At 31.6% G+C, this 144179-nt stretch overlaps 5 protein-coding genes across 8 annotated transcripts; 4 read left to right on the top strand and 1 right to left on the bottom strand.

Annotated features, from left to right (window-relative positions):
- Nucleotides 1–3657: 3657 nt before the first annotated feature.
- On the top strand, nucleotides 3658–25871 carry LOC127714460 (uncharacterized). Its single transcript, XM_052220519.1, has 8 exons — nucleotides 3658–4232; nucleotides 6954–7083; nucleotides 11482–11620; nucleotides 12105–12197; nucleotides 12827–12951; nucleotides 14039–14085; nucleotides 22508–22625; nucleotides 25690–25871. The coding sequence occupies exons 1-8, from the start codon at nucleotides 3742–3744 to the stop codon at nucleotides 25801–25803; spliced, it is 1257 nt and encodes a 418-aa protein (XP_052076479.1). The 5' UTR covers nucleotides 3658–3741; the 3' UTR covers nucleotides 25804–25871.
- LOC127714461 (uncharacterized) lies at nucleotides 18701–20050 on the top strand. Its single transcript, XM_052220520.1, has 2 exons — nucleotides 18701–18905; nucleotides 19218–20050. Exons 1-2 carry the CDS (start codon nucleotides 18825–18827, stop codon nucleotides 19953–19955), a joined length of 819 nt encoding a protein of 272 aa, XP_052076480.1. The 5' UTR covers nucleotides 18701–18824; the 3' UTR covers nucleotides 19956–20050.
- Nucleotides 25872–30888: 5017 nt separating the features above from the next.
- LOC127714937 (uncharacterized) lies at nucleotides 30889–49516 on the top strand. 3 transcript variants are annotated; one of them, XM_052220955.1, is made up of 9 exons: nucleotides 30889–30971; nucleotides 32864–33180; nucleotides 34876–35026; nucleotides 38259–38318; nucleotides 39580–39639; nucleotides 40772–40831; nucleotides 45486–45545; nucleotides 46893–47105; nucleotides 49218–49516. In XM_052220955.1, the coding sequence occupies exons 2-9, from the start codon at nucleotides 33028–33030 to the stop codon at nucleotides 49397–49399; spliced, it is 939 nt and encodes a 312-aa protein (XP_052076915.1). In that variant the 5' UTR covers nucleotides 30889–30971; nucleotides 32864–33027; the 3' UTR covers nucleotides 49400–49516. The 3 variants fall into 3 exon arrangements, with proteins under 3 accessions (XP_052076915.1, XP_052076913.1, XP_052076914.1); XM_052220953.1 differs by having other exon boundaries at nucleotides 32864–33872; XM_052220954.1 differs by lacking the exon at nucleotides 38259–38318 and having other exon boundaries at nucleotides 32864–33872.
- A 6503-nt stretch (nucleotides 49517–56019) lies between these two features.
- Nucleotides 56020–108975, bottom strand: LOC127716456 (syntaxin-binding protein 4-like). 2 transcript variants are annotated; one of them, XM_052222671.1, is made up of 20 exons: nucleotides 108944–108975; nucleotides 103997–104116; nucleotides 102337–102416; nucleotides 101200–101295; nucleotides 100532–100601; nucleotides 94339–94413; nucleotides 92655–92770; nucleotides 91394–91509; nucleotides 87978–88098; nucleotides 87076–87311; nucleotides 84523–84619; nucleotides 82734–82861; nucleotides 81500–81592; nucleotides 80532–80597; nucleotides 77698–77862; nucleotides 75660–75776; nucleotides 75110–75156; nucleotides 64659–64792; nucleotides 63991–64048; nucleotides 56020–63241 (listed from the first exon to the last, which is right to left on the bottom strand). In XM_052222671.1, exons 2-20 carry the CDS (start codon nucleotides 104056–104058, stop codon nucleotides 63121–63123), a joined length of 1998 nt encoding a protein of 665 aa, XP_052078631.1. In that variant the 5' UTR covers nucleotides 104059–104116; nucleotides 108944–108975; the 3' UTR covers nucleotides 56020–63120. The 2 variants fall into 2 exon arrangements, with proteins under 2 accessions (XP_052078631.1, XP_052078632.1); XM_052222672.1 differs by having other exon boundaries at nucleotides 102337–102404.
- Nucleotides 108976–109021: 46 nt separating this feature from the next.
- Nucleotides 109022–140542, top strand: LOC127716265 (ubiquitin-like protein 3). The gene is made up of 5 exons (XM_052222425.1): nucleotides 109022–109341; nucleotides 116592–116700; nucleotides 125477–125563; nucleotides 128752–128829; nucleotides 130688–140542. Exons 1-5 carry the CDS (start codon nucleotides 109312–109314, stop codon nucleotides 130747–130749), a joined length of 366 nt encoding a protein of 121 aa, XP_052078385.1. The 5' UTR covers nucleotides 109022–109311; the 3' UTR covers nucleotides 130750–140542.
- Nucleotides 140543–144179: the final 3637 nt, after the last annotated feature.

The raw sequence follows: 144179 nt of genomic DNA, 5'->3' as shown, positions 1-144179 counted from the left end.
ATTCTTTAATCAAAAGCAACTATTTCTTTTTTACAAATTCACTGAATTTAATCAGGGAATCTGTAAAAAAGATCTTAATTATTTCAGTGATTTTGTAAAATCCCTAGTCAACATCAGGGATTTTATAAAATCCCTAGTCAACATCAGGGATTTTATAAAATCACTAATCAGTTCAGTGAAATTTCAGGGATTTTATAAAATCCCTGATTTTACAAATTCACTGTAACATATACACAAAAATAACAACAATATCCAGCCAAAAAAAAAAAAGACTTACGAGACACTGATCCTTAAAACCAAAATATATACAAAAATATACTATATTTAAACTTGTTATTAATCATGTAAACTTTTAACTTAAAATGGGGCGAGTCACGATAAAAATAAATAAATCTAAAATGAATAAAAATATATATCAACTACAAAATATTATAAAATGAACAGAATTGGGTAAAAATTCGATAAATTAAAGCATTAATAATTTATTTTAGGAAAATATACCTGTAAAAATAGTTTTCTACACAAATAAAATTTATGTAAAATTTGCAAAAATAATACTGGATATTGGGAAAATTCATAATTTCAATAAATTTTCTGTTTATATCAAGATCTTGAAAATCTTCGATTAGTTTTGAGCATTCATTAAAGAGTTTGTCTTCATATAATGAGCATTCAATTAGAAAGTGTTTTTCTGTTTCAACGCTGTTGGATTCGCACAACGCATTTATTCTGTTCTATGAGTGTAGGCGGCCTGGGGTATCTTCCTGTGTCATATGCAAGTGGAAGTGAACCGGAGCGAAACAGAGCCATGTACCGGTACATCGCTCATATTTTAAAATGTTCAGCCAGACGTAATCTTCGGTTTTCACACAATGTTTGTATTGCCTATAAGTACGTAATTTGTTTCCGTTCTGTGATTTACTTCGATCATTGAAAACTTCCTCATGCCATTCCGTGTTATCTAATACGGTTAATTTTTCGCAAATTGTACGCATCACAGTTTTTGTGGATAAGGATAAATTATACACAAGATCTCTCACATTTAACAACAGTTTTTTGGGGTTTTTTTCACTTGGAAAGCCCAGTCTTTTCTATACCTTGATGTCCATTCAAGTATCTTGTTACAGTTTCTGTCTTGGTCAGAGCGTAAAAGTCTACACAGAAGTCTACATTAATTAAATCGCTGTTAAGTAAAGCACGACGCCCAGCCCATATCGCCGCGTGACGCTAAACTAGACGTTCGTTTTCCGACGGACAAAAAGAATTTACAGGCCCTGTTTTGAACTGTAGATATAACACTAAACGTTTAGTGCCTCAAATACCACTACCATAAAGAAGAACTGGCTCCACCATTGATGTATATAGTTTGGTATAAACCTTATACGTCATTCCACCTAACTAGACACACCCGTAGCCAAGGGGGGGGGGGGGGGGGGGGGTTCGTACGACCCCCCCTTTTGCAAACAAATAAGCACGTTCTGTTTGAATTGTAACTGTTAAAGTTGAGTACGATTGTATCGAACCCCCCTTGGAAATATACGCCTTTGTCATCAACGCTCCAAGGGCACGACTCGACGCTTTTGATAGTTCCGTTACATGTTTTTTAAATGTCAAGTACTCGTCCATTCAGACACCTAAGTATTTGTAAGACTCACAGTAATCAAGATTATTGCCTGAACAATTGAAAATCCGATCTGACCTTGCAATTGATTGATTTCGGAAAAGTACTATTTCAGTTTTGTTAATGTTAATTGAAAGTTTCCATGTAGCGCACCAGTCCGACACGACCTCTAGCATTCGTTGGAAACTATTTTCGTCGGGTGCGATCAATGCTATATCGTCTGCATATAAAAAATACTTAAATAAAAATCGTCAACCTTCACTCCACATTCTAAAGAGTTTATGCGGTCCGCTAAGACATTTATATAAATAGAAAACAATCAATGTCGGTGAAAGAATACATCCCTGTTTCACTCCAGCTTCAACGCTGAACCTCTGGGTAAGGTCATTATTCACACGAACGGTACATTTTACATCATCATACGTTGCAGTTTGTACCATAAAAGGTTATGCTCAACCGTATAAAAGACTTTCCTCATGTCAACGAAACACGTAAACAGGTATTAACCAATTTTATCAACAGTATACACATGGCAGTATTCATCCGTGTTCGTTCAGAAAGTCGTGTATAGGATACATAAGACTTTGCAACCGAAAACATAAATCCCCCTCTAAAAGAGGCCGTTTTTTGTTGTAAAAATATCTTAACAACAACAGTGCATATTCTTGGTATACATATATGTCAAGAATATTGTCACTGGTAACGATATCTAACATAAAATAAAATATAAAAATTTGAAAGAAGTTAAACCACTCAAGATTCTCATCAAGAGAGAAACAAGAGACACATATTAAATTTTAATTGAAAATAAATTAGATAATAATGATGAAAAAAGGTCTGGTCTGTACGTTTCCGTAACTAGAGTTTTTTTATGTGACGAGATAGTTAGTCTTGTGCTCAACCCCCTAACCTGGAGGGCCAGTGGATTTATGGTTGATGTTCCTTTCATGATTGGTATCAGGGTTGTCTCTCCTAGATGGATTGCCTTGGTGGGCTATCGACCCCCATCTGACCGACTATTTACCCATAGCTGGGACAAGGTTGGTGAATGCTAGGGCATATCCACACACCGGTGGGCCGCTACACACTGCATCGATGGGGCCCTTGAAGTTACTTTTATACAAAAACATAAAACTGAAGTCTTTGTTAAGATGAAGTATTTTACTTATTACGGTACCACGATTTTATTATAAGAAATTGTTTTACCAAACTCCGTATATGCGACCACAAATATGATTTTTGAAAAGTGCAGATATTTATAAATCCCTCGAGAAGATAGACTTTGCAAACTATGCCATGTTCTTGAAAACGAGGAACATTTCCTTTTGGGGTAAGTATAAATAATGTATTAAGGTTGGTTCTATTTAAAAAGTTAAAATGGGAAGACGAATCTATGCCACTTCCAAAAGACAAAAAAGAACTGAGGACAGAAGCAGCATAATGTTTCATGTTTTTTATGTTCAATTTATATTGCATTGTTTTCGTAACGAACAGTTTTAATTTGTTTTAAAAATGACAATAACGATTATTATTATTATTATTATTATTATTATTATTATTATTATTATTATTATTATTATTATTATTATTAACTGAAATAAGTTATATTTTATTTTTTTTTATCTTGTTAACCGCATTTATGATTTCTTTCTTGTAATCTATTGAAATGTAACTAATTTTATGATTTTAATTGATAATTTATTTCAAATAAAGTAAATACAATCGTATATCTTAATTAAATTCTTCTATCGGTCCGAAATTGTCATAGGCCGAGTTTGTGAGACCGATTTTGTTATAGTCCGAGATTGTTATGAGCGAGTTATCTCCTTAGGGAGTCTTGTCATTAATGCAACACTTACTGAAATTAATTTGTCGTCGTAATCATTACTTCAAAATATGAGGTGGATTTCTTTTCGTTACGAAAAATTATCCAAAAGATAATAACATATCAAAAGTTCTAAAAACACTAGCTCTTTATTTTTTTTAACTCTAGGTTCGGGATCGTACTAATTGTTTTGTTTTTGTCGTTATCGTAAGCGGTATGAAATGGTGACAACTGTAAACTGGTAAACAAGATTTGACAAGACCAATTTAAATGCAATAATTATCTTGCATCTACCATGCTACTCTCAGCTCCAGAGAAGAGAAAAAAGACAATTAGTACCACGCATTCGGCTTTTGGAAAACCTTCAAGAAGTCCAAGAACACAAACCCCTTCTTCGTTGACTTATTCTTCTTATTCGTATTCAGATACCTTTGAAAATGCAACTCAAAGTGTTAACTACTCAGATACTTTTGAAACTGAATCTAAAGCCGAACCAACAACAATAAAAACAGCAAAATTTTCCACCATTTTAACAGAACTTGAGGGTGACTTCAAGACCACAAAAGATCTAACCAACCAAAGACTGTCAGAATCATTTCCAACCTACTCGGATACATTTGAATCTGATGGGTTTGAATCTCATCCAAAGTCAGATGATGATTCTTACCAAAGTAGAGAGAGTAAATATACAGAAACTGAATCCAACTATACTGATACAGATTCTAAATATACTTCTGATGAAACGCAGTCATATGGAACAAGAACACTAGAGTCCGTTGCAGAGAGGTAGCTAATTAAATATTTCATTAATTGTAGTATATTATTACTTTGTTTTACCCTGCTACTGCAACTGTTTTGGAAAGAATGTCATCCTGTACACAGTATTTTATATTTAAGTTCATGTTGTGTAAAGAATTTAGGGAAACACAGACATTTTCTGAGGTCATATTTTCATTTTGACTTTATACTGTTATTCATTTAATTTAAGGAATAAGAAATGATTTATGTCATATATGTAAGTCTGTGAGTCTACGATAAATATACAATATGTAGACATGATAGATATATTGAGAAATTTATCACGCTGTTCAACTTTTTACGAAAGAAGCATCTCAAATAATTTAAACTGGTACAGCTATTTTCAGGAAAATATATATATATATAATAAACCCAGAATATCTTATTTTACGTAATACATATTATTCTGAGACTTATTTATATAAAAGACAATATCTTGCAATGTCAGCAAAAATAGCTCATACTACATGTACATGTAACTTGAGGGATGTCAGTTTAAACTGACATTTCATTTTTTATCCTAATACATGTAATTACTAGCTTTCTAATAAAAATGAAAATAACACTTTATAAATTTGATGCTTTCGAAGTACTAGTGCTAATTCATGCTATTTGGATTAACATTCATCAGGAAAGCTCAAAACTAAACACATACATATATAAAAACCAGAGATGAATAAAATTTAATATGTTGAACAGTAGGCGCTACACATGTACATGTACATAACCAAGAGGGACTAAAAAAGAATAGCCGAAATTTGTCCATGATGACCTGCATAGTTGTTTACATCCTTTTTTTTGGGGGGGCCTTTTGGAGGATAGTCACTCTTTGGCAATCATACCACATTTCCTAATTTTTATACCTAATAAAATTGAGAATGGAAACGGGGAATGTGGCAAAGAGACAACAACTCGACCAAAGAGCAGAAAACAGCCCAAGGCCACCAATGGGTCTTCAACACAGCGAGAAAATCCTGCACCACTGGAGGAGGGCTTCAGCTGGCCCCTAAACAAAACTGTATACTAGTACAGCAAAAATGGACGTCACACTAAACTCCAAACATATAACATGTATAAATCAGTGTTCTAGCCAGGATTTGAAAAGGGCAGGGTGCTAGTTAGAAAAAGGGCAATTTTGCACGTAAATGTCATTGAAAAAAGGGCAATTATTTAAGCCTCATAATTTATAAGCATACGTCATAAAATACATATGTACCATGTGTACATAACATTACAAACAAAATACTCTATATAACTCAGGGACTATGGTAAAATCAAGTTTAAGTTAAAATGGAGTAATAAAATTCAATACTTTTGGCACAATTGTGAAAATAATGATTTAAAATTTATTTGGACTTAATTAAGTTCTCAGTTTAATTCTAATCACGAAAACAATTAAGTTCTCAGTTTAATTCTAATCATGTAATCGATCGATAGTCAAAGTAAACACTTTTTATGCAAATTTTTATTCTTATTAGTTATAGATGGCGCGTTATGCATTGTCAACAAGGAAGAAAAATGGGGATGAACATTTCAACAAATCCGAGAAAAAGCAAATTTCGCAATAGGGCCCAGAGAAACGGCAGACACGGCTTCACCAAAAAGGACACAGCATCAATAAAAAAGGGCGGGCGCTGCGCCTTGTTCAAACTTTGTAGCTAGAACACTGTAAATGATGTCATTGTTTATAAGATAAAATTGAGAATGGAAATGGGGAATGTGTCAAAGAGACAACAACCCGACCATAGAACAGACAACAGCAGAAGGTCACCAACAGGTCTTCAATGCAGCGAGAAATTCCCGCACCTGGAGGCGTCCTTCAGCTGGCCCTAAACAAATATATATACTAGTTCAGTGATAATGAATGCCATACTAAACTCCAAATTGTACACAAGAAACTAAAATTTAAAATAATACAAGACTAACAAAAACTAGAGGCTCCTGACTTGGGACAGGCGCAAAAATACGGCGGGGTTAAACATGTTTATGAGATCTCAACCCTCCCCCTATACCTCTAGCCAATGTAGAAAAGTAAATGCATAACAATACGCACATTAAAATTCAGTTCAAGAGAAGTCTGAGTCTGATGTCAGAAGATGTAACCAAAGAAAATAAACAAAATGACAATAATACATAAATAACAACAGACTACTAGCAGTTAACTGACATGCCAGCTCCAGACTTCAATTAAACTGATTGAAAGATTATGTCTTCATCATATGAATATCAGGCACAATCCTTCCCGTTAGGGGTTTAGTATCATACCATCATAACATATATGAGAAGAACATAACCCGTGTCATGCCAACAACTGGTTTTTAAATAAATGTGTTTAGTGCCGATGCAAAGACCCTATAAGTGAATCAATATTAACGCCAAAATATGCAATCTTTAATGACCTGACAACAGTATCGTAACTATATCCCTTCTTAATAAGTCTATTTAAAGGTTTTGTTAGCTTCAGAGGTGATTACTGACATTTTTGTGCTTTATAAAGAATATTTCCATAAAAAATTGGATGTGAAATACCTGAACGTATAAGAAGTCTGCATGTTGAGCTATATTTACGAATGATGTCCTTATACCGATGATAAAATTTAGTAAATGTTTTGCCTAGTTCATGTAGTTTGTGATATCGAAAACCCTGGTGTAATAATTTTTCAGTAATACATAAATTTCTCTCGTTAAAATAAGATACATGTATTTCAGTACAACTCCCAGATATTCCAGTGATGACTTTGAAGATGATGAGCCTTACAGTTACAGTGAAAGTTATGAATACTCTTCAACATTTGAACCAGAAGATGAAATGTCTAGCCTTGTTACAGATCCAGAAACGGTATGGTGATAATTGATATCCACACAGTCACTGTACTAATTTAAATGATTGCTACAGATCATGCAGATGGGCATATCATATAAGCTCATGGTGCAACTGTTTATGTTAATTGTCCCCAGCGCAACATGTTGTGGGGGAAACAGAAATACCAGGCGTCCGTCTGTCTGTCGGTCCATCCGGTCTTGTTAGCACTCTCACGTGTACAATTCTTGCCAGAATTTTATGAAACTTATATCCTAGGTTTAAATCAGCAATGTCTTGAACAAATTTTGAAAATCAGTGCTGATCAATTATTTTTAAAAGAGTTATGCCCTTTGAAAAAGTGATTGTATGGAAAATTGCATTGTAAGTGCTCTCACATACAATTTTTGCCAGATTTTTATTAAATTCAAATCAAAGGTATATAACAGCAATATCTCAGACAATTTCAAAAATAAGTGCTGATCAAATATTTTTAATGAGTTTCCTTTGGAAGTACAGTACATTTGGAGACTTACTACGACGATAGTCGGACATCTTAGCTGTCTGTCATCTCATCTCGGACATATGTCCGACAGTCATAAATCAATTATTTGTCAGGTACAGCTACCTACATGAGCCCTTTCATCCTTAACCGACACTAAAGACCAGCACGTGTTAATCGATCTGTTACGGTTGAACGCTTTTTATCTACCTGTGTTAACCAGGTAATGGTTTTTAAACATGATCATTATCTTTTCTGATGCAATTGACGGAAAATGATATAGATGTATTGTAACTTTATTACAATATATTTTAGTTTTGTCGTGTGATAATTTGTTTTTCTTTTTTTTCTGTTGGTAACACTTTTAATTGTTTTCTATCTTGAATTTTTTTTATTTAATTCGTACTCTTTAACTTCATGAACTAAATGTACTTAATGTCTTTTTACGTTTTATACCAATAATAAAGGCGATTTTGTTTTGCTAATTTATATTTTGGAAAGTACACAATAAATTATGTCCATGAAATCTATTATTCATGAATTAGCCAGACTCTATTAACTATAACCGTGGGAAAATTACGGAAATATATATACATTGAAATTGGTGCTGACTATTCTAAAATTTTAAACTAATGGATTTTATAAATTTCAACTTAAATATTAAGAATTCGACATATTTATCTCAATTAAAAAGACAATTTAAAAACATTACTTTCGTGGTCTATAAATCACCTCAATGTAGATTATTAAATCAGAATTTTGTTAATTCGGGATGAAAATATAGATTGACTCGTGTAAATAATTTAATGTCCATTTGAATAGATGGAAATAAACCATCATAGTTAAAAATGTCAAATCTAACTTTTACTTAACTTGTACTTTTGCTGTCCTTGAATTTTACGATTGCATACCATGCATATATTATAATAAAACCAAGGTGTTCAATTGACACAAGTTGTCGATCCCCACATAATTAATTTTATGACTGGATGTAGAACAAAAACATCGTAGTATTGTAATCCTATAATAAATAGGTGAATTTCTTTTTATACAATGTGTACCGGTAATGTTTGCGATGTTGCAAAAAAGTCGCTGGAATTGTGCTTCTGATCAAAATAATAGTTATATTAATATATTGTACATGTTTTGTATCGTTTTCTTTGTAAATTTAAAACCAGAATTTAATTGGCCTTTTTTGTATTGGTTTTTTTCTCGGAAATACAATAAAATTGAGAATGGAAATGGGGAATGTGTCAAAGAGACAACAACCCGACCACAGAACAGACAACAACAGAAGGTCACCAATAGGTTGTTTGAATAATTTTATTGTGGTTTTCGATTGAATTGACTCAAAATGCAGAATGGTAAGAATATGGATGAGAATATGATTTTTTCCACCAAAATTCGTAATCAAAACCAACTGAAAAACCTTAATTATCAACACCAACAATAAAGAGATTGAAACTTGTCCTGAATATACGAAACTTGCCACTGGACGTCAAACAATCATCTATCCATTAACAAAGTCTATATTTTTATTAACTAGAAAAAACAATGTATGGTTATATCATAATTTATTTTACCTCTAAAAATCAAATATTTAATCATCAATATTAAAATTACACAATAAAAAATCATCAATTGTCATCAATATACACAAATGTCATTTACTTCTTCTGTTGGATGGGCCTACGAAGAAACTGGTTGATTTTCTCAATCACCATAGCGGTGTATGCTGATTCCGAAGTCACACTTGGGTAGAATGCAGTTACATAGCATCGTAGATATTGTTTTCTTTTGTCGTCTAGTGGTCTTTTGCTCAACTTTCCACCGCCTCCATAGGAAAAATACACCCTAAGATTGTCTGTAGTAAAGAGTTCTTGAAACAAATACTTCAATAACGAAACGGCAAAAGCTCCAGGTGTTGTCGAGCTGCTTGCTGCTTGGTTCAGGTCATTTTCTGACAGACGAACTCCATCTGGAATGTCCGTGAATAGGTGCATAGGTACAGATCTTATTGTTGTAGGTGCTGTTGGAGTTGTAGGTAGAATTAAAGGCATTACTGGTGGAATTGACGGAGTAACTGGTGTATCTGGTCTTTCATCTCTAGTAGGAGTATCAAAGACTGGGAGCTGGAGTTGATGGCAAGTTGGAGTTCTTGGCGTAGTTGGAGTTGGAGGTGCCGTCAAACGGAATGATTGCTGTCTTTGCATGGCCACCAGGTAGTCGATTTTCTGTTGTTGAGAAAGAATAATACGTTCCATCTCTGTTTGCCTGCGTTGTTTATCTCCAACTGTTTATAAATTGCGGCCATAGTTTTCTGTATTGTAAATGCAGTTGGTTCAGTTTCTGTTGGACTAGTCTGATTGCATTTGTCATTTGGAGATGGTGTTGGTACAATTGGTGAAGTTGGTGACGGCGCTTCTAGGTGCAACTGTAGTTGTGGAGAGATGGATGGTGAATGATAGGCATATGGATTGTGAATGCCTTCCTCCATACTGAGTAAAACGGCCTCCTGTCTGGGTTTCTTTGATGTAGTGGTTTTAGGCATTTTTTTTCTTTTGCGTATAACAAATGGTGATGCTACTGGTGATGCTACAGGTGATGCTACTGGTGATTGTGGTGAGTGTGGCGATGAAGAAGCTGGAGAAGTTACTTCTGAGTTTTCTGTCTCTCTGTTTTTCATCTGGAGATAGTCGCCAGTATCTATAACTTCTGCAGATTCAGGGTAACTGGTACTGTTCCCGTACATCACTGGGTATCTGCTGCCTACTCTTAATTTACAAAATCCTGCCGACAGCACGAGCTAATATTGGAGGGAAAATACTTAACGTTAAACAAGAGTTATATCAATGGGTCAGATTGCCAGGGTCAAATAAGTGTATTGATTGATGGAGAACTAAAATGATAAGGCTCTTACGGGTATGGAGATGTGGGAATTTATTTTTATACAACTTATTAATTTCCCCGATTTTGAAAAATGATTCAGTTAGTAGGATTGAACAATTTGGATGTGTATCTTAAATGTTTCTTTTTAGAAATTTTTTATGCATTCACAAAAAATAATTATCCTTTTCTGTTTATTCAGCCGTAAATTCTTTCATAAATTGGTTCGGCTGATCTAGGTCAAATTCCAGCAGTGATTGACATGAGAAAATAAACGTAGAGGCTCTTACGGGGAATGTGAAATCGGAAGAAAATAAGTTTATAGTTTAAAACTGATTCATTTCCAAAGTTTTAAGTGAATAACAATTGATTTGTACATGACTTATATCTAGCATATCTAACTAAGCTGAAATAAACAATTTCAATGTTCATATTATAGCTAATAAATAAAAACTGAAATATTTTTTATCCGTAATTTCATCTATTAAAAGAGTGAAATATGTTACAGGATGCTATCATTCATTAATCTATAAAATGTACAGGTAAGATTACAAATTTATCAATCACAGCTACAGATTAATTTACGACCTTCCATCAAGGTATTACACAGGTACATCACTGCAGGGGTAATTACAGTCAGGCCGATGTCCGACTATACATTGGGACATATATAGGAGCAAGACTTAAAATGTACTGTATTAAATATACCGGAAATTGCTCTCAAGTCTTCAACTCTCTAGTAAGATAATTTTAAAATGTTTTAAAGAACACAAACATTTTTTTTTAGTTATTGTCCTTGGACAGAACAGATAAAATATTTGCAACGCGGGGGACATTGGAACTCTCTCCTTTTATTTATTTTGTATCACATTTTTTATTATGGTAATATTTGATCTTGCATTTTTGTACACTCTTGAACAATTGCAAATGTCCACAAAAATTCCTGAACAGTGAACTAGGAAATCAAAACACTACGTAATAAACATCAACAACTAGATTAATCGCATTTGTTATAAATACTATTTTGACACTAACAGTTTTAATTTCAGATTCAAAGAGAGGAGGAATTGAAGAAAAAATCAGAAGAAGCAAAAGAAAACTACATTTCAACTTTGATTTCTAATATGAGGAATAAACGCTTTAAAGATACAGATATTACAGAACTTTCTTTAATTGAACCAATTGAGAGTATGTATAGAAACATTCCTTATTTTTTACATGAAACAGATAATATTTGTTTTTGTCATATTTTGTTTTACAAACAATGAGGTCTATAAATTTAAAGGAAGAAATGGGCAATAATGTCTTCTTGTCAATTAGTCTCTTAAAATAAATAAAAGATACAACTAAATAAGCTAGCAGTGTATATTGTAGTGATTTTTGACAATCAGTTAAATCCATTTCACAGTCAGATCAAAATGAGATCAAGAATATTTCTGAGGTCAGCTGATATATCTCCTAACGCAATTTCCTGCTGAAACCAGTACTGTCATGACTGTTATAAATCTCCTTAATGCAGGTATTCTTGCTATACAGTACAGGTTTTTCGCATTGTTGAAGGCTGTATGGTGACCTATATTTGCTAACTTCTAAGCCACACCACATCTTATTTTTAGACCCTCGTCTTTTTGAATTAAAGTACAAGAACAGTAATTCTCATTCATATTTTCAGCAAAGCCAAAGATTATAGATAAGGAAACTGAAAACTTCCAACAAAGATTTATGAAAAGGAAGATGGCACTATTAAAACATAAAAGAAAGCATGGTATGTATATGTCTAAAGTATAATTATTCTATTTATTTATGAATCCCAATTCTATATTATGATTCTAAAAAATGGTAAATACTCAGGGTCTGAAAATTCCTTAAATCAGAGGTCCAGGATGATCTTAAAGCACATTTGGGGCTAGAGTCACCTAATGTAAGTTCCGAAAATATTGCAGATTTTTAATGATATGAATAATGGGACTGGGTGAGTATCCCAATAAAAAGTAATCGCAATCTGATATCTGATACATGTATCTGTAAACAGATTTTCCAGAAAACGCATTATCATCCTCTCGTTTTTGTCCATTTTACAAAAATGCACACATTTATTTTCCGAATTTACAGTACATTTAAGTAATGCAGCATGCATGCCATGTTTGTCCGAAAATAAAGAACAATACAAACAAAAAACTCCAACAGAAATTGGCTTGTCACAAGAGCTATGACTAAAATTAGCCTAGTCAATCAATGAAAGAACAACCATTATCAAAAAAGACAAATTGAATTCAGTCTTGTTAAGTTAAAAAGCATACTTTAGATTTCCTTTTAATCATATTTTATAAATACTAAAGCAAATTCTATGAATAAGATTATCCTAATTGCAATTCTTTCAAAACTTATTTTCAGGTATTAAACCAACGAGAGAACTACCATGGCCAGGCAAAAGAGATGTTCATGTCACAGAATACGGTTTAGATCCACAAATTGTTGAGAAACTCAAAATAAAGAACCTCATTACCAAAATGGAGAATGTAAGTTAGGCCTAGACCATACTTATGAATTTGTGAGTTTCTTGAACATATTATTTTTTCATTTGTCAAAACCTTAAAAAGAAGAAACTTTTGGTCATTACATCCCTGCTTCTAAGGTGCATATGTCTGCCTGTAAGAAGGGGTATACTATTGTACCATTGTCTTTCATGTATGTCCATCAGTCTCATGAAATCTCTATCACACTTCTCACATAGACTACAGAGCTTCCTGAAATTTGTTACATGGCTACATGTCAGCATGTTAATTTGGGTGACATAGTTTTAGATTCATCAATCATCTGCTTCTTGTTAACTGAATACTTAAATAATCTAAACATAATAGCCATGTATGAAATGTTTGTAGCAGTTTTCTTGTAAAATCAGATTTATCGCTCAGCAACATCCTGCTTAAAGAATACTTATATATTCTAAACATAATACTGTTTATTATTGTGATTTTGACATGACTAACACATATTTGGAATTAATTATTGCAATTTTAGAAAATGCTGCATATATGTATACATCAGTTTGCGATACTGACCCAGTCCCATTATTTGCATTAATAAAAAACTCTCAATCATCGGACCGTATAAATTATTGGTACCGTGGATTCATTTTTGTTTTTCGTTGGAAACAATTATCGTGGATTGAGGAAAAGTTGTATTTTCGTGGATATTTTTCATATATTGGTTTTTCCAGAATCGGCGTACAGGCCTATATAAAATTTGTTCTTCATTGAACATTTAAATTTGTGGTTCACGTTAATCAGGAAATTCATAAAAATGTGTGTCCCACCACTAATGAATCCACAGTAATATTTACATATGGGAAGGGGTATACATTTTTAAGTGGTTGATTTTATGGCCAGAATTTTAGGACCGTCAAATTGTCATACTACTTTCGGGTTTATTACAAATTGACCAATCAGACAGCAGTCAGTTAAAAATGGCATTTTTCATGCCATAAAAGATATACAGATACAGCACCATAGAAAATAATCAACATTTGACCTAGTTTATAATTTATGTGATTTTCAATTTTGAATTTTTTCAAAAAACTATTGAAGATTTCTTTAATAATTTCAGGCCGCTAAATATGAGCTTCATGATCCCAAAAGATGCAGAGAATGCAGGTGAGAAAGAAAGTTATTGATAAATATTTTGTAATTTTCTAACGTTAATGTAAATGTGATTGGATAACATTATCAAATTCAAAAAAATGATTGATGCAAGACATTTTTTTCTACTTTTTTTAAAATTTTTACACTTGAAATGGATAACAGAGAAAGACGTACAAATTTAAAAAAAAAAAATGAATTTCTCATAGTTAAAACTACTGATAAACCAAAGATTGTATGAATGATTTTGGTTCTGTTAGCAAATATCTGCAAAATGCCATATTCATATTTTACAAAGTTATACTTATAATGAATTTATAAAGTTTTGTACACAAAGTAAATAATCACATCAAATTATCAAGTATTTTATCCGGAAACATAATGCAAGAAAACAGAGGTCATTAAAGTAGACGGTGCATTAAGGTTGCACTTCTGTAAATATAGACAATGCAATTTCCCATAGGAACTCCCTTTGTGGCTAAGGGATCATAGATTTATTCTTACGAGGAAGCTCCGAGCATGCCCGGAGGATGCTCGGAGCTTTTTAAGTAGGCTCTTCTCAGCAGTTAATGTGACAATAATTATCATGATCCATTAAGATATCAATCAAATCTACACCACTTCTATGATAAGGAAAGTAGAGCATTATAGAGGATGCTCCATAAACACCTGTGTAAACATCTGGTCTATTCTAATACATGTTGCATTAAATTTTACAAAACTATAAAATAGATTAGAAATTCTTCAACAGTGCTGTGTAATGCTTAGAAAGAAATCTCAAGTCTCCACAAAAAGTAAAAGTCATTTAAATATTTTCTTATTATATTTAATAATCATTCCTTTTTTTATAATAAAAAAATTCTCAAATTTTATAATTAGATGATATGATTTAAAAATAGTTTATATTATATAATATGCTACATAAAAGTTATCAAGACACAAACAACAGTCAGGGGGTGATACTAAACAAGTCATTTTTTTTAGTCACTTTTATAAATATTTTTTGTTTTTAAAAATTATTTAATAACTCAATAGTTATTTTAAATGACAAATAAAGCATGGACTAAATGTAGTTTTCAAGAATTTTTATATCATTTTATTAAATAAAATTAAGTATTTATCCAATTTTAGATGAGTATAGAGAGGTTACTTTAAAAAATAATGACAAAAATATTACTTTAATAAATTATTTTATACAACTTCAAAAAACTTAGTACTTACAATTATTTAAGGAATATATGTAATTGCTTTCAATTAAGATTCAAATTATAAATAACTTCAAGTCTTAATTAAAGGTTCCATATCTAGTTATAACTGTCTATCTCTAAGATTTTAAGGGGAAGTGATATTATAATAGCCCCAAGAGGCCAATCTTTGACCAAGAAGTGTGGCATCAGAAAAGCAATTAGTGCTTGTTGAGGATTTAAATAGCTTTACCAGTATATTTCATGGGGAAAATAACCAGATATCTGTGAAAATTTGTTAAAGCTAGTAAAACCTGTATGAATGAACACCTATAAAAATAATATTAACAGAAGTTACTTATTCATGATATGGAAGTAATATTTGAAACAGCCTTGTTTTCAACATAACTTGTATAGGTAATTTTGAAAATTACTTGTTTAACAGACATGATTTTCTTCCGCTTTAAAGCGGAATTCCGCTTTTCGTCTTGTCCGATTCCGATTTTTTGTTGAACTTTCCGTTTTTTCGGTTTTTTTTGTCAGATCCGTTTTTTACACAAGTCCGCTCCGTTTCCGGGTTGATATTTTACTTCAATCTGTAAAAAGCGATATGATTAGTTGAAACATTCTTATCTCCCAATGAAGGATCGGATTACAAAGCGGTATTAAATATCACTTTCGCTTTCAACAGCATGGCTTCCAATGTTGTTGAACGCGATTTTGACACAAAATTGTTAGATAAAGGGTTGAAAAATGTGTGGAAATGGGAATGGCTTGAGCGGAAAGTAGACAAAGAACTTGTTGGTCGATTTATTAGGAAGATTAATGTAAAAGGAGTTGCACATTGTAACTTGTGTAGGAAGGATATAAATTATGCAAGTCGAGGATGGAAGAGTCTGGAACAGCATCTCCTGAAAAAAGTGCACCAAGACAACTTGAAAATCCGTAGCTCAAACTACAGCCTTTCTGGTAAGTACATTTTATTATATTTCATCTTTCTCTCATGCAAAGAAGTATGTTCTTTTAGGATAAAGAGAACTGTCCTGCTTCCTTGTGTACATTTCTTTCTTCATTGCCCAAACTTTGATGGTCTTAGTAGAGAGATTAGTGAATTGAAAAATGAATTTTCTAGGGACCGTTATGCCCAAATTTTCCTTGGGTCTGGACTTAGTTTTTTTTTTGCCTTTAATTTTTAAAAAGGTGTGAGAAGGCTTTGTGCATTTATTTATAAAAATTATATCAGGCAGTTAAGATGAATATTATTGGTGTTCATGGTTTAAGTTTAATTTGACAACATTAAATATTAACTTTAGAGAGTTTTCAGTTTTACATATATTGGCATTTTTTTATAATTAATTTTTCATTGTACACATTGACATGAATATATTTTGTTTCAGGTGCATTTGGAAAAGCTAAAGAAACAGAACAAGTACCGTATGGTATCCATCCCATGTTTAAAGCCAGTGCCAAAATTCAAGAACCTGCACCAGTAGCTTTTACACCATTGAATGACAGAGTAGTGAATGCAGAATCAATGGTTCTGTCATTTGTGGCAGAGAACTCACTGTCCTTTTCACTTGTTCTTGGACTGATAGACCTATCAAAAACTTTGGCCAGGGATAAAAAGGCATTAGACTCATTGAATATGAGCAGGACAACTGCTTCTTACAAAACTAGGTTTGGTGTAGGAAAAACATTTCAAGATATTGTGATAGAGGAAATGAGGTCAAATCAGTTTTCACTAAACATGGATGAATCAACAAGTTCAAATTTTCAAAACGTGCTGACAATTCTTGTTAGCTATTTCTGTTCAGTGAAAAATGAAGTTGTCATTCATCACTTTAAATCAGTGACGTGTATTAAAGTTAATAGTGAATCACTGTTTATGAAATTGGTAACACTCATGGAAGAAAACAGTATACCATGGACAAATCTTATGTCTGTTTTGATGGACTCCTGCAATGTGATGCGTGGGTCCAAATCAGGACTTGAAACCAGAATAAGGACGGAAAAGGCACCTCATTTGTTAGATGTTGATGGGGATGTGTGTCATCATGTGCACAATGCAGCAAAGGCATTCTGTAAACCATTCAAGTCCTTCATTGAACTTCTTTATTATGACTTGTTCAGCGACTTCAAATGGTCACCAGATCTTAGAGAGATGTTCCAAGAGATATGCATAATGCTGAACATTAAGTATACAATGCCACAGAGATATGTTAGTCATAGATGGCTATCTGTATATGATGTAACCTTAGACACTTTAAGGCTCTTTGATGCACTTACAGTGTTCTATTTCCCCCTGCTGACAGAATCAGAAAGAGTCAAGTTTCTACCAACAATTGTAGAAGTGTACCACAGGCTAGGAGTATCACAGTCTTCTAGAGAAAGGATATCAGAAATTAGAAAGGTATTACAGTTAATGCATAAGTTTTTTGTTTGAATTGTTCAACATTTTAATTTTTTTTAACTACAAATTAATTTAAAACTCCATCAGTCGCATGATAACTTTTAACAGTACTTGTTTGTTTATGTGCATGATGTTTAATTTAGCAATTTGAATTTAAATGCAGCATAAATTAATGATTGATTTAACAATTTTATTTTCAGTGATGATTATTGTTTTGATAAGAAGTGCAGCATGTTGTTGTTTTTAACAGTTATTTTTTTTCAGTTGAGCATGTTGTTTAATTTAACAATTTTATTTTCAGTTCAGCATGATCCTTCCCTAACTTCTGATTCATAGTCTTTTGGTGAGTAATGTTTCATTTCTATGCCAATGTAGTCAGGAAACTTGATTATTATGAGATGTTCATTCAATCTTTTCTGAGAGTTCTTTTATCAAAAGTTGGAAGAGTTAATATTTGGATTTCTTTATTTATATTTTAGCAATTAACTACAATTATAAATGGACCAAAATGATGTATGGCCAAAATAAACATATTTTATCAATTAGATTATTTTCATTTGATGAAATGATACGTATATCTATTGTAAATTTATGTATTTTGAAACCCTTTAAATGTATTTTGAGGTCAGACTATATTTTTTCCAGGACCTTACCCAGAAACAGCTAACAAAAGAGGGCAGAGACAGGAAAGACAGAATCATTAATAAGATTTTTACAGAGAGAACATTATCAAAGATGGTTATGGGACTTTACTCTTCAGTATTTCCTCTGTTGAAGAACTTTGTCTTACTGTTTGAGATGAAGGAGCCTCTCATCCACCAACTCCATGAAGAACAGGTAATGTGTATGATATAAATTGTCAAATTCTACACCAGAAATGAATATTTTCATTGGATTTCTGGTTTAAGGTATTTTAAAATGTAATTTGTGATGGTGTTTTCTGAATGTTGTATTTTTTTATAGTAATTTTGTGCATTTGATACATAATTTTTACACATGTTGATTGCAGTTAATTTCCCAATTTTACTTTACAGGTGAAATTATTTAAAGAATTTCTTGGTTGTTATGTTAAACCAGAAGTAATCATCTTGGGGACATCTTCTCTTAAACTGAAAAAACTAGACATAAAGACTACAGGGAATTTGTTAAAACCAGAGAGGATGTTTTTGGGAGCTAAAGCTTCTAAGCTGATCCAAAGCTTGTCCACTAGAGACCATGTTGTGAAAACTTTCCTGAAACAGGTATATATTTTTATTTTTAAAGCTGTTCCTTTGACATGTATTTGTATGAGCACACATATGGACTGCTTTTGGATAACTAAGATTAACTATGGTGCTTGAAGTATTTGTTATATCAAATGCTGATATGTGGTATATTTTAAACATTTCTGAATCAGTTATTTTTTTCAATAATTTTATTTTTTAAATACATATTTTTAAAATACATAAGTAACTAAATAGTATAATGATATCTGATGATATGGACATTGTGTTGCTGGAAGAAATAATTTTTTTGAAATTATGTGAAATTATAAAAAATGTTTACCATTTCAGGTAGAGGAAGCTTATACTGCATGTGGAAAGACATTACAGGAAAAACTTGCTCTGAGTAACACTTTCCTCAAAGCAGTGTCAGCCATTCATCCTGATGCTAGTGGACATTCAGTCACTCTAACATTCTTACAGAAACTTCCTAATTTGGCCCCAAATGTGTTAACAGAGGAAGAAACTAACACCTATGATTTGGAAATCCGAAAATATCAAACTGATGACCTGCCTGAATTTGAAGATGGAACCAGAATTGACCACTGGTGGGGTAGGGATGATATAAGGAAAAGATATCCGTGTCTCTGTAAAATGGTGAGGTCTTTACTGTCATGTTTTCATGGGCCTCAAGTTGAATCTTCTTTCAACGTCATGAATGATATCATTGACAATAAGTCTGGGAGAATCAATATTGAGACATACAATGCAATTCAAAATGTTAAGTATAGTCTCAAAGCCTGTGAAAAGAGTGCAATTGCCTTTCACAACAAACAAGATTTTCTCCATGAAGGTATAAATCCCAAACTTGTAAAAAACATGAGATCATCATGCAAGCAGTATAAGCTTGAGTTAGAGATGAAAAGAAGTGCTCTAGAAGAGAAAAAGAACAGGTTAAATGTAACAACGAAGACATCAATGGTTACAAAAAGGAAAGCTAAAGAACTGTGTGCTAAAGCAGCCAAGAAAGCAAGAAAAACTCATCAGCAATGTATTGCAAGAGGCTCAAGTCTTGCAAAGAAAAGCTGAAAAGATGAACATTAATGTACATATGTGTATATATATCTGTATATATGATGTAAAAATTGTTTTTATATAAAATGGAGATTGTACATACTATTTTAAAGAAGTTTTGACTTGTCTTTGATGGATTGCCTAGTGTTGTATAAAAAATTAAATATGGCTACATTGTATGTGAGACTATGGATGTTAATATTTTGTAAGTAACCATCAATTCATTAATTATTTTTTTAAATGAGAAGTTTTAACCTAGACCAGAACATATATATAGAAAAAAGGATGATTCAGGTACTTCATGGCTTATGTTAAATTTTCATATTATATTATTTTCTACTTTTCTTTGAAAATTTTTGCATAAATTGGAAATTTATTTAAAAAATGCACTGTAAAATGATGTTTTCCAGCTTTCAAATTTAGTGACAGGAGATGCCAGAATTCAGGATTTTGCAACATTTTACCCCAGAGCCCTCGCCGTAAGGGCACCTCGCTTCGCGAGGTGCATTGACTCACTTTGTGAGTCAGTCTTTCAAATTTATTATTTTCAGTTTTTTTTTTAAATGCCAGAATCATGTCTGGTTTAAGTAATGCCCCTAACTAAACAATGGTAATATGTTTTTTTTAAATAGCAAACTAAGTTCTTTTATAGAAAATTAAGGCTACTTTAAGAAAAGTTTTAATTCATTAGTGGATGCCTGGTTTGAGGGGGTAATACCACCATTGTTTTCCCTCTAGTACGTCTCTCTTTACTTGGCATTTTTTTTTAATTGTGCAGATTTAGCTTTGTTTTAAATAGAGAAATACTTGGCATGAGTAAAATTATTTTCCCCCTATAAGTCTTTGTTTAATTGTCATGATTGTTATATTTCAAAAAAAATGTGCAGAATTTATCTATGTTTTAAATAAAGAAATACTTGACATAAATAAATGTCCTGTACTAAAGTGAAAATATAGCATAACTTTTCAGTGCATACAAGAAAGTAAACATCACCAGAAGTTAACCAATCAAATTCTCTCCCCCTTTTTTTCCCTGTAGAATATAATATATTTTTATTGCTTTGAAACACCCAAGAAACATGTTTGCGTCTCAAAAAAACTTTTCTGCAATGAAATGGAGGATTTATTTCAAACAACTGTCAAATTAAATGGAATATAAAAAAAGATCAACCCTTTTTCGAATGAAACTGAATGTACTATGTTTTGGTAGTATGGTTATAAATCAATAACCATAGTTTGTGTCTTTGATGACTTGTATATTTCATTTTATATAGTATAAATTTAAAATATATTTATATTTCAAATATAAAATTTGAGTGTTTTTTTATATCATGTGTATTGAAAAAGAATGATAATTATTAAGAAAATGTTTTGAAATCATTTTCTTTCTGTGAAGACTTGATACCAAGCATTGTACAGTAATATTGAAGAATTTCTCATCTATTTTATAGTTTTGTAAAATTAATGCAAGATTTGTTTGAATAGACCAGATGTTTCCACAGTTGTTAATGGAGCTTCCTCTATAATGCTCTACTTTCCTTATTATAAAAGTGCTATAGATTTGATTGACATCTTAATGGATCATGATAATTATTGTCACATAAACTGCTGAGAAGAGCCTACTTAAAAAGCTCCGAGCATCCTCCGAGCATGCTCGGAGCTTCCTCGTAATAATAAATCTATGATCCCTAAAGCTGTGCCCCTTTTACTATGAAGTTTCGTAAAAATTTATATCCTAGAACGGAAAGTTGATATGCACTACTTTTTTATTCAAAGGTCAAAACATAGGGCTGTGCAGCATATTTTCAACATTTATATGCCCCGAACTTCTAAGAGTTTAAACTTGTACTAAAATTCTCTACTATCCTTACCTCCACTTTGGGTGTCCCTCAGAATTCAATTATCGCCGCAACCATCTGTTTTTATACTGTTAACATTCCCAAGTTATTTCTCTATGAAATGAAACATTGAGATCATATCTGGGAACCAGTACGTAAACAAAACAAAATATCTATGAATATTATATATCTCCCCAAAAGAGGTGTGGCTTGTGAAACAGCTGTATTTACAAAGTGCAACCTTAAGACCACTACTTTATAATTATTTTATGACAGCTTTGCATGAAAGCAAAAAATTACATTAAAATATTGTGTACACAGATGCGAGCCTAGTCATTGCAAATTCATGAAAAAGCTGGAACCAAATAATGCTGATAATATTCAAAATGTATTTTACATAAAAAATTGAAGCATTTCAAAATCGTTTGATTTTTATGTAAAAATAAATGATAGGAAGTTGTATGAGAATAGACGGTCAAAAGATGGCACCTGAGGAAAATGCATTATTTTACACATGTATATGTGATGGGGGAAATATCCAGTTAATGAATGTACAAAATGTTAATAATTAAATGAGAGGTGCTGTTTTGTATAGGTTCTTGCTTATCTTTGTGAATCCAAAATTAGATTACTGATCATCATTTAAAACAATAGTTAATACACACATAACTTATAAGTTTTTTTAATCTTTTTTATGCTCAGTTATGCAATGTGCAATCTTTTTTTTAGAGAATATGAAAAAGAACTTGATGAGGAAGCAGCCAAAAGACATTTCATCAGGATAAAGAAATCTCAGATCCAAAAAGATATAACTGAAAACCAGCTTCAGAAACATGTAATAAGAATGGTATGTACAAGATTTTTTTTTTTCGAAACCAGAACATCAATTTTTACCAAATTTGGTTTAAATCATTCTGATATTAAAGTTGAAATCTTCACTCCCATTTGGTGAGAAATTGAAGATTACTTCATATGGCCCCACTTCTCATTTCATTTTTTAAAAATATGCACATCCTCTTCGTGTCTTTCTCTTTTAGAAGTGTATCAAGTGTTAAGGTCGTCTTTGTCAAAAGAAGACTTTTGGGGCTCCAGTTCAATATCAACCTTAGGTCACAAGGTTATGTTTGAAAATTCTGTTGAAAATTACATATGTTGCCTAGTATTTTTTGCTTTTTGTTGTTTGATTGCTGTCTCAATGGCATAGAAACCAAAATCGCCTTTTTTTCATCTGTGTTTCACAGCCTTGTTCAAATATTTGATTATAAATAGACAGTGAATGCAATGTACACCACAAACATAGCAATAATTGGACAATCAAAATTTCCCAATATACAGTATATGATGTAATATTGTACAGTATCATAGTTATTTGTTATATGGCATTAGTTCTAAATGATATTTCATGGAAGTGTTGCACAGAATAAACATTATTTTGTTAGAATTGGGATATGAAACGTGGCTACTTAAAAATTAACCTTGGCTTCATGGGTAAAGAAGTTACCAGCATGACGAGGATATTCCGAAGCACATCTAATAAATTTAGACAGTATCCAATATGAATATGACTGTCACATCTCACCCAAGTTTTATATGTATTATTTGCTAGATTGGAGTCACCTGTAGATTACAGATGTTATACATAATTAAATCTTGTAAATCTTTTTATAAATTACAAATCAAGATAAAAAAAAAAAATCTAAAGGAATTGCATGAAAACATGGTTGTCATTTTTATGTCCATTAATCTTCAAAGAATATTTGTCTTTCATTATTTGAAAGTTATCTTTTGATTTTTTAAATTTGAGCAATTATTTTCTTAATACATTTTAATAATTGCACATTTGGTCATTGAATAATATGAGTTGTCAAAGCAATTCAATAATAGGATAAAACCTTATACATTGTAAAATATCTAGAGGTAGTGTTCTTCCCAGAAATTTTGGATAGCATCACATTTGGCGTAAAAAAATAAACTATTTTTTTCAATGTCATTTGTTGCGTCGCGGCAATGCTCTATTTCCATTTAAGTTATGTTTATATTGTTCAATTCATTACTGAGAATACAATTAAAGTATAACAGTTGTTTCATTTTATGTTTTCTATATTCATTTATAGTTACAGAATTATTGTTTTCCTCTTGTTTCATGGGACTCAATGTATTAGTCCCAGTTGTTTCTTATCAAAATGATATATATTTCTAACAAAGTTAAGCTACTTTAATCAGTATATTGAAACAATGCATTTACAAAATGAATACATTTAGCAAGGAGATCTAACCAATAGTCTGTTAATGCATGTTGAATGCGTAGTTTTCTCTTTTGGGATCATTATTATTCTCTCTACTGTGCCATTTGTAGGTCTGTAGTCTGTATCGTAAAAATGTGGATTTTGGTCATAGCTGGTCCACTTCCGGTGAATCCCGCATCCGATCCGTAGTTTGCACAAATATTTCAATGGCGGTCGAAGAAAAATTAACGAAAATAAACAATGTTTGACAAGCGATTAGGAATGAATATGACGCTTTTAATGCATTAAATGGATGAAATAGTAACCTAAAGGCAATTATGATCACTTTCTAATGAAGTATCAAACTTATTTAAAAGCTGTAATAAAATACGACAAAACGTCTTTTCTAAGGAGATAAATTGTTTATAACTTTGAATTTCCATGATGCAAACGTAGATTTATAATTGTATATGATTTTCTGATTACATTTTCTCAATGTCAAAATTTGCGATAATTTGGATCACGTGTTATTAGCCATATCATAAGTGTCAGCTTGGGGTATTCGTATCCAAACAGTTATCAACCTAAGGGCAATTAACACCTTATTTAATCACTCTAAATTGCCGCTATTGTCCGATTTGAAGGGATTACAATATGATATAATTTTTATGATCACAAGCGGTAATAAGATGAAAGTTCAAAAATTAGGACATGGTTTTGCGGAATAGAGACAAGAAAAAAAAGCATCCTCAAAATAATTATAGCGTTGCGAAAATTATAATAGCATCACGGGAAAAAAATATAACTTTGCGGTGGCGCAATGCTAAAACGGCCTGGGGAGATCACTGTCTAGAGGTCAACATACAGATTAAAGTAAAGATGTGATATATGATTGCTAATGTGAAAACTATCCAACAAAGGCCAAATGATGTAGATGAAAGCAACTATTGGTCACATTTCGGCCTTCAACAATGATCAAAATCCATACCCTATAGTCAGCTACAAAAGACCAGGAAATGACAAAATGTAAAACAATTCTGGCGAGAAAAAAATCCTAAAATACAGTCTTTTACAATAGACAGATATCTAGACCATTTGTCAATTTCTTCTTCACCCCTTGAATAGACATGTGAAAAATATGCCATTGGTATTAAATAACACATAGCTGAGAGGGTGATAGAGCAGAGTGTTAGCCTGAAAAAACAATGTCAACCAAGGCGGAACCTAGGCGAAGTCAAGGTTGACAATATTTTATTCAGGTAATAACAATCTACTCTATCACCCTCACATCTATGTATTGATAAATTTAGTATACTGAATGTTCTATTAAATTTCAAATTCAAAGTAATAAACTATGACGTCTTGTACAAAACTACCATTCATATTCAATAAAGTGCACAATTGATCAAACGTCTCTGGAAGGGTAATAGTGTTATCCATGGGATAAAGTAAATTATCTCTATTGTGTTTACCAATCAAAATCTGACATTTTAATATTACATGTAATGACATTATATACCATATATAATGTACAGAAAAACAAACGTTTTAGTTAGAATAGGTATAGTAATATTTGTCTATGTAAGCAAAAGCATTTGCACGTTTTTTTTATGGTTATGTTTGCCTTTTATTAGAGTGACAGTTTTTGGTGAACATTGATAATTCTTTACCATTTATTTTCTTCAGAATCCTATTAATCTAATTGGAGAGTTAGCAAAATCTTTGCCAAGACCCACAGCAGATCCAGCTGAAATTACAGAACAAATGAACCAAGGACTTATGTTGTCGAAATATTTATGACAAAATATTTTTAATGTTGATAATTTATTTTTATCGTTAAATTTTAATTAAAAACAAATATCAAACAACAGATTTGATTGACTTTTATTTCATAAACAATAATTGGTGTGCATGTTTTCAATTCTCTATATTGAAGAAAATTCAGCTCTGATATCAAATGTCATTGGCTTTTTTCTGATTGTTTTTTTTTAAGTTTTAAAAACAATTGGTGATAATGTATACCTGATGACATCTCACTGGAACTTTTAGCAAGTTATTGAAAAAATAATGTTTATTTGACTTTCAACATAGCTTAAAAATCATTGGTAAAACATAATCTAATACTGTAATAATAGTTGCAGTGGTAATATCTTTATATTAGTATCAGTATTCTACTTGGTTATTAATGATCTGAGTTCAGTCCCCCACAAAATCTCAATTAGAGATTATAAAAGGGTTTTATTTGCATTTGTCATAAAGGATGAAGTTACTTCAGGATTACCAAGAGGAGTGACTTCTCTTTCACTGGCCTGTCCAGAAGAAGTGTTAGAACTGTTTTCAAACAAAAAGATTTAACTATTCTATTTTGAATGTATAACTTGCATATTTTTATTGGAGTTCCTTTAGCACAGATCTTGACCTTTTCTTGTCTTATACTTCAATAATTTAATCAAGGAGTCGAGTATAATTGCATTTTTACCCTATACTTGTGCCAAACCCCTACAATCCACTCCTGAAAAAGGTTTGTTGATCCTTATGCCTGCTTTTATTTATAATAAGCTGATTTGAAAATATACAGATTGTTTTGTATCATTAGTAGATTCTTTCTTTTGAATCTCATTGATGGATGCCTTGACAATGCACCATAAACAGCATCATATCATTATGAAAAAAGAGTTTTAAATTTGCCACATTGCAAGTAAACCAATATTATAATTATCAGTATGCAGGAGTAAAAAAAGACAGTTACTTAAAGTACACTCTACTAAATAAAATATATATGAATGATTAAGCACTCATGCTAATTAAAATGTTCAAAACTGTATTATCAAGTCCTCCTTGTGGCAATTGCACATGGACATGTTTACTAAACAGCAAAAATCACCATATTCATGTGCTCAAAGGACATTCTAACGTTTTTTGTTTTTAATCAATTTGGGGAAGGGGATAGGGGAACCAAACAAACACAAATAATGCTGATATAGACTAGCAGAACTTGTCTCTATGCTGGGAACAAAATCAATAGATCAGTGGATACATTATGAAAATTTTCTTCATCATTCATTTTCCAAATAAACTCAAACTTATATTTAGTACTCAACTTATCAAAGTTAGCACGCTATTTCTTTTCTCTTCCAAACAGTAACTATTTGCATCTCTCATTATGATATATTTCTAAACAAGTTGCTGCAAGAACGTTACATGTGGTCTTTTAGCTGTTCAGTATATGATGCAAACATCCACATTATAGTAAACCTTGTTAACAAAAGAGATGAAATCGTCGTGTAATTAATTGTCAATAGATCACCATAGGATGTATTGTTAACAGAATAAGAGAACACGGACCTTACAGATGATGATAAAATCTAGATGTGGTACGATTGCCAATGAGACAACTCTCCACAAGAGACCAAATGACACAGAAATTAACAACTATAAGTCACCGTACGGCCTTCAACAAATGAGGCCATTTCGGACGAGAACATGTTAATGCTATATGAATACGAATCATGCTTTGTACTAGACTGGTAGACTGAAATTATTCCGACTTTCTTTTTCATATGACAACAGTCCTCAAACAGACATGTCACCTTGCCAGGGCACATAATTCAGATTCCCATCTGACCAATGTTTGTTCTTCCTCTTAATTGTCGTATTGAAAGCATATACATGCAAATTTAAAAAAAAATCTCTGGTAACAACCGGCAGTCCACCTCTTGCACTCGAAGGCAAACACGAAACCACCGAGGTTAAAGTTGACATTATAGAGACGACAATTTTATGTGGATTTTTCATACTACTTTCAGTCTTCGCTCGTAAAGTGATTGTAGAGTCTTTCAGCTTAGCTGTATTTGTCAAAACTTCTAGGAATTTTTGGTCCTCAATGCATTTCAACTTCGTACTTTATTTGGCCTACTTAACTCTTTTTTTTATTCGAGCGTCACTGATGAGTCTTAATTTTTGTAGACGAAACGCGCGTCTGGCGCAAATACAAATTTTTAATCCTGGTTTCTATGATGAGTTTATTTGCATGAATTGACAAAATAATGACTGAATGTGTGTCAGTTGAGAACACTACATGTCTGATTACGTTTGTATAATGTCGTTTGATCTATTATGCATGACTTTAAAAGTCTACAATGTAATAAGATGACCTGGAAATCATATATCTGTGAGGAAGCAGGACAAATCGCCCCACTGGCAAATCGCCCCACACCAAATCGCCCCATTTTTTCACCAACTCGCCCCACTTTTAAAAAATCGCCCCAAATGTGGTTTACCAACTCGCCCCACTTTTTAAAAAAATCGCCCCACTTGTGAATAGGGTTAAATCCCGTTAATTTTTCTCCTGCCAACTCGCCCCACTTAATGAAATAATGTAAACCTATAGATGAATATATAATTTCAGGTCTGCCAACACCCCCTACTTAACTAAAAATATCTTATACACAGAATACAAAAAAAAACGAAAATTTACTAAATCATTATTATTGACATTGAGTTGGCATGACTCAACTTGATTCATCAGGTATTTTCTATTTTTCATAAGTGGGTCGAGTTGGCATCACTAAATTCATCAGGATTTATCTATTTTTCACAAGTGGGGCGAGTTGGCAGACCTTATATCAGAGGGATTTTTTTCCCTTTTCATAAATGGAGCAATATATCCAACCTATTTTCAATGGGATTTTATCCTTTTCATAAGTGGGGCGAGTTGGTAAACAAAAGTGGGGCGATTTTTAAGAAAGTGGGGCGAGTTGGTGAAAAAGTGGGGCGATTATGTGTGGGGCGATTTGCCAGTGGGGCGATTTGTCATGGATTCATGTGTGAATTGACTTGATTTTGCTAAAAAGACACAGATCTTAGCATCCACCGATCAGAGAGGTATGATATGTTGATTTTTGTCGAGCCTTCGACTTTTGTCGAAAAAGCGAGACATAGCGATCCTACATTCCGTCGGCGTCGTCGTCGTCGTCGTCGTCGTCGTCGTCGTTGTCGTCGGCGGCGTCCACAAATATTCACTCTGTGGTTAAAGTTTTTGAAATTTTAATAACTTTCTTAAATTATCCTGGATTTCTACCAAACTTGGACAGAAGCTTGTTTATGATCATAAGATAGTATCCAGAAGTAAATTTTGCCAAAAAAAAATTCTATTTTTTCCGTATTTTACTTATAAATGGACTTAGTTTTTCTGCCAGGAAACATTACATTCACTCTGTGGTTAAAGTTTTTGAAATTTTAATAACTTTCTTAAACTATTCTGGATTTGTACCAAACTTAGAAAGAAGCTTGTTTATGATCATAAGATAGTATCCAGAAGTAAATTTTGCAAAAAAAAAAATCCATTTTTTCTGTATTTTACTTATAAATGGACTTAGTTTTTCTGCCAGTTAACATTACATTCACTCTGTGGTTAAAGTTTTTAAAATTTTAACAACTTTCTTTAACTATCCTGGATTTGTACCAAACATGGACAGAAGCTTGTTTATGATTAAAAGCTAGTATCTAGAACGAAATTTTGTTAAAATTTAATTCCATTTTTTCCGTATTTTACTTATAAATGGACTTAGTTTTTCTTCAAGTTAACATTACATACAGTCTGCAGTTTAAGTTTTTTAAACATTTATTAGATTCATAAACTATCCTGAAATTTTACCAAAATTGGACAGAAGCTACTTACAATCAAAAGATAGTATAGAGAGGAATATTTTTATTAATTTTTTTCCTCATTTTTGTTGAGTCTGCGATTAACAGCAAAAGTAGGCGAGACACTGGGTTCCGTGGAACCCTTACGAATTTTTATTTGTAACTAAGATCAGCAAAAGTTAAGCGACTATAATACTTTTAATGCATCTAGATAAAACATTAGAAATAATTGCAGAGGGAAATAGTTGACGTTAATTCCTTCTCCATTTTTTGTTCTCATTCATTTTCTATTTTTCACTATATACTATTTTTGTATTCACATTTAAAAGTGTTTACACAAAATAATGTCGTTTAAATTTTGAAGTTTAAATTATGTGTTTGTGTCCAACTTCATTAAGGAATTGATTGTCGAAAATGTTTTAAATAACTTTATATCAAAACCAGAAATGGAACACTCAGATAATGCGTGATATACACAAACCAGTAAGACATTTAGTAAAAAGATCTAAAATTAGACAACATTCATTATTTGACCGAAGCATGTAGACAATTTTTGATACGTTTGAACAATTTTCTATAGCAGTATTTTAATCATTATGTATAGAATTTACCCAAGCTAAACGTATAACTATTTTTTGCAACCCTACATATGTAAATAAATAATATTGGTATTGTGTGTTTGAGATTTTTTAAATATAAATATTGTTGCGCTATTAATTATTAAATATATTTCGTTATTCATTATGTAAGACTCGTAACTGTGTTTGATGAAAAATCGATATTAAATATTAAAGAACTAATAATTTCTTTAAATTAACCACACATATATTTTAGATGCGAAAGTCTGTTTTCTATCATATCATAAGGTATTACTTACTATAATTTATATTCTGCAACTAATGAAATATGGAATAATAATGGGTTAAATTAATTAATACGCAATTGAAATATCAAGATTCAACATTAATTCAAGATTGTTATTATAAATTCTAATTTGTTTTCCACGTAGATACAACTCTTTATTCATATATACAAATGTCTTTATAAAAATCCTTACAGATAATATACAGCGATATATGCTCGTTTAAACCTTAAGCGATTTTTGTCTTCCATTTCTATGATAACTGGACTACATTGATGTTCCTATAAAAAATTAACGTCACAAGACAAAATATAGAAATTGTTCAATGGTATCAATGCAATTGGCAACTGTTCAAATGTATATGTAATACTGGTATGAGAAAATCTAAAAATAAATTTGATTTGCAATTGTTCCGGAGGGATAAGGAACACCGTACGAGTATGACATAATTTATTTAACGGTAAGGCAAATTATACACAAATTAAATATATATTTTTATTTTTAATTACCTTGTTTGTTTTGATTAAAAATGGAATACATTCATACCGACATTATTTCAATATGTCGGGAATGCCTAATATTATCGACGTATATTTGTCCTCTGCACAGAAGTTCATTCAGTTACTTTTTATTATAATCAATGCTATTATATATTTCATTGTATCTTGTAAAATATTTCCAACAGAACTAGTATTTACAAGATACTAGTATTTATCATGAAAATAATGGCATAATTGTACCCCTCGATAAAACCAATGTGTACATATATTTATTCATTAAATTTGAAGAATTGTCTTAGCCGTGTGATATCACTTTCGCTATCAACTGCTTCCGGTTTATATCAACTGTTTCTGGTTTATATCAACGGCATCCGGTTATTATCGCATGACTTTCGGTAACGTTATCGCGATGTATTTCGACATCATTCAACAAATTCCAGAAAATACACCTCATTGGTACATTTCTATGTAAAACTTAACTAAGAAGAATAAAAAACTAAACAAATATTATGAAACAGGAAAATATATGATCAATAACTGCAAAACAAATGCTATAACAAATGCTTTTTTTCATAGTTTAAAAAAAAGTTCTTCTGCATGTCTTCTGCTGAAGGATATAATAAAAAGAACATAACATGTTCAAAAACATCCCTCGAGCTTGTCGGCTCTTGGGCTGATATATTGACCTAGGACTGATAAGGGGTTTGATAGGAAAAATGCCATGAAATCCTCGTATGGATCCCATAGCTATATATAGGAAACAGTTGTTATATTGCTATTGCCAATTCGATAGAGATATTTTAAAATAAATGTGCTATATCTGTAATTTATTTGTTTACCTTTGAACAAACAGTTCTACATGTGACTTTGTGAACGAATCAATTAGTTAGAATATACAAAACACTACATAAATGTTCTATAATATTGCACTACTGCAAACATATAGCTTCAATTTATCGATGTCATTAGTGAAAAACATGGAAACACTTTTTCCAGCTTTGCCATACAATAAAATGATAATGGGATGAACATTGATGAACCCTACCCCTCATATATTATACATATAATTGCAATAATAAATATGATTTTTTGAATACTAGATATATTATCAAAGATACCAGCCATATGATTTTGCCTACAAAAGATTACTGTCTTAAAATATGAACACAGAGGTGTAATGTTTGTGAAGCTAATAAATTACAACAATGAATACTGTAGCATTTAAACAAAACTTTGTTCATTAAAACAACTAACAAGTTAATGAAATGTCTCCAAATTCTATTTAAGTATCATCACGTAATAAATATACGGAAAAATAATATTTAATCACGACAGTGGCAGAGTTCTATCAATATCATTCTATTCATTTTCAATAACTAATGCGGACAATATACTTAGAAGAATACTAAGAAGGAAAAAAATGAAGGTATAATGATAAGATGTCACAATACTTTCTTGTGGGATTACAATTATTGGTATTTTGAACGTTCTTGCAGTACCTTATTTCATTTATGTAAACCTTTTGTATCTATAGATTTTCATTGGCCTTTCTCTATTGTCTATATGAATTGTATGACCTTCTATCCCCTTTTTACCCTTTAAAATATGGCGTTGGATCGTGGATAGTATCTGTGAAATCTATTCACTACTTGTTTAAACTTAGGTGGTTTGGATTTGCTTGTCTATAATTATTGTTAAAAATGCGTTTTTGCCTTAGATTTGTGATGTTAAGCTGCTGTCTCATTGACGTTTATTCATATTTCCTTTGGTATTTATATTTACCTTGCTGTCATTTAGGAAGATTTTCTTTTTGTTAATATCAAAATAAAAAATACGAAACATTCTTTTGCAGAGCCTCACCATAAACCATGTCGCTGTCAACACTAAGAAATAATTTTTATCGCATAGCTACACTTATAATCGACCACGGTGCTGACGTTATGCGAAGTCTTTTAGATCAATTTATTAAAAAAAAGTACAATATTTCTCTGAAGGATTTTGTGGCAAAGAACCAACATGAGCTGTATCACCAATTCAATAATGGCATATGCTGTCAGTGCTCCAAACATTATCATCGACCATACAAACAAGTCATTAGTAGTTGGCAAATGGACACGCTATTTGAAACAAATGGTCCGAAACTTTTATGTCATAAACCAAGCAGTAAATGTGAGTATTGCTGCAGTACTGTAAAACAAAACTTACAAATTAACGATCTAGACATCACATTGTTAAATTTTTTTCTCGTGACTTATTTCGAAGAAGAGTTTTGGCGGAACTGTCTCACAGATGGGTTATCATTTCACGATTTTCTTAACATCAACAAGCACGATATTTTCCATTTAGTGCAGTTGAATGTTCCGTGCTGTTTATGTATGAACAACCCAGACTACACAGTAATGGTTGCAACAGGTAAGGATAGACTAAATGACGTTGAATGGGAGGCAATGTTTGCTACAACTGACCAATATAGTGCCCATAGCAAAACATGTGTTGATCACAGAAATCCATGCTCTGTATCTGCTACAATAGGTATTAATCCATCAAGTTTAAACGGTCGAGCACGAATGACCATTTTATCGAAATTTTGCATAATGATGAAACATATTGATCAATTAGTACATGCAAGAAATACTGTATTTGCGCACGCTATTAAAGGAGAACTTACTGATGACAACTTCAGAGAGTTTTGGGTGGAAATAGAAAATTCAATACTATATCTTGCTAAAATAACCAATACAGACCTGGAATTAACGCAACGCATATTGGAATTGCGGGAATTTTCACCGAAGGAAGCTATTTATTTAGAAATGCAATGTTTAGCATTACGACAGGTGCAGAAAGATGAACAGGTTATTCAGGTAAACTAACAGTTCGTTAAGACTTTATAGAATACGGAGATATGAAATAATTGCCAATGAGACATTTATTTACCAGAGACCAAAGGAATTAGACCCTTACAATTATAGGTAATCGTGTTGACTAAACAATTTGCAATACACATACGAAATGGGAAGGCATAAATGGACCCTACATGACAACATGTACTTCAATTTAAACAAGGAAACCAACGGCTTGAATTATGTTCGAAACAAAAGACGAAAAACAAAATATGATGTTACATGTTATATTTAGTTTTTCATATGCTACGGAATTTTTAGAGCCGTAATATTTTTAGAAGTTCGAAAAGAAAAATATTGGTTAAAAGTAGAATGACAAAAATACCGAACTCTTAGGGAACTTCAAAACGGAAAGTCCCCAATCAGATGGCAAAATCAAAAGCTCAAACACATCTAACGAATGGATAACAACTGTCATTCCTGACTTGGTAGAGGCATTGTCTTATGTAGATAATGGTGGATGAAACCTGGTTTTATAGCTAGCTAAACCTCTAACTTGACTGTCGCATAACATTCCATTTTATTGACAAAAGAGAGACGCAGATAAGTATCATATGGATATTCAAACTAATAAGTCAAAAACAAATTGACAACCCCATGGAAACAGAAAAAGCGCAAAAGAAAAATAGCACTATAGTTACACAACATTGAAAACTTAAGTCTGAGCAAAACGATCCCCAACAAAAAACGGCGTAGCTCTCTGCTGCTTTGAAGGGTAAACAGATAGACGTGAAGAATAACTGTACGGAGGACTCAGTTTCCTTAAACCATGATTGAATATCTTAAAGGAATTCATTTTGTTTATTTTTGTCGTAGCATACTGTATTATGATGATTGTCAAAAACAATGTTCAATTTCAAAGGATAATAATATGTATCATTCGTAAGAGTTCTTACAAATCTGAAATTGGTTCTTTGTGATAATTGGACGTATTAAGCATGATAAACAACCCTTTTAATTTCAGGAATCTCGTAACATACAAGGAACAGTAGAATCACTGGCAGAGAAAATAGATGCCAGACTTCAGGAAATTCAGTTACAAATAACAAACTCGAAAACACACAGTACCTACATTAAGGAGAGTGACCTGTCAGGGAATTCAGCATGGTATTCAGGTTTGATAAATTCATTTTTTCCCCATAAAATGTGTTTATAACCTCACGATTTAATTCAGTTTATCGACACAAATGATCGGGATTTTTAAACCGGTAAGATCTATTTTCCTATTGGTTGTAGTTTAAAGGTAGGTTGGCTTGCTTGCTTTGTTTGCATGTTTAAATGTTTGCTCAAGCTTTATAATTAAGATTGACATCTGCAGTAAGATAAGTGGGATACATTATACTTAAATGTTACAGTACGTTAAGTATAATGCAGAGTATAATATTGTATACAAGCTGAAACCCCTCCTATCTATTGATTGCAGAGGTCAATCTAAATTACAACGCTTGAGCAAACATTTTACATTCGGGATGTAGGACTATCTTGTTGGTAGACCTTGCATTATAAAACTTGCTAAATATATTTTACAGTGAATTCCAAATTTTAAAATTACTTTTTTGTTTGTAATATATGTAACACTCCCAAACGTGTCCATCCCCCCAAACGTGTCCGATTCTCCCAAGCGTGTCTATTTCGCCAAAACGTGTCCTTAAAATCCCAAATCTCCCATACGTGTCCAATTTTACATCAACAAGCGTGTCCGATAATTGTTAATCGCCAAAACGTGTCATATTTAAGGCGCCTGAACGTCTCAGACCTTTTAGCGCTATTATGTCCTCAGTGACGCCAGTAATTTCTACGGCAATTCAATTCTCGGGGACACAAAAATATGTCGGGTTTCGATTAGATCCTATAAAAAGATTAAAGCCGTATTCAAAAGACATAATGCTGAATGAAGTATTTCGGCATAATTAATGGAAATTAAAAAAGGAACAGAGTTTAAAGAAGAAAATCCTAAATTTGTTAGATTTAGTTTGTTAAACGCCGGTTGTTTATATTCAAATTAGAATAATTGCAAGTTTGATATGCAACATATGAATTAACTCCTTACTGTTTGATTGCTTGAAGTCCAGTTACAAATATTTAGTTCATATTCAGGACGACAACATATTAACAATAAATACATTAGGTAGATCTATCTCTTCCTACACAAGGTTTCGGATATGGCTGCGTACTTTTACATCCAACCCAGTCAAATGGACGCCCAACTTTGGCATGATTTAACTGTCGGTTGGAAGAAGACATAATTAACCATGTTTCTATTCTCCTTTCACGCTTGGAGGTGGGACAATAGATGAATGAGTAAATTAAAAGGAATATACGTCAATAGAAGAACAATAACCAAAATTTGATAATAAATTTTAATATTGGTGGACATGTAATAGTTACTTGATGGTCAAAAATTAAATTTATTAAATTGGCATTTCTAACTATGGACAAGATTGAGCGCTCATAAAAATGACACGTTTCGGCGCCCTTTTGCAACTAGACATGTTTTTAATTCAGCGACGTCATATGGACACGTTTGGGGGATGGACAAGTTTCTGAGTGTTACATGTATATAGATATATAAGAAGATGTGGCATGAGGGCCAATGAGACAACTCTCCATCCAAGTCACAATTTGTAAAAGTAAACCATTATAAGTCAAAGTACGGCCTTCAGCACAGAGCCGTGGCTTACATCGAACAACAAGCTATAAAGGTCACCAGAATTTATAGTGTAAAACCCTTCAAACAGAAAAAATAACGGTCAAATCTATATAAAAAACGAGAAACGAGAAAACACTTATGTAACAACATCAACAAATGACAACTACTGGACATCAGGTTCCAGACTTAGGACAGGTGCAAACAAATGCAGCGGGTTTAAATGTTTTAAAAGGTACCAACCTTCACCCTTACCTGAAACAATAGTGTAACATCACAACTGTTACATAGGAAAACACACAATAAAATATCAATCGAAATTTAGTAAATGAAATACATATATGTACTTACCGACTGACCCTAGAACTAAATTGCTAAAAAGTGCTAATAAGGTAACTGTAAGAAAATAAAACATAAATTGCACAAATTCAGCAATAGAAATAACGAAAAAAATGTGAAATGTATTATTAAACAAAAAAAAAAAAAAACAGCTACAACAATTAAAATAATAATAGTAATACTAATTGAGTATTGGGTTCATTACACACTTTTATGTCCATAGATAACAGAAGTTTATTTTTGTTTAAATGAGTTTCTTATGCTTACTGCAACTAAAACAATTCATTATATAAAGTTTGAGACGTGCCTTGTCATGTTTGTGAAATGCAGATTCGACACGAACTTTTTATTACTATCATTCTTAATCAAACTTACATAGATATAAGATGATGTGGTATGAGTGTCAATGAGACAACTCTCCATCCAAGTTACAATTTGTAAAAGTAAACCATTATAAGTCAAAGTTCGGCCTACAACACGGAGCTTTGGCTCACACCGAACAGTAAGCTATAAAGGGCCCCAAAAATGAGTAGTTTAAAACCATTCTACAGGAAAACTAACGGTCAAATCTATATAAAAACCGAGAAACGAAAAACACTTACGAACCGCATCATCAAATGACAACCACTGTACATCAGGTTCCTGACTTAGGACAGGTGCAAACAAATGTAGCGGGTTTAAACGTTTTAATAGGTACCAACCTTCACCCTTACCTGAAAAAAATAGTGTAACATGACAACATAGAAAGACACACTATACAATATCAATTGAAATGGCTTAACTCAATCAAAAGACATTAACAAAAACAAGTGAACATACACTGAAAGAATAAATTTGATGTATGACACACTGTAAATATAAAATCAATAAAATTGTATTTATAAATGGATGTATTGAAATAGGTTACATATACTGTGGATTCATTTATTTTCGTGGGTATCAATTTTCGTGGATTAAGGAAAACTTGCATGTTCGTGGATATTTGATTTCGTGATTTTGCCAATCTTTGCATACAAAGCCTATATAAATTTGTAATTCGTTGAACATTTAAATTCGTGGTTCACCTGTAACCAAGAAACCCACGAAAGTTGGTATCCAACGAATAATAATGAATCCGCAGTATGAGAAAAAAAAATACGAACAAATATGCATATATATATGGGGACGAGATTGTAGTTACAACATTTGGAACATATCCGTCGTAATCTATAAAACAGATATTCCAAAACGATTACATCAGAAAAACATAAATTTGATATATGAAATACAAGTAGATTTCAATTTTCTACACCTTATGGTTTCTCCGATAACAAAAAAAATACAAATAGCATTATTTGCCATGAATAATGATATATTTGCAGATAGATACGAGTATGCACCTAAGAACGGGACAAGTAAAGGGTGTTCTGTTGAATATAAAGGTATAAGTTCTTATTCATTCTCCATCTATTCTCTGAATTCAGTATATATTTAAACTTTCTTATTATTTATAAACAATATCAAAGTAAACGTTAAGGCAGGCTGGTATTTCTTTTTGCTTGGAATATTATAAATAAACTGTTTTAGACAACACAAGAAGTCATTATGACCTCTCCATTTATATGTGTATTCTGTCGAAAGATGTGAGTTTTTTCCACCAACATAATGTCAGTTAACAATGTTAAAACAGGTGCGGATGTATAGTGTAAACATATTTTCAAAAATATCAGCATCAAATGTTTTTAAACCTGACAAACATTAAATGTCTAGAAGTTTCATGTTAAATTGTCCTTGTAGTTTGCTCTTTTTCAATACATGCATGCACATTTATTAAAAAAAAACCTTTATTTGTCTACAGAAGAATACCTGCCAATAAAAGAACGTGCAGATGTGTGCATGTAAAATTTATATACGTAACGATATTTTTGACCGGGAAATAAATAAATTACTTAGAAACTTTATTTTGAAGATTTTTCCATGAATGCCTAACAGATATATTTTTGTGTTTAATAATAATTGGAAAATTTTATTGAATATTGAGTTTTTATCAGTTTTAAAACTCTCCAGAGGATGATTGACTTTCATGCAAACTGAATTAAAATAAAAAGTGTAATCTATGTCAAAAGCGTTAAAAGATTTCTCTATTTAAGGTAAGACTCAAATTGTGGTCAAATGTCTAAAACTATTCTTCAAAACTGTTAGACAAATATACTTTATGTGGTTCATAAGTGTTTCTCGTTTCCCGTTTTTTTGTATAGATTAGACCGTTGGTTTTTCCCGTTTGAATGGTTTTACACTAGTAATTTGTGGGGCCCTTTATAGCTTACTGTTCGGTGTGAGCCAATGCTCCGTGTTGAAGACCGTACTGTGACCTATAATGGTTGACTTTTATAAATTTTGACTTGGATGGAGAGTTGTCTCATTGGCACTCATACCACATCTTCTTATATCTATTTACTGTCATATTTGTTCTTAATATAGAATGCCACAATTTGAAGAAAAAAATTTAAGTCTTGTTTTATATTATTCTTGAACGGAAACATGGAAAGGCCTGGTTATATATCTACATGCATTAGAAAAGAATCCCAACCATCTACGTGACATATGAAATACTAGTAGATTGCAATGTTCGGCTCCTTGCGGTTTTAACCAACAAAAAACATAAAGTAGGCATTCTTTAACTAAACAATGATATATTTTCAGATGAATACGATGATGCACATAAGAACGAGACAAAGAAAGGATGTTCTGTTGGATACAAAGGTATAAGTTCATATACATTATCCAACATTATAATGATATATTCTCTGAATTCAGGATATCATTAAACTGTTTTATAATATATCAATAATATCAATGTAAACGTTAAGGCATACTAAAATTTCTTTTTCTTCGAATATTATTAATAAACCAGGCTGTTTCAGACAACACAAGAAGTCAGTTTGACTCCCCCTCATTTAAATGCGTATTCCATCAACCGAAGGATGTGTGTTTTTCTCCACCAGAATGTTAGTTAACAATGCTAAAACAGGTTCGGGTGTATAGTGTTAACATATTTACAAAAATCATAAAATGCTTTTAAACATAAAATATATTGAAATAGAAGGCCCATGTTATGTCACACTTGTGGTTTGCTTTTTTTTTAATTCATACATGCACATATCAAATACATATTTATCATTGTGTTCTACTTGACAAAATAAAACATATATACATATACAGAAAAATACTTGACAATGAAGGAACGTGAAGATGTGTGCATGTATAATTTATATACCTAACAATATTTTTGACCGGGAAATACATTACTTTGAAACTCTATTTTTGTGATTTCTCCATGTTTGCCTTACAGATGTGTTTGTGTTATAATAATTGGAAATTTTAATTGAATATTTAGATTTAATCATTTGAATAAACTGCCCAGAGAAAGATTGAATTTCATGCAAATTGAATTGAAATAAAAAGTGCAATCTATGTCAAAAGCGTTTAAAATTTTCACTCCTTAACGTGAGACTCAAATTGTGACCAATTTGTAATTGTCTAAAACTCTTTTTCAAAACTTTATCACGCATCTACACTGAGGAACAATAATGCTATCATTTTTTTTAAATAAGAAAGTAGAGTAATTTAATTTGCAATAAAGTGCAGTTGGACAGTACTAAAACTAATTTACTTTATTGATTTTTTACTGATATTTGTTCTTAATACAGCATGCGACAGATTGAAGTAAATACAATTTTGTTTTACATTATGATTGAACGGAAGTGGTTACATGCATTAGAAAAGAATCTCAATCATCCATGTAATATATGAAATACTAGTAGAATATATTTTTTTGCAACTTGGAGTTTTAACCGACAAAAAACTTAAAATAGGCATTATTTAATATAAACAGATGGATACGAGGATGCACATAGGAATGGGACAAAGAAAAGGTGTTCTGTTGGATATAAAGGTAAGTTCATATATATTATCCAATATTATAATTATACATTCTCTGAATTCAGTATCATTAAACGTTAATATAATTTTCAAATGACATTAATGTTTACATTGAGGCATATTAGTTTTCTCCTTTGAATTGTTTTCCATTTGTGATTTTGGGGCCTTTATAGCTGACTATGCGGTATGGGCTTTGTTCATTGTTGAAGGCCAGACGGTGATCTATAGCTGTTGATTTATGTGTCATTTGATCTCTTGTGGAGAGTTATCTTTTATGCAATCATACCACATCTTCTATTTTATAGCATTCATTTTTCGATTTTTATGTATAAACCAGTCTGTTTTAGACGACAAAAGTCTGTGTATTCCGTGAACAGACGGATGCAATTTTTTTTCTCATTTTCTCTTAAATAAAAGCAACAGTACAATACCATTGTTTAAAAGCCATAAATCGATTAACAGAAAACAAATCCTGGTTACAAACTAAAACCGAGGAGAAACCCATTAACTATAAGAGGAAAACAACGGAACAACATAAACACTAAACTACAACAAAAACAAACGCCAACATATATAGAAACGCACTATTTGATAACAGCTGCCATCTTCTGGACTTGGTACATGACATTTTAAGAAAAAATGTGGATTGAACCTGGTTGTATGGCTAGCCAAACCTTCCACTTATATGGCAATGTTAAAATTTATATATCGCTAAAATGACAACACTACGTAACAGGAATACAAACGTAAGAACACTCTGCATAGCGAAATGCATAAATAAATAATATAATAGCACATTACAACATGTAAACCACTGAAATCTGTATCCAGGTTAAAAAGAGGTTCAGCTGTATAGTGTAAAAATATTGTCAAAAAGATTAGGATCAAATGTTTGTAAACATAACATATATTAAATGTTAAGAAGTTCAATGTTATATTAACGTGTGGCTTGTTCTTTTTCAATGCATGCATGCACATATTAAATACATATTTACAGTTTTGTTCTACCTGAAAAATTAAACATATATCCATAGCAGAAAAATGACCTGACAACTCTAAAAGAACGTGAAGATGTATGCAGTAAAATTTATAAATTAAACCTTTTTTATGATTTTTCATGTATGACTTCAAGATATTTATATTAATAATTGGAAATTTTTATTGAATATTTGATTTTTATCAGTTTAAAACTGTCAAGAGAAAGATTGAATTTCATGCTAACTGAATTAAAATATAATGAGAAATGTACGCCAAAAGTATTTAAAAATTTTTCTCCGTAAGGTGAATCTCAAATTTTGATCGATTTATAATTGTCTAAATCTTTTCTTCTACGCGTCTGGCGCAAATATAAAATTTCAATCCTGGTATCTATGATGAGTTTAAATACTTTGAACGACAAAATTATTTTATGTCTACCTGTGCGAATTTCAAACGCGCGATTTTACGCCAGTACTTAAAACCTTCCATCCTTTATGGGTGGATTTTAAATAGATAAATATAATCGTATAATAATAAAGCAAAATGAGGATGTAAAATTTGATGTATGTCTTTTTGTGCTTCTTCGTTACATTTGTTTGTTTTTAAGTGATTAAGATGATAACACAATGTTGACTGCTGTACCCCAATTTTTGACATTTCTACCTATTGCGTCTTTTTGTTTTGTTCAGGCATCGTTGTCAATATAATGGAATTGGATGCGACTGTCATACAAGTGAGAGGTTTAGCTGGCTATAAAACCAGTTTCAATCCACCACTTTCTACATAAGAAAATGCCTGTACCAAGTCAGGAATATGACAGTTGTTATCCATTCATTCGATGTGTTTCTGAGCTTTTGATTTTGCCATTTGATTAGGGACTTTCCTTTTTGAATTTTCCTCGGAGTTCAGTATTTTTGTGATTTTACTTTTTATCTATAATCAAAACTTTATCACGAATCTACGCTGAGGAACAATGATGCTATTATTTACTAAAGTACTGTAGAACATTAACGAAATAAAAAGACATCATTGCAGATTATCTGACGAAAAACGCATCAGCATCTTGTTGATGTTAGTTTTTGTTACAATCAAAGTGTTTTTACACTGTTTGTCTGGCAGTAATTAATTACTATATCATGTTCACCGAAAATGGTAAAAATGAACACAAAAAATAAAATAAAATCATGTTCTGCACAAATTAAATGTTGATCCCAAGTTGAGCAAATACAATCTTTATCTATACTCTTCTGATAAGCAGAAATCATTTCCAGTGAAAACAAACGTAAACATCTCTGACTGAAAATGGAATAACCGGTATTGGTGAAACTAGTTGTTAAATTCTATGTCACGTGGCCTCATTGGCAATCAAACCACATCTTTTCATCTTTTTATGATTTTTCATGTATGACTTCAAGATATTTATATTAATAATTGGTAATTTTTATTGAATATTTGATTTTTATCAGTTTAAAACTGTCAAGAGAAAGATTGAATTTCATGCTAACTGAATTAAAATATAATGAGAAATGTACGCCAAAAGTATTTAAAAATTTATCTCCGTAAGGTGAATCTCAAATTTTGATCGATTTATAATTGTCTAAATCTTTTCTTCTACGCGTCTGGCGCAAATATAAAATTTCAATCCTGGTATCTATGATGAGTTTAAATACTTTGAACGACATAATTATTTTATGTCTACCTGTGCGAATTTCAAACGCGCGATTTTACGCCAGTACTTAAAACCTTCCATCCTTTATGGGTGGATTTTAAATAGATAAATATAATCGTATAATAATAAAACAAAATGAGGATGTAAAATTTGATGTATGTCTTTTTGTGCTTCTTCGTTACATTTGTTTGTTTTTAAGTGATTAAGATGATAACACAATGTTGACTGCTGTACCCCAATTTTTTACATTTCTACCTATTGTGTCTTTTTGTTTTGTTCACGCATCGTTGTCAATATAATGGAATTGGATGCGACTGTCATACAAGTGAGAGGTTTAGCTGGCTATAAAACCAGTTTCAATCCACCACTTTGTACATAAGAAAATGCCTGTACCAAGTCAGGAATATGACAGTTGTTATCCATTCATTCGATGTGTTTCTGAGCTTTTGATTTTGCCATTTGATTAGGGACTTTCCTTTTTGAATTTTCCTCGGAGTTCAGTATTTTTGTGATTATACTTTTTATCTATAATCAAAATTTTATCACGAATCTACGCTGAGGAACAATGATGCTATTATTTATAAATAAGAAAGAAGAGTAATTTTATTTGCAATAAAGTACAATCGGACAGTACTACAACTAATTTACTTTACTGCCATATTTGTTCTGACATTTGTTCTTAATATAGCGTGCAACAATTGGAAGTAAATAAAATCGTAACTGATCATCAAAAGTGTTTCTTAAGCCAGAAGCAAAGTATTGACTAACATGAGCAATTACTCGATACGGGAATACAGCACGAAAACGCACTCATCACAGAGAAACGCACAAATAAATTATATAATAGTGGTTACAACATGTAAACCGCAGAATAACAACGAACATTTTCCATTTACGACAGCACATGAAATAAAATTACAATGACATATTTTGTGACGAATATATAATCTTGAAATTCATACAATTTTGTTTACAATACTAGTCGAAACAATTATTATGATTACAACGGTATTGAAATGCTTTTTTAAATAAATGCTGTGAAGACGTCATAATTATTTGGACTAACACAATACTTTATCCATGGAAAATGGAATTTAACTCGACTATACTGACAAAGAAGATATATGTGAAATGTATCGAAAATACAGAAGTAGGACCACAACTTAAGTGAAACGATAAGACAGAACACAATATCCAACACACAACAGAATCATCATAACTAAGAACGTAAAAGTTAAATGTATTAATACAGAGACGTATAACAATGCAAATTCACACTCGGCAAAACAGTCAAATTCGGATATAGGTCAAATAAAATCCAATTGAGAAGTTATTTCGGAAGTATTTCAAATTTTGCTGCAAATGCGTAAGAGTTAAAGCCCTAATACACATTTGTAAGACTTAATTTTTAAAAATACGAATATTGATAGAACATTGATACGATTAACATCGTATGAAAATTTAAGAATTTGTTGGGATTTTATATGTTCTTTTTATACAAACTTCTTGTTTGTATACCACACGCATATAGTTTCTTTGTTTACTTTAAATCATTTTTATACAAATTTTTTTAAATGTAATTAATCATCTAAGTGCACATCACACCAAAGCTGAAATTGATAAAACTTTTTTCTGTTGTGTTCCTTAATATAGGCTTGTTATTAATAATCATCCAGAGACAGGAACATTTATCATTACTTATGCAAGAGCAACATTCTCATTTAGGTTTTCTATTTGACAAATGAGAAAAAGCGGGAGGCAGTCATATAAAAAGAATCTCTCTCGGTAACGTATTAGACATGAGAAATCAAGGAATGACACACATATGAACTAAAAGTAAAACGGAAAAAAATACAGAAACTTCATAAGCAATGATTAGAATTTTACCATCATATACCCTAAACAAATCATGAGTACACACATGTGCCACGTTTGACTCTTTTTTATTAATCACTCATCGGAAGGGTCATTTATGTCATATTAGGCTAATCGCTAGCGTAGAACAAATTTCATTTTTCAGGGTTCGATCTGGTATGTTGTATCTTGCTGTTTGCCTTACCTTTCTCCATGTTCCTCTTTGGTAAGTACAAAGCTAATACAATACACATTTTCAGAATATAACTATCCATATAGTTAAGTCTGCTCGTGGTCTTGACGTATTGATGTATTGTTTAGTTTCTAAAAAAACATAAATGTATCAGGTGAAAGCAGGCTCTGGACTGGCTTTCAGTAGTGTCGAGTTTTATAAGATTGTTACTTATGTTGTTTTTTTTAGTTAGCATATATATGTGTTCAGTTTAATGTTATACTGTCACAAATATCTCCATGGTAAGGTGGAGCTCAGTGTTCAATAACATGCTTAACTCTGCATCCTTCTGTATATACCTGTACCAAGTTTAAATTTGGAGCCGGTAATCCAGTTGTTGTTGTTAGTTGGTGTTGGCACTGACTCAAAGAAACATTGGGCGGAAAACAAAAAATAATGATAGGGGAACAAAATAGAGGAAATCTAATATATGACACGACATTCGTTCTGGTGACATAAAAAAGAAACTGAGTCAAATTAATGTGTCACCGACTTGTCGTTCGGGTGAAATACGAAAAACAAAATGACAATAACAATATGTCGCCCCAATCCGTCCTGTATTTCATAGATAATAATAAAGAAAGGGAAAGAAAAACGGAGGGAAAGCAATATTTCTCCCGTCTATCGTTCGGGTGACATAATAAGAATAGGGAAAAAGTAACGAAGGAAAAGCAATGTGTCACAAAACATTCTTTCGGAGTGACATGATATTAATTGAAATCCCCATGTGTATTCTGAAAATTAATTTCTAACTTTAATAGTATTCATCAGATATATTTATCATTCAGTACTAAAGTACTGTAGAACATTAACGAAATAAAAAGACATCATTGCAGATTATCCGACGAAAAACGCATCAGCATCTTGTTGATGTTAGTTTTTGTTACAATCAAAGTGTTTTTACACTGTTTGTCTGACAATAATTAATTACTATATCATGTTCACCGAAAATGGTAAAAATGAACACAAAAAATAAAATAAAATCATGTTCTGCACAAATTAAATGTTGATCCCAAGTTGAGCAAATACAATCTTTATCTATACTCTTCTGATAAGCAGAAATCATTTCCAGTGAAAACAAACGTAAACATCTCTGACTGAAAATGGAATAACCGGTATTGGTGAAACTAGTTGTTAAATTCTATGTCACGTGGCCTCATTGGCAATCAAACCACATCTTTTCATTTTTCTATAACCTAGTGAGCTTACACGTTGAAAATCATTCAATGCACAGGTCACCGTTGTACAAACCAAGATAGTTCTTCAGATATTAGCATGGTTTTCAACAACAACAAAAAAGAGAACACTTTATTTATATTCAATCAAAATTTATATTTACAGGAGCTACGTCCCTACAAGCCTGTCCAGCGAAGGGGTATATTCCTATTTACTTGCTTGTTGCCTCAATATTCGACTGTCTCGGATTTATGGCAAATTGTCCATATTTGGGATGGGTAATCTTCAATAATCGACAACCGGATGGACTGCAAAAGTGTAAAGTCAACCCTTTAGTGTGGATCCTTAACGGTTTCCTACTATCTTGGTTCATTGCTGGTTTGTTTGTATTTTAGTTTCTTTTGTAACAGTATACATAAAAATTTAAATCACAAAAATACTGAACTCCGAGAAAAATTAAAAAAGGAAAGTCCCTAATCAAATGGCAAAATCAAAAGCTCAAACATATCAAACGAATGGATAGCAACTGTCATATTCCTGACTTGGTACAGGCATTTTCTAATGTAGCTAACTAAACCTCTTACTTGCATGACAGTCGCATCAAATTCAATTATATTGACAACGATGCGTAAATAAAACAAACAGACACAATAGGTAAAACTTTCATATAAACAGGTTTGCAAATATTTTGATCAACAGTACACATATAAACAGATTTGCAAACATTTTGAGCAACAGTTTACATATACAATTTTGCAAAAATTTTGAGCAACGGTATACATATAAACAAAACAGTTTTACAAACATTTTGAGCAAAAGTTTACATATGTTAAACATTTTTGAAAGCATTTTGAGCAATAGTATACATATAAACAATTTTAAAACAATTTTGAAAACATTTTGAGCAATAGTATACAGATTTGCATTTTTTTTAGTAACAGTATACATATGAACAGTTTTGCAAATTTTTTTAGCAACAGTATACATAAGAACAGTTTTGCAAACATTTTGAGCAAAAGTATACATATGAACAATTTTGCAAACATTTTGAGCAATGAAGGCAACAGTAGTAAACCTCTGTTCGAGCAACTTACCCCTTTACTATGAACTTGATTTGACTGTTAAGAACATACCTGCAAGTCTTTGAAAAGCTCAGAGATTGAAAATACCATTTGGAGTTCATTATCTGATGTTGATTATTCATAGTAGGTTATACCTTTGTTTTGATGTTTGATTTTTGTTCGTTTTGAATGATCACCAACTTCTCATTGGATTTGGCATTCCAACTGTTTTGATTCAAGCGATACTGATGAGTCTGATGCAGACGAAACGCATGTCTGGCGAAGTTGATCACGATCAAAATATTGGTATATGCAATGAGATTTTGTACCACTGGCCACTTTAACTTTTGGATATTGATAGATTGATTGATTGATTGTGGTGTAACGCCACTTTTCAGCACTATTAGTTATTTTGTGTCTATCTGATGTTGTTGCTGGATGAAGCCGCATTGCCCGGAAAGAACCACCGACCTTCGACACGAAAACTGAAAATCTACGTCAAAAAAATATTTGAACATGTTGATTGAGAAGGTTTATGGAATTTGTGAATAAAGGGAGATGTTGGTTCATTAATGAAACAGTAACATAACACATCAAATATGGATAAAAATTACATTGATAAACATCGATAGATGGTAAAAATGTAGGCAAGTGCATATAAGTAGAATACTAGTATCACAATTTAAAAAAAAGAAAACTCAAAGTCTGGACAATTTATGAAATGATTTAACAAAGACTAAAAGGATCTACTATAAAAAAATCTTCACAGATATGTACAAAGAGAAATTAACAAACACAATCATTAATTCGAAAGGGTCTTGCCTTCGGACCGGTGCATTTAAATAAATGGAATAAAAGTGGCATAAGAGAGGAAATATAAGTGAATTAGTTTTAAAATTACTTTAATCATCTTGAATTTTGATCAACATCTTTTTCCTAAAATCAAGATTAAAAAGTAAAATTACAAAAATACTGAACTCCGAGGAAAATTTAAAACGGAAAGTCCCTAATCAAATGGCAAAATCAAAAGCCCAAACACATCAAACGAATGAATAACATTAAAAGAGGTCCTTGCACAACAAAAGAAAAATCAAATTGGTCAATGTTAAACAAGGTATACAATGTAAAATACATTAGAAATCGTTATGGTTAGTAATAGAATTGAAAATATGGATTTGTATATATATTTGTCAGATAGTATAGTTTGGTATGATTCATAATATTTCATTTAACATAAGCAAAAGTCATTTTGATTTCAATCATTTGGTATATTGTTTAAAATAGATAAGTATTGTTTGTTTGTAAACATTTCTAATGGAAAAGAAGTTTCGTGAAGTCGTATGTAAATTGGTATTTTATGATTTAAAACATATGTAATGTAACGTTGTCAATCTTAGCAGGTCTATGAATCTGTCACATTTTTTTCTAGGTAATGTTTGGGTCTACGGAACTTATGGTCACTTTTCTGTGGATGCAGCACATGCAGACTATTGTGATCCAACGGTTTATTGGTTTTCCTTCTTGGCGGTCACGTCGATCAACATTCTTTTTGTTGTTGTTTGTATAATCATTTGCGCTACAAGATGCATTGCATATCATAAATCTGACTGATTCAATTCAGTTCAATCATTTTGTTCACATACAATAAATTGTTATTTTGAGTGTTTTGTATCAATTTGCAATATACCTCTTTGAATACATCATTGATAAATATATATTAAATGATAATTATGCTCATTTATAAACACAAACTTGCATTTCCTATAAATTAATTGATGTAGCAGAAATGAAGGCATATTGGATACACGTTAGGCAATGATTTTGTATCCGTTAATCGCCCTAAACTAGCCACTATGGCCACTGGCAAGATATAATTAAACAAACGATAAGCTTAACTCTGACTAATGACCATATTAAGTGGGGTAAAATCTGCATACGTATTCAAATCTGAATAACTCCGTTAGTCTTAGAACATTGTTTACCTGCTGTATTTGTGAATAGGTTGAAATAAACAAATTATTAGCTCTGCAGATTTACCTTTAAGGAATCGTCGAAATCGCAAGATTTGAAAGTTATGAATGTATAACAGGAGGGTGTTTTACGTTTTGTATTTTCTGTGTTATTGTCCACATATTTATCCATGTTTTCCCCTGTCTGCATAAAAAGTTCAAATCTAGAACCCGAGTCTCTGATTCTTCATAGTTGGCTTTGCAGAACTTAACACACGCAAATTTTCATAGTTTATTAGTGAGTTATAGTTTGACAAATATCACCAATTTTATAAAGATAAAAGTATGCAATTGTAAAGCAATTAAAATTCACAGAAATGTAATAATATTCAATTTGTCATTCTAACTTTTGTCTAGACGCACCTCATTGCATAACAATGTCACATTTCTCTATGGTTTAGACAATGAGGTATGTGCAAGACCAAAAAGCTCTTCACAAAAAGCTAATGAAGAGAGGTCTTTAAAGACCAAGTGGCTTTATGATAAAAGCTCAGTACAAATATTTATCTCAGAACTTATCTAACAAACGCTATACGAATAGAAACACTACATAACTAAATAATAAGTTACAAATTTAAAAACATCTGAGAATATTTTTATTGTACTTATATGTAATGTTTATACAAACAGCCATTCCAGCTTACATTAATTAATGTGATAATAAAGATGCTGACATTCTGGATATATTTAAATAACATACACAGACCACTTGTTATATCTTGAGGTTAATTCCCCTGACAATTTGAAGTTACAACTGGAATCTCACTAGGAGGCACACTAATCGTTTCTTAATCAGATACATGTTATAAATAATCTCTGTTGGTGAGGAAATACAGATTATGATACCAGATCTTATAAAAAATTAATTACACAACAACTAGTACATTATCTAAAGATCAGTGAGGCCAGACTCCTCCCACTGAATGATTGATGTACCCTATCTGTGTGTAAAGTCATATGCATGGTCTTTGTATAATCACTTTCTTGTTTCATAGCAGTCTTGACTAGTTGATATAGTTTTACAGTGCTATTATTTAATTTATTATTATTTCAACTTTACAACGGGACTTCATTTTTTTTAACTTGAACATTGTCACAATGTGGCTGCATTGTTTACTGAACCGCTACCATACTGATTTGTAATACTTTGTACATGAACTTTGTTTTTTTTTCACCTTCGGATCTTATTAACCTATACACAGCTGAGTTATCAATGTTTAAAAACTTGTATAGTACATGTACACATTTTTATGCCCCTCCTACGATAGTAGTAGGGTATTATGTTTTCTGGTCTTTGCGTCCGTTCGTTTGTCCGTCCATGCGTCCGTTCGTCCGTCTGTCCCGCTTCAGGTTAAAGTTTTTGGTCAAGGTAGTTTTTGATGAAGTTGATGTCCAATCAACTTGAAACTTAGTACACATGTTCCCTATGGTATGATCTTTTTAATTTTAATGCCAAGTTAGAGTTTTTACCCCAATTTCACGGTCTACTGAACATAGAAAATGATAGTGCGAGTGGGGCATCCGTGTACTTTGGACACATTCTTCTTTACTTACTAGTATTTGATTTGGAATTTTAGTGTGTAAAGTAACATAAGCTTATCCACCTTAAATAAACGGTTATCAAATGTATGTTTACATGGAAATCATAAACTTTTAGTAAGCTCTATTTTTTCAACATTCTTCATAATATGTCTCATATGGCATATTTCTTTTTTTTTGCTTGTACATTAAGTCTCTCCTGAATATTGTTTGTTCAGAAATGTACAATGTCCCAAGTCAGGAGCCTCTGGTCTTTGTTAGTCTTGTATTTTTTTTTAAATTCTAGTTCATTTATATGTTTCGGAGTTTAGTGTTACGTTCATTTTCACTGAACTAGTACACAGTTTTGTTTAGGGGCCGGCTGAAGCCCGTCTCTGGGTGCGGGATTTTTCTCGCTGTGTTGAAGACCCATTGGTGGCCTTGGGCTGTTTTGTGCTCTTTGGTCGGGTTGTTGTCTCTTTGACACATTTCCCATTTCAATTCTCAATTTTATATTCTTCAAAAAAGTAAAATAACAAAAATACCAAACTCCAAGGAAAATCAAAAACGGAAAGTCCTTTATAAAATGGCAAAATATCAAACACATAAAACGAATGGAAAACAACTGTCGTGTTCCTGACTTGGTACAGGCATTTCCTTATGTAGAAAATTGTGGATTGATCCTGGTTTTATAGATAGCTAAACATCTCACTTGTATGACAGTCGCATAGAATTCCATTATATTTACAACAATGTGTGAGCAAAACAAACAAACATAATAGGTAAAAATGCAAAAATTGTGGTACAACAGTCAACATTATGTTATAACCTTAATCAATTTAAAAACAACATAACCATTGTGATGGTTATGAGCACATAATGCATGGTTTAGAATGGCGATCTTTACATTTATCAATAAAATACCTATACTATTGTACAGATACTGTTAAAGAAAGATTGTAGAAAAGACAAAAATTATTGATCTGCAATGTGAGCCTACTCCTTGTCAAAATCTATTAAATCATCCAAAAATCAGAGAGAAAACAATGCATTTTTTTAAAAATTTATTTAAGACACAAACCCGTCTCAAATTTCATTTTTACTACAGGAAACCCTCCAAACATAATCTTGAAAACCTCAATTCGGAGGCTTTATATACCAAGAAAACTTAACATTTGCAAATTTATCATGAGGTCAAGGTAAGATGAAACCTGTCAGGCAGACAGGTACACGTTTTCTCCCCGAGGGTATTACCAGCCCAGTAGTCTGACATGAAATATTATTGAAAGTTTTTTTTATAAAAACAATTGGTTTTTTCTACCCCATGATAGAGATTGTTTTAGCCTTATTTGGCACAACTTCTTGGAATTATCGTTTTTCAATGCTCTTCAACTTTGTATTTGATTTTGTCTTCCAACTGTTTTAATTCGAGCTTAAGAATCTAATAGAGAAGAAACGCGCGTCTGTCGTACAAAATTATAAGCCCGGAAACACATGGAAATTGATAATAAGTTATAAACCATCCAAATCTCGGATAAGCTATGAAATTCCGATAATAACGCCAGATGATATTAATACTTTATAATAATAAAATAGCATTATTTATCTATTGGTGTTATATTAATATTTTTGTAAACGACTAACAATATGCAGTTTATCTACCTGAAGATTCCTTGAACTTCTGGTACTAATGAAACAGGGACCTTCACGAAGATAGCTGTGTCAGTGGAGTAATTGTTAACAGCGTGTGCAATACTGTTGTTGAATAAAAAAAAATAATTATAAGCCTGACATCTATGATGAGATTTTACAATGATACCTGACATCAAATATATTTGGCTTATTGCTTATAAAATCTGAGAGACAGACCAATCCATAAAACCGTCACATTGACTAGTGAACCATACTTATTAGGCCAAGGTCATAAAGAACTCTTCAGACAGAAATATCAACCTTACAATCATTTCACACACCAAATATAGTTGACAGAAAAAAATATCTGAGATGATGACTAGATTGAGAAAATTTTACCTTGATCATTGATACATGAAATGAGGTCAAGGTCAGACAAACCCTGTCTGACAAACATGTAGACCTGAAAATGATCCCAAATCTGTATACAATGTATTAATCATTCAGGACTGAGGTCTTGTACCTTCTGATATATAAAGCTTTATACAGATTAACCACTGCTTCACAATAAGCATCCCTATGTCTTACAAAAAAACAATCAGCCATCAGCCATACTGGAAATAAACCGTTAACACAGAGAGATGTCTCGCCGGTATGTAATTTGATAGAAAAATTTTGATATTTAAAACAGCAACACTCTGCAATGCACAATTTTTAAAAGTAAATAGACCATGACTGAAGATGTAGGGCCATATGATTTCTGTAGAAAAAATTCGTAAGGGTTCCGCGGAACCCAGTGTCTCGCCTACTTTTGCTGTTAGTCGCAGGCTCAACAAAAATGGGGGGAAAATTATCAAAAATTTTCCTCTAGATACTATCTTTTGATTGAAAGAAGTTCTGTTCAAGTTTGGTAAAAATCCATGAATATAATAAATGTTTCAAAACTTTTAACTGCAGACTGTACCTAATGTTTACTGGAATAAAACTATTTTATAAGTCCATTTATAAGTTATATACGTAAAAACAGGAAATAAATTTTTACAAAATTTCCTTCTAGATACTAGCCTTTGGTCATAAACAAGCTTCTGTCAAAGTTTGGTACAAATCCAGGATAGTTTAAGAAAGTAATTAAAATTTTGAAAGCTTTAACCACAGAGTGAATGTAATGTTAACTGGCAGAAAAACTAAGTCCATTTATAAGTAAAATACGGATAATCAGGATTTTTTTTTTAACAAAATTTACTTTTGAATACTATCGTATGATCACAAACAAACTTCTGTCCAAGTGTGGTACAAATCCAGGATAGTTTAAGAAAGTTATTAAAATTTGAAAAAAAAATTTAACCACAGAGTGAATGTAATGTCAACGGGCAGAAAAACTAAGTCCATTTATGAGTAAAATACGGATAAACAGGATTTATTTTTTTTACAAAATTTACTTCTGAATACTATCTTATGATCATAAACAAGCTTCTGTCCAAGTTTGGTTGAAATGCAGGATAGTTTAAGAAAGTTATTAAAATTTCAAAAACTTTAACCACAGAGTGAATATTTGTGGACGCCGCCGACGACGACGGAATGTGGGATAGCTATGTCTCGCTTTTGCGACAAAAGTCGCAGGCTCGACAATAAAACATACCAATACTTATACAGCTGAATACAAAATGTCATTGACATATCATAAGTGGTTCCCTTAAACTGACTTAATCACAAACTTAAACATGTAAACATGTAAAAGATTCAAAGTCAATAGACCATGACCTAAGAAGGGGCGGACGGGGATGGCAATTACAAACTAACAAACTTTAACATGTAAACTATGTAAAAGTGTCAAAAGTCAATAGTACATGATTGAGGGGGCAGGGCCAAATATTCTCCATGGAAATGAGATTCCTAATGCTAATACAAACGCATACCAAATATCAATAACTTACCATAAGTGGTTTATTATTTTACCTTATTGCGGTTTTAAATATCAGATCATAGATTAAAAAGCTTAGCTTACATAGGTTTCAATTTGAGTATAATGACTGTCAATTAAACAAAAAATCAACTAAATTAATCATTTATGTAATGATATAGATAAGCAATGGGCTGAAAATAAATGCAATTCCAGCCATTCATATTCAGGATAAACTTTTTCTGACTGAATCTTAAGTATGATAGCAAAGCAAATACTTAATATCAAATCATGCTCAAAAAGATTCGATAGTAACATTTTATAATCATTGAGAAAAATATATACCCAGACCTGTATCATATTTTGAAATTGTCCATGTTGGAAGTAAAAAATTATTCTTTTTATTGCTTACAATGCATTTCTTTGTAAAAATCAAATTGAATTAAAATATTTGCTCTGGTTCGAACATGAAATAAATTTAACTGCTTAAAGACTATTTTTATTCTAATAAAATATACTTGTCCCAGGACAATCCATCTCTGCTTTTTCTTTTAAGAACCCTATTAACATGCCAATGGTAGGTAGAATTTGAATCTTGAACAAATGCCGAAGGCTAATTTCTACCCTACTTTCATTTTGGCCAAATCACTACTTTCAACAATAAATTTTTCCAACATGATTTACTTATTTAAATATATATGTAACTGAGCGGACCACTTAAATAGTAAACTTTTCAAAGAAAACAGTAGTCAGAAAACTCTGGAAGAAATACCCCATATAATAATTTGGAACTATAGTCCTAGACCACAAACAAAAGGAATCAATTGTGGTTTGAAACCAAAATGCTACCAATTGATTAAGAAATCTGTAGGAGCCTCCAACAAAAGTTCCATTGAAAAAAGTTTGCATTACTTCATCATTTTATTTTGCTATTGTAAATTGTTGGACATTGTTTGTTGACCTCCAAGTGTTTTTTTCTTGTTTTGTTTGCATTGTTGGTTTGACTTTTCATTGAGGTAAACTTCATTACTCCTTTTGTTCATAAATGGTGCCACTTATGAGTCTATGTAAACAAAACGTGCGTCTGGCATACCAATTTATAAGTTTAGTATCCTTGATCAGTTTGTATATCCATTTAGTCTACATTTTCTTTATCATAACAAAAAATTAAAACAGTTAATGATACATTTTATTAATATGTTAGAAACACTGAATGAGGACGGACACTTTCAGAGACAGACAATTAAAATTCAATTACAGATAATTTTTGTATACTTAGAGACAGATCTAAATAATAAGCGTAAAACTACACAAGATATTTGCAGAAAATATACAGATCAGCTTTTTGATGTACTTTAAAAAATTCTTATATATTTTAAGAATATGGTTAATAAGAAGATACTTAAGTCAATATATCAAAGAAAAATAATGATGCCTTAAATTTAATAGACATTAAAACATTTTATGGAATTATTTATCATAAGTAGCCCATACAAGTCAATGATTTGCAATATTATGAAAGTCCAGAAATATTACAGTTAGTCAAAAGGTCAAGCTGAAAAAGTTGAGATAGTTGAGATAGTTTCTGTCAAGATCTTAAAGTTCCATATTTACATCCATCAATATATAATTGTAAGCAATCTATTAATACATCAAATTACTATTGGGATTGTCTGATATTTTATGTAAATCATGGCAATACATTGATCAACAAAATTTCCCTAGATACGATATGATAAAAGTTTAATAGCATTTTCAAGTCATTGATGAATATAACATAACCATAAACTAATCAAGTAAAATATTTTTTTAATACATGTAATACATTTCATATTGAAATATAAATGCACCATACTTTTATAATTTTCATGGGTTATAAATCTTTGTTGTTTTTCCGATCGGTTGAAACTTTAATCACGACTGTGACGTCTTAAAAATAAAAATCTTTATGCTAATGACCATACCTGGACCTCAATATACTTTTCAAATATTTTTTTAAACTTTGTTTGTTAGTTGTCAAATGTTGTGTCACAATATCAACATCATTGAACAGATTATGTTGATATCCAACACAGCTCTGAGATTCAACATGGTTTGGATTTCTCAATATTTTAATGTCCACAAAAATATACCAAAATTCATTTGTGAACAGTTTTTAGGTTTATATGAGTTCAATCGTGAAAAGTTGAAAGTTTTTCAAGATTTCCATTCCTCAGTATCGGTGAAGCTATGGTTAATATTACAGTTTATACTCTACAATGAAAGTGTCCATTAAATAACAAACATCATGCAATTACTATGTAACTATGTACACATAAAGTGTATTAAATATCAGGAATAAATATTGCACATAAACACATTGGATTTGAAGTAGGAATATCGCAAAAAAAAATCAAAATATCAATAAAATAAAGATATCATTAATTTGTTTTGACCATATGTATCTGTATGAGGGTCTACAAAAGGGTCATCATTTCTGCTTTCTTGAATCTTTTATGTTATTTTTTTTCTATTCTTTACTTTTTATTCATTATTGTGTATTCTTTATATCTTAGCTACCATTATTCTCCATTCTGTAATCTCTATCTAGACTTGAACTGATTTTCATTAAACTCACATAAAGTCTTTCCTGATGTATTTTAGAAAAAAGTATTGAGGATTACAATAAAAAAACATCTTTCTTTCTAAACCTCATCATTTAACATGAATACAATGTAAATAATCAAAGTTTCATTTTGTGGATTTTTCATTTATATAGACAACAGAAAACTTTCTTTCTAAACATTATCATTTAACATGAATACAATGTAAATAATCAAAGTTTCATTTTATGGATTTTTCATTTATATAGACAACAGAAAACAATGAGGTATTCAAAGCGGAAATAAAAATCAACAACAACATATTAAGCATATAGTACAGTATTAAACCAATTTTTTGCAAGAGGTATTTCACATTATAAGTTTAAAAATGTTTAAGGATGAAATCAACTCTGCTTAATTTAGATGTACAGACAACCAACATCAGCAATTTGGTTTCTTCACAAAAAAAAAGGTTTTAAAAGCCATTCAAACATTCATTACAGAAATTATCATTTGTAGGTTAATTGCTGAAAACGTGTATGACTCATGCTGTATAAGTAACTCACAACTTAAAATAAAAATGCTAAATAAATAAAATTTAATTAAACCACAACACGGAATGGAAAACCACATATCTATCACAGAAAACAGCAAAAAGCATCTTGCTTGGTTACAAACTGCAAATCAAACCAAAAACAGGACTGAGTTGCATAAATATCGTTTGATTTGTCAATGATTAAATTTAAACAACATCTGACTTCAATTGAAGTTTGTGCAAACCAGTCCACTATATTAGCAGAAAATAAAAAAATACTGGTTTATTCTAATATTGTTTACTACATTTTTCAGTGTGGCTTGTCATGACCAACAAGCATGAGTGCTCTATCTAGATATCCTCCCTAAGCCTTGTTTTCTTTAATTCAAGAAGACCAAATCATTCATGATCTACTCAGACTTTCAAAAACAACATTTGTTTAAGGAGGTATTTTTTTAAACTTTTAAAATCATTAAAGAGTTTGTAAAAGTCAGTTTTAACAATATTTTTTCAAGCATTCACATGAAAAAGAAGTTATATAATCTGTGTTACTCAGAAGCTTTGAATATATTTATGAAAAAGCTGATGCAAACGCATCAGTTATTTCTTTAGAGTATTCTCCCTAGCACTAGGTCAATCTCCTGTAATTGAGGTTACACATTTTCGACCTACACAGTGTCTTACAAATGCTATTTTAACCGTAAACATGCAAAAATATTTTTCCCAGCCTTGAATTAACATTTAAGATCTAATATGCCGATTTTTTCAATCTCTATTGTTGAAATAGATAAATAAATAAAAATTTACTTAAAAGCAACACCAGTGAAGACAAGATTTCATAACTTAATAATGCAGAATGTGTATTTACCTATTAAACATACCCATATATATGAATATAAACTATACAATTATCAAGATAATTGGTACAATAAATACTTCTATAATCACTAAATAAGATGATTTATGAATTAAAATACAATTCTTATTTATCATTGTCATTGAAAATACATATTAGAGTTTTGAACTTATATTAGTCCTGTGCATATATTAAATAGTGTTATCATATATACAACATGCAAAAATGCAGCAGAAAAGTTATGTAATAAATATCATACCTATACTCATTTTAAAAACTTTTAAAAAAGTTTTAAAGTTTATCTTTTCTTGAGCCATTTTGTCATATCCTTTATTTTAATTTTGATTTACATATTCTTGTTAATTACAGGGCTTTACAGTTCTGAGACACTTAGGCTGGCATTCAAGAGCCTTTTTACATGTACAATATTTGTACCGAGTAGTAAAATATATAATTTATTGGTACAAGCTTTTGAAAGGGAAAGAAAGCGATGCTTCCTTTCACTAAAATGCCATTGCTTAGCAATTGTCTAAATTCTGAGCATGCAATTAGATATAAATATTCACTAATATGTAACTTAAGGTATAAATGATATTTTATATGCTCAGCTATCATAAATATAACATATACAAATATTCAGTTTACATATGTTTACAAATGTTTCTATATATATTTAAAAAAAATCTTTTTAAAATCAATTTTAGAAAGATATTTAGAGCACTTGTTTTAATCTAAATTTAGCTCAATTAATCTTACTTTGACTTTATCAAATAAATAAAAAAGAACAGATATGGTGTATGTATTCATGACAGTAAATGTAAAAAAAACACTTGTAAAATTTTTATCAAAGATGCAAGCTTGCTATGGTTTCTCTAAGCTACATTTGGCTCAATTAAGCAAAATTTGGGTCAAACAAAACTTGCTCATTGCTGTTGGAACCTACCAATTACTACCAACTATAAACATCTTATGCAAATATTGAAAACAAAATAACAGGATGGCTTAAGTAAATTGTATTAAAAAAAAATTGTTATTAGATAAATTGAAATATTTTCTTCAATTTTTAAATTTTCAAGTCAATTTTCCCTCCGTATTTTCTAGTATGGTTCAGAATCATCTCATCCCTATTTATATATCATATATGAATAATTGATTCTTTTAGAGCATTTATTCAAAACCATGCAAGTAAAACCTTTGATCAACTTCCTTTCTTACTTTGTTTGGATGTTTGCTCAAGCCTTGTAATTAAGATTGACACATGGAGACAATGGACAGGTGGAGTTAGTTAGTCTGTTTACAATTTTACAAGATGTCATTGGATAGTTAAAGATATTCATTGTCCAATCAAATCATTGCATATTGCAAAACCCATCCTTATCCATTGTCCTCAGATGTCAATCTTTATTGCAATGCATGAGCAAACATCCTTACAAAGTTGGGAAGCAAATCATGCAATCTTTGAAAAAGCATGCGATTGTATAATTGCTCTAAACTAAATCAAATCCTCATTTGTGTTCAAATGGAAAACAAGAAAACAGAAATGATATATTGATTAAAAGCAATAGAAAAAATGAATTTTAATATACAGCATTCAATACAACAAGGTTTAAAAGTTATAACAAAGCTTTAAAACTTAGTTTAAAAAATACATAAAATGTGGAAGACTTCATAATTGCATATAGATGCTATCATCGTTGTTACATTTAATAAGACTGAAGAAGATAGACCGTGGTTCTAAAAAAATGTTCACAACCATTGTATATTTGATTTTGCTGAAAAATGCATTATCTCAAGTCATAAAACTTTTGAGTACAATTATCATACTCAGAAAACATCCAATCAAAATACTAGATTTGGTGTTTCGACCATAATTTTTGTATGCTGAGTACTGAGTAGAGTTTTATGACGGAGAGCCCATTTGGTTCAAATACTTATAATAAAAAAAAACATCCATGGGTTACAGAAGATAACTAGTTTTTAGTTTTTTATATCAGGTTTAAATATTCATAATATGTGGAATTTTTTATCTCCATAAGTAATATTAAACAATGATCTACATTCTTTTCAGAAATAATAACCTCTTTGTCATAATTAAATACAACATAAGCCATGCTTTTTGGGGTAAAAACAATTTTTCATCAGACTTTAAATATTCATAAAATATGGAATTTTTTATCAACAGAATTAAAATCTAACAATGGTCTATCTTCTTGTCAGAACAAAAAACCTCATTGGCAAGATAATTAATGGCATGATTTTTTGCAAATACAACAAAATAAAAATAATTCAATTAAAATTTCCTAAACACATGTATAAATGTCATACCTGCCATTTAAATGACATTTTACACATAAATTTTTTCATCAGAAGAAGCGAAAACTTTTATTGTAAATGTTACATTTTAAAGTATGTGAGTGTTTGCATGTTCTACAAACAGATGAATTAAAATCAATACTAATGAGCTGATTATATCTCCTTTGTTTTCATTGGTTGATAAAAACATGACAGTCACTAATGAAACAAACTGATGTATAAATAATTAAAAGCATGCCAGATTGTTGATGAAATATTTGAAAATGGAAACAGTGATTTATTATGTGATAAAGCCTATTTGGAATGCTATTTAAATTAAAAACAAAAAAGCTTTCAGGGTATCCTTGATATCCATGCATTTCCGGGAATTAACAGATAAATGCAATTGTCAATACCATGAATGATATTTTCAAATACAAAATGCCCACGAAAATGGTATCAATTCATATTTTTAAACATATCGATAGAAAGTATTTCATTTACTTTAATATATATATATATATATTTATTCCTATTTCCATCTGCATCCAACATTTGTCCAATGAAATTTTAATTTTATGAATAATTGACACATACAAAGATCTATATTAAATTCATTTTGGGCTGTTTCCTATTTTTATATTGTAAGGTTTAAGTGTGACGTTCATTTTCCTGAACTGGTACCCATTTTTGTTTGCGGGCCAGCTGAAGCCCGCCTCCAGGTGCAGGATTTTCTCGCTGTGTTGAAGACCCATTAATATTGGTGGCCTTGGGATGTTGTCTGCAGATTGTTTGTGTTGTTGTTTCTTTGACACATTCCCTGTTTCCATTCTCAATTCTATGTTCCATAATTTATTGGATGGGGGATGGGAGACACTCAAATTAATTAAGTAATGGTTGTTGAATTTTCCTTAGAACTTTGTAAGCATTCTAAGCAGGAAGTCAAGGTATTACCAAGGCCCCCCATGAGTTTAGTTCTGGAACAGCCCATAGACCATTTAGAACCCCTGAACATTTTTAAAAGGCAGAGCACTTCGGTACCTATTACCTTTGACAAATACAAATGATTGTCTTTAAACAAATATTTTTAAAAACAAAGTAATGAAAAATGAAACACTACTTGAATCTGTTTTTCTTTCTTATCATCTTACTACTTATTGGTTTTTCAATGCAAGATCAATTAGAAATTTTAAGTGAATATTACATTATCAATAAATTAGTCTAAAAAGTTAAAACATGTCTTTTAATTTTATAATTTACAAGTTGAAACCAATATCATTCAAATCAATAGTTTTGACCCTCATATGGCGATACTGTACAAGCAGACATTTGCACTAGAGTTTTAATTTCATTTATATCATGAACAGATATTATCCATTAAAAACTTAACTTATAATCAACCAATACAAAACATCTCTTTCTTAAACTGGTATTGTAGCCATGAAAAATTAACCATCACGAAATCAATTTTTTGAGGTAAAATCTAGAATGTTTAGTACCACACAAATAAGTTCAAAAGTAGTTGAAAAAATAAAATTTTAGATCTTTTATATTAATTTGCTTTCGAGTAAATTCTTATTTTAAATTCAATGATTTCCTATATTCTTATTTTAAATTTGACATTTCCTATGAACACCAAAAAAGATGTCAACACTATGCCAAAGCAGTCAGTGAGACATTTTTTTTTATAATGATAGAATAATATCAACTAACTAGATATTAAAAGCAGATAAAGTCACAATAAATGCCAGTTCATGGTACACAATAATTAGCAATTTCAATTTTTCGCCAATAACCAGATACAATCATTTATGTTTAGAAGGGAGCCAAACATTTTAGTTTAATAATATTAATATTAAATACAGGGCTAACTTATCCCTCTATACATCTAAAAGATATTTCAATCTTAAAATTCACAATATTTGGAATTCAAAACAAAATGCTAGCAATATAATTGTATCGTTGCTTGAAACACAAACGTCAGCATACAATTTATAAATGTCTAGTATCATGATGCTGTATGCTTGAGTTCTGTTTGTTCTTCTTTGTTCTTTTTACTTTCCTGTATGGTAGCAAATTGCTGCACACCAGATCTAGGGTGAGACCAGGTCGTAATCTGTGTTAAATGGCTGAAATATAATATGTACAATTTCATATTATTTTTCAAATACTAAAATAAATGATGCAGAGTGGTTACATGCACAAATACAAAAATTAAATGCATTGTGAAAAGAATAACTACCGTACTAAATATAAAAGGTTAACAAGAATATCTGTCCAAAGGACACCATGCCCTGCTCGTACTATCGTATGTTGATGTTCAGTGAGCCATGAAATCAGGGCAAAAATTGTAATTCTTTGAATAATTCAAAGAAAAGTTCAACTTCACAACGAACAACTGTTTTTTCTTTCACGCTACCAAAATTTCAAAGTTAATTACGGTAACCCAAAAATCTTAACCAGTGAATGTACTTAGTAAACTTTAAAATTTTTATGTTCAGTGAACATCAGGTTTAAACCTTACTAAAATAAATAACTCTTTTAACAACTAACTACTAAGATGATCTGAGGGATATAACAAGTAATATAAAAGAATTTCACACAGACATTCACAAGTATTTGAACAGAGTACTCAAGTATTGACTTCAAATAAAACCGTATAATTTGCCCTCTCAGAATCTAATGAATTCTAGGTAAAATGTTCAAAACCGTACACAAAAACATTGTGATTGGTTTACAACATCCTAACAACAACATCCTAAACAATAGGAATTCAACCAATTCCAATGACATGACATAATTTTCATTTTGGGTGTAAACAATGAAATTACCTACAATCCTTTAGAATTTGAAATATCAAATTACCACTTGTACTTACTTTAGGTAATACTTCATACCATCAGCAGTATAGGCTTCTTCCCATCCATATGGTAAAGCTGGAACACAGAGTTGATGACCATTTGTAAATTAGCTATTGTGAACTTTTGCTTAAATATTGCTTTATGGAAAGAAATACATTTCTTAAAATTTTTATTTTCATTTCAGCTTAATTGATTTTTTAAACATCTAATAAACAGCACCTTTAATTTATGTGTTCTTTTTTTTGGAAACTCAACATACAATTGTGTTTATGTGTTTAAAATCATATATAAAAGCAAGCAAATATAAAATCATAGCCAAAAGCAGTACATATACGAAGCGTTAAAATTGGCCCTAAGATTTTTATGTTTTTTTTAATCCTGCCATGTTAACTTTATGTAAATTTACTGAATACAAAATGCTGAATTATTCTAAACACTGGGGTTTTTCTATTTCCAGGTATAAACTGTTTTAGCTGTATTTGGCACAACTTTTCCAAATTTTTGTTTTTTAAATGCCCTACAACTTTCTATTTGATTTGGTCTTCCAACTGTTTTAATTTGAGCGTCATTGATGAGTCGTATGTAGACAAAAACCACATCAGGGAAACAAAATTATAAAGCCTTGTATATTTAATGAGATTTTTTAGAGATCTAGAGGTTTTATACGTATTTGTGCTTTACTTACGATCAGCTTCAATAATAGATCTAACAGCACAAACAACTTCTTTGGCTTCAGCAGCAATTGTCTTTGGTGATAACTTTTTATGTTTACTCAGATAAGCGGGTGGTTTGTTTCCTCTGGCGACTTCACCTTGTTGTCTATAAATTGATAAAATATATCTATCGATAATTATGCTTATATGTACTGTAAATTCAGAATTTAATGCATGCATTTATCACTGCAAGCCTTTGACCTTTGGCAAACATGCAAAATCTAATTAATGCAATTTCAAAAGTTTTACGATGGAAAATCACTACTAAACAAGAAATGATTGTAACAGGATGCTGTTACGAAGTCTCCCAAACGAAGCTCCCATAATTCGTAAGTCCCAGGGTCGACTGACATTGGGCAAAGTCCAGTGAAAATTGGTTTGGTCCAGTAAAGTTATATGCATTAATGATGCCTGGGGACTAACCCTGTATATCATTCAAATCATCTTGGCATAACAAACCAGAATATATATGGTTTAGGGGTGGGGATCTCGACCCTTTACAAGATATTAGAACTTTCTCAAATGGCAGGGGGTCGGGATAACCCCTGGGGACTAACCCTGTATATCATTCAAACCATCTTAACATGACAAACCAGAATATATATGGTTTAGGGGTGGGGATCTTGGCCACTTACAAAAATATTAGAACTTTCTTAAATGGCAGGCGGTAGGGGTGACCCCTGGGGACTAACCCTGTATTTCATTTGATGTGCTTTATCATGACAAACCAGAATATATATGGTATAGGTGTGGGGATCTCGACCATTTACAAGATATTAGAACTTTTTCAAATGGCAGGGGGTCGGGATGACCCCTGGGGACTAACCCTGTATATCATTCAAACCATCTTCGCATGACAAACCAGAATATATATGGTTTAGGGGTGGTGATCTTGACCGCTTACAAGATATTTGACCTTTCTTAAATGGCAGGGGGTGGGGTGACCCCTGGGGACTAACCCTGTATTTCATTTAATGTGCTTTATCATGACAAACCAGAATATATATGGTTTAGGGGTGGGGATCTCGACCATTTACAAGATATTAGAACTTTTTCAAATGGCAGGGGGTCGGGATGACCCCTGGGGACTAACCCTGTATATCATTCAAACCATCTTCGCATGACAAACCAGAATATATATGGTTTAGGGGTGGTGATCTTGACCGCTTACAAGATATTTGACCTTTCTTAAATGGCAGGGGGTGGGGTGACCCCTGGGGACTAACCCTGTATTTCATTTAATGTGCTTTATCATGACAAACCAGAATATATATGGTTTAGGGGTGGGGATCTCGACCATTTACAAGATATTAGACCTTTCTCAAATGGCAGGGGGTCGGGATGACCCCTGGGGACTAACCTTGTATATCATTCAAACCATCTTAGCATGACAAACCAGAATATATATGGTTTAGGGGTGGGGATCTTGACCACTTACAAGATATAAGAACTTTCTTAAATGGCAGGGGGTGGGGGTGGGGGTGACCCCTGGGGACTAACCACGTATTTCATTTAATGTGCTTTATCATTTAGAACATTTTCAAGTAAAAAGATTGTGTCTATCACAAACGCTTTTCAATTTATAATCATTTGAAAATTTAAAAAAATAAAATCCCATAGGGTTCTATAGTAAAACCCTCCTTTCTTTTTGCCCCTCAAAGTACCCCTTTATAAACCCCATTGCACAAACAAAACCCTGATTGCACCACTAGACATGTTAGTCTAACATATTGTGAAACCCTAAGTTAATCTGACAAGCAGTTTTGGAGAACGGGTGGGGACATGTTCAAATTTAAAAGCGGCGGAAGAAGAAGAAGAATAAGAACTAGATTTGCCATTGCAAGCAATAGCCGATTTCACCCTTCCCCCATTGCCACTAGATTGCAGCCAGTTTTAAAATTTTAAACAGTGAATGCACATATATACTGATGGCTATACATCTTTCTGTAATTTTTTAGAACATTTAGCGGATTTACAAATTAAACGCATAATTTTTCCTTTTTTGCCTTGTTTTCATGGTAACTGCAGCCATTTTGGAAATTCCAACGCCAATTGCCACTTCTACACATGACAGTCAACATAATTGTGAAGTTTCATTAAGTTTGAAGCATTCTGAAATTTTTGAAATTTTTGCTCCTGTATCCATGGTAACATAATAGTTCCAATGATTGTCAAAATCATTCAAACCTGTATATAATGGACAACTATATTGTATAAAAATTTGATGATTTTAAGTTAAAGCATACCAAAATTATTCAACAAATCCTGAAGTTTTTGGAGCATTTTGACCTTTTTGCATTGTTTCCATGGTAACAGCAGCCATTTTGGAAATTCTAACTCCAAATGCCACATCTTCCAATGTTGCTCATCATTACTGTGAAGTTTCATAAAGTTTGGAGCATTTTGATTTTTTTGAAATTTTTTATGTAGTTTCCATGGCAACATAGTAACTCCAATGATTGCCAAAATCATCCAACACCAGTATATAGTGGGCACCTACATTGTATTAAAATATAATGATTCTTTCTAAGTTTAAGCATATCCAAATAGTTCAACAAAACCAATAAAATGCTTCGCTGGGGCGCAGCTTGATACGACCGCAGAGGTCGAACCCTGAACAGTTGGGGCAAGTATGGACACAACATTCAAGCTTGATACAGCTCTGAATTTGGATTGTTATTAAATATTTGACACAGCATAGGTTTCTGACACAGAAAGAATGTGGTCTAAGAACTTGAATTTTTTTAATTTACCTATTATGGTCCAATGTCCAAAATCAAAATACATGGTTAGATTCAGCATATCAAAGAACCCCATATATTCAATTTTTGTTAAAATCAAACAAAGTTTAATTTTGGACCCCAACTTGGACAAACTTGAAAACTGGGCCCATAATCAAAAATCTAAACACATGTTTAGATTCAGCATATCAAAAAACCCCAAGAATTCAATTTTTGCTAAAATCAAACTAAGTTTAATTTTCGACCCTTTGGACCTTAATGTAGACCAATTTAAAAAACGGGACTTAAAATTAAAAATCTAAATACACGGTTAGATTTGGAATATCAAAGGACCCCAATAATTCAATTTTTGATGAAATCAAACAAAGTTCAATTTTGGACCCTTTTGACCTCAATATGAACCAATTTGATAGCGGGGCCCACAAATAAAAATTCTAAATTCATGGTTAGATTCAGCATATCAAAGAACCCCATATATTCAATTTTTGTTGAAATCAAAAAAAATTTAATTTTGGACCCCAACTTGGACAAACTTGAAAACTGGGCCCATAATCAAAAATCTAAAGACATGTTTAGATTCAGCATATCAAAGAACCCCTAGAATTCAATTTTTGTTAAAATCAAACTAAGTTTAATTTTGGACCCTTTGGACCTCAATGAAGACCAATTTAAAAAACGGGACCCAAATTAAAAATCTAAAAACACGGTTAGATTTGGCATATCAAAGAACCCCTATAATTCAATTTTCGATGAAATCAAACAAAGTTTAATTTTGGACCCTTTTGACCTCAATATGAACCAATTTGATAGCAGGGCCTACAAATAAAAAATCTAAATACATGGTTAGATTCAGCATATCAAAGAACCTCATATATTCAATTTTTGTTGAAATCAAACAAAGTTTAATTTTGGACCCCAATTTGGACCAACTTGAAAACTGGGCCCATAATCAAAAATCTAAATACATGTTTAGATTCAGCATATCAAAGTACCCCATATATTCAATTTTTGTTGAAATCAAACAAAGTTTAAATACTGGACCCTATCTTGGACCAACTTGAAAACTGGGCCCATAATCAAAAATCTAAACACATGTTTAGATTCAGCAAATCAAAGAACCCCAAGAATTCAATTTTTGTTAAAATCAAACTAAGTTTAATTTTGGACCCTTTGGACCTCAATGTAGACCAATTTAAAAAACAGGACCCAAAATTAAAAACCTAAATACACGGTTAGATTTGGAATATCAAAGAACCCCAATAATTCAATTTTAGATGAAATCAAACAAAGTTTAATTTTGGACCCTTTTGACCTCAATATGAACCAATTAGATAACGGGGTCCACAAATAAAAAATCTAAATACATGGTTAGATTCAGCATATCAAAGAACCCCATATATTCAATTTTTGTTGAAATCAAACAAAGTTTAATTTTGGACCCCAATTTGGACCAACTTGAAAACTGGGCCAAAAATCAAAAATCTAAATACATGTTTAGATTCAGCATATCAAAGAACCTCATATATTCAATTTTTGCTAAAATCAAACAAAGTTTAATTTTGGACCCTTTGGACATTAATGTAGACCAATTTGAAAACTGGACCCAAAATTAAAAATCTAAATACACTGTTAGATTCGGTATAACAAATAAATAAATGTGATCAAAGATTTTACAAATCTAATGCGCCATACTGTGCAATTAAAGATTACTTCTTGAAATTTTTCAATATTTGAAATTTGAAAAAAAAAAAATATTTGAAGAATAATTCTTTTTAATTTCTGAAATCTGAAATGAGAAAAAATTGGCCCCCCACAATTTCTTTTTATCCCCTTCCCCCAAAAAATTCTTTCCCTCAAGATATGGTCATAATCTCAATTCAAATTTCCAATGGAGTTGGCAACCATAATTACCCATTTAAATTTACCATAGTGCTAACTTAATCTATTTTATAATAGAATTAATAAAAATATAGTGTCAAATCTTTCATATGGATTTTTTTGTAAAAAAAAAAGATGAAAACATTTGCAGATATTTTTACTGGTCTTCCTTTATAAATATGCATTTCTTTAAACATAATTTAAAAGCAGTGTAAGGGAAGTAACCAAAACGTTGTATTTGGATTACCTCCCTTACACTGTTTTAGATTATCTTTATTGTTCATTAACCATTACTTTATACATAATTTAAAAGCAGTGTAAGGGAGATAATTTCAATGATGTATTTGATTTATCTCCCTTACACTGCTTTAAATTATGTTTTGTACTAAAGTATTTGTCCATTAACCAGGACAACCTTGTTTTTCCCCCTTTTTTGCCCCTAATTCCTAAACGGTTTGAGCCATAACCCCCCAAAGCAAATCCTAACCATCCCTTTGTGGTATGGAAACTTGTAGTATAATTTCAGAGAGATCCATACACCGTTCCACAGTTATTGTCTGGAAACTAGAAAATGCTCATTTTTGGCCCCTAATTCCTTAACTGTTGGTACCATAACCCCCAAAATCAATCCCAACCTTCCTTTTGTGGTATTTAACCTTATGGTCAAATTTCAAAAAGATCCATTCACTTAAACTAAAGTTAGAGTGCGAAAACCAATATGTATTCGGACGACGACAAAATTTTTTTGCGGTCGTATAAAAACCGGATTTTTTTCACATTTGTTCCGTTTCCATGGTAACGGCAGCCATTTTTTATGTTCTTAAGACCTACTGCAACCCAAAATTTTGTGTTCCTCATTATAGTGAACTATCATAATGATTGGTTCCATTGGCTCCAAAAAAACTGCTGGACAAAAATCATTGGAAGAATAATAATAATAACAAAGAAACAGAGGAAAAGCAATATGTCACCCGACATTGTCGATCGGGTGACATAATAATAAGAACTGAGCAAAACCAATAAGTCTTCCCAAACTTTGTTTGGGAGACTTAATTATGAATGCAAGTTTTTATTATTGCAAATCTGATACTGCCCCATTTTTGTGCATTAATAAAAACATCGCAAATAATTTCTAAATTTACAGTATATATCATACAAAGACGTTTAACAATCAAAATACCGTAGGCGGTTTCGTTTCCTGTAAGGGATCATAGATTTATTCTTACGAGCAAGCTCCGAGCATGCTCAGAGGATGCTCGGAGCTTTTTTAGTAGGCTCTTCTCAGCAGTTAATGTGACAATAATTATCATGATCCATTAAGATGTCAATCAAATCTACACCACTTCTATGATGAGGAAAGTAGAGCATTATAGAGGAAGCTTCATAAACACCTGTGTAAACATCTGGTCTATTCAAATACATTTTGCATGAAATTTTACAAAACTATAAAATAATTAGAAATTCCTCAACAGTGCTGTGTAATGCTTGGAAAGAAATCTCAAGTCTCCACAAAAAGTAAGCCATTTAAATATTTTCTTATTATATTTGATAATCATTCCTTTTTTTATAATAAAAAAAATTCTCAAATTTTATAACTAGATGATATGATTTAAAAATAGTTTATATTATATAATATGCTACATAAAAGTTATCAAGACACAAACAACAGTCAGGTGGCGATACTTAACAAGTAATTTTATTTTTGTCACTTTTATAAGTATTTTTTGTTTTTAAAAATTATTTAATAACTCAATAGTTATTTTAAATGTCAAATAAAGCATGGAATAAATGTAGTTTTTATACGACCGCAAACAAATTTTGTGGTCGTATATTGGTATGACGTTGGCGTCGTCGTCCGAAGACACATTGGTTTTCGCACTCTAACTTCAGTTTAAGTGAATGGATCTCTATGAAATTTTACCATAAGGTTCAATACCACAAAAGGAAGGTGGGGATTGATTTTGGGGGTTATGGTACCAACAGTTAAGGAATTAGGGGCCAAAAATAAGCATTTTTGTAACTTCCAGACATAACTTGTGTGTTAGTGTATGGATCTCTCTGACATTGTACCACAAGGTTCTATATCACAAAGGGAATGCTGGGATTGATTTTGGGGGTAATTGCCTCCAAAGTTTAGGAATTAGGGGCCAAAAAGGGGCAAAAAACAAGCATTTTTCTAGTTTCATGACAATAACTTGTGTGTTAGTGTATGGATCTTTTTGAAATTGTACTACAAGGTTCCATATCACAAAGGGAAAGCTGGAATTGAGTTTGGGGGTAATTGCCCAAAACGTTTAGGAATAAGGGGCCAAAAAGGAGCCAAAAATAAGCATTTTTCTAGTTTCCAGACAATAACTTGTGTTCAAGTGTATGGATCTTTATGAAATTGTACTACAAGGTTCCATATCACAAAGGGAAAGCTGGAATTGAGTTTGGGGGTAATTGCCCAAAACGTTTAGGAATAAGGGGCCAAAAAGGAGCCAAAAATAAGCATTTTTCTAGTTTCCAGACAATAACATGTGTTCATGTGTATGGATCTTTATGAAATTGTACTATTGTGTCAAGCTGCGCCCCAGCGGAGCATTTTATTAAGAATTTTTATATCATTTCATTAAACAAAATTAAGTATTTATTCAATTTTAGATGAGTATAGAGAGGTTACTTTAAAAAATAATGACAAAAATATTACTTTAATAAATTATTTTATACAACTTCAAAAAACTTAGTACTTACAATTATTTAAGGAATATATGTAATTGCTTTTGATTAAGATTCAAATTATAAATAACTTCAAGTCTTAAAGGTTCCATATCTAGTTATAACTGTCTATCTCTAAGATTTTAAGGGGAAATGATATTTTAATAGCCCCAAGAGGCCAATCTTTGACCAAGAAGTGTGGCATCAGAAAAGCAATTAGTGCTTGTTGAGGATTTAAATAGTTTTACCAGTATATTTCATGGGGAAAATAACCAGATGTCTGTGAAAATTTGTTAAAGCTAGTAAAACCTGTATGAATGCACACCTATAAAAATAATATTAACAGAAGTTACTTATTCATGATATAGAAGTAATATTTGAAAAAGCCTCGTTTTCAACATAACTTGTAGAGGTAATTTTGAAAATTACTTGTTTAAGTAATGCCCCTAACTAAACAATGGTAATATGTTTTTTTTTTTAAAAAGCAAACTAAGTTCTTTTATAGAAAATTATGGCTACTTTAAGAAAAGTTGTAATTCATTAGTGGAAGCCTGGTTTGAGGGGGTAATACCACCATTGTTTTCCCTCTAGTACGTCTCTCTTTACTTGGCATTTTTTTTAATTGAGCAGATTTAGAAATGTGCAGAATTTATCTATGTTATAAATAAAGAAATACTTGACATAAATAAATGTCCTGTACTACAGTGAAAATATAGCATAACTTTTCAGTGCATATAAGAAAGTAAACATCACCAGTAGTTAACCAATCAAATTCTCTCCCCCTTTTTTCCCTGTAGAATATAGTATATTTTTATTGCATTGACACCCAAGAAACATGTTTACGACTTAAAAAAACTTTTCTGCAATGAATGGAGGGTTAATTTCAAACAACTGTCAAATTAAATGGAATATAAATAAAGATCAACTCTTTATCGCATGAAACTGAATGTACTATGTTTTGGTAGTGTGGTTATAAATCAATAACCATAGTTTGTGTCTTTGATGACTTTTATATTTCATTTTATATAATATAAATTTAAAATATATTTATATTTCAAAAATAAAATTTGAGTGTTTTTTTGTATCATGTGTATTGAAAAAGAATGATGATTATTAAGAAAATGTTTTAAAATCATTTTCTTTCTGTGAAGACTTGATACCAAGCATTGTACAGTAATATTGAAGAATTTCTCTCTCTTTTATAGTTTTGTAAAATTAATGCAAGATTTGTTTGAATAGACCAGATGTTTACACAGGTGTTAATGGAGCTTCCTCTATAATGCTCTACTTTCCTTATTATAAAAGTGCTATAGATTTGATTGACATCTTAATGGATCATGATAATTATTGTTACATAAACTGCTGAGAAGAACCTACTTAAAAAGCTCCAGGCATCCTCCGAGCATGCTTGGAGCTTCCTCGTAAGAATAAATCTATGATCCCTAACATTTAGCTTTTACATCAATTTGCCTAGTCATATTTACTGTGGGTTCATTATTATTCTTAGATACTAATTTCCATGGAGTTTGTGGGTATAGATTTACCACAATGAAGTACACATTTTCTAAAGGCAAGTATACAGATTTTGGCAAATCAAGGAAATCAATTTTCCACAAAAATAAAAGTTTTCCACAATCCAGGAAAACAGGTTATTTCAAATTCCACCAAGAATACATGACAACTAAGACCAAAGACAAGTCAGACCAAGGCAACTTGGGCTAATTTAAAATAAACTCGAACAATTTATAAAGACAACTCTGGCCAGTTTGAAAGACATTTCAAACCCTTTAAACTGATTAAAAAGTGCCATTATATGTGCCCAACCAGTCTTCTTACTGGTCAGAGTTGTCTTAAAAAGTGGTCCAAGTTGTCTCTTAAAAGTGGTCCAAGTTGTCTTTAAATTGGTCCATGTTGTCTTGGTCCGTCTTTGGTCAGAGATGTCCTCATTACTCCACCAAAACCATGTGTTAGTGGTTAAAAAACTGCAAGGACAGACATAGCAGTGGTTCTGCGAAAACAAGATGGTATAAAATAGTTTCCATATAATTGTTATTCTGTTTACATCAAGGATCCGGAAACGGTCATATTTGCCAGTCATGTCCTAAGATGAAACTATTTGTCCTAAACGAGTAATTGGGATTTAGGACAAATTTTGTTTTTTTTTACAGAAGTAATTTCGGTCATTTCATTGACTCAATGTTTGAAATTGGATTTCTTAATCCCCATTTTGCACTTGTGATCACTTGTTTTTGTTTATAATCCCTTTCCTGTAATAAAACTGCCACTACAGTAGTTTGATAATCCTGAGGACCCTCCTAATATCTATATCAATGCCTCTGGGAAACATTGGCTAACGATCGCTAATCACTTTTTACCTGTGGTTTTAATTCACACCTGACAGTGATCACAAGCTCAGAATAATACCTTTAAATCATTAAAGTTCCCTGACAAGTGTATTCATTATTTATTTACTTTTCATCAAAGACAGTCATCAATTCTGATTTAAAAATTAAATCTAAATTTACGTAGAAAAAAGTATTTTTTCATGAGTAACACATGTGCTTTATTTACTATGTAATATGCATGCGTGAAATTGTCTTCAGCAAATTTAATATTTAATCGTAAAATGCAAATTGATTTCATGCTAAATTAAACGAGTGCAACTATTATCTGTTATATTCAAACACTTTTAAAGGTAATAAAATAAAAAAAGCCATAAAAAGCCGGTGATTTCCTGTCAATTTGATAAACAAAACAAATCCGGGAAATGAATCCGGAATTATTCGTACTTTAAAATATCGCAAACTTCCGGTTTTAACTTTTGTCAAATCGAAAGAAACGTAAGCAATATCTGAGAAATTAACCATTTTGAGTCATTAAAATCATTTCAATTTTAGACTGTTGCCTTCCCTAAACTGTCCTTCATGGTAATGGTAAGACATTTACTTAGTAAATGCGATGAAACAGCAAAACAAGTTCGTCATGTTCGTTGATGCTATGAATATAGTCAAGTTGTATCGACAATTTGAAAAGGGGCACCAACTTTTCAAACATCTCAAAATGACCGAAATTGTCTGGAAAAATTTCCAGATCCTTGGTTTACATACCTAATAGATAACAAATTACTGCCTCCTGTCATTATCTCATGTACATTCTGAAAAAAAAATATAATCAAATTAAATGCATGGATACTTATACAACACCAAACAAGATACTGTAAAAGGTTTTCTTTTCACATAGAATAAATTTTCATGTTCCAATGAAACATAGTTAAATTAAATTTAAATGCAGGTAACTAACGCAACAGCAAACAAGATATTGTAAAATTGTTTTATTTTAGCATAGATTAAATTTTGCAATTTCAAAGTTGAAACCTATTTTCAAGGTTTCATATTCCCATTTGTCTTGTTCCTGACTATTACCCATTTCTCCCTTAAATATAACAATTTACAATTGAAGTTTATTGGGGATATAAGCAAAAATAAAACCTTGGAAAAATTTTAATAAATTTGAAATACGCTTGAATCTGTATTCTCAATCATCATCATAATCCAATACAAAAAAGAAATTGTTTGACAAAGGGAGATAATCCCCAGTACTTTGGAAATAATAACACAAAATAATGTCCATAAATACATGAATATCACTCAAATTTACCTCTGCAAACTGTAACAACTTTTCTGTAGCCACTTCATATGTCTTCCTCCCTGCTTCTGACTTTCTCAACTGGCAGGTCAACACCGCTATCTTTTGTTGTGTAGCTGGATTAACTTCCTGTCAAAGTATTTAAAGTTCTCATTTACAGAAATTACTTAAGACATGTAAGGTGACACACACTTTAGATTTATCTTCAGTGGTACTGATTCTTGGGGATTTTGTGGGGAAAAGTGAATCCCAAAATAATTATTCAAATAGCAGTTGCACAAATTCATGTCTGGTTGTAAAATCTGTACAAGTTTGGTTGAATTCTGTCAAGTTGTTTTCTAGAAGTTGACAATGAGATTTGGCATGACATCCCATATGAAAATATTTGATCAATGTTTGGTTAACAAGAATGTGTCCATAGTACAGGGATGCCCCACTCGCACTATCATTTTCTATGTTCAGTGGACAGTGAAATTGGTGTAAAAACTCTAATTTGACATCAAATCATAAGGAACATGTGTACTAAGTTTCAAGTTGATTGGACTTCAACTTCATTAAAAACTACCTTGACCAAAAACTTTAACCTGAAGCCGGACAGATGGACGAAAGGACGGACGGACGAACAGACGGATGGAGGAACGAACGGAAGCACAGAGCAAAAAACATAATGCCCCTCTACTATCGTAGGTGGTGCATAATAAAAATCTATTCAACAGGTCAAAACTGCTTTAAGAATGATATAAATATTCAACACTATGGCTACTGATTAAAACATGTATAGTGCATATATGTACCATTTAGGCTAATTATTACCGTAGAAACTCGCCTAATAGTCGATCCTACTATAAGTCGGGTGCCCTTTTCAGCTCCAAATTCTAAGGATTTAGTCTTGACCCTCATATAAGTCGGACAAAATTTGGGCATTTTTTTTTTCAGCTGACAGTAACTGAACGCCGGTAAAACCAATGCAAATCCAGGAATAATATTCATTTCTGCATTAATGTTTGTTTGGTTTGAATTTAGTTGATGCTCATCATGATAATTTATATTGCTGTTAATAATAAAGATGTATTCATTTCTCTTGTTTTGTTCACTGTTCAAATGTTTGATTAGCCATGTATTGTTTACGTAATGCATCAATGATTTTGTAGGGTATGACTAACAACCTATTGTTTGAGAAAAGCGAATATAAACCAATATGAACCTGAAAAATTAAAAGTCAATCAACATTTGATGAAAATATTTTTCACAGCATACATAACTCGGTGTTAAATGAGCATGTACACTTCATAATTCTTATTATATTGTGATGATTAAAGGATTAAAAAAATTAAGTGAAGCTAATCAATATATTAAAATAACTAACTCCAACTCATTAGTGTCATCTGTTTACCTATCACTGATAGTTTTCACACCTTTAGTAAATACAACTCTTTGTCTCTTAATTGGGGTTATCAATGGATTATATTGGCTTGTCAATCAATTTTGTAATTTTTATTTACCTGAGACACTTTAATGAATAATATTTTGATTTTGGGAATGAATCTTAAAATTATTTTTTGATTATTATATGATTTATAAGCATTGAATTGATATCATGATATCACAATAATGACACAATAACTCTGCTGAAAACATCCTTTCACATATTTGGTACATTGTTATCTCCTTTTCATTTTTGGTTCTTGGCTCTTCTTTTGGGTTTATAGGAAAACCATGTGACCATGAAAATCAATACTCAAACCGGAAACAGTAGAATTTCAACACGAATTTGCAGAAAATGTTTACCATGGAACAAATAAAACACAAAGACAGTATTGTAGTCATTTATTTTCAACAAAAACTTTTTATTTATTGATTTATGTAGGTTTGGCAATCAAAAACGTAGTTTTGACCAGGAAATTCACTCCTGACCACTTTTCTCAAGCTTGGATTTTTCCTCTGGTCGCTAGATCTTGTCTATTAGTCGGCCCCCCTCTCTGGATTATGAATTTTACTCCCAATTTTCCTACTAATAAGCGAGTAGGAACGGTAATATATATAACCTTACCCCTTGAAATCTTAACTGTTGCTTAAGTTTAGCAATTTCTTTCTCTAATAACTGGACAACTTCCTCATAATCTTGTTCCATACTTCTAGCAGCCCTTTGAGCCTGTTCAGCTAGCTGTACTTTGTCTCTGAGTGACCTTGTTTCATCAACTGCTCCAATGGCTCTCTGTTAATAAAAAGATGTACATTTGACACCTGTATCGTACAACAAACCAGCCTCCACCCAACTATTTTTACCAAGCACCTGACTTATTCACAACATGCATATTTAATATTGTACATCAGGTTGTTTTTTTCAGTTTGTGCCTTAAAAGGGCCAGTTTAATTTTCACTTTGTTCATTTTTGTACATTCAAAAGCATTGCATTTGAATAACAGTGAAATATTGGCAGTAAAAAGTATTCCACCAAAAAATTCGTAAGGGTTCCGCGGAACCCAGTGTCTCGCCTACTTTTGCTGTTAGTTGCAAGCTCAACAAAAATGGGGAAATAATTATCAAAAATTTTCCTCTAGATACTATCTTTTGAATGTAAGAAGCTTCTGTTCAAGTTTGGTAAGAATCCAGGATGGTTTATGAACCTAAAAATACGTAAGGGTTCCGCGGAACCCAGTGTCTCGCCTACTTTGCTGTTAATCGCAGGCTCAACAAAGATGAGATGAGGAAAAAATTTAATAAAAATATCCCTCTCGATACAATTTTTTTATTGTAAGAAGCTTCTGTCCAAGTTTGGTAAAAATCCAGGATAGTTTATGAATCTAATAAAAGTTTTAAAAAATTTAACTGCAGACTTTATGTAATGTTAACTGGAAGAAAAACTAAGTCCATTTATAAGTAAAATATGGATAAACAAGTACAAAATTTTAATAAAAATTTACTTCTAGATACTAGCTTTTGATCATAAACAAACTTCTGTCCATGTTTGGTACAAATCCAGGATAGTTTAAGAAAGTTATTAAAATTTTAAAAACTTTAACCACAGAGTGAATGTAATGTTTCCTGGCAGAAAAACTAAGTCCATTTATAAGTAAAATACGGAAAAACAGGATTTTTTTTTTTTTAAATTTACTTCTGGATACTATCTTATGATCATAAACAAGCTTTTGTGCAAGTTAAGTAGAAATCCAGGATAGTTTGAGAAAGTTATTAAAATTTTAAAAACTTTAACCACAGAGTGAATGTAAGGTTTCCTGGCAGAAAAACTAAGTCCATTTATAAGTAAAATGTGGAAAAACAGGTATTTTTTTTTTTTAAACTACTTCTGGATACTATCTTATGATCATAAACAAGCTTCTGTCCAAGTTTGGTAGAAATCCAGGATAGTTTGAGAAAGTTATTAAAATTTTAAAAACTTTAACCACAGAGTGAATATTTGTGGCCGCCGCCGCTGCCGCCAACGACGACGCGGACGGAATGTAGGATCGCTATGTCTCGCTTTTTCGACAAAAGTCGAAGGCTCGACAATAAATGTTTTAAAAACTTTAACTGCAGACTGTATGTAATGTTAACTGGAAGAAAAACTAAGTCCATTTATAAGTAAAATACGGATAAACAGGATTTTTTTTTAACAAAATTTACTTTTGAATACTATCTTATGATCATAAACAAGCTTCTGTCAAAGTATGGTACAAATCCAGGATAGTTTAAGAAAGTTATTAAAATTTTAAAAACTTTAATCACAGAGTGAATGTAATGTTAACTGGCAGAAAAACTAAGTCCATTTATAAGTAAAATATGGATAAACAGGATTTTTTTTTTAACAAAATTTACTATTGAATACTATCTTATGATCATAAACAAGCTTCTGTCCAAGTATGGTACAAATCCAGGATAGTTTAAAAAAGTTATTAAAATTTGAAAAACTTTGACCACAGAGTAAAAGTAATGTTAACTGGCAGAGAAACTAAGTCCATTTATGAGTAAAATACGGATAAACAGGATTTTTTTTTTTACAAAATTTACTTCTGGATACTATCTTATGATCATAAACAAGCTTCTACCCAAGTTTGGTAGAAATCCAGGATAGTTTAAGAAAGTTATTAAAATTTGAAAAACTTTAACCACAGAGTGAATATTTGTAGACGCTGGCGACGCCAACGACGTAATGTAGGATCGCTATGTGTCGCTTTTGCGACAAAAGTCGCAGGCTCGACAAAAATGGCAAAAAAATTGGACACACGAAAACTTCCTGATATACAGTATATAATTTACAATTAAAGAATAATGTTTTTGGAGGTGTAATTTACTGACCTTTAGTAATATGTTGATTATTTACAAATTTTCTAGACTAAGTATGATTCAGAGTTTGAAATCTTTTGTGTTTATCTATTGTTGGGTTACTGTCTCATTGACATACTTCACATATTTCCTTTTATTCATATCTATTCAAGTGCAGTAAGTGGTGTAGTTGTCTCATTGGCACTCATACCACATCTTCTTATATCTATTAGACGCAATCACATATTACATTATAGAACTTATACAGTTCTCAAAGAGTTGCTTGTCTCCACAATTATTATTGAAAAACTATGTTTGTGTCGTCTTGGGGAAAAAAAACAATAGAAAGTTATTGGCTATGATTCTATTAAAAGCAGACCAACTTGACCAAAGTTGACATGTGACTCGTTGTTAAGAACTGAAGTACACATAGTGTAATATCTTTAACAGTTACAAAAAAAATGCTAAAAAATCGAGCCATATCATTATGTTCACTAGATGTCAACACACATCAAATTAAGTAAACTCTGAAACGTAGCTGAAAATACATTGAAAAAAGTATATTAATTTTAAAAAATCAAAATAACATATATGCAAGGAAATATGAATGAAAATATTCACCTTTTTAATTCTGGCCAACTCTCCTTCAGCAACAGTTTGGTAGTGATCTTTTTCACTTAAAGCATTCTGTAATGTACAAAAATTGTTTATTTTAATAGCTTCTAACTACTGAAAAAAATAACTTAGTCAATGGGTTCTTGCCACTTATAATTTGCATTTAAATTTTTACAAAGCTCTATCTAACAAACTGTTATTTTTTAAAACAAAATTGCTAGGTTCTTTTAAATGAAACATTAATAATGTGATATCAATGAACTTTTTTCAATTTTGATTTCACCAAGTAAAAATTATTTAAATAATTCAAGAACTGAAGTAATGAGATTTTTCAATTTCAATTATGTATTTCTATTTATGGTATTAAGGATGATCGCTACACTTGTTTTTGACTTTTTGTCAGATATTCGGAATCCTCTGGTTTCATCCATGAAGTGCCATTAAAAAAAATTGCCCACTAACCCCTACTTTTCTTTTTATAATTTGATTACAAATAGTTTAAAATGCCACCTTTGAAAATCTTATTAAATCTTTGTTATTTTTTCATACTTTTTGAAAGAAAAAAGGTGCCAATGTGAAATGTATGAAAAATCTAGAGAGAATCATTTTCCCGCCAAATTTTCAATGGCTTATATCTAGAAAACAATCACACGGACCCTTCATTTATTTCTGCTTTTATAGTTCCTTTATTTATATACTACTAATTTATAACATTTTTTTTTAAATTTTGTTATTTTGAAACAGAGTAGCGAACATCCTTAAAATAGAAAAACAAAACATAGTGACTTTAGGTTACACTGCAGCTCATGTGGACATTCTTTTTCCATAGTGTGAACAGGACTATACAAGCTATGAGCTGACAAGGCAGAATCTCATCAGTTGGTATATGAAACAATATGTTTTCAGAAGAAATATCCAATATTTCAGCATTCTATATATTTTTAGGCTGTTTGACTCTGAGATCAAGACCTTACCTTTAACCTTTGAACTTCATCTCTCAACTGATCCCTTTCAAGACGAAGCGATTCAATATCTTCTTTTTCTGGAATGTCTGTTATGTTACTCATCTAAAAAATAGTCCATAAATATTTTAACGATAACACAAAAAATCCTATCACTAATATTATACATATCTTAACCAAGCTTTCTAGCGAAGTCAATTTGAAATATATCTAAAGTACTCCAGATTCGTTTATTTTCGTAGAATAAGGAAAAATTGTATTTCATGTGTATTTGACTTCATGGTTTGTCAAATGTCTGCATACAATAAAATTGAGAATGGAAATGGGGAATGTGTCAAAGAGACAACAACCCGACCATAGAGCAGACAACAGCCGAAGGCCACCAATGGGTTTTCAATGCAGCGAGAAACTCCCGCACCCGAAGGCGTCCTTCAGCTGGCCCATAAATGCCTATTGAAAATTGTACTTTGTTGAAAATCTAAATTTGTGGTTTCCCTTTAATTACGAAATCCACAAAAATAGGTACCCCACAAATTTAATGAATTCACAGTAATAAAAACAACTATTAAGATTTAAAATCAATAAACATATTAAATGGGAACACAAAATGTCGAGATTCAGGGTGACATAGAGCTTGACTAACGGTTTAGACACTTTTTCACTGTAGAAGACCAAACATTGACCTTTGGACATTGACCTTTGGTTTTTATAGTGTTTTAATACCTATAAAGCTTCTAAATAGCTCTGTTATAATGCAGATAACGTGAGGGTACCCAAATTGCATCTATTTTGACAGTGTTTTCACCTACTTTAATTCAAGGAACAAACAAAAGTTTACATTTTGTGTTTATTTTGTAGATATATCCTTATTCACTATGAAGTTTCACAAATTTTGTTTTTAATCGATACTGAATCATAGAAAAATGGATTGAAATGTTCTCCAAAGAACACAAGATTCTGTAAGGAGGAGTATACAAATTGCATTTATGTCTAACTTTGCCTAGGTAAAAATCGAATAACTGATGTTTTGTTTATTTCTCCACATTTTTAGAACAGTCTGACAATAGACTATACTCACTATGCATTTTGTAAGAAATAATTGCCTGTGACATACTTTAATTATTCATTTTTAAAAGTTGACTTCTAGTGGACACTGCATGTGACGTGTCCTTAGATTTTACTTTTTTTCACTGGATTCTTCATCTGTCCTAAAAATAAGACAGTATTGTTGTATATAAGTGTATACCTCTGGTCTGAATGGAGGAGGATCAACTAAATCAGTCAGATCACTGGCAGCAAATAACATAGTCCCTGTTGTAATGTTCCGCTCTTCTAACTCATGACGGAATACTTCCTTTGCAATCACAACAAAATCTAAAACGCAAAAGTTTTAAACAATTTATAAAACTTATAAAATGTAGAAGGACCAGTAACAAACAACAACACTTTAAGGAATGCTCCAGTAATTTATTGAGATCGACATGTTTCGGTGGCTACGCCACCATCATCAGGATAGAAAACAATACATAAAATCATGCTGAGGTACAAAATCAGGTTGAGAAAATTAAAACGTCACAATGTTGCTATGGTGAGTAACGTTATAAATAGCAATTGAAAGAGAAAGTGAAAGTAAGTATATATGGAAGTAAACTATCAATGACTATTAAAATAAAATAGAATAAAAATAAAAATACAATGTTTTTGTTGTTAAAATGTTTGTTAAAATTATTCTGCCATCATGTGTTAGCACTCTTGCACAGTGGAACGAATTATACAATAAATTATTGTCAGTTGTGTTCTGTGTAAACTTTGTGTTCAATTAACGTCTTTATTTCCAAATTTAGACGACATTTTATAAAACTGATGTTGAGCTTATTTACTTTTTACTTATTTTTATGGTACTTTTTTGGAGTTTAGGCCAAAAACATATATGTGTGTGTTTATTGAAACCTTCTTAAAAAATATATATATTGACTGCTCTGCAAACCTGTTTTGGGGCCTAATCCCTGTCTAGCTGACTTGTGGTCATTTAAGATTAAGATACACAACCACATAACCTTAGTGCTAAAAGCGATTTATCCAACATTGTGTCCTCTTACTTTCCGTCATTTATTCCCCTATATAGAAGGAATCTTTCACATATTTAATACCAAGGAGTGACTTTTAATTTTCATTCATATTAATACCAAGGAGTGAGATCTTAGTTTCATTCATATTAAAACCAAGGAACGATTCCTTATTTTCATTCATATCCCAAATATCACTTTATATTCCTTAACAAGATTATTCACACTTTAAACCAAGGTGTGAATCCTATTTTTCAATTATAATATTTCCTCATTTACAAAAATTTAATGAAAAGATCATTCACACTTTAAAGTCAAGGTCAATATGTTATTTCCGGTGATTTTGACTCATTGCATATTCAAATCCATAAAACATTCACACTTAACTCTAAGGTTTGACTCTCAGTGTTAATACACCTAATTGAGTGCAAAAAGAGAAATTATATATCTATATATTTCCGTTAATCACAATTTTCTTTTCCTTTTAAAACTTCTTATTTCATATCATTTCTTTTCTGTTAGCTCGTATTTCTCTAAAAAAAAAAAAAATGAATCCACAGTAATTAATGGACACGGGTACTAATTTTTGTGGATTGTATAATTCACATATTTCCATCAAAATTTAATTCCTAGTTTTAACACTTCTGCATACAAGCTGGTAAGAAATGTTATTCTATTGAACATTTAAATTTGTATTTAATATTTATCCAAGAATCCATAAAAATAAGTACCCCATGAACAATAAGGGCTATTCCATTAAAATGTATGTGGGAGGGTAGGAAGGCACTTTCAAAATTTCCCTACAACCAAGAACCATTTTTTAGATAATTTTGCATAATGGTAATAGACGCATACTGAAAAAAGACCCATCACCCACATTCAATAATTAAACTTCCCTTCCTACCCTCCGACATACATTTTAATGGAATAGCCCTAAGAAATCCTAGCATAGGAATGACATATACAAACCTCCATAGTTGACAGTCCCAGATGAGTCCACATGTAGCCTGTTTCTCATTATTGACTGTTGTTCAGCACTGGGCTCCAGACCAAGATACTGTAATGCCTAGAATATAACAAGAAATTATTGTAACAGGATGCTGTTACGAAGTCTCCCAAACGAAGCTCCCATAATTTGTCATTCCCAGGTTCGCCTGACATTGGGCAAAGTCCAGTAAAGTTATATGCATTAGTAATGCCTGGGGACTGACCCTGTATATCATTCAAATCATCTTGGCATGACAAACCAGAATATATATGGTTTACTGGTAGGGATATCTACCATTTACAAGATATTAGATCAATCGGGGTGGGGGGACCACTGGGGACTGACCCTATATATCTTTCGAATCTTTGTGACATGACGAACAGGAATATATATGGTTTAGGGGTGGGTTCTCAACCATTTGCAAGATATTAGAACTTTATCAAATTGCAGGGGGTGGGGGTGATCCCTAGAGACTGACCCTATATATCATTCAATCTTCTTGGCATGACGAATAAGAATATATATGGTTTAGGGGTGGGGATCTCGACCATTTACAAGATATTAGGTCATTGGGGGTGGGGGGACCCCTGGGGACTGACCCTATATATCATTAGAATCTTTGTGACATGACGAACAGGAATATATATGGTTTAGGGGAGGGGATCTCAACCATTTACAAGATATTAGAACTTTCTCAAATGGCAGGGGGTGGAGGTGACCCCTGGGGACTTACCCTTTATTTCATTTGAAGTGCTTTATCATGACAAACCAGAATATATATGGTTTAGAGGAGGGGATCTCAACAATTTACAAGATATTGGAACTTTCTCAAATGGCAGGGGGCGGGGGTGACCCCTGGGGACTAATACTTTATTTCATTTAATGTGCAGTATCATGACTAACCGGAATATATATGGTTTAGGGGTGGGGTTCTTGACCACTTACAAGATATTACAACTTTGTCAAATGGCAGGGGTGGGGTGACCCCTGGGGACGAACCCTTTATTTCATTAGATGTGCTTTATCATGTAGAACATTTTCATTTATAAAGATTGTGTCTATCACTAATGTTTTTTAAGTTATAATCATTTGAAAAAAAAAAAAAAAAAAAATCCCATAGGGTTCTATAGTAAACCCCTCCCTTCTTTTTACCCCTCAAAGTACCCCTTTTTAGACCCCAATGCACAAACGAAACCCTGATTGCACCACTAGACATGTTAATCCAACATATTGTGAAACCTTAAGTAAATCTGACTAGCGGTTTTGGAGAAATGGTGCGGACAAGTTCATTAAAAAAAGTGGCGGAAGAGCACGAATAATAATAATAATAACTGAGCAAAACCAATAAGTCTTCCCAAACTTTGTTTGGGAGACTGAAAAATAAGATGCGATATGATTGCCAATGAGACAACTTTCATCAATAGACCAAATGATGTATAAGGTTAGCAACTATAGGTCACCGTACGTCCTTCAACAATGAGCAAAACCACACAGCCAGCTATAAAAGGCCCCAAAATGACAAATGCCAAACAATCCAAATTACACATTATTTTTAAGTGATAGACCTATCCAGAGCATTTTTTGTGATTGTTTATTAAATCTGAAAATCATTTAACTCCCTTAGTTATCCATCTTGTCTTACTTTTTACACTACTTCACTCAATTTTTTAACCTGCTACAGGTTATTAAATAATAATTTATCTCACCTTTATTACCAGCTGTATTATGGATATTTACTGAGGTGATATATCTAAATTATGACCTCATTTCTTATCTTAATGTGTATTCATTTATTTTCATGAGTACCAATTTTTGTGGATTAAGGTAAAACTTATAAATATTTTCGTGGATATTTCAATTGGTGGTGTTGCCAAAGTCTGCATGTAAGCCTATACAAAATTTGTACTTCACAGAACATTTAAATTTGTCGTTTAAATTACCCACGAAATCTTTGATCAATGGCATCCCACGAATAACAATGAATCCACAGTCCTTAGATTTTAGTTGGAAGTATTGAAAATATTTGCCATGCCGACAAAATATATTTGAACCTAGGTTTCTTGTAGGAATTTCTTTCTTTCTATCATCTTGTGTTTCATTTTCAACAGTTCTAACCACAACACTACATGAACAACATATTAAACTATATATTTAGGTTTCATAAGGGCTATTCCAAGAAAAAAAATGTATATCAGGGTTGGACATCACATAATACTTTAATTTGTGGGTAATATGGATGGAAGCAAAAACAATTCTGTAACAAAAGAAAATAAAAATTATGGGTGGTAGGGTATACAAAAAAGTGTCCAACCCCCCCCTCTTCATATTTTTCCTGGAATATCAGTAAACACAGGCTGGTATTCACATCAATATATATTATACTCAACTGGAAAACCCTAAAAACTTTGATCTTTCACCTTTTTAGATTGATTGATTGATTGGTGTTTGCTATAAGCCGCCTCAGCACAAAAAGGCTGTATCACGGCAATCACCTTTTCAGAAATATGATAATATTCATTATATCTAATACTCACAACTTCCAATTTGTCTATCTTTAATCGTACATGTGGATCTAGTGACAGCTTGCGTGACTGTGACATGTCTTTGGACTTTGGTAATCGGCTATGACTCTGGTGAGTGAAAACTGATGATGCGTCGCTGTTTGATAACCCATGCAAGGGTCTGACCCCAGGTACAGGAGATATGTCCTCTGGGGGTAACATGGATGATAGAGAGCTTAAACTCTCTCTTGGTCTGGAACTAACAGAACCTATAAACAAAGTGAAAAAATATTTTCATTAACAAATGTCATCAAATTCATTTATCTAAATTACTGTAAACAAATTTTTTTTTTTTCACAAATAATTTATTTTACGTTTAGCCCTTTCTAGACTACATCACAACAACTAAGTTTAAGCTTCGCAAATTTTTTTTTTTTTATGTATTTGTATAAGGAGATATCTAAGTTTTACATCTTTGTGATAATATCTTTTCGCATTATTTTTCTACTCAAGAAAGTAACAAAAATAAATCGCTTGAGAAAATTAGTTGGTTTTCGGTATTCTTTTAGGATTGTTGCGGCTGTAGTTGGAAAAAAAAACCATTTTAAATTAAGTTTTTTGCAAAAGATAACACATACCACTACTATGTATGACAATATTTGTTTGATTTTGTTTCTCTATATGGCTTCTTTTTTTATATTATCTTGCAGTTGTGTTCTTTAATATACATATGTAGCATGATCATATCTAGAATAGAACTCCACTGATGCGTGGGGCTGTCATTTTGTATATTCAGATGATATAATTTCATAAAAATCTAAAATTCCACAATATACATGTACATCCCTTTTAAGTAGTCTCAAAATCTTTATGCAACACTGAAGATTCCTGTAGTGTGTCCTTATTGATGCACATTATAGCACATTAATACTAACCTTTGACCTGTGGAGTTGAGGCCATACTTGGGATCATTATGCGATACTGTGGATCACTGTGTGTCCTTTTTGGAACCCCATTACATTTTACATGGTCCTCACTACTGCTACTGCCATTTATCTACATATCAGAAAATCACAATATGTTAAAATGATGATAAATATACCTACAGCTTAATACAGAAATAACTTTTTGAAAAGAATGAACACAAAACTTTCCAAAGTTAAATATACATGTATGTGAACCCCTTCTTTATGAGCCTGTCCCAAGTCAGGAACCTGTAGTTCAGTGGTTGTCATTGGTTCATGTCTGTCATATTTGTTTTTTGTAAATTGTTTTGTTATAAATTAGGCCATTATTTTCATTATTTGAATTGTATCACATTTTTATGTCAGAGCCTTTTATAGCCGACTATACAGTATGGGTTTTTCTCTATTTGTTGATGGCTGTACGCAGGCTAATAATTGCTTACTACCATTTCATTTTAACTCTGGTAGATAGTTGTCTCATTGGGAATCATACCACATACCCTCATTTTTATATAAAGATCCCAGCTGGAATTTGTAATATTAAAGATAAATCTTAATATATAAAATAGCTGTGGAAAAGGGGGTTAGAGGGATGGAAGAATGCAAAAGTTTTTTAAATATAATGTCCCATTTGCAATATATTAAACAAAAGAAAGACTTAATACCTTTAGTGTATCCTAAGTGCTTCTGAATTTACCTTTGTCAGGAAAGCTAAAACCCCAAAATTTGAAAGCATGGGATATACATGTATTTGAATATTTGAACAGCTACATGACCAAAAAGGGTCCTAAAAGAATAGTCGAATAAACCTAAGTTAAACTTTCCTTGAGGAAGTTAGAATTGTAGAGTTTACCTTCATCAGAAAAGCTAAAACTCCAAAATTTTACAGCTCAGGAAAGTACATATTCTTGAATATTTGAACAGCAACATTACCAAATAGGATATAAAGACAATGGCCAAATCATCTTAGATCAACAGAGCCTTAATTGCATTTAGGGATCATAGATTTATTCTTACAAGCAAGCTTCGAGCATGCTCTGAGGATGCTCGGAGCTTTTTAAGTAGGCTCTTCTCAGCAGTTTATGTGACAATAATTATCATGATCCGTTAAGATGTCAATCAAATCTACATTACTTCTATGATAAGGAAAGTAAAGCATTATAGAGGATGCGCAATTAACACCTGTGTAAACATCTGGTCTATTCAAATACATTTTGCATGAAATTTAACAAAACTATAAAATAGATTAGAAATTCTTCAACAGTACTGTGTAATGCTAAGAAAGAAATATCAAGTCTCCACTAAAAGTAAAAGTCATTTAAATATTTTTTTTTATATTTAATAATCATTTCTTTTTTTATTATGAAAAAATTCTCAAATTTTATAATTACATGATAAAATTTAAATATAGTTTATATTATATGATATGCTACATAAAAGTTATCAAGACACAAACAACAGTCAGGGGGCGATACTTAACAAGTTATTTTTTTTGTTACTTATATAGGTATTTTCTGTTTTTAAAAATTATTTAATAACTCAAGTTATTTTAAATGTCAAATGAAGCATGGACTAAATGTAGTTTTTATGAATTTTTATATTATTTCATTAAATAAAATTAAGTATTTATCCAATTTGAGATGAGTATAGAGAGGTTATTTTTAAAATAATGACAAAAATATTACTTTTAAAAATTATTTTATACAACTTCAAAAAACTTAGAACTTACAATTATTTAAGGAACATATGTAATTGTTTTTTATTAAGATTCAAATTATAAATAACTTCAAGTCTTATTATAATAATTAAATCACAAGGTTCCATTTATTTAGATCTGTCTATCTCTAAGATTTTAAGGGGAAATGATATTTTAATAGCCCCAAGAGGCCAATCTTTGACTAAGAAGTGTGGCATCAGAAAGGCAATTAGTGCTTGTGGAGGATTTAAATAGTTTTATATTTCATGAGGAAAATAACCAGATGTCTGTAAAATTTGTTAAAGCTAGTAAAACCAGTATGAATGGACACCTATAAAAATAATATTAACAGAAGTTACTTATTTATGATATAGAAGTAATATTTGAAACGGACTCATTTTCAACATAACTTATATTGGTAATTTTGAAAATTACTTATTTAAGTAATGCCTCTAACTAAACAATGGTAATATGTTTTTTTTTTAGATAAAGAAATACTTGGCATGAGTAAAATTATTTTCCCCCTATAAGTCTTTGTTCAATTGGTAATTTTCAAAAAAAATTTGCAGAATTTATCTATGTTTTACATAAAGAAATACTTGACATGAATAAAGTTTTATCCTGTCCTATACTACAGTAAAAATATAACATTACTTCTCAGTGCATTTAAGAAAGTAAACATCACCAAAAGTTAACCAATCAAATTCTCTCCCCCTTTTTTCCCTGTTTACAAAATGAATATTTTAATTGCTTTGAAACACCCAAGATACATGTTTGCAACTCAAAAAAAACTTTTCTGCAATAAAATGGAGGGTTAATTTCCAACAACTGTCAAATTAAATGGGATATTAAAAAAGATCACCCCTTTTTCGCATGAAACTGAATGTACTATGTTTAGGTAGTATGGTTATAAATCAATTACCATAGTTTGTGTCTTTGATGACTATATATTTCATTTTATATAGTATAAATTTAAAACATATTTATATTTGAAATATAAAATTTGAATATTTTTTTTGTATCGTGTGTATTGAAAAAGAAGGATAAATATTAAGAAAATGTTGTAAAAACATTTTCTTTCTGTAAAGACTTGATATTTCTTTCCAAGTATTGTACAGTAATATTGAAGAATATCTCATCTATTTTATAGTTTTGTAAAATTGATGCAAGATTTGTTTGAATAGACCAGATGTTTACACAGGTGTTAATTGAGCTTCCTCTATAATGCTCTACTTTCCTTATTATAGAAGTGCTATAGATTTGATTGACATCTTAATGGATCATGATAATTATTGTCACATAAACTGCTGAGAAGAGCCTACTAAAAAAGCTCCGAGCATCCTCAGAGCATGCTCGGAGCTTCCTCGTAAGAATAAATCTATGATCCCTTAGTTTCTGAATGAATTCTAAATTAATCAACAGAGAATTAAAGAAGTGTATGTTATAGATCATGACAGCAGCAAAGCACTGAAAAAGATGACAAAATTTAATACAGAAATTACCAGTGGTGAAGTTGTATAGAGGAAATGAATCTGATCAAGTTAGTTGGATTCCAGGTAACATGTGAAATATGTGAAACTTTACCAATTTGTACATCACAATAGGCCAGTTTAGTACGTAATAACAAAACTTTGATGAAATTTTTAATAAAATTGTGCTATTTTACAGTAAAACCTGGCTTATTCATTACCTGCGAAGAATATCTGGGACTAGAACTGGAACCTGAGATTTCTCTGGGACTATTTTTGCCATCACTGAGAGAACTATCTTGGTCTACATTTGGGGATTTTCTATGAGTATCTGTGCCTGAAATGATTACATATTTAATAGAGGTATTATATACTGCATGGTTTACCAGAATTTTTAAACTACCAACCATGTCTTCCAAAATGAACCAACATGACATCAAATTTCATTCTACTCTTAACAGAAAAAAACAAGTAAAACTGTGAGCTACTGCTCACTGATGATACCCCGCCAAAATATTTCGGTAAACAGGAAGTTGTTGAGTGATGAATCTGAAAACACATCACGCGGTATAGCTGACTTATATAAACCCGGAAACCAAATTTCAGAATTCATTGTCAAGTAGTTCCTGAGAAAAATGTGACGAAAGATTTCAACTTGGCTATCATGTGTAAAATAATACAAGTGTTTGGTAAACAGGAAGTTGTTGAGTGATGAATCTGAAAACGCATCACACAATGTAAAGTACTTATATAAACCCTGAAACCAAATTTCAGAAATCCTTGTCAAGTAGTTCCTAGGAAAAATGTGACGAAAATTTTCAACTTGGCTATCATGTGTAAAATAATACAAGTGTTCGGTAAACAGGAAGTTGTTAAGTGATGAATCTGAAAACCCATCACACGGTGTAACTTACTGATATAAACCCTGAAACCAAATTTCAGAAATCCTTATCAAGTAGTTCCTGAGAAAAATGTGACGAAAATTTTCAACTTGGCTATCATGTGTAAAATAATACAAGTGTTCGGTAAACAGGAAGTTGTTGAGTGATGAATCTGAAAACGTATCACACGGTGTAACTTACTTATATAAACACTAAAACCAAATTTCAGAAATCCTTGTTAAGTAGTTCCTGAGAAAAATGCGACGAAAATATTCATGGGACTGATGGACTGGCGGAAGGACAGACAGACGTAAAACAGTATACCCCCCCCCCCCCTTTTTTTAAAGCGGGGGTATAAAAAACAGACATTACAAATCAAGAAAATTTATTCTAAAAGAAATACATTTTACACATTTATCAGATATGATTTTTCAGAATGATCTTTTAGCCATGCATATGCCATGGAAAAAGACTGGGATATCTAGCTGAATATCTCTTTGTTTGCATCCTTTTTTTCTACAAAGATCATAAAGAATAAATAAATAAATTAACACCAATAACATAATAACTTGACACATGATTAAGATGACTATCTGCTTACCATATCCAGATGGAGTTGTTGCCCTTGATGTAGACTTGTTTTGAGAATCATTTGGAACAGGTGTACATGGGAAACTGTACCCATTTTGTTTCTCAATTATCTCTTGGAATTCATTCCTGTAAAAAACAAACAACTAATTCCTAGAAAAAAAATTTCTTATACATGGACTGTCTCTAGGTACATAATATGTTTAAAACTCTTGTTTTTCCCTGGTTTGTTTTAAAAACCCACCACAAGATGAGCTTTGAACTTGTGCAATTAAACATGCTTGGAAAAAAATATAATTCCGTTTTTATGGTTTTAAGCATCAATATCTGTAAATTATGATTTTTTTATGTTGTTTTTTTTTTGGCAAAAAAGCAATGATATATATGTACTATATCAACTATAACTTGCATTAAATTCTGAACAAAAAGCATTATAACACCAATTAATTTCAATTTTCTCATATCGCAATTGATTAATTGAGGCATGGAATAGTTTAATCAATTTCTCTAATTCTTACACGATTTATCCTTTTCCTGTCCAATTGATTATTCTTATTTATGACGTAAAATTTTCTTGCTTTCCACTGAATTTCCTATTCTGACATCATGAAAAAAGGCAACCATGCCTGATGACGTCACACATAAAAAACACATCTTTTTGCAGATCATTCAAAAAGAAGGATTGATTTTGTCTGCATATTGTTTAAAAATCATTAGAGAAACAGATTCCACCACCAAATCTTGTGCAATATGATATTTATCCACTCTCGACAGTTAAATTTAAAATATTTAAAACGCTTGGCAAGCCTCACGTTTTAAATTTGAAAATCTAACTGTCTCGAGTGGATAAATATCGTACCACACTTGATACAGTGGTGGAATCTATATTCATCGCTATTTTACGAATTTTTCCTTTGATCTTGCTGACTGATAATTTCCGTTCTCAGCGGAGTCGAGTGATATGAAAATTATCGCTAGAAACTAAGGGAACACGTGCCGTTGTCAAGGAAATTAACAACGTCTTCATAGGTAAAATAGCAATAAACAGATTATCATTGGTCATCTCAACTCGATTGCTTTTCTCGCTTTCGCCATACCGGCTCAAGCAAGAAAATCAATCTCGTTGAGATAACCAACGATAATCTATAATTACGGTTAATTAGTTTTACTCAATATAAAATGATCTGAATTGATATATAAATCTGAATGTGTATTGTGTTACTTTAATCATATTTGTTTGACTGTTAGCATAGAAGCAAGCTTATAAAGCACCTTTACTATGTTTTCCACCATTGATGCATATACCTCTAAAATTTATATAATAATAAATATAAATATTAAATGCATAGAAAAAATACATATATTCAATTCACAAGATGCTGTTACTTAAAATTTTTTTAGGTAACAACTTCCACTTATCTTTTAGTTCCAACAATAGTTATTAATTGGTAATCAGATGAATTTTCAGCGACATTTTTAAAAGAAAGTAAAACAAAACCCCTATAAAATCAAATATACATCAGGGGCTCTTTTCACGAAAAATCTTACGACGAAAATTGATCATAAGTTATAATGAAATTTTCATATCTTAGGAGTAATTTTTCTCAATTACTCGTAAGATTTTTTATGAAATGAGTCGAAAGGAATAAAAGTTTAAATTCATAATCTACAAGCTATTTTGAGAATTCCCATCATACCTTGCTATTTGATCTCTACATATCACCATGACAACATGATTAGTAGCTGAAGCCTGACGCAGTATAGCTACTGCCCTGTAAACAAATGTAAACGTTAGTAGATAATATAAAGGAAATTACCATTTGTCCATTTTACCTGGAAACAACATGCAACTCTCCTGTAAATAAATGTTATGGTATAAATTTTGTTTTCTTTCCAAAAATGAAAATGGTTATTAAAATCATAGATTACTCTACAATGTGTTAGATTTGTTGCAATTAAAATTTTGATAACATTTCAAACACTATCATACTAAAAAGTAAAATAACAACAATACCAAATAAAAAGTAAAATAACAAAAATACCATATAATAAAATGCTCCGCAGGGCGCAGCTTGATACGACCGCAGAGGTCGAACCCTGAACAGTTGGGGCAAGTATGGACACAACATTCAAGCTTGATACAGCTCTGAATTTGGATTGTGATTAAATATTTGACACAGCATAGGTTTCTGACACAGAATGAATGTGGTCTAAGAACTTAAAAATTTTAAATTGGACATTCAACTATTATGGTCCAATATCCAAAATCAAAATTCATGGTTAGATTCAGCATATCAAAGAACCCCAAGAATACAATTTTTGATGAAATCAAACAAAGTTTAATTTTGGACCCTTTTGACCTCAATGTGGACTAAGTTGATAATGGGGCCCAAAAATCAAAAATCTAAATACATGGTTAGATTCAGCATATCAAAGAACCCCATATATTCAATTTTTGTTGAAATCAAACAAAGTTTAATTTTGGACCCCGATTTGGACCAACTTGAAAACTGGGCCCATAATAAAAAATCTAAATACATGTTTAGATTCAGCATATCAAAGAATCCTAAGAATCCAATTTTTGTTAAAATCAAACTAAGTTTAATTTTGGACCCTTTGGACCTTAATGTAGACCAATTTGAAAACAGAACCAAAAATTAAGAATCTAAATACACGGTTAGATTTGGCATATCAAAGAACCCCAATAATTCAATTTTTGATGTAATCAAACAAAGTTTAATTTTGGACCCTTTGGACCTCAATGTGGACCAATTTAAAAACGGGGCCCAAAATCCAAAAACTTAATACACGGTTAGAATCAGCATATTAAAGAACCCCAAGAATTCAAGAATAAAACCCCATTGAAATTGGTCAAGAAATAAGCAATTTATACGAAGTATCTTCTTTTGAACAATACTGTGCAATTGAATATTTCTTGCTATTGCGCAATACTGTACAATTGACAATTTCTTGCTATTGCGCAATATTGTGCTATTGGATATTTCTTGCTATTGCACAATACTGTGCAATTGAAGATTTCTTGCTATTGCGCAATACTGTGCAATTGAAGATTTCTTGCTATTGTGCAATACTGTGCAATTGAAAATTTCTTGCTATTGCACAATACTTATTTTATAATAATTTACACATCCTGTTTGGTGTGTATCTCCTACCATATCGTTATTATTTGCTTTTAAATATAAAACAGAAATAACCAACTTAAAATGGAAAATTTTAAAAGAAAAAAAAAAGGAAAAAAAAAAAAATCCCCCCCCCCAAATTTTTTGAACCCCCTTATGATTCATCACCCCAAAACTCAATCCCAGCTTTTCCTTTGTGGTATGGTACCTTGGAGTACAATTTCAGAGAGATCCATACACTTGAACACAAGTTATTGTCTGGAAACTAGAAAAATGCTTATTTTTGGCCCCTTTTTGGCCCCTTATTCCTAAACGTTTTGGGCAATTACCCCCAAAATCAATCCCAGCATTCCCTGTGTGATATGGAACCTTGTGGTACAATTTCAGAGAGATCCATACACTTGAACACAAGTTATTGTCTGGAAACTAGAAAAATGCTTATTTTTGGCCCCTTTTTGGCCCCTTATTCCTAAACGTTTTGGGCAATTACCCCCAAACTCAATTCCAGCTTTCCCTTTGTGATATGGAACCTTGTAGTACAATTTCAGAAAGATCCATACACTTACACACAAGTTATTGTCATGAAACTAAAAAAATGCTTGTTTTTTGCCCCTTTTTTGGCCCCTTATTTCTAATATTTTGAGGCAATTACCCCCAAAATTAATCCCAGCATTCCCTGTGTGATATGGAACCTTGTGGTACAATGTCAGAGAGATCCATACACTAACACACAAGTTATGTCTGGAAGTTACAAAAATGCTTATTTTTGGCCCCTTTTTGGCCCCTAATTCCTTAACTGTTGGTACCATAACCCCCAAAATCAATCCCAACCTTCCTTTTGTGGTATTGAACCTTATGGTAAAATTTCATAGAGATCCATTCACTTAAACTAAAGTTAGAGTGCGAAAACCAATGTGTCTTCGGACGACGCCGGACGACGCCAGACGACGACGACGACGACAACGACGACGACGACGACGACGACGACGACGACGACGCCAACGTCTTACCAATATACGACCAAAAAATTTTCAATTTTTGCGGTCGTATAAAAAGTAAAATAACAAAAATTTTGAACTCCAAAGAAAATTCAAAACAAAAAAATTATGCCTAAGCATTAAATTACCATAACACAATAATTTAGATTATTCCTATTCTGAAAATCATTAGGATAGAACTTCACTGCAATATTTTTTTGTGTATCAATGATTTTAATTACAAAGGTAAAAATTTACTCTTTGACATTAAAAACTCCAAAGTTTTGTATTAGGTTTCTCATTGTTCTTTAAAATATTGTTCCTTATTCATTCAACTAGTGGTGGGGTGATAAAATGAACAGTTGACTATATGAAAACTGAGGTCATTCTCATTTTCAAAAACAATTAAATTAAATCAAAGAAGAATACACACATTGTTGTGTATAAATACTGCCATTCCTAACCTAAAGTATCGGAAAACAGGAACTAGGTTTTTGACAGATCTGAAAAGTGCTCACAAATTTTAACTCATCACTGTTGTGCTGCTGACCAAATATTGAATATTCTATTCAGTAGCGCTGGTAAAATGTGCGACCAAATTTATAAAGTTCATTCAACATATTGAAAAATTTTAAGTATCAGCAAACAAGAGGTAGGTGTCTGACAGGTACAAACTAGAGGCTGTGTCGCTCACCTTGGTCTATGTGCATATTAAACAAAGGACACAGATGGATTCATGACAAAATTAAGTTTTGGTGATGGTGATGTGTTTGTAGATCTTACTTTACTGAACATTCTTGCTGCTTACAATTATCTCTATCTAATAATGAACTTGGCCCAGTAGTTACAGTGGAAAATATTTTGTAAAAATTTACAAAAATTTACAAAATTTATGAAAATTGTAAAAAATTGACCATAAAGGGCAATAACTCCTTAAGGGTTCAATTGACAATTTTGGTCATGTTGACGTATTTGTAGATCTTACTTTGCTGTACATTATTGCTGTTTACAGTTTATCTCTATCTAAAATAATATTCAAGATAATAACCAAAAGCTGCAAAATTTTCTTAAAATTACCAATTCAGGGGCAGCAACCCAACAACATGTTGCCTGATTGGTCTGAAATTACAGGGCAGATATATCTTGACCTAATGAACAATTTTATCCTCATCAGATTTGCTCTAAATGCTTTGGTTTCAGAGATATGAGCCAAAAACTGCATTTTACCCTATGTACTATTTTTTAGCCATGTCGGCCATCTTGGTTCGCGGGCGGGGTCATTGGACATATTTTTTAAACTAGATACCCTAATGATGATTGTGGCCAAGTTTGGTCAAATTTGGCCCAGTAGTTTCAGAGGAGAAGATTTTTGTAAAAGATGACAAAAATTTACGCAAAATGGTTAAAAATTGAATATAAAGGGCAATAACTCCTTAAGTTGACTCATTTGTAGATCTTACTTTGCTGAACATTATTGCTGTTTACAGTTTATCTCTATCTATAATAATATTCAAGATAATAACCAAAAACGGCAAAATTTCCTTAAAATTACCAATTCAGGGGCAGCAACCCAACAACGGGTTGTCCGATTCATCTGAAAATTTCAGGGCAGATAGATCTTGACCTAATGAACAATTTTACCCCATGTCAGATTTGCTCTAAATGCTTTGGTTTCAGAGATATAAGCCAAAATCTACATTTTACCCCTATGTTCTATTTTTAGCCATGGCGGCCATCTTGGTTGGTTGGCCGTGTCACCGGACACATATTTTAAACTAGATACCCCAATGATGATTGTGGCCAAGTTTGGTCAAATTTGGTCCAGTAGTTTCAGAGGAGAAGATTTTTGTAAAAGTTAACGACGACGGACGAAGACAACGGACGACGGACGCCAAGTGATGAGAAAAGCTCACTTGGCCCTTTGGGCCAGGTGAGCTAAAAAGTGGTCATACCATTCTGTTCACTAGTACCTCAGAAAAATGTGACTTAAATATTTGTTGGGCTAACAGACAGACAGACACACTGACAAGATAATTATAATATAACAATATTATATTACATGATAGTATTTCAGCTAGATTGACACTGCTAAATGAAAATTTGATGCATCCAAAGCCTTTTACTGGATTAATTACTTCATCCAGAACACTCAAACGAAATTTTGAAGCCAAGGATGTATAAATACTAAAATACTTTACAAGATACATGGTCAAAAGGGAACTCTAAAGTAAATAATGTTTCCTAAAATACCTGAAATTAAGCATTCAACTTATCTTTTATTTGAATTTTTCAGGGGAGATAACTTTGCATAAATGTGTTTATTTCAAAGGGAGACAATTAAACTGTGGAAGTACTGCAAATTAACCAAATGTAACATTACTCTATGCAAAAGCCCCTTTTTCATATTTATTTCATCAAAGCAATTGATCTAGACAATGTTTTCCTAAAAACTGACTTCTTTCTATACAGTATGTACAGTTATTGATTTTTTTCATTCCAGAATGATTTGTCCCTGTCAATCCACGACATATATTTTAAATACTGTTTTTCTGGAAAAAAATGTGTAAAGGGTTGTGGGGAACCCTGTGTCTTGCCTGCAGTTGCTGCTGTTATTGATAAAGTGTTATGTTGACTTAAAAAGTGAGTCCATTTATCAGTTAAACACATTACAGAATTTATTAAAAAAAAAATCAAAACTTTTTCTTTAGATGCTATTTCATGGTCTTGAAGATTAGCTTCTGTCTAAGTTTCATAACAATCTGTGAAGGTTTACAAATTTATCATGTCAAAAAAGTTTAATCAGACTGACTGTAAATGTTAACTGTATAAAATGAAGTTCATCTATCAGAAAAATACTGAAAATGAAAAAAACATATTTTCAAAAGTTTGCTTCAGACATTATCTCTTAATCAGAATAAAGCTTCTGCCAAAGTTTCATAAAATTCTTTGATGGTTTGATAAAGTGATTGATGCGTAACAAACTTTAACCCCAGGCTGTATCTATTTGATAACTGTAAAGAAAAAAACTAAGTAAATTTATCTGTTATATACAGAAAAATGAAAATAAATACTTTCAAAATTTTGCTCTGAATATTGTATTTTGGTCATAACTAAACTTCTGTCCAAATTTCCTACAATTCCAAGAAGGTTATCAAAGTTATTTGATGACTGAAAAACTTTAACCTCAGACTAAATCTGAATGTTAACTGTAAAAAAAACTAAGTCAATTTATCAGTAACATACGGAAAATTGAAATACATATTTTAAAAATTTTGCTTTGGATACTGTATTTTGGTCATTAACAAGCTTCTGTCCAAATTTTCGAAAATTCCAGTAAGGTTTGACAAAGTTATTGATGTCTAAAAAAAATTAATCACAGACTGAATCTAAATGTTGTTGGCGTTGACAACAACAGAATCTAGGATCGTTATGTCTCGCTTTAGTGACATTTATGTTGCAGGCTCGACAAAAAAATATAAGGTATAAAATGTGTACTAATGTTTTACTGAAAACATCATGTTTGTTGACAAGGAAATTTCACTTTGGTGGCAGGGGTTGTTATAAGGTTGCTGTTTCATTGATGTTTATCTCACATTTCTTTTTTTCAAATACATAGCTATTAGAAAAATAAAAGAAAAATGTGTCGGAGGACACGAATGCCCACGTTCAAGCTTTGCAACAAAAATGGGACGGATGGACGGAAGATGGAAAGTGAAGGGTAACACTTAATGACCCTGTTGCCTATGGCGCGGGCATAAAACTCTGATGTCTACCTCTCATTTGTAACACCTTCCAAACTTTCATCGTTAACTCTCAATATGTGGTCACCTGACTGCAGACGACCTACAAAAAAAAAGAAAAATCCTGAACACCAATAAGTCAGAAATTATCCAATTAAAATACACATATTGAGAGATAATCTCAAAAGCATTTAAAAAAAACCTGATTAAATGCTGTTCTCTAAATATAGTACAGAAAATATAATCTTCCAAAGAGGTAGAAATTAAAAGCTATTATACATGTTATACAGAAATAAAACATGATTGAATGCTGTTCTCTAAATATAGTACAGAAAATATTAGCTCTCAAAGAGGTAGAAATTTCAAGCTATCATACAGAAATACAACAAAGTGTTTACAATGTTGGAAACCCACAGAACTATTTGAAAAAAAATTAAAACAGATTTGCACAAACATATGAATTCTTCCAATTTTCATTCCAGCATTATTTAAAATGCTGGAGAATTTGTGTTGATCCACTACTCAGCATGTAGAAATGGTAAGAAAAATAATCTGATTAACAATAAACTATGTACACCCACATATACACATGATATGACATCACCATGCCAAGTCACACCTTCATATGGTGTGAATTAACCCTGTTGTGTTGCATCTACCCAAGGTGTGAAGTAACCCTGCCAGGTAAAACTCCCACTCACCATCAATATCAGCCAGCCCTCCTGGCAAAACTCTCTTGACAAAGATACCATTGTCTTGTCTGCCATCTAAACTACAGCCTCCACAGATCTTTATACCTGAAAATAAGTTAATAATGTTAAAATGACATTTGCATTACATCTGTCATAAAAAGTGATAGTGTTCAACATTTTCTAGGGACTTTCCGATCTTTTATTTTGGTTTGTTTTTTTCCCTCTGAAAAAAAGCTGGTTTATCTGACTTAAAAAGGGACTGTACTTCATACGTCAAAACGACCATTGAACCTTTATTTTTTGTTGTGTGTTCTGAGACCAACTTATTTTTCGCGGATACTTTATTTCGAGTTTAGCCCTTGCTAGCCCAATTCGTGGCGATTTAATTTGCTATTTTCAAATTTACTTGATGTAATTAAACAAGGAAGGATCAAAGATTTAAATTTTTGCGACAATTTATATTCGCGTTATTTTTCTTTTGTGAATGTCACGAAAATAAATCGCTCATGAAAAATTAGTTGGTTTACAGTATTTTTCCTTCTGAAAACATACAAACTATACTGGTGCTTAAACAGTGAATTGTTATCTTTATCATGTTTATTAATCATGTTAATAGTAATTCATGAGTAAAAAATTTCAAAAAACTTGAACCACACACTTTACCAGAAACATTTCATTGGATATATAGCAGTTTGACAAACACTAATTTTCATTATTGAGAAGCTTAATATTTCCTTAACAATAGAAAGTGATTAAAACATTCAGCTGATTTTTACAGAGTTATCTCACTGAAGTGTTATGTGCCACCTTAAGGGAGAGGTTAATTGTGTGGAGCAATTACTGTTTACTGATAAGTTAAACATGTTTTTGTCACCTGACTATAATCATACATGACTTACATGTACGTCAAATTATATCATGAACATTTGTTGGGGGGATATATATTTACATGCCTTCCCATGCTACTAAACTAATATTTGCTTGAGAGCAACAAAAACACATCTACTGCCATGGCAAATTTATTCAGAAAGAGACAAATTACATCACATGCCAAAATTACATCATTATACAAAGGGACACAATTCTCATTACTTTACTACACAACACAATAGGATCATATATATACATGTATATGACAATTCTTACCTAGACCTTTAGAGCAATCATCAAACTCTATCTCCTCTGCAGCTCTAGACACTTCATCCTCCTCATTACTGAAATGTAAACTGAAAAATTTCATCATGTAAAATACAAAAAAAAAAGTCTTCAAATTTTAATGTGAGCAAAAGAAGAAAAATGTATTGATATATTCAACTGTTACGAACTATAAATACTTCATAATACTGTAAATTCAGAAATTATTGTGTGCATTTATTATTGTGAATTTGGAGAATGGACAACAAAAATGTGAGACTATTTTTTGCAATTTAGGGAAGTTATATGTATCAGATATCAGATTGCGAATTCTTATAATTGCAATATTCACCCAGTTGCAATAATTTCAAAATTTACAGTAGTTGAATACATCATTCAATGAGACAGTTGCCAAACAGGATACTCATAATAAATCACTATTCTTTGAGTGCATGATATAATAAATGTAGCCTCCCTTTATTTTAACCAATCAACAAGTCCAGTAACTCTTATTCTCAAAGTACATGTGTATATTACAAAAATCAAAAGGGGGTAACAGTGAGATGTGCTTGAATGAACATACAATAAAAATAAAATTGAGAATGGAAATGGGGAATGTGTCAAAGAGACAACAACACGACCATAGAGCACACAACAGCCGAAGGCCACCAATGGTGTATGTATATATACTTTTGCTACAAATAAGTCTAAATTGAAAACAACATTCAAACCTATGATTGCGTTGGATAAAAACCACAATTTTTACACGTGTGCATACAAAACAAATTTCTTGGTACAATGTGGTAGAGTGGTCTAAATACAGCACAAACAACATTTTTCAAAAAACCAAAAAAGTGAAAATGTATATTTAAACAAAATGCATTTGACCTACAGGTCGAACAACGGATGTTCTTAAACCCTGCTGACTGCCATTGGCGATTGCCAAATAAACGGATCACAAGATGTAACGAAATGGATCTTTATTATACATATATATATATATTCTTACTTTTAATACATATATTCTTGAATTGAAAAGTAACTCTGAATTGTAATATATTCATTTATATATGTAATAGTATGAAAACAGATTTGATACAATATGGTATACGACCATACCAGTATACGGTATGAATTTTTCTCATTGTTGAAGGACGTCTAGTTGCCTATAATTGCTTTATACATCCACTTCATTTGAACTTTGGTCATAGTTGTCTCATCATGCTCATTGGCAATCATACCACATCTCCTTATTTCTATATTGTGAAATTATATTTGTGAATTTAGGATTTGTAATGTAAACTTCCTCTCCTTGTTTTCACTTCCGTCTAATTGCATTTAAAATTTTATCAAAAATGAGGATTATGATCATTGTTGAATATTGTACACTGATACGGTGATCTGTAATTGTTCACGTTTGTTCTATAGCATGTATGGTCATTATTGTTTAGGGGCCAGCTGAAGCCCGCCCGTACAGGATTTTGTCCCTGCGTTGGATACCCATTGGTGGCCTTAGGCTGTTTTCTGCTCTTTCATCAGATTGTTGTCTGTTTGACACATTCCCTGTTTCCATTCTCTATTCTATATGGATAGGTGACTAATAAACAATCATACCACATCTCCTTATATTCATAATCACGTTAACATGGTTAATAATGCCGAATGTATATACCTTAATCCATTTAATAGTTCCTCTTTATCTAAAACTTGGGTTATGCACACTGTCGTTGACATAATCTATTTCAGTAAAGATCAACATCAGGAAAAATTTCCATGAAATAGTACAAAGTACCTGAAAAAGAAAAAAAAAGTTGAACCCCTAAAAGTTTTGTCTGTTGCATTAGCATGATTATCGGCTGATTGTCATGTGATATTTGTGAGAGAAAAAAATTTGAGGGGGGGGGGGGAAGAACTGCAGTGAACTCTTAAATTGATTTGAAGTCATCTCAATGGCCAATTAAAATCGACAAGGTGCACATGTTTATGTACATGTACATTGTAAGGAATTCATTTCAACCTTCACAAAATGCTGACACAGAGATATGTCTCGCCTTTATCATGTTTATCAAGATTACGTAATTTTGATAGTATAATACTGTATTCATACAAATACTTAAATTACAATGAAAAAACTTTCAATATGTATGGCTATACAAAAAAGATTGTTGGTTTCCCCCTAACCCTGCTATATCTGTTTTTTCCTCCAGGTCACTTCTTTTTTCTAATGGATGAAAAGAGCAAGACTTTCTTTTAAGACAATTATCAATGACACTTTGATTGTCTGATAATTTCTTTTAAAAAGTTTCATTTGTCATTCTTAAAGTTTAAAATAGCTTATATCACAATATAGACAGATAGAACAATATATAAATTAATGTCAAACATGTTTTTTTCCAAGAATTAAGAATCCTGTCAGTGGTTTAAGAAAAATTTCTCTGAAAAGAGAAACTGCATGTGTCTTGTTTGATTTTTTGTAAAAAAAATGAATTTTGGCAACAACAAAAAAAAATATTTTGCCACAACTTGCCATCCCACAGTAGAACTGGAGTGGGGTGTTATTAACACCTGGGTAATTAACTTATTAGACTGCAAGATTCTTGCTTCATCATGTTCATAAGAAATAATGTTTATTATGCCTGAAAAGTTTAGATTGCACTTTCAAATATTACATGTATAAAACTATTAACATGATTAATGAAGAAACTTAATTTTCTTTTCAAAGATTACAAAGGTAGATATTATTTTTAGCTCAATCAGGTTAATAAAGCCTTGCCCTAATCCAGCTATTTACAGATATAGAATTGCAGATTAGCGGAACCTGTCTGAAACGAGGAGGAGGGTGTTAATAACAATACATGTATGTGTTAATTCTGTAAAAATATAGCTTTTAGACATACATTGTATACAACATGCATAACATTTAAATTTTTTTTAAATATATTTTCAAATATCGAAAATATCAGTGGGGAGAGGGTGCAGAGTCAATAGGGTAAAACTAAAAAAAAATTATTTGATTGGACAAACTTGATATCTATGATAATGAGTACATGAGTTACATAATTTATGAGTAATAATTGAAGGTATACCTGTTACCAAAAATTTCTAAAGGTTAATAAAATCTACCTAATGGAATGCACATTATGTACAATAAATAATAGTTCAGCATGTTCAGTGGACAATACAAGATGGAGGCATCACAGAACAGACATAGACAGCTGTGTACAGGTAAGGGAGCAACCATTTAACTTCAACATGTTCAAGGGGGGGGGGGGGGGGGGTTATGGTTTTTTGTCTGAGTCAGAAATGTTTTTTTTTAAATAATAAAAATTTAAAGGGGCATAACTCTAGAACGGTATAAGTGACGCCACCAAAATTCAAACTTGATCTGTATTTAGTGGTAATAAGCATTGTGTATAAGTTTAATAACATTTGGTTGAGGCAAACTAAAGTTGGAGAACGGAAACCAACTTTGGGACGTACGTACGTACAGATGGACAAGGGTAAAACTTAATGGCCCCTCCGCTACAGGGGGGGGGCATTAAAAATTATACACACCAATCTTTTTTGAGTCATACATATAATTAGAGGGGGTATGTGCTAGGAAAATGTGTGATTTTATCAAGAACAGAACTGTTTTCATGAATTTTAGGCTTAAACATGTGAAAGGTTTCCTATCAGTCTATTCTCATGAAACAGAGCTTCTAACAGATCATACTTCAATAAATCAAAGTTATCTGACTTGCATGTATGGAATTTTTAATATTTTGCATCATGCGTTTATACTGCCAAATATATCAGTCAGAGCTCAGAAATAAATGAGTCTTATTTTGCTTTTGACTTGTAGACCGCGAGTGTCTATATTTGTAAGTTTCCTGGGTTATCTTTCTGTATGTCAAAACAAAATATGATTTATGTTCAATGGGCTTGTTTTTCTACTTCTCTACTCCTTGTGATTTTATCACGTTTAAAAAGCCAATATAAAAAAAGATCTTTGTATTTTTTTCATAGTTTGTGGAAGAAAAATGATCATGATGCTATTCATGCTATTGTTCAATGTTAAATCTAGAGATTATCATTTCCAGCCAAATTTTCAATGGCTTATATCTCACAAACAATAACATGGACCTTTCATGTTTTTCTAATTTTTCAGTTCTGTTTAATATCTATATATATTTTGTAATTAACAATTTATAACAGTCATGACAGTCTTTTAAAAATTTGTTATTTTAAAACAGAGCAGTCAACATCCTTAAACAAGCTAAGTAATTAATGTGTAAGTTAAAAATATCTAACCTTCATCAAAATGTTGCAAATGGAAATGACAAATACATGTATAAAAAGATCAAGCATCAACATGAAATTGTGGCAATATTTTGTCATCTGAAGAAAAATATGAGAGAGAGTCTTGAAAAAAACCCAGAGACAATGCAATGTTTAAAAAACTTTCTAATGAAACTTTATACAAGCCAAGGGTTTTTTAATTTGTTGATTTACAGATTTTTTATGTAAAATATTCAGGTCAGTAGGTCGGGAAAAACAAAAATTTACAAGATATAAATATGTCTAGAATTTCCGTATATTATAGCTTTAAATATTACATTATTTGTGTACTCCTGTTTTTGTAATCATGTCTAAATTTTTTAGTGCCAAACGATTTTGCTCATGTGTTTTAAACATACAATGCATCTTATCCCCATATAAATTTGTAAAATGGACAGCTAGCAGGGGCATGTGCATTTACAAACAGAACATGAATGGTCATTTCATGATGAATGAAATTAAAGATTCTTATACTTTGCTTTCTACGATCAGTTTTCACGAAACAGTGAATAATGAGCTTCAACATGTTCAAGCAGGAAAACATGCGAAAAAATTGTTTGTGCACAGACAAATGGCAGATGAACAGATAATAAGAGTGTAAAAATAATAAATATCTTGCATGTTGCTTTTCATCAATTTGCATGAAACACACTCACAGTGAATAATGAACTTAATTAAACAGTCAGGGGTACGTACTACTTAAACAAGTGATTTCAGAATCACTTCTTCAAGTGATTTTGGCTGTGAAATATTAAAAATTTTCACAAAAATAGACACAGGTTTTTTAAAATCACTGAAACAAGTAATTTGAGAAGTTAAAATGTAATCACTTCAATAAGTGTTTAAAACATTTTCTTGATATTTTTCCCACAAGGTGGATTTTTTTATTGGTAAAAAGACAAGAATTCCATTGAAAAAACACCTATGTACATGTACATGCAGAAATTATCTTTTGCTTGATAAGCCTGTCAGTTTTTACAGTTTATTCAAAATATACAAAAACTGGAATAATTTGTAAATCAAGACAAAACCTCTAAGTAGATCATTCTACCACTAAAGAAAACCAATCAGGTTACCTAATATTGTTGACCTTTTCTGATAGTAAGAGTAGTTAATGAATATTTGATTACAGAAAAATTCCCAAGGGTACTTTTAAAAGCTTTAGCACACTCAAACTTACAAAAAAGGGATAATTGATCTATGTAGGAAAATTATAGAGAAGTTTGTCAAAATATGGAAAATCATTGAAATTAGCATTTGAAAATCAAAGGAAACACCAAAATCACTTAAATAGGTGATTACTGAATTTATCAAATCACTGAAATAGGCGATAATGAAATCACTTGTTTAAGTAGTACCCCTGACTGTTAACTTAAAGCACAAAACATATCAAATATTGTAAACACTGTTAACTAAAATAACCTTTTAATAGCTATATATAGTCCCACCAAAAAAACATCATTATATAGCTGCGGAACCGTAACTCTAACCCTCCTTATTATGTTTTCTGATTTGTGCTGACCCCGCTAATTGTAAAAAAAATATCAAAAGGACCCAAGAGCTACGGTTCCGCAGCTAACCATTTAGTCCAAATAATTATGATGTCTGGAAAGGCTATTTTAATTGTTTCTGGGACACCATCCCAGTTCTGCCAACTTTTAATAATGCAAATGCGTGAGATTTGGCCAAAATCGTAAAGATCAAAGAGAAAAAACAATAGATCAAAGGAAAATGCGTGAGACTTGGCAGCCCTGCCATCCTTAGTCCAAATTATTATGACGTCTTGAAAGGCTATTATGTTTTTTTTCTTTGATGCCTTACATCGACGTCGATGTAAGGCGTCAAAGAAAAAAAATATAATAGCCTTTCACGACGTCATAATTATTTGGACTATGCCATCCTATGACATAGGAAAAAAATAAAATAGCCTTTCAAGACCTCATAATTATTTGGACTACTAACCAATGTATAATCATTGATAATGTATTTGTTATTCAGCCTCACATGGATATGGGCTAATATTCCCTGTCAATACCCAATATCACATGAGCCTTCAGGCACACTGACAGGGAAGATCCGGAATAATATATTTAACCTGTTGATAATATTTATAGGTCTCGAACAAATTACGGATAGCTAAAAATAAAATTATAAGTGTGTGATAAGAGTTGACGATGTACATTGCAACAGGTTGTGAGCAAGCTTAACCGTTTGTTTGATATAATCTGTGAACGAAATAGCTGCAAATAAACAAAATATTTGTGATATAAACTTTAAACCTTATCAACATTAAACTTACAAAGTTATTTTTTTCGAACCGGAAACAAGAATCACTCTGCAACGCAGGCGCAAATTGCTAATTTTCCCGAGATTCATCTAACGGCCGCCATAACAGCTGAGAGAAGTTGTTTATCGGCTCAAACAAAGATCTACTAGAAAGCAAGGATGATTTGGAACTATTTATGATTATATTTGCTATTTAGCTTAAACTTATTCTCCCAGAAATGTACTGTCTACTTAGATATCAAAATGAAGATAAAACAATTGAAAGCTGAAAAATAAACAAAACGGTGTCACAACAAAACCACTGTCACTGACACTTTGCTATCCTGTTTCCTCAACAAGTTAAATTAAAAAAAACGCTCCATTTATTTGTTTTGTTAGAATATGGGATCAAGAGGCGTACCTGTGGATAAGGTAAATTTGTTGAAGAGATGGTAGGATAGCTATGCATGTACATTGTTTTTTTTTACTTTGTTGAGCATTGTAAGTGACCAATAATAATGATCTCTAGACTCTAAGAAAATTCCTCTGTTCTGACATTTTATATATCTTATTGCTATTTTTCCTTCATTACTGCACATCACAGGCATTCCCATGATTCCTGTAAAACTTGGACAGGACAAGAAAAAATTACCAAAACCTCAATATACACCGGTTGACCCAAGGTCAGTCACAAAAAATGAAGTCATCGAAGATTCAGTTATCACTGTGATGTAATAACATATGCATTGTGGCATAGGAAATTTAAGGGAAAGCAGAAAAATTCCAAAGTCATCTATACACCTTCATGGATTTTTCAAGCATTCCACAGGTTCCAGTATTCGGATGGAAGCAAGTTAACTCGTACCACTAAAAGTCAACTCGTACCAATGTTAACTCGTACCACTGCGAAGTCGTTCCCTTGCGAACTCGTACCATTAAAAATATACTAGAACACACCTGCAGTTCCGTGACTGAATTGAAGTACCTACGCCTTATTTTTAGTCTGGATTTTCATCTGATAAAAGTCCTGCTGATTATAAGGTGCGCAATTTTTCTATGCTTTTCAAAATCTTTTTGTTTGAACCCGACCTGGTTTTCTTACTACAACTGGAAACTACATGTGACAATGGTTGAATTTAGAAGTGTCAATCCCTGTATAATGTTCAGGTGTGATTATGACCCGTGTATATAGCAAATCCCAACATCAACTTTTTTTTTCTCTGAACGCAAATTTTCCTCAATAATATCTTCCATTTTGAGAGTTTTGACTTCGATTCGGAAAGGTTGCGCACATGCGCATTAGCACTGATCTTTTAACTCGAATCAACCTGAGTAGGACAAATCGAAGTAGGCCACGCATCCTTGAGTTTTCTTAATCCAATTAGCCAAGGAAAAATCAGCTACAAATTGGTCATTGTGATTTCAAATTATATACTTTTTACAGACTTATGAGGTATTGAGTGAAATTTAAATATCATTAAACACCATTTGAATGCATTTAAATAAGTTGGTACGAGTTTGCAATGGTACGAATTTACCGTGGTACGAGTTTGCAGTGGTACGAGTTTACTATGTACGAGATAACTATAATTCATTCGGACCCATTCCCAACTGCAAAACCTCAACATTTTTCCCAATTTCGGGAGGAAAAATTCCCAAAAGAGATTTTAAGGGAAATCTGCCTGCCGGATTGAAAATTGTTCAAGTTACGTTTTAACCTATATTATTCATGACAGCAATGTTCTTTTTGTTTAACCGCTATATATATAGCTAGCGTTATTGAAAATTGCAAAGAAATAATGTGTAAAACTGAGGGAAAACATGTCTGACTGACAAAATACAGCTTCGTCGAATGGCCGCTATAAACATTTGATAAACAGGATATGTAGACAAATGTAATACAGGATCAGATTGTGGGAGCAGATAAGCATGATCAGGCTAATTCAGGGTTATAGTCTATGAAGGTGCAAAAGGGGGTACATTTTTTAAGAAGTATGGTATTTTGATATTAATATAAACTTGATCAGTCAGAGATATAACTCTATATGGTTATTACAGAAAATAACTTGTGTGTGTTATTACAGATACTTTCATGAGTTATCTACTCTTTATTCCTTAAATTTTCTAAATCTGTAATAACATATGTTTGTTATTTGTAAAATAAATCAAAAATATTTTAATTTATAGTGGGCTCTAGGGAACTCTTGAGACTTTGCGCAGAAACTAAATGCATAGCCTTGATAACTAATTTTTAAATTAAATTAATACATTTTTGATTAACCATGGTAAATCAATGAGACAAGGCTTTTAAGGGATAAACTTAGCTGTAATAACAAGGCTTAGTTATTAAAGGAATGTAACTTATTATATGAGACACTTGGGAATTACTCGGAAGCTTGCGCAGAACCTCATTACATGCTCTGGTCATTATTTCTTACATTAAATTAAAATACATTGTAATTAAGCAAGATGTATGTCTCATCAAATGCTTTGGAGTGATATAGAGAAGCTGTGATAACACCCTTTAGTTATTACAGGCATATTTTTTCTGTAATAACATAGGTACAATGTATACTATGCAAAATTGTCAAACTATGAACTGTTATATCTTTCTATAGTTAAGTATACATAAAGACAATAGTAATATCAATAGAACTTGCATACATTTTAACTAAACTAATGATGTATATTGTCCCTTTGAAAACTGTAACATACATATGTTATCACAGTTCTTATATTTTTTGTCCAAAATAACAAATGTATGTTATTTTTCTGTAATAACCCTATAGAGTTATATCCCTGACTGTTGATTGCCTTGTCAAGTTTAAAAACAAAAAGGACAAGAAAATAAAATTATAAATGGCCATCATGTAGTTTCTTACCTTATTTTCACAAAAAAAGATAATTTCTAATGAACTATACACATTTAAATTCACATCTGGTATCACTACTAAAGTCAAAAAGTCTGAAAAGACCAATTTTTTGTCTGAATTTGCATGAATCTTTACTCGACATTCTTTCTTTGACTGAATTATTTAAAAAAAATCTTAACATATTATGAATTTGTCTAATGAGGTTCTTGATTTTTCTTGACAAGTGTCTTGACAGTATTAAAATTGTCTAAAAATTTCTCAACACTTTCTGTTTCATCTGATAAGCGTCTTGATTAGTCTCGACCAATTCTTGACTGTCTTAAATTTGTCTCGATCAGTCTTGACATTCTTAATAATGTCTGAATATGTCTTGACACATTCTTGACAGTCTTAAAGCTGTCTGAATATATCTCGACACATTCTTGACGGTCTTAAAGATGTCTTGACACTATCTCAACTGTATAAATCTCGCTTGAAATGTGTATAGACACAGTCTGCACTGTTTTAACACTTTCTTTTGCTTTTATATACCCATTTTTATTATCGCTAAACTAAACTTAGAAAAATCAAGGATTTGTATAGAAAGATACCCTTTGGGTGCACCTATGTGGAAAACCCCGAATGACCCCCATGTAGTTTAATTTTGATTTAATTTTTATTAAACGTTTAATTAAATTGTTTTCACTTGGAATATATATATGTCGAAGTTACTGACAAACAGCATTTGAGATTTTTCCCGGTCAAAATTTGCTTTTCTAAAATTTGTGACTTGAGGCAGTTTTAAAATCATTTAAATGTGACCATGTGTCTCTTTTGAACCCTAACATTCATCTTGTGCGTGTGTGTGGCTAAAAAAGGGGGGACTTTCGTTTGGGACAAAGAATTTGTTCCCATCTTGATTCAAAAACTTATTCATTTTTTTTAGAACAACCAAAAACAATTTATATTCAAAATTGAGTGTTGAATTCATAATTTTTTATCAAAACTAAATATTTGTTATACTTTCCTCCTGATTTTTCATGTTTTTTTCTCAAGAAATCATAGAACAAAAAAAATATTTAGATCTTAATTATGCGTGTCTGTTTGAGATCCATTTCATAAGACCAATGATTTCTAGAGAAATCATTGATGGGACACTTTATAAATACAGTTTTCTATTATTCCTGGAGTAGATAATAGTTTTCTTTTAATCTTTTGTAAATTATCCAATTTTTTTTTATGTTAAATTATTTCACTTCATAATTTTTGATGAAGAAATTCATTTTTATTCAAATTTTTTAATTTAAATGATGATTTTCATTTTCATCCATCAACAAACTTTTAAAAATTGTAGTGGCATGGTCAGTCAACTGATAAGTTGCATGGCTGATTACAGGTAAAGCAGTAATTTTCCATATGACAGTCGAGTGAACCCTGGGGTGTGTATAACTTATTTGGAATACCTTAATTGTATGGGGAACATCCTGTCCACGTGTAATACTTAATATATATTGCAACAGATGACATTGCACAAATTTTCTTCTGTTAAATCAAGGATTTGTATAGTAAGACTATACAAATCCTTGGAAGAATTAGGATACAATAATACTTTGCTATTTATAAAAACCACATTTTGGTACAATAATTGTTTATTTACCCTATTAACATTGAATATTATGCATGTAGAATGAAATATGTCTACAGTATGATTGGTTTTAATCATTTAGCAATTATTTATAAGATTTAAGAATCAACATTTGTAATTATTTACAAACCCACATTTGAATTGGTTTTTATCAACATACCCACATTTGTATTGTTAATACTTTAAATTTCATAGCCATATTTGTATTTATAAAAATATTTATATACCCAAATTTTCAATTATTTTACATGCGCAACTTTTGTTTTTGTTGTAACAAGTGTAACTGAAACAACACTTACAGTATATTATATGAAGAGAAATAAAGATAAAGTTATACCATGTATATTGGTCATGATTTTTAAACTAAGAATTGTCAAGTAAATTTAAGACACAATTCAAAATGTTCAGAATATATATACAGTGATATTGTTTGCCTCAGATTACAGCCGAAATTCGGCCTTTTCCCCTATAGAAAATTCCCAATGACAAAAAAAATGGCTTAAAATTCCTCCCAAAAAGTTTTACATTTTCCCCAAACAGTGATAGCATTGGTAGTAATGTTTGTAAATATCGTACTCATGTTATTATTTTGATATTAGAAAGCACTTTTGAGATCCGGTTTTCTGATCAGAATCATCATGGTGTTTGTAACACATGTGGTTTTCAATGCATTAAGTACTTTTAAGCATCATTGCTTCTGTTTCTTTCCCCTCTCCAAAAAGTACCTTTCAGGTATAAAATGTCTGACAACCAAAATATAGATGAAAACAACAGTGCAAAAAAGACAGCAAAGGTCAGCAAAAAATCGGAGATGTGTTTAGAATAAATTTCCAAATTTCCCAATTTCCATAAAAAATATGCATTTTTCCCAATAAAAAACAGTAGAGGTAGTTTTGAAAAAAGATAACAATATCACTGATATATGTCAAGCCATACTGAGAAAAAATAAGAATGTCGAGAAATTTCATGACAGTATTCAAATGTCAAGAATTTGTCAAGAAATTTTAAGACCATATTCAGAATGTTGAGAATTTGTCGAGTAAATTTCATACAAATTTAATATAAATGAGAATTTGTCAAGGAAAATTATGACACAAGTCATACATTTGGAGAATGTCGAGTAATTGTTCATGCAAATCAAGACAAAAACTGGTCTTTTCAGACTTTTGGACTTTTGTAGTGTATATTTGTTGGGTTTTCCCAATTTCATTGAAAATTGCGTGAAAAATACCCAGAAAAACCCCTGATCACCACATCATGATTCGTCAGCCACTACTGGATTTACCTAAAATTCTCATATCACAACTTTACAAGAGAAAATATCTTGACACAACAAAAGAGAATTGATTGTTGTTTGATGTCAATTGTTAAACTGATGCAAATTCTTGGGTCAAGTGTTGCAGATTTCCAAATAGCAACAACAATGAACAAGGTCTATTGGCTCTCATAATCAAGTGACATAACAAAATCTTGAGTTAAGTGGCACAGATTGCCAAGTTCACATGGAATAGAGATAAGGTCTACAACCAGGAAACTGTAGGGCTTTTTTTAGCTCATATGAATCAAAGGGTCAAGTGTAAGATAGGCATGATAGGAGGAAGAGAAGTGATTGTTGTTTGATGTCAATAGTTAAATTGATGCAAATTCTTGGGTCAAGTGTTGCAGATTTCCAAATAGCAACAACGATGAACAAGGTCAATTGGCCCTCATAATCAGGTGACAATTACATGTATAGCAATATCTTGAGTCAAGTGGCACAGATTGCCAAGTTCACATGAAATATAGATAAGGTCTATAACATTATATAAACAGGAAACTGTAGGTCTTTTTAGCTCATCTGAATCAAAGAAAGGATCAGGTGAAAGATAGGAGGAAGATATCAGACTTTGAAAGGGATATATTAAAACTCACATCCGGTTTTGAGTCCGATCATGGAGGAAATGGTAGCAAAATATCTTCTTATACAAAAGTAAATTCCAATTGTATAAAAATAAGATGATGTGGTATTGATTGCCAATGAGACAACTCTCCACAAGAGACCAAATGACACAGTGAAGATTGTTTTAAGTCAAATTTAGGGAATTGAATATATATATATATAGAGATAAATAAAGAATATATATATACATATATAGAGATAAATAAAGAATTGAACAATATCCATATTTTTATCTACGGCAGGGGCATTAAGTTTTACCCTTGTCCGTCCGTACATCCCAAAGTTGGTTTCCATTCTCTAACTTTAGTTTGCCTCAACCAAATGTTATGAAATTTATACACAATGCTTATTACCACAAAACACAGATTGAGTTTGAATTTTGGTGGCGTCACTACATGTATAACCGTTCTAGAGTTATGCCCCTTTACAAAAGGAAAAATTGCTAAATTTTTCGTTTCCGTTTTCTAAGTTTAGTTTGCCTAAACCAAATGTTATGAAACTTATACACAATGCTTATTACCACATAATACAGATCAAGTTCGGAATTGGGTGGCGTCACTTTTACAGTTCTTGAGTTAAGCCCCTTTATAAACATAAAAAATAGAATTTTTTTTTCTTTATATTATTAAGTAATCTATTGTATACATGTACCTATATGACCTAAAATATGTCCTGGATATTGATCCGTGCAGACCATGCATTTGCCAAAGAAGACCTATAGTTGTTAATTTCTGTGTCATTTGATCTCTTGTGGAGAGTTGTCTCATTGGTAATCATACCACATCTTCTTATTTTTATATCATATAATTAACCTACAGCCCAGGCCCAGAGATGCAGATGAATTGTTTTTCCTTTCCATTGGGTCCGTCATGTACATGTATGACAGTTTTGCCAGTTCTATCAACTGTTTGCTGGACCTATTTTTTTTTGAAAATAATTTTAAATAGTTCCAGTTGGATTAAGATACTCCTTGAAACTTTAAGACAGACAGCGACTAGAACAACCAGATTAAGGATATGACCATTTGGTGGTTTTGAGGCCAGTAAAAATGTTGCTGCTTTTAACATTTTCCTTAAATAGGCCTCACAACAGTCAACTTGTGAGTGACAAGCTATATAAGTTTTAAAGAATTTTTGTGATAGATTGATTTTTGGTCTCTCTTATACAGGCCCATATCAACCCTTCTACCATTTCAACTTATCAATTTTTTCAATTCTAATGCAATATATATATTTTCCAATTCCAGATAAACCTAAGACTTATACTGGTTAGTGGCAAGACAAAAGAATTCTTGTTTTTACCGAATGATTCAGCGGCAGATATAACTGATCATGTTTATACAAACTGGCCTACAGGTATGTATGATTTTTATAAAATTTTATAAGGCCAAAAAAAAATATGTGAGTTTACTGTCACATTTTCTTTAAGGGGGTGGGGGTTCAATTGCAGTTTCTTGACACAATTAGCTACACACAGAGAAACAGGAAACACTGTAATGTTGCACTTTATGCTTGTCTATAGATCAGCTAGTTTTTAAATTGAAATTTGTTTTCCTCAATGGAGGCCGCCATTTTTGTTTTAAACGGTAGATACCGGGGTCTTATTTCTGTATTCTTTAATTTTTAGGTCTATATTTCTCTATATTCTGCACTTTGTGTCCATTATTCTATATTCTGTAAACCCCATTCAGACCCTCATGTGTAAATGTACAGTACACGCAGGTAGCATGGATGGTTCTAATCTCTCATCATAGAGTCCTGTGATTCACTGAGCATTGCTGAGTCACACCAAAATGTACAGAATTTATTCCTAAAATAACTGTACACAAATGTCAATGAACATACAAACAACATGAACAAGGTGAACAGTTAAAAAAAAACTTGCTAGTGTTTAGTGATTCATTGTGAAAAGTAATTTTGTGTGACTTTGTCCTGATTTATGACCCTGTCATACACATGATACAGGTATACTGTAAATCGACTTATTTTCACGTTTAACCCTTTCTTGTCTCCATGGCGATTTTATATCATGGTTTTCAAATTTGCTTGATGTAGTTAAACAGGAAAGATCCAAGATTTACATACAGACATATTCACAACGATTTATATTCTTGTCATGTAAGTTGCGAAAATAAATAGAAAATTAGTTGGTTTATAGTATTACCTTTGTAATATATACATGATATATACATAGGGATATTGCCAGGTAAAATACCGAAAAGCACCAGGGGTCACTCTAAAAATTTGCCACCAACAGACTGTTAGCCTATAGTACCAGTCATTTCTCCGAACTTGGAGTATTTATTAACAGACATGCTTGTTAATTGCATTAAAGAGAAAAAAAATTTACTCTTTTTGATGTTTAACAGCATTGTATATATATACATGTACAAAAAAAAAATGTATACTGCTTCAATTGATCAAAATACTGACTTTTTTCTATAAAGTCAGAGATTAGATTAATATTGTACATCTGTTATAGCCATTTGTGAACAATGGACAAAAAATTCAGACTAACTATATATTGCGATTTGAAGAAAATACTGCATAGAAATGATGCTATTGAAATCATAAATGCAAATTTTTATTTATTGCGATTCCTACCCCATTGCAATTTTTGCTAAAATAAAAGCACCACAAAAATTTCTGAATTGACCATGTTTACAGTAATATGGAACTCAATGTTCAAGCTAAGATTTAATGGTAGAGAGGCACAATCATCACAATTTTTAGAGGAAGAACATGTAAGCATGAAAACAGGGAATGTGTCAACCTGACCAAAGAGTAGAAAACACCACAAGGTCATCTATGGGACTTCATTGCAGTATGAAAAACCCACACTCGAAGGCGGCTTCAGCTGGCCCCTAAACAATAATGTATACTAGTTCAGTGAAATGGATGCCACACTAAAATTCTGAAACAATCAAATGAACCAATATTTTAAAAAAACACATGAGTAATAACAAAGGCTAGAGGTTCCTGACATGATAGAAGTGCAAAAATGCGGGGCAGGGGTTAAACATGTTTTGTGAATCTCAATCCTCCCCCTATTCCTTTAGCCAATTTGGAATAAACAAACACCCAGCAATACACATAATAAGACTTAGTTTAAAAGAAATGCAAGTTGATGTTCTATTAGGTAACAAATGAAACTTAAGTGAAATGACAATGATCAACATAAATTAACAAAGGACTACTAGCAGTTCTGACATTGCGGCTCCAGACCTCAATAATTATGTCTTCATCCTATGAAAACTTACCACAATCCCTCCCATTTGGGGTTAAGTATCATTCCATCATAAATTATATGAGAAAAACATAACTTGTATCATGCAAAAAACTGGTTATAGAATAAATGTGTTTATTTTTATATGACCGCAAAAAATTTGCGTTCGTGTAACATGTATAATGCTATCACGTTGTCGTCATCATCCGAAGACATTTGGTGTCCGGACAATAACTTTAGTTTAAGTGTATGGATCTCTATGAAATTTAAGCAAAAGGTTCAATACCACAAAAGGAAGGTTGGGATTGTTTTTGGGGGTAATTGCCCAAACCGTTCAGGAATTAGGGACCAAAAATGGGGCCAAAACAAGCAATTTTCTAGTTTTCAGAAATCTTCAATTGAATATAAATTCAAATCATATAACCAATTTCAAGTTCTTTGACTACATTTATTCTGTGTCAGAAACCTATAATATTTGATTAAGTCCAAATTCAGACATGTATCAAGCTTGAATATTGTGTTCATTTTTGCCCAAACCGTTCAGGGTTGGACCTCTGCGGTCGTATCCAGCTGCACTCGGCGAAGCAGTTTATTATTAAGTATTTTTGCTTGTTTTACATGTAGTATTTTTGGGTTGTAAAAAGTTTTTTCTGTTGTTGAAAGTATATTTAGCATTGAAGAGTATTCTCCCTTAGAAAACAATGCATAGGGTAAGACTAAAAAGGTAGAGAGATGTATAGACATGATCGACAGGGTAGGAAAAGGCAGATTAGAGGGAGGATGGAGGCTGCATCTCTCTAGTTTGAGCTACATGTAGCAGCTTGGATACTAAAACTATTAACAGATTATTAAAAAGCTTTTCATTATAAATATATGTAGTTTCAATTCTTACTTATACATATTTATTTCCTTTCCAAAATGGGAGATAACTCATGATCAAATTACATAAAAAGTATAGTCTAGATATGGATGCTTTCTTACTTGCACCGATGGAAAATAAAGTATCTCATGTTCATCAGTCAGAGGTGCTACTTGTACAAGTAATCTTCATTTACTTGAAGAAGTTAATGAAATATACTTATACAAGTTAATTATAATGTTTGAATAATCTCCCCTTAATTTTAAAAAAAATTTACTTGTATAAGTAAATTTTTTTTACAATCCCACAAAAATTCTCAAGTTTTGAGATGTAAAATCATGCCATTAACAATTTTTCTCATGATAGCTCATAATTTTTGATAATAGTTCAATGTTTCATCTCATTAATTCAACAAAGAAACTGATTGCGCAAAGATCTTAATGAGCAGTGTTCTGAAGAGAACAGACAAATGAGATTTTCATTGTCCATGAAATTACACTTAAATGATAAATTAAGACATCTGCAAAGGACAGACAATTCAAAATTCTGTTAAAGCAAAGAAGTTCTAAGAATTCAAGAAAAGAAGATAGGATGGCTGTTTTACTTGTATAAGTAAAAAAATCTGAATGTCTAAGGGACATAACTAGGCCAAAAAATAATTTACTTATACAAGTAAATAAAATACACTTGTATAAGTATCCTACAAATTAACTTATATAAGTATATTTTATTTACTTCTTCAAGTAAATAAAAATTACTTGTACAAGTAGTACCCCTGACTGTTCATCATGTTCATAGATAGAAGAAGATGTGGTATGAATGCCAACGAGACAACTCTCCATCCATGTCACAATGTGTAAAAAGTAAACAATTATAGGTCAAAGTACGGCCTTCAACACAGAGCTTTGGCTCACACCCAACAGCAAGCTATAAAACCAATTGTCTAATCTATATATAAAACAGGAAACACTTATGAACCGCATCAACAAACGACAACCACCAAAACAACAGGTTCGTGTGTTTATTTCATTCTTACTTCAATATTCAAGTAAGATTTATTCTGATTTGTCCAAGTACATCTGTATTACATGTTAACTTGTTTTGATCCTATACACATGATACATGCATTCGTTAAAGGTTATTTCAAGAATCCAGGAAAAAATGTTGGGGAGCGGGTTTGACAATACTTTTGATACCCCACCACCACCTGATATTCTTTATTTTCATTCATAAAAGCATTGTATTTGCTTCCTTCCCTTTTAACCAGAGAATAAAGTATTTTGTCCAACTCTCCCATACATTTTTTCTTGGACTCACCCTTATTCCAGAGTTAGTTTAAGTAAGAAGTAATTCATGGGGGTTTGAATTTATACTGATTTTACCACGGATTGGCCCTTTATAGCGAGGAAATATTGGCATAAAGGGCAAACCCGTGGTAAAATCAGTATGAATTCAAGCCCCCATCAATTATTTCTATTCTAATAGGACAAATACGGCAATTCTTTTGGAATGGAAGAGCTCTAGGGGAAGGCAAACATTTGCCATTCCCATCATTAAACACACTACTGATATTGAGGTAAAAGAACGGAAAAAACTGAACTATTGACATGCTTAAACACTAATGTACATGTACTTAGATAGGTTTGGATGAATTTAGATGATAATCTTACTTATATATGTAAAAAAAATTGGCTTTTAACAAATTTTATTATCGTTTGTTTATGTTTCCTTGACTTAATGACTTTCAATTTCACAACCGTGCATTTTCCCGTAAAATGCTTACTGTGTATTTTCTTACGTCATCGCTCAATGTTCAATGACGTCATTTCCACTGAATGACATCTTCGCTAGCCAAGGGTTACGATCCAGTCCCCTCCTCTCCACCCTTGGCAGATTACGCCAACATTTGTGATAACAATGCTGCGCCATCGGCCGGTAGATAAAAGTCACACCTATTCCGACATGATCATTCTTGACCAATGGCAGCACTTGAACTCTCTTCAGTGTGGATGTGTCTTGTTTTTACAAATTTTGTGAAGCAAGAACGGAAAATATCTTTGACATTCCAACATTTGCTCGAGAAACATACCCAGGAACTTCAATTAGTTGGTTTTGAACTTTAAAATTGTCACTAGATATAGTCCTATGTTTTACGGGGATATACTTGTTGCACAATCAACACATGGAAACTGTTTATTTACATTTTCTACATTTACACATGATCATCATAAAGGAGCTTTTTGATTGGATGCAGCCAGTTACAACTGCGACCAATGGAAATCATACCTATTGGATCCAAAATTCTATCTTTATCTGGCAAGGGTGAAGAGGAGGGGACTGGATCGTAACCCTTGTCTAGCGAAGATGACTGAATGACGTCGGGTAGCTCATTCAGAAAAAATCATTTGACATTGGAGTATGTTCAGAACATCCCAAACATATCATGACATTGCCGATCAGCTAACATACAATATATTCATATTTTACCACGGGTGTGTACTCAAACCGTTTGAAGAACATCATATTGGAATAAGAGTTATTTGTACATGTATGTGACAGTGTAATAGACATGATAATGTAAATGTATTGATAAATAGTTAATTGACATGATAGACAATCTGTGAACAATAAAATAGAGAATGGAAATGGGGAATGTGTCAAAGAGACAACAACCCGACCAAAGAGTAAAAAACAGCCGAAGGCCACCAATGTGTCTTCAACACAGGGAGAAAATCCCGCACCTGGAGGCGGACTTCAGCTGGCCCCTAAACAAAAATGTGTACCAGTTCAGTGAAAATGGACGTCATACTAAACTCCTTAACATATAAATGAACTAAGATTAAAAAAAACATGCAAGACTAACAAAGGCCAGAGGCTTCTGACTTGGGACAGGCGCAAAAATGCGGCGGTGTTAAACAGGTTTAGTGAGATCTCAACCCCCCCCCCCCTATACCTCTAGCCAATGTAGATTAAACAAACACACAAGTTTGGTTACTGTCTCGCTGATATTTTAGGGGATCAAATAAGGGTGTGTCTGAGGTCGGGGATCTGTGTTTTCTAGGAGGGAACATTTCGTTTGTTTAATTACTAGAGTCTGTCAAAAACCTCTCATTCTTTACACTGATGCTTTATATAAGATTATTGACTTTCTCTAAGCATGTGTAGGAAGACCCTTCACCTGAAAATTTGAATGTCTTTGACCTTTGATTATTAACATGTAAGATGTAAAGCAGATGTGAACCGCTGTATTTATTCTGAATTAAGTCTTTTAATCACAATTATCAATAACTGTTATTATATACATGATATAGCTATATATGCACATGAGAAAACTTGACATTTTGACCGAATGTACACTTGGACAATTGAATTGATTGTAATATAAGTAAGCGATGAAATCATAAATATTTTATCATGATTATTAACGGAGTACTTATACCAACTTCATTAACGACAGATTAAACAAATAAATGCAGTAATTTCCTTATACAAGGAAATTGATTACATTTGACATTATATAAAATTTCTTTACCATATTCAGTAATTTTACATTGATTAACCTGGTCAAAACAATATTGATTAATTATAAACTGTATTTTGATATATATATATATATATATACCGTAATACAATATAAGTATACATTTTTTGTTCTAATAGGAAAGGGTGCTTTAAAAGACCTTGACTATACCTTTGTTTTGTTAAGTGGATGTGTAAAGGGATTATGTGTGATGTATTAATAGACCAATACACCTGTAACGTTCCTTGGTTTCAGTTCCATTTGATTAGATATGTATCAAAAGTGAATACTGTTTCACATCCTATCATATGTTGCCAGACAATACTTCAGTATGTCATACATGTACCAGGGTAACACAGAGACTCTTTTCACAAAATATCTTACGAGTAAAAAAACTCTTTTAAGTCATGAACATTTCAGTATAACTTACGATCAATTTTAGTCGTAAGATTTTTTGTGAAAACAGCCCCAGGCCTTTAAAAGTCTTTCCTATACATGTAAATTTATTGTAGCTTACTAGACGGTATGGGTTTTGCTTATTGTTGAAAGCGGTTCCTTTCCTCTTCTTTGTACTTTGGTGTACAGATAGTTGTCGCATGGGTAATTTTATCACTTTTGACTGTATCCCGACCGGACATAACATAGCGATCCATCATTCTTTAATTAACATTTAGATTATCATTAAATCTGCGGCTTAAATGTTAGTATTTCAATAACTTGGTCTAACCTCCATGAATTGAACAAAACTTGAACAGAGGCTGCTTTATGGTCTTAATGTTTTATTTCTATCATTAATGACTAAATGACAGTTTGATAGGGAAATGTTGAAAGTTTATTTTTATGCCCACGCCGTAGGCCATGGGGGCATTTTGTGTTACCCTTGACTGTCCGTTCTTAACTTCTTAGTCTGTCCATATTCCTGTCTGTCCTTCTGATCGTCTCATTTTCATTTGCTTTAAGCTTGAGCTGAGGCATAAGTCTCCTTAGACACATTTTTCTTTTCTTTTTTTATTTTGATTTGATGAAGCAAAAATGTTCAAGAATACCAACTGTTTCAAGATTAAAAGATGAACAGATACATTATACTTTTTGACATAAACATAATAAAGGTACTTTTAGAACAATATTCATTGAGTTAGCATGTTTAGTGTTCTTGGTGTTAAAGTACACATGTAAAATTATTGGAGCAAACACCTGAAACATAGAAATACCTTGTTATGCATCCACACAGAAAAAAACAACTCGTATTTATCCTAAAAATTTGACAACTCTTAGTTTTTCTAATAATACACTGTCAGATAAAACCATAGAATATCCATTGAAGTATTGATTATAAGTCCCTACAGTATCATGTTTTTCATAAAGATCATGTATTTATATACGTATATACTTTCTGTAATGATTGAGTATTGTTGTAAGTATACAATTTGATAGCAGTATCTCAAACAGATCAAGTGAAATGAGAGGTTTCCTGTTAATGCCTGTAGTTTTTGTATTGATTTTTTTTTGTAATAGTATATATATATATATATATATATATATATATATATAAATAAATCCACAAAGCTAAAAAAAATTCTGATAAAAAAACATAACAGTGAAGTTGGCTGTAAAGGACAAAACATTCATCCACTGGTTTTCATAAAGAGTAGTTAAACAGTTTAGCTCTATTTAAATTTAAGTGTCATAAACTAAGGGACAAGGTCGCCAGATCATGAAGATGATCAACATTGATCAAGGAGGTCCTTTAATTAATATAAGCATATAGCTATAATATAAACTCATGAAACTATAGACCATGTTTTTCGTCCAATCAACATGTAATATGTCAACTGCTTGTTATGTTTTCAAGGTCGGAGGTCAAAGGTCATAGTAACATCATTGTATACTGTATATGACATATTGTGCAACATGGACTTACTGTTAAGCTCAACTAAAAAAAAAATCTTTACATTGCAAGGGAAATGTTTGAAACCATTTAAATTTCAAGGTCACATGATTTAAATAGTAAAGCTTGCAGGCACTGAGATCCTCACTTATGCACCAATCTGTTGCCATGACACTGTATGTTCTAACACTGCATTTAAATCTAAATACCATTAATCTGCTACCATCATCCACCATTGTCTAAAAATTGGCATTACCATAAGTAAACAAGTACCACCAGTCAGTCCATAACAAATTGTGTCCGCTCTATATCTTGAGAACTGTTATGATTTCAAAGTTTATACTTGACATGTATATTAACCAACACCAGAGGGTGTGTCATAATGTATGTACAACTTCCTAGGTCAAAGGTAAAGATCAAAAACTTTGATTTCAGTTGACAACTGGCCCATGTCCTATGGTAAAGATACAATTTTTTTTCACCACGTTATTTACAGCGGGGCCCACAGAGATGGCTCCCATCTCAATGATGTCTAGTTACTATGGACATTTATGGACAAGATGTGTACCAATTTTAAGAATGTATTGGTCAGTAACTGATATTAAGTATATATCAAAATAATTTTATTTGTATTTACAGATTGGTCAGAAGAACAGTTACCTAGCAGTAACATACTGAGGTTGATATACCAAGGAAGGTTTCTACACGGGAATGTAACACTTGGTGGTATGTTACTTTAAGGGGGTACCCAACACTTTGACTAAAATATATAGATTCAGCTCCTTTAATTTTCATTAAATTTTGAACAAAAATTACATTTCAACCACAATACACAGGAATTATTTCATTGGATATATAGCAGTTTGACAGACGCTACATTTCTCTTTACTAATAGTAAGAGATTAAAACGTTCAGCTGATTTTTAAAGAGTTAACTCCCTTAGGTGTTCTGTACCCCTTGATATTGAAGCTCTTCAAAAATAACTTCCAAAAAATTAAAGGTCATGGTCACATTTAAGCTATTCTCAAAAACAGTGAAATATAAAAAAGTCATGGTCACAAACATAGTTTCAAAATATACTGTAAAAAATGTGTTACTGAAGATGAATACAAGGGGTAGAAAGCATCCTAAGCTTTGTTCCCATCTCTTCTAGTTTGTACCTGATTTAAATTGTTTTTGTAATATAAAGATTTGAATCCCAATGGCACTGGCTTAATAGTTATATTTCAGCCCTCTTTAATTGCGTTTGTGAGTAGGCAGTGAGGTTCGATAGATCCTATCCATGTCCATGCCAATCATCAATTTATTTTTATGATATATTCACGTATTCAATTCACAAAAATCATATGTATTTGTTGTTGCAGAAAGTAGTGCATGGTGTATGAATCACTGATTCAAGTAACATTGTGTCCACAAATGTTGGAAGTAAGAGTTGTCTTTCTTTAGTAATCACCTAAATAAATCACTAGACTAAGTGATTTAATTTTATTGTAGCTTTAAATATACAATACTAATGATCCAGGGACTAATTATGTTGCTAAAATTATCAGAACCAACATCTGTGTTGATAGGATGACCAGTCATATCAGGTGATGACCTTGTACTGAATCTGGGATAATGACATGAAAATCACTTGTTTAAGTATCATACCTCTATTTTCTTCCAAAAAATCACTTCTTTAAGTATCGGTATTATTATTTTAATTACCCCCACTTATTTCACTAGTGAAATTTTGATTGCGAACAGTAAAATTTTATTACATAATCTGTAAGATGAAACCTTGAATTTTACAGGAAAATTACTCCCACTGCTGGGAAAAATCTGTTAAGAAAGTATCAGTTCATTATGTAAAGCCTTCATTATAGCATTTTTTCAACAAATATGGAATTTACAGCTAAATGATTGCATCAAAGGCATAAACCTTGCTATTTAAAAGAAGAAAAAGGTTCATTTTTTATACGACCGCAAAAAAATTTTTGGGATTGTATGACATGTATGATGTCGTCGTCGTTGTTGTCTGCGTCATCGTCCGAAGACACATTGGTTTCCGGACAATAACTTTAGTTTAAGTGAATGGATCTCTTTGAAATTTTTTAAGAAGGTTCAATACCACAAAAGGAAGGTTGGAATTGATTTTGGGGATGATGGTCGTAACTGTTTAGGAATAAGGGGCCCAAAAGAGGCCAAAAACAAGCATTTTTCTAGTTTCAGGTTAATAACTTGTGTATAAGTATTTCGATTGCTCTGAAATTGTACGACAATGTTTAATACCATTAGTAGAAGGTTGGGATTTATTTTAGGGGTTATGGGGCCAACAGTTTAGGAATTAAGGGCCAAAAAGGGGCCAAAAACAAGCATTTTTCTAGTTTCCAGACAATAACTTGTGTGTAAGTGTATAGATCTCCCTGACATTGTACCACAAGGTTCCATATCATAAAGGGAAGGCTAGGATTGAGTTTGGGGTTAATTGCCCAAATATGTAGGAATTAGGGACCAAAAAAAGGGCCAAAAGCAAGCATTTTTCTAGTTTCCAGACAATAACTTGTGTTTAAGTGTATGGATCTCTCTGAAATTGTACTACAAGGTTCCTTACTACAAGGAAAGGCTGGGATCGAGTTTTGGGGTTATTGCTCCAAGGGGGGTTTCAAAAAGTTGGGGGGGGGGGGGGGTTTCCAATTTTTTTAGAGGATTCATATTTTTTTTCAAAAAATTTTCAAAAATATTTGAAAAGTTTCAAGAAGAAATCTTCAATTGCACAGTATTGCGCAATAGATTTTTAAGATCTTTGACCACATTTATTTTGTGTCAGAAATCTATATTATGTCAAAAATTTGATCACAATCCAAATTCAGACAGTATCAAGCTTGAATATTGTGTCCAAATTTGTACCAACTGTTCAGGGTTCGACCTCTGCGGTCGTATCAGGCTGCGCTCAGCGAAGCATTTTATTCCAATTTGACTAATAATAAGATATAATCTAAACCTATATGTTTAAAATTTTGGTGAAACTACAAAATCACAATTTGTGACAAAATTTCGTATTTGCTACTTAAATAAGTGATTTTTAAATCACTTATTTCAGTAATTCCCCTGACTGTACATACAAATACAATCTTATGAACAAAGAAAGATAACTCAATTCAAAATATTGGCTAAAAATGTGTGTCATGTAATGATAAATTTTATGTGCACAATGCAAAATCAAAGCAATGTTTACCCCTCAATGCTCACAAGCACTTTGTTTTTGCATTTTTACTTGAAAATTAAAAATAATAGGAATCATTAATAATATATGTCTTTGATGTACTTTTTTCTGGTTCTGTGTCATACTTTTTTCATCATATGCAAGAAAAGCAATGTCATTAAAATGGAAGTTGATATTTGACTTATTCTGTTCTCTAGGTAAGGTGGAATGTAGCAATAAAGAAACCTGGAAGTTAGGGTCAATACACCTATTAAATGTGCCTCAAATTGAGGTTCTCTTATATAAAATGTAAACAATAAATTTACCTCTGTGCACTGATATTGGGCATGTTACAATTTTAAACAAGTTACTGAGCTTAACTGTTAACCATTTGTACCACCAAAATTTAACGACCTATCTGATAATGTCTCCACTTGGAAAACTTTCCATCATCCATATCCGAGCTTAAGATATGTGCAGAGGAATTGACAAAAAAGACTGAATATTAACGCCTACTTGAAATGAATTGCACATATTGACGACTTTGATTTTGCATTTATTCTGTGCTCTAGGTAAGCATGGTAAGTGTTGATGTAGAAATAAAGGTACATGGATTTGTCTAACCTGGCAGTAGAGGATTTACATTTCAACAAATCAACTTCATCATTCCTTGAATTATTCATTTATATAAAAATATATAGTAAGTTTTTTTTTCTGGATTTCTTTTCAGCTTTACAGTTACCAGTTGGTAAAACAACAGTAATGCATCTAGTGGCAAGGGAAAATTTACCAGAGCCAAATAATCAAGGTATGATAATATATATGTATATATACTACATGTACTATGTAAGAATTGGCATGCAAAAAAGTCAAATAAAACAATATAAGGATCATTCTGAAAAAATTCTTAAAGCCATGACTTTTACTTTGTCGAGTGTTTGATATTAAAGAGAAAGTTTGTGTTTAAGAATCTGTACTCAACACAATTTGTTGGTTTGAAGTACAAATGGCTTCCTAATAACACTTTATTAGTTATGTGCGTACTAAGCTTTTTCTGGATTTAACTTCATCCGGAATGCTCAAACTCACACATTTTTTAGTCAGGGATTTATAAGGGCAAAAAACATGAATAGCTATATGACCGAAAGGGGTCTAAAAATAGCCAAATTCATCTACAGTCAAATTTGCTTAAAGGAGTTAGGAATGAGAAATGGCTATAGATCTATGTAGATAATGATAAAACATACATATATACATGATATAGTCTAGGAATCAAAAAATCATCACTCAAGAAGACTTACTACAATAACCATTTAGCATAAAAAGATATTGACTTAATAATTTGCAGATGACAGTGAAATATATATTTAAAGAGTTTTGTAGAATTGCCAGAACAGTGATATTGTTGTCTTTTTTCAAAACTACCTCTACCGTTTTTTATTGGGAAAAATGCATATTTTTTATGGAAATTGGGAAATTTGGAAATTTTATTCTAAACACATCTCCGATTTTTTGCTGACCTTTGCTGTCTTTTTTGCACTGTTGTTTTCATGTATATTTTGGTTGTCAGACATTTTCAACCTGAAAGGTACTTTTCGGAGAGGGGAAAGAAACAGAAGCAATGATGGTACTTAATGCATTGAAAACCACATGTGTTGCAAACACCATGATGATTCTGATCAGAAAACCGGATCTCAAAAGTGCTTTCTAATATCAAAATAATAACATGAGTACGATATTTACAAACATTACTACCAATGCCATCACTGTTTGGGGAAAATGTAAAACTTTTTGGGAGGAATTTTAAGCCATTTTTTTTAGTAATTGGGAATTTTCTATAGGGGAAAAGGCCGAATTTCGGCTGTAATCTGAGGCAAACAATATCACTGCAGAAGATTCTATTTTGTTAAGATAAAAATAGATATAAGATGTTCGAGTTTTATTAGTATAAAATCAAAACAATTGTATTACTACTAAATAATACAAATAAACTATAAATAATACAAATATGTAAGATGATGTAACATTTACACAAAATTCTTTTATGTCCTCGCCATGGCAGAGGGGGCATAAAGTTTTACCCTTGTCCATCTGCATTTCCATCCGTACATCCCTACATCACTAAATTAGATTCAGTTGTCTAACTTAAGTTTGCCATAGCCGAATGTTATGAATCTTATACACAATGCTTTTTACCACCAACCTCATATTAAGTTGGAATTTGGGTGGCGTAACATACATCGTTCTCCAGTTATGCCCCTTTTTATATGAAAAATTGCTGCATTTGCTGTATATTTACCAGGGGGACATCTGTGTCCCATCGACACATACTTCTGTTATTTTATTTTTAAAATTTAACTTTATTAAAATAAGAAGATGTGGTTAGAATTGCCAATGAAACAACTCTTCACCAGCTACCAAAAGACATAGAAGTTAACAACTATAGGTAACCGTACGCCCTACAACAATGAGCAAAACCTGTACCTCATGATAAGCTATAAAAGCTTGTTTGTTTTTTTTTTCTTTATCTTCTTAGATGCTAGACAACTTGCCTTTAGTCAATTAACATACAAAAATTATATTTAAAGCAGTGAAAAGAAGAAATTGATGTTTATCTCTATTATATGCAGTGCACGTTATGATTAATTCCCCTGTTTGTATTTCAGGTCAGTTGAAGAAAGATAAAAGTGGAGAGAGTGGTTGCGGTACATGTTGTGTAATACTATGACATCATTATAGAACACAATCGGCAACTCTCACTAGTCTGTGATATATAGTACCAAAGGGGAGCTAACTCTCCAAGCAGATCTGTAAATCATTATTATATCAAATTTTTACTGCCAAACAAACTGAAGATGACGACTGTCCTGCACAGTTTGGCATTTTTTTCACATCATATTATAGTATAGAAGTGCACAATCTCATCATCATCATGGGATCGGAAACGATTTATATCATGGGATCGGAATTGATTTATATTTAACAACAAGCAGGGAACAGATACTACATGCAGCATGGATGCAGTCACATAAATGATTTTTTTTTAAATTCTAATATTATTAGTTATGAAATTGTTCATTCCATGAAATTAATTTGTTTAGTAGACATACCTACATCATATTACAAGTAAAAGAAAGTGTAATGATAAACATGAAAGATGAATGATATTTCATTATATATGAAATTCAAAATACAATATGAAAAAAGAGGTCATTTTAACTCTGGTCAAATTAGATTGTTACATTTTTTGGTGTTTTGAACTTTTAGTGTTATGTGCAGTTTAATTTAGATATTTTTACATTTTAAACATGTTAAAGTTAATAACACAATTCAGGGAAAATACCACTTTGTAAGTCAACAGAATGTTTAAACCAGTTTGCAAAATAAAGCATCTTATTAACACAGACTTGAAAGTAGATTTCTGCCGGTTTGGTTATTGGTTTTGTGGAAACCCATGGCACATTTTTGAAAATAATGTTTGGTGAAATTATTCCTTGCTTAAAAACAAAAAAATATATATATGACTAAGAATATTTACCAGTTAGATAACCTTATAAATTGATGTTTCTATTTTTCTGCTGAAAGGGAGGTTATCTGCTACCTCAGAACAAAGGGCTGTAGGGATGTGTAAATTTGTGGCTGGTTGTTTGCTCAATGCTTACTTTTGACACCATTCATATTCCTAGCCAGTATAAAAGAATTATTGTCATTTATCAAGTTTTTTTTGTAACTACGTAAAAATACAATTCATGCTTGCATTTGTTTTTCATTTTATTTAATGGATTAAAATAAGGAACTTTCAAAACACTTGAAATGTTTGTTATTGTTTCCTCCCTCAAATTTCTATTTAATTTACATTAGCTAAATATAAATTTAAGTTAAACAAGTGCTTATTACCAAAAAATTGAGATTATCTTTAAGTTTGTGTGTTTCGTACACATTGCTTGTTGTGAATGATGGTTACAGGCATTTGGTTTTGATTTTGTGCATTTCGCCTTATTATAAGAACATGTAATGATGTAAACTGTGCATTTTCAGATTTACAAATTTTGCTAGTCATTATTTGATAAGTCGCTCAGTTATTTTTAAATATCTCAAAGATTTTTAATTCATACAGGAAGTACACACAACTTTTTTGTTATCTGTCATGTTATTTGTTGACTTGTAAATATTTATATAATATATGTAAATTTATTCATTTATGCGTAAATTGTGCTACATGATGTTTTGACTCATTCTTGTTATTGTGTGACTTCGTTAAATTGAAAGAAAGAATTATGCATAATTTGTTCAGAATGGTATCAATATTTTTTTTTTTATTGAGGACATTAGATCAGCTAAGGGCTGATCCAGAATTAAACGCATGAAAAAGGGAGGGGGGGGGGTGGGGGCTGCGGCTGGAGGCACTTTTTTTAGACCCTGACCATCCATAAAATAAAAAAATTAAAGGAAAATGTAACCACCTATATTTAATTAAATTGAGTACCTCCCAAACCCCACCCCATACATTTTGGAATAGCCATAACGAAATGTGTGTTAAATGATTGATCCTATAGATGTGATACAGCAGGCAAAATTGAATCATATATTCATAGAATAAGATAAAATATCTGAGACTACTAACAATTTTGCGTCCCAACAAAAACACATATTGTATTAGGGCTGTTCCATTAAAACACACATGGCACCTAGGTAAGGCAATCTGGAAATGGGATAACCATTTATAGCAGCAATTTAAGAATTTCTCTTACAATTGACTGTACAAAATCACCCATCCACTGATGAGATTTCAAAGTGTCTTCCCTGCAGGGAACCCATGTAAATTTTTATGGAACAGCCCTTATATTAGTATCAAATCATCTCCCATTCTTTTATGAAATTACTTATTTTTCTTCAGTAGTTTGTAAGTGAAGGTTACAATTCTCCATTCTTTCATCAAATAAAGATAGTTAAAATGATTTTGATTTTTTAAGAAGGTTTTATGGTTAAGCTTTTTTAAAATTTCCATAGAGATAAGAGCCATTATTACAATGTATTATTCCCTGCAATTTTTCTCATATTCTAAAAACGGAAATTATTGTTATTAACATGTGACAATACCAGGTTTGCAATAATAAAAACTGCATTTATAATTTCAGTAATGATTTTTCGTTAATATAAGTTTTAGCAATCACAATAATTAGTTTTCACATTTTTGCCAGTGGACAAGAATTCACAATAATAAATGCCTGCATAAATTTCCAAATTTCCAGTACTTTTCATTTTCCACCGCTGGTGGTGAAAGGGAATGAGGAATTTTTCGCAAAATATTTTTATAGAAAATTACATATGATGTTTTGTACTGCAACCATACTTTTGGTGTAGGCAAAATTGTAATGAATTGACTTGAATTGAATTTTATGCTACTTGAGCATTGCATGATTTTGTTTGAATTAATCTCACTGAAGTAAAATAAGAGAATTTTAGATTTGTGATGATTGTTTTTATGTATGATGAAGTAAACTGTATGTGTGCCTTTTAAGTGTAGTGTGTGAAATATAATTTTCTGTGTGTTGAATCATTAAGCATAGTGTAATTAAAACATACACTATCTTGGTGTGAATTCTCAGGAGCACAGTTTCGTATTTCCTCCTAAGTATGCCAAGGGAGAACAGAATATTTTGGAGGGATTCAAAGGAGTGTGTATTATACACAACTGCGTACTGTACACAGCTAAATACGGTAAATTACAAATTTAAACCTAGCAGAGTGGTAATCCTAGCATCTATGATGAGTTTATTTATCACACATAAGAGTAAGTAAAAGTTTACTTAAATCTCCGTCAATTTCAAATTGATGATTGCAGAATGAAATTAACCATGCTTTCCCTTTTAATATATCTTCATACATCATTCTTACAAATCAGAGCAAAGTTTGATTTTGGTCAAGTTGCCATCATAGTTGCATGCTTTTGATTGTGTTGTTCAACCACTCTGCTAGTTTGTAATTAGGTTACACAGGCCAGATAAATTGCCATGTAAAACAATTTATTCATTAAGTGAGTAAGGGCAAACTTTGAATTCAGTATAGATTTAAAAATTGTATTGTATGAAGAGATTTCTCTTTTCATCATAAAAAGATATGATCTCAGTCATTGTATTCATGCAAACTGACCAGTTAAAAGAATTATATGACATTGTTTGAATATTTTCATTGCGTAAATGTTTTTTAAAGTCACCTTTTATCCTGCATCCAAAACTTTTGATCCTGTAAATTCTAATTTAGACAACCTTGTAAATTCTTTTAAATAATTGACACATTTTTCACTATGATAAACCATTTTCTTTTTGACTAGGGTATTGGCCTTGAAAGGTTTCTTATTTTCCAACTTAAACAAGAATGGGAAAAAAATGTGGGGTATTAAAGATATATCCAAATCAAATTGAATTCAAATTATTTAAAAACATTCATTTTCAAAATGAATTGAAAACATCAATATTTATATCAGAGTTGATATCTGACTGGTTTGTTGCAGGAGTTAAATTGACACTGTAAAATCATGCTTAAATACAATTGCTGTCAGTAAAAAGCAGAGGTTCAAATTTGTTTTGAATAATGAAAGGTCCAGGACCATTAGAAATTATAAGTAAAAGGTCCTCAGTAAGAAATTCAATGGTCCTGTATAAAGCATCAGTGTAAAGGATGGTCCTTGACTTGTAATTTAAGAATGCAAAGTCCTCTCCTAGAAAAGTTAGGTCCCGGACCTTGGACCCACACTAATTTGAACCCCTAAAAAAGTTCTACAATGTAGGAATAATTTTAATTTTAACCAGTTTAACATTCTGTTTGGAGAATATATTGGCTTATTTTTTTCAATATGGCATCAGATCAAGCTAGTCACTAAATTTGTGTGCAATGACTTGGTAAAATTAACCCCCGTTAGTCTGCCTTTAGTTACTTTAAGGTCACAATTAATTACTAGAAGCTATGGTAATCAGACTCATTTTATGTAAATTATATACCACTAAAACTACTAATCAGACATAAATATCCTGAATCAAACAAAAACAAAAAAGACAATTCCTGCATTTTGTAAAACTTGAGTGCAATAATATATGGAAGTTATAAAAATAAGAAGATGTGGTATGATTGCCAATGAGACAACTCTACACCAGAGACCAACACTTAAAATTTCCTATAAACCAATAAACTGAAGGTCAACAATTAAGGTGTTTAATGTCAAATCACATGACTAACCATGAATAAGGATTTTTAATTTCATATGAACAGAAAGCTTTAAGTTTAGACAAGTATTTTGTATTTAATGTCCAATCATCATGACTGACCTTTGTAGAAATATTGTAATTGGTAACTGCAGGAAGTACAGAGATAGAAGAGGAATGCATTCATTTCTTTCTCAATATCTTTTTTTCAAAATGTTAAGTGAATGAGGTTTCTTTAGAATTAATCAAGTTCTGAAAAATATAGAAACAATATCTGGCCTTCATTCATTAAAAATTGAGGTCAGAACTACTTTTCAAACAGTGCTTAATAACAGAAAAATGAACTGAAATCAGATCAGGTGAAAAATATTGGAATATAGAAACACACATGAATTTAGAACTTGTATCAAATTAGCCGAGGCAGAAAAATATAACATCTGCCTTCAAAAACAGCAATTGTCAAATTCAGTCAGCATTCATGTCATGCTTAAGATTTCATTTTTATTTTTGTACAAGCTTATAGGAATGTCAAAATGTTGGGAAAAAAATGTTGATTTTTTTGTTGTTTTTTTTTTAAATTAGAGAAGCCTGAACTGTTGCAAAAATATTTTGCATAATTTAAATCTTCATTTAAACTGGGTGTATTTATTCCTCATTTATAAATATCATTAGTTTCTGTTGTTTTGTTGTTATGTTAACACTTATTACAAAAGTGTAAAAATCATTAAAGAAATTTATGTTACATGTAGATTTGTAATGACATCGTTTTGTGTTATTATTTGTTACACCTAATGTGGTTTAAGGATGTTCACTACTCTGTTTCAAAATAACAAGGTTTTTAATAATTGTAAAGACTGTAATAAATTAAAAGTATACCAATAAAAGAACTAAAAAGGCAGAAAAAAATTGAAGGGTCCATGTGCTTGTTTTCAAAATATAAGCCATTGAAAATTTGGCGGGAAGTGATTCTCTCTAGAATTTTCATACAATTAACATTGGCAACTTTTTTATTTCAGAAACTATGAAAAAATAACAAGGATTTTATAAGATTTTCAAATATGGCTTTTTAGCTATATGTAATAAAATTATGAAAAGAAAAGTAGGGGTTTGCGGGCAAATTTATTAACGGCGCTACATGGATAAAACCAGAGGATTCCAAATATCTGACAAACATTCAAAAACAAGAGGAGCGAACATCCTTAAAAAGTATTCTATCTAGTTTAATGAGTTAATATATGCTAATTACAACCTGAGATATGAATGAGTTTATAATTAGTAATACAGTTGTTTGAAATTTTAACATGATCAAGCTCAACAATTTATCACACAGTGGGAAAGTGAATAAAATTTTTGGGTTATGAAAGTTTAAAGAATAAGGCAGAGGCTTAAGAAATTAACAACACAATTAAAGATGTATGCATGTTGGGTGGAACTATTAAAATGTGCCATGTGTCTCCTCACAAATTTACTTTTTGACAGCACTGACTTGCTGTTTTCTTATTGCAATCAAGGCATGTTTTGGACCAAAAAGTGTAAACAAGCATAAAAACATTTTTTTTTGTACAAGTTTTTGCCAAAGCTTGATTTCAAACATGTCTTATGATTATATCTCTTTAATGATTTATTAATAAAGTTCTGTGTTTCTTAGAAAGCATGTCAGCTGAAAGGTCACATGCATATTTATGTAAAATAGGACTTAAAGTCTCATAACCATTTAACATTTCCTTTTTTTCATTTTTGATCTATAATTATATCTATATGGTCAGAATTTAGAATCCACCAGTGTATATGTTATGCTGAGCATAAGTTAAGACATGTTGGTAAAACCAATTGTTTCTTCAAACCAATGTTGATATATATTTTGTCTAGTATCAACTAGGTTAGTGGTTTTTAGAGCAAGATTTTTGTGAGCAGATTTTTAACTTTTGAATAAACTATGTTAAAGATAAGAATTGGTTGTAATCAATTTGTTATTAGGGAGCAACCATTTAACTTAAAGGGGGGGGTATGGTTTTTTGTCTGAGTCTGAAGCAAAGCGCGAACATTTTATTTTAGTTTTTCAACGCTATCAATCAAATTAATTTTTTTTAAATTTAACACTATAAGATATGGGGAAAATCTGGATTCAGAATATTTTTTTGTCATCTTCTTGACCACAATTTTTTTTTTATCAAATTGGGGATCAGAATATTTTTTTTAGGAAAAAACAATAACTCCCCCCACCCTTGAAGTTAAATGGTTGCTCCCTTAAACTTATTGAGTTCTATTGTAAAGAATGTGTCTGTCAACATTGAAAGGAGGTCTAAATTTGACTTCACATTGCACTGAGATGTTAATAGATGCTTTAAAAGAATCTGTATTCTGTTATGGATAAATTACATCCAAAATTTTGTCTCTCTTGAAAATATCCAGATGACTTCAGATTTTTAGTGTTTTTCGCTTATAAGGCCTTTCTTTCAACTATGGAAACATTCTAAGAAATTGTTTTCAGTGGCACAAATTGCAATTTCACTGTGAAAATGGCATGTTGATCATACTTAACTTTCTCAGGAAGGTATTGCATTTACCACCTAGTATAATAACCAGTTTATAAATTTAAAATGTGCGTGAATTAAAAGAAGGTCTATTGGATATTCATTGCCATAAATATAAAATCATTTCATATGAAGAAATGTAAATTCTCTTATATGTTTGTCCGACCTGCTTACTGTTTATTTATTTTTGTTGGTGGGTACCAGTTTTTCGTGGATTGTGGAAAACTTGCATTTTCATGGATATTTGATTTCATGGTTCGCCTAAATCTGCATACATTCCTATAGAAAATTTGTGATTTGTTTAACATCTGTATTAGTGGTTCCCCTGTACCTACGAAATCCACGAAAATTGGTATCCAACGAATAAAAATGAATCCACAGTAATATGAAAGATATTTTTATTCTCAGAAAAAGAATTTAAGTTTTCAGTGCAGTAATACAAAATGTACTTGCAGTATGTTTTGATTTTTCCTCAGTGTATGATATTCTATAGGATCAGACACATGCTGTTATGATGTTAAAAAAAATTCGGACTCCTTGGGTTTTCTCCTACGATACAGGGTAAAATAATTTGCCCCATATCACCCACTTTTCTTTTCTTAAAAGACTCCGATAGCTCATTAAAAGGTAATTGCCAAAATTTAAGCATATTCTAAATTTTTTTCTTACGATTTGAGATTCAAATAATGCCAAGGCTAAATATAAGGTAAAAATCCAAGTCAGCCTTTTCCCGCCATTTTTTAAAAATCAAATATCTCAAAAAGGAGTTTTATAACCTATCAATATTTTTAGCTTATTTTGTTCCTAAACTGATGCTTTCTGACTTAAAGTATCAATTTTAAATTCAAGATTTTTTTAATTTCACCTAACTACATCCTTAAAACTTTAAACTCTTGTAATTTTACTAGAAATAAAAATACAAAGCAATTGTTATTAACCTAAAAGTAAGGTACTCCTAACACCCTTACATTTGTGTTTTTAAAAAAAGGTATTTGTCTGTGTAATGTTCAAATATAAGATTCAGTAGGAAGCATGGCTTCAGTTTATGTATGTAAATTATGAGGAAAAATTGCATGAATATTCATGAGAATAAAGAAAGTTGGAATTTATGGTGTGAAAGTTGAAAGATGCTTGTTATTTGACTTGTGATAAGACTAATCTGTTTTATATGAAATGAATTGTGAGAGAAGGAGTTGTTTTATTACATAATAATAAACATCCTCTAGTTGATAAGAAAGTTAAAGCGAGATTTGATATGTTTTTACACATAATGCTAAAACTTGTGTATCTTGACACATTTAATTTTACTTCATACATAGAAAAAGTAAAGGAAATATTTAGCTGCACTATTGTTAAAAGCGGGTCTGAGTTTTACAAAATGTTTCATGACTACAAAATTGGAAAAAAAGTTCTGAATAATTAATAACCTATTATAATGATAATTTTATTGTTAAATGCAGGCCTATTTCTGTATTTAAATCAGCATTTATTACTTTCAACTGGTTTGATCACATGTGGAATGAATAAGAAATGCAATGATAAATTTTTGTTTTTGAAAACATTATACTTTATTCATTAGTATATGACGTATATACACACACACACCTGATAAGACAAAGACTATTTACAAGCTGGCACTTAAAAAAAGGCCAGGCTCGCTGCATTAGATTCTGTTACATTTAATTTTAAGGGTAGTAACTCCTTGTATACATTTAATTTTAAGGGTAGTAACTCCTTGTATACATTTAATTTTAAGGGTAGTAACTCCTTGTAGCAACACGTTTACTCCTAAAGGAAGTTGATTATACTGTACATGACAGCAAATATTCAAAACTGTTACTGCTTGCATATTTGATACTAACAATTATAGTTAGTTGTTCAATGATTTGAAATCTTTATTCTTATGTTTCCTTTACTATGAATAGGATGCCTGTTAACAGTTTTGTCTAACAAATTGAAAATTCACCTGTTAACCACTTTGCTTTTCTTAATATAGGACACTACAAAATGAATACTTCTTGATATAAATGAATTTTATTTATTACAAAATTGTGGTGCATTTTAAGTTGTATGAATGAAATGTTTTGATGTAAATTTTATTCAGGAATGATATTTCATTGTGTTCATCATAGTAGGTTGTTTCCATGGAAGCAACTTCAAATATTTTGTATTTGATTTAAGAAATTTATTCCATTTGAATTCTACAGCAGATAAGTACAATCAGTTATATAAAGAATTTTTGCTTGTACTAATCTAAAGTAGATTTAAAGAGGAATGTGTGTATCTTTATATCAATTCTATGTTACCATGGTTACTGCATTTAAATTTGCATGCAAAATAGACATACTGCTCGTCCAAGTATTTATATCTTCATAGCTATTATATCTGTAGAAGGTTAAACTGTAAATCAAATATCTATTTTATCTAGGATTTAATTTTTTCGTTACATTGATTTCTTAAGAAATCTTGTAAACTATTTAGAAATACAATATATTAAAGGAAAAGTACTCCCCAAAACACATCACAACATTAACACTTCCAACATTCTTTATTTTTCATTCATCCACTTCCTTTTAAGAAAAGGAAATTAAACATTTCAGATTTTTTGGAACACTAATTATACTTGGATGAGCAGTTACAATAGAATTTAATAGCCTTTCAGTATGATACTGTTAGACCTATGTTTGCAAGTTTAATTATGAAATGTTATGAAAGGGACCCTCCCAGATCATATTGTTGTCTAATATAAGTTCATTGTCAAATCTCAAATAAAATGTGATCTGTATACTTGTGTTTTGACTTTCAATTTAATGTTTCATGAAAGTGTGCTGGCCTGAATTACATGAGATTATGGGTTAAATCCTGTGTCAGATTTGACCAAATACTTGTAGCTTCATGTAATTATTAAATAGGAAAGACTGGTAGGTTCTGAGTGTGAAAATGTGTCTTGAAAGGATGACATTTTTTCCTGTGAACTGTTAAAATCTGACCTGCCATGTGGTTCTAGTGAAAAACAAATACATGTACTGTAAATTCAGTAATTATGGCGTGCATTTATTATTGCGATTTTTATGCCCCATTTAGGGGCATTATGTTTTTCGGTCTGTGTGTCCGTTCATTCGTCAGTCCGTTTATCATTTCGTCCATCCGTCTATCTGTCTGTCCCACTTCAGGTTAAAGTTATTGGTCAAGGTAGCTAATGATGAAGTTGAAGTCCAATCAACATGAAACTTAGTACACATGTTCCCTATGATATGATCCTTCTAATTTTAATGCCAAATTAGAGTGTTGACCCCAATTTCACGGTCCACTGAACATAGAAAATGATAGTGGGAGTGGGGCATCCGTGTACTTTAGACACATTCTTGTTGAAGAATATACAACAAAAATGCTCGACATAGGGATAGTGATCCAGTGGTGGCGGCGTTAACTTACTACTTAAAAGTTTTATATTTTAGAAGGTGGAAGACCTTGATGCTTATTACTTTGTATGTAGATGCCTTATGTTATGAAGTTTCCGTCTGTCATATATAGATATAAGAAGATGTGGTATGAGTGCCAATGAGACAACTATCCATCCAAGTCACAATTTATAAAAGTAAACCATTATAGGTCAAAGTACACACATTGTCTTCAACACAGAGCCTTGGCTCACACCGCACAGCAAGCTATAAAAGGCCCCAAAAATTACTAGTGTAAAACCATTCAAACTGGAAAACCAAGGGTTTAATCTATATAAAAAACGAGAAACACTTATAAATCACACCAACAAACGACAACTATTGAACATCAGATTCCTGACTTAGGACAGGTGCAAACAATTGCAGCGGGTTTAAACGTTTTAATGGTACCAAACCTTCACTCTTATCTGAAACAATAGTGTAACATTACAACATAGAAAGACACACTATAAAATATCTATTGAAATTGCTTAACTGAATCAAAAGACATATTAACACAAGTGAACATACACTGAACGAATAAATTTGATCTTTTGATCTATGATACAATGTAAATACAAAATCAATAAAATGAGGGATGAATAATTAAAGTAACAGTATTATACCACTGTGAAATGTTTAACAATTTCAGAAAAACAACAATATGTCCATTGTCCTTGACCTCATTTTCATGGTTCAGTGACTACTTGAAAAAATAGATAATATTTTTTGTAATGTTAATTTCTCTCTTATTGTGAGTAATAGGATAACTATATTTAGTATGTGCATACCTTGCAAGGTCCTCGTGCCTGTCAGACAGTTTTCATCTGACCTCGACCTCATTTCATGGATCAGTGAACAAGGTTAAGTTTTCGTGGTCGTCCATATCTCAGATACTATAAGCAATAGGTTTACTATATTTGGTGTATGGAATAATTGTAAGGTGTGTATGACCGTCTGGCAGGTATCATCTGACCTTGACCTCATTTTTATGGTTCATTGGTCATGGTTAGGTTTGTTTCTTAGATACTATAAGCAATATGTCAACTATATTTAATGCATAGATTGATTGTAAGTGTACATGTCTGTCTGGCATAGTTTATCTGACCTTGGCCTCATTTTCATGGTTCATTGGTCAATGTTAAGTTTTCCTGGTTAAGTTCTTTTCTAAGAAACTATAAGCAATAGGTCAACTGTATTTTGTGTATGGAATGATTGTAAGGTAAACATGTATTTCCGGTTTGGTTTATCTGACCTTGACCTCATTTTCTTGGATCATGTTAAGTTTATGTGATACTTGTAGTAAAGCTTTATATTTAGGACTATCAACATAAAATAAATCAATGGTCAGTAAAGCAGGCGAGACATTTCAGCGTGTGCATTCTTGTTTCTTTTAAGTATAGTCTTGTCTACTTTGACTTAGGGAGCTACCATCTGATTTTTATGGGGGGCTAGGATGAAAAATTTTGTCCTGCATTTTTTTTTAAGTTGTAATCTCTGTCCTGCATTTTTATTTTTCATTCTACTCAGTCCTGCTTTTTTTTGTTAGTTTATCCTGACTTTTTTTTTACAGAAATTGTCATCCTGCCTTTTATTTTTTGCAGAGTGTCTCATCAGAGTGTGCCAAAAGGGCCATGTGAGGTTATGCCATCAATTGGCATCCGTCGTCTGTCGTCGTCGTAAACAATTTTAAGAATCTTCTCCTCTGAAACTACTGGGCCAAATACCTTCAGACTTTAACTGAATGTTTCTTAGGGTATCTAGTTTATAAATTGTTTCCGAAGTTTTGATCCATCAACAAACATGGCCACCATGGCTAAAAATAGAACATAGGGGTCAAATGCAGTGTTTGGCTTATATCTCAAACACTAAAGCATTTAGAGCTTATCTGATGGGGTAAAAATGTTCAATAGGTCAAGATCAGTCAGCCCTGAAATTTTCATACAACCCGAACAACCCATTGTTGGGTTGCTGCCACTAAATTGGTAATTTTAAGCACAATTTTGCAGCCTAATACTTTGAAACTTTAACTGAATGTTCCTTAGGAAAACTTGTTTATAGATTGTATCAGAAGTTTTGATCCATTAACAAACATGGCCTCCATGGCTAAAATAAAACATATGGGTCAAATCAAGTTTTTGGCTTTTATCTCAAAAATATAGCAGTTAGAGCAAAAGTGAATCTGCTATGAAATGTTCAGACTAATTGGACCACCCATTGTAGGATAACTGTCTGAAATAGTTTATTTTTTATGAAATTTTACTGTTTTCGGTTATTATCTTTAATATTATAATACAGAGAAAGTGTAAAAGGCAAAAATCTTCAGCTAAGTAAGATCTACAAATAAGTCAAATGATCAAAATAGTCAATTGACTCCTTAAGAAGTTATTGCCCATGAAACGTTTATTTTTTACATTTTTTCGTGCAAATCTATTACTTTTTCAAAAATCTTCCCCTCTGAAACTACTGGGCCAATACTTCCAAACTTTAACTGAATGTTCCTTAGGGTATCTAGTTTATAAATTGTATCTGAAATTTTGATCTATCAACAAACATGGCTGCCATGGCTAAGAATAGAACATAAGGGACAAAAGCAGTTTTTCTCAAAAACTACAGCAGTTAGAGCAAAAGTGAAAGGAGTTAAAGTAATAAATGACTTATTTGTAGATCTTACTTTGCTGAACAATTTTGTCATTTACACTTACTCTCTTTCTATAATAATATTAAAGATAATAAATAACCCAAAACTGTCAAATTTCCAAAAAAATAACTATTTCTGGACAGTAAACCAACAATAAGTTGTCCTATTGGTCTGAAGATTACTTGACAGGTAGATCTAAACCGGTTTAACACTTTCCCCTATGTCAGTTTTGCTCTTACTGCTTTAGTTTTTGAGATATCTATCAGACAAGTTCGACAACCCATTGTTGGGTTACTGTTGGAAATAGTTTATTTTTATTAAATTTTACTGTTTTTGGTTAT

This window comes from Mytilus californianus, unplaced genomic scaffold (genome assembly GCF_021869535.1).
Source record: "Mytilus californianus isolate M0D057914Y unplaced genomic scaffold, xbMytCali1.0.p SCAF_9, whole genome shotgun sequence".
NCBI lineage: Eukaryota > Metazoa > Mollusca > Bivalvia > Mytilida > Mytilidae > Mytilus > Mytilus californianus.
Note: the sequence above shows the minus strand (reverse complement) of the source record. Positions and strands in the feature narration are given on the sequence as shown.

Excerpts from the sequence above, each read along its gene's own strand:
- LOC127714937 (XM_052220953.1), top strand. The coding sequence starts at position 32,880 with ATGTCGCTGTCAACACTAAGAAATAATTTTTATCGCATAGCTACACTT. Across the intron at positions 39,640-40,771 it reads ATGTTCTGTTGGATACAAAG|ATGGATACGAGGATGCACAT; the intron begins GTATAAGTTCAT and ends TAATATAAACAG. Across the intron at positions 47,106-49,217 it reads ACTATCTTGGTTCATTGCTG|GTAATGTTTGGGTCTACGGA; the intron begins GTTTGTTTGTAT and ends ATTTTTTTCTAG.
- LOC127716265 (XM_052222425.1), top strand. The coding sequence starts at position 109,312 with ATGGGATCAAGAGGCGTACCTGTGGATAAG. Across the intron at positions 125,564-128,751 it reads CGGGAATGTAACACTTGGTG|CTTTACAGTTACCAGTTGGT; the intron begins GTATGTTACTTT and ends ATTTCTTTTCAG. Across the intron at positions 128,830-130,687 it reads ACCAGAGCCAAATAATCAAG|GTCAGTTGAAGAAAGATAAA; the intron begins GTATGATAATAT and ends TTTGTATTTCAG.
- LOC127714461 (XM_052220520.1), top strand. The coding sequence starts at position 18,825 with ATGTTTTTGGGAGCTAAAGCTTCTAAGCTGATCCAAAGCTTGTCCACT. Across the intron at positions 18,906-19,217 it reads TGAAAACTTTCCTGAAACAG|GTAGAGGAAGCTTATACTGC; the intron begins GTATATATTTTT and ends TTACCATTTCAG.
- LOC127716456 (XM_052222671.1), bottom strand. The coding sequence starts at position 104,058 with ATGTCAACGACAGTGTGCATAACCCAAGTTTTAGATAAAGAGGAACTA. Across the intron at positions 87,312-87,977 it reads CTCAACTCCACAGGTCAAAG|GTTCTGTTAGTTCCAGACCA; the intron begins GTTAGTATTAAT and ends CTTTGTTTATAG. Across the intron at positions 64,049-64,658 it reads ATCTATTATTGAAGCTGATC|CTTTACCATATGGATGGGAA; the intron begins GTAAGTAAAGCA and ends TCTGTGTTCCAG.
- LOC127714460 (XM_052220519.1), top strand. The coding sequence starts at position 3,742 with ATGCTACTCTCAGCTCCAGAGAAGAGAAAAAAGACAATTAGTACCACG. Across the intron at positions 12,952-14,038 it reads TCATTACCAAAATGGAGAAT|GCCGCTAAATATGAGCTTCA; the intron begins GTAAGTTAGGCC and ends TAATAATTTCAG. Across the intron at positions 14,086-22,507 it reads AAAAGATGCAGAGAATGCAG|AGAATATGAAAAAGAACTTG; the intron begins GTGAGAAAGAAA and ends TCTTTTTTTTAG.